The sequence below is a fragment of the Adiantum capillus-veneris genome, chromosome 1, assembly GCF_014529385.1.
Source record: "Adiantum capillus-veneris isolate H3 chromosome 1, ASM1452938v2, whole genome shotgun sequence".
In the NCBI taxonomy this organism is placed as follows: Eukaryota; Viridiplantae; Streptophyta; class Polypodiopsida; order Polypodiales; family Pteridaceae; genus Adiantum; species Adiantum capillus-veneris.
The window spans coordinates 119,500,500-119,644,678 of NC_140931.1; the positions used below are offsets into that span (position 1 = coordinate 119,500,500).

The 144,179-nt window shown below is 43.1% G+C and overlaps 1 protein-coding gene and 1 long non-coding RNA gene across 3 annotated transcripts; one reads left to right on the top strand and one right to left on the bottom strand.

Annotated features, from left to right (window-relative positions):
• The first annotated feature begins 4,451 nt into the window (after nt 1-4,451).
• Nucleotides 4,452-102,756, top strand: LOC147465436 (uncharacterized). Its single transcript, XM_086520126.1, has 6 exons — nt 4,452-4,987; nt 31,403-31,512; nt 42,184-42,325; nt 42,475-42,609; nt 101,309-101,536; nt 102,177-102,756. Exons 1-6 carry the CDS (start codon nt 4,763-4,765, stop codon nt 102,309-102,311), a joined length of 975 nt encoding a protein of 324 aa, XP_086376252.1. The 5' UTR covers nt 4,452-4,762; the 3' UTR covers nt 102,312-102,756.
• LOC147465437 (uncharacterized) lies at nt 4,994-103,796 on the bottom strand. 2 transcript variants are annotated; one of them, XR_015189191.1, is made up of 3 exons: nt 102,859-103,796; nt 102,164-102,295; nt 4,994-6,036 (listed from the first exon to the last, which is right to left on the bottom strand). It is a non-coding gene; the product is annotated as an uncharacterized LOC147465437 (long non-coding RNA). The 2 variants fall into 2 exon arrangements; XR_015189190.1 differs by lacking the exon at nt 4,994-6,036 and adding an exon at nt 42,482-42,618 and having other exon boundaries at nt 102,859-103,791.
• Between the last annotated feature and the right edge of the window lie 40,383 nt (nt 103,797-144,179).

Here is a 144,179-nt window from a genome sequence, read left to right on the forward strand (position 1 = left end):
GAGTGATTTGTCTGTAATTTGTTGCTTATGGTGATTTTCACGAGCCTTGCTTGTGCCTTGATGGCCTGAATTGCACAAGTATGGAAAAATTGCCATGGCATCACACATGTTAGTTGCATACCATAGACACTCAGTATGTTCTTGAAGAAACTGTCAAACAAAATCAAAATCTAATGTGTACCTCATTAATTACTAGTATCGCCTTGCCTTGTTGGCTGCATGGCCTGTGTGTTTGAGCTTCCATGATCCCTGAACCAATCATCAATACCGTTTTAAAAACAATTTTCATTTCTATGGCTTATCTTCGGCGCGCTTTGGCCATGGGTTCCTTACTGCTTCCAACTTGTCCTTAGGTGCACTTTCCTCGCAAGTACATCTTTGATTGGAGCATTGCAAATTTTCCATGTCCTTTCTTCGATTGGAGCACTGCAAATTTTCCAAGTACTCACTCTTTACTAGACTTTAATTGGCCTACGCGTTCGAGCTTCCATGGCCCTCGAATTCGTCATCCAATCTTTCCCTTTTGAAACTGGTTGTAATTTTGGCAGCCTAGAAAGTTGCTGGGTCGATAATTTTTTTTGCACAAATCATATCTTTGGAAATGTCCCCTGTCGACGTTGTTGTACAAGCTTGCCTTGCAACCATGGCCAATTGTAGCACTTTTTGCTTCGCTGACTGTGGGGCTTAGCCCTTACCTGAAGGGGGTGCCCACTTTGTGGCTTAAGGGTGCCCACTTTATGAAAATAAACCTTATAGGCTATGGCAGGCAACGAACAAAAACATAGAAGAGGAGAGTTCGCTTGTTGCTCACCTTGTAGGCCTCTGCTGCTGCAGACAACCATGAAAACAAAATTTCCATAGTAGCTCGGCGCACAATATTTGGCCATGGTCCCACCCTGTCTAGTGTAGGTCACCATGGCTCATGTTCCACACGAGTAGCCACTCCCGCTGCCATCCGCTTTGATTCTCTTTGCTCGGTGTGTTAGAGCCATGCTTCCCACACTTGTCCTCAACCTCGATCACCCCTTTGTGCATGGTTTCAGACATGCTTTACATGAGCACAAGCGTGGTGCCCAAGTAGCATGCAACAAGACTTGTTCTTGCACAAGATCGCTCCTCCATCTTTGATGAGCTCCTACCTCCATCTCCGTGGCCAGAGAAAGAGAGCGAGCATCGATATGCCTAGAGAGAGAGAGAGAGAGAGAGAGAGAGAGAGAGAGAGAGAGAGAGAGAGAGAGAGAGAGAGAGAGAGAGAGAGAGAGAATCAATACACCTTGGAGCTCCTCCATGCTTCGTACCTCCTAGCTTTGATACCAGTGTAAGAAATTGGGGACAACCACATGCTCATCACCACCCAGCCATACTATATATAGGCCCTTGGCCCTCTGGCTTGTTAGCTATATATAGACCCCCGTACTGCATGTGTGTCTTGGCCCTACCCTTGGCCTGTCACTTTTCACACATGGAGGTTTGTATAAGAAGTACTTGGACTTGTATGGATCAAAATTCATCATAGCATAGGAAGGGAATTTTGCATTTGAAGTTTGTCTTATCCAACTCATCTTCTCCTCAGTAAAGAGATATCTTTGTGCCAACTCAACTTTAAAATCAGTCCGTGAACAAGGGTGCTTGCTAGTTACAACTTATTGTGCCCGCCCTTAAGGAGGAGGTGTTGAACAATGATGGGATGTTGGCAATATTCATGTAGATCAACGAATTAAGATAAAAATATGTGAAATTGAGCTTCATCTTTATGAGTTCCATGATAAGATATGAAATCATGCATCTCTAGCTATGCAACTTGTTCTTTGGGGCAATCAAGTACCAATGGCGACTCTATCTTTTAAGAATCTCTAGTTGAATGACTTGGATACTCCAAATCATTGTAAGAGTTTGTCCAATTATTTACATCTTGGCTTTGATTGCATGTAGTTCTTGGTCTCACTTGGATTCGGTCGAAGGATCCAATTGTATGAGTAGAGTGGATATTCTCCTCTTTGTCATCCTGATTCTTCGAAGAACATGGCGAGTTCTAGTCTCGAACAGTCTCCTCATCAACTTTTTGTCAAGATGAATCTTTATGAGAATTGAGGTCCATTTACACAATGCAATAGAGAAATTTCGTTGGTGTTGTCATGTTCTCCCTATTTTGCTAACAATCCTCTAAACAAGGCAATTGCTCTTTTGCGTCTAGATACTCTTATCTTGTGAGAAATTACTATGAGACATAGTGATGGTGCTTATGTGAATGCATTTTATGATAAAACTCAAATGTGCTTAATCTTTCCTACACCGTTCATTCTTAAAGAACAAAGAAAAATCAGAAATTCTCTAATACCAATGTCAGAATTATTGGAATTATGTATCCAAATAAAGATTATTTATTGAAATTAATCTATGCGTGTAACAAGTTCATTGACTTGCATAGCAATTCATAGAACAAGAATGTGCACACATGGAGAGAGAGAGAGAGAGAGAGAGAGAGAGAGAGAGAGAGAGAGAGAGAGAGAGAGAGAGAGAGAGAGAGGCTTGGACACTCATAGAGTATTGCATTTGTGGAGTTGAGCCCCTCATGAGAGGATTGTATCAATTATATTCTTTCTACATGAGAGACTTGGAGTCAATACACTTGTTGCCCTGATAGTTGTGTTCCTTTTTGGATTAAGGAGATTGATTACTCCATAATCCGACATAAGGGTTTGCGAGAGCTTTGTGACAGAATAAGAAGACGAATTCTCCTACTCATAGTACATAGAATTTGCTTAGATACATGGTTTTGCATAATAATGCATAATAGAAGTTTGTGGCCACGGAAGCTTGAGAAGATGAGCAAGTAGAGGAAAAGATCAATGAGAGGAGCATGTTTGAAACTAACCAAAATGAGCCCCTAACTACCCAAACTAACTTGCACTTTTTAGAGGCATTTGGAACCCGTTTTAATGTTGTTTTGATCTTGTAAAATCACATCAAAATCATCCTTTAGTTGACTCTTCAACAATCTTTCAGAGGCTTTTGAGACCCGTTTTAACGATTTTTTGGTTTTCTAAAAACACGTCAAAATCCATAATGAATTCGTTAGCCACTTTTGAAGGTAGCTTCATCCTTCTTGCATGCATGGGCCCTTGGATGTACCTTGCTGCCCTCCTTGTAACCTTAGTCCTTCCAGTCGTTTTACTTTCTCTCTTTAGAATAACCAACTATAGAGAGAAAATCATTTGAGTAGATCAACAATTAATTTAGAATAACCAACTATAGAGAGAAAATCATTTGAGTAGATCAACAATTAATTTGGTGATAGCATTTGTCTCAAACACATTAAGCTTGACTTGGGTGTTATACAACCACTTGCTCTACTATCTTCACTAACAACGAGAGTGCTTTGGCAATTGTGAAAGAACCCAATGTTCTATGCTCGCACAAAGTACATTGAGGTGTATTATCATTATGTCAGGGAGAGATTCTTTACAGGAGAGGCCAGCTTCGCTTGACTACATAGGAGAACCCTTGCTAATCTTTTAACAAAGGATATGCCTTGTGAGAAGTTTGAGGCTTTTAGCAAAGCTTTGGGCTTACCTCCCTTTGTGGACCAATGACATTGGGTATGGCACTTGCCTATACATGACAACTCAAGTTCATCGCATGACTTCTAGGGGAAATTTCTTGCCATATTATGGTGCAAGATCACACTTACAATTGCTGAGGCACTTTTATCCCTAGCTAGGAGATTTTTCCCCCTTGGCTTGTACATATGCACATTAGTCTAGGGCAAGATGTACCTTCACTATACTCTCCACCAAGCTTGTTCTAATAAGGGTGTGGACGCTTGTAAAAAAAAGGAGCTAAAACTACATTTAAACATAACTTATCAAGAAAATTCTAAAAACCTAGTCCGTTAATGATGAATACTGCCTCCACCGTGATGCCAACACGACCTTAGATCTGTCTATTTTAGCAAAAACATGGCTAACATTGCAACAATGCAATGTCCTTTGCTCTGGTGAGTGGGGTGGAGACTTGGTAGTAAGTAGTGTTCATGAAAAAAAAATGCACCTCAAATTAATATCGTGCTGTTTTTTATTTCAAAAATGCCGGTTGAGGGCAAGCCAAAAGGAGAAATTTCATCCCAAAATAGAGAAAAATAGTGTTTTAAAAAAACATAATTTTTTAAAAATTTCCTCTTGGCAAATTCAAGAAAAGGAATTTTGTATTTTTGGGAAAATGGTTTTTCGCGAACACTGGTAGTAAGTATTGGAAAGGAAGAACCAGGAAACGACAATGAAGTTGGGGTTGAGACAATGCAGAAATCCAAAGGAGAAGAGGTGAACCAATGAAAGTAGAGGTGGATAATAAGCACTTCGCAGAGGGGCTCCTAGCTTGCCATTTGGAGAGTTGCACCCAAATTGACCAGCCTTCGATATTTCTTCAAACCTGCGTCGCCAGGAACCACACTCTCTTTGTTCCCTCCAAAACTACCGTCCCCCCCCCTCTCTCTCTCTCTCTCTCTCACACACACACACACACACACACACACACACACACACACACACACACACACACACAAATGCGCGTACATACCTTCCTACGCGTACACCCCCGCCGACCTCACACGTAGGTTCAGCGCAGCTCCAGGTTGAAGTCGCAGTACTGCCATGTACTCCTCCTGGAGTATTCTCATGGTGAAGAAGCAGGAACGCAGGGCTCTTTCGGGTGAGTAACTGGCACACCGCTACCGAGGGCTTTTGTCAGCGGACAGTTACAGTGCATGATGACCATCTCCGAGCTCTGCACATTTCGCACGCAGGGTGAACCTGGTGCGTATTCCAGGATTCAGAGCTGCCCAAGGGACCCCTGCTGCACTATCTTCTTTACTGACTCCTCCTCTTTGGCGAGATTGTGTGGCCTCGGCTATTGCAGAATGGGTATCCCGCGTCTCTGCTCAAAGGATACTTTGCGACCATACATTCAGCAGCAATCCAGTACTCTTCGGGTCAGCTCGTAATTCTCTCTTTTTCCAAGTAGAATCGATGCCTCCACTGAGTAATTCATATTCTTGTCTAATTTCTGCGTGTTCATGTCAATTGTGCGGTGTGGCTTGGTTCCTGGTTTTGAATTATCACTAGAGCTCCTGACAGATAGATATATAGTTGACTTTGAAATGTGTTCTTTGACCTATTGCTGTTCATTCCATGTTAGAAACTAGAATTAGGTGATTAACTCATCACGATGATTGAATCCAGGAATTTTCCGAGTAAAAACTCATGGAAAAGGAATACAGGATTACAGAGATGTGCTGTTTTGTTTGCAACAGAATTAGGATATTGAGATGGGATGATGCCTATCACCTTGAAGAGGCAGGGGTGAGCTTATCCGTTTGGTCAGAGGTTTCAGAAATGAAAAGAAAGGCAAAAGCCTGCATCAATGTTCTCTGCCTTCGAACTTGCCAAAGCCAAGACTTCTCTGGAGGAGCAGTAGCAGGCCTAGTCGTGGTGGAAAACTGCTCTTCAGGTCCTATTCCCTTCCACGTGATATTATGTTGCCTCCCACTAGTGGTCACGAGTGGAGTACTGCCAGTATGCTCCACCACACGCTGTTGTTGGTCACCTCCTATTGGGGAAGACCAGGGAATGAAGGAAACCAAGGTATCTTCTCCAGTTTGTCAGCAACCACAGTATTTGTTCCATGGTGCGAGGAGATGAGTTAGCTTTCCTGTCTCCTTTGTCCACTGTAATTGAAAGGGCTTGGTGGTAAGTAGGCTAGAACCGGGAGAGATGAAGAGTGAACTCCAAGTCAAGACTGCATGTTGTGCATGATCATCATCAAATGTGAGGAATTGCAGCAGCAAATAATCGCAACCTTGTTTGCATAAATGGTACTTGAACTGTAGTTCTCGGGACCGCAATGGAGATGAGATACAAATCAGCCTGCAAATCTCCATTGTGGACCTCTACACACCCTTCCCAATCCTTGAACAACAGCTCTCTAAGCACCCATATGGAATTGGACAAGCTCCGGAGCTTCACAGTTTCTCTTCTGGAGCTGCACAAAACAGTGGCAAAGGATGGATGATACCCCTTTCCAGAAAGATCGATAGTGGAGCTCTGAAATGATGTAGTAGAGGTAGAGGAAGATGCACTTGTGGCTGGAAATATGGGCAACAATTGCAAAACACGCCACGCAAAATGACAATGTGTTGGCTAGCTCAATTCTTGGGCAGCCACACTGGTAACTTCTCTTTGCAAATCTATACACCAGTGACTTTTATAGGGTAAGTGTACATACCGGAAGAAAAACACCGTGTCAAGAAGTGCGCAGTGTGGCTACATGCCTTTGCCTGTGAGGGTTCGAAGCTAAATGAAGCATATTGCAAATGATTTGAAGCAAAAGACACACATAAAATGAGAAAAATTCAAGCCATGAAAACTTCACTTAAAAAAAACCCCAAGATCAACTAAAAACTCTTGTGTGTGTGAAGATTTGGTGTAGCCTCGCTCCCAATCATATAGATGCAGTGTTCCTTAGCCTTGATAAAAACCCTCGTTGTGACCATTTTATGTTAGCTTTAGAACTTCATCAAAGAAATGCCAATAGTTGTTTGAAGAGAGGAAACCCTAATTAAAGAGGTAAAACCCTAATTGGTGGCCTCACAACCTCGATTATGTAGTAGAAACAACATGGAACTGCACTAGCACCCTGACTTGGAACTGTAGTATCTCCTTTGTTAGATGTTCAAAAGAGCTCATTCTTGGCTCTAGCAACTCACACTCTGCTTGAGCAAGGACGACACCGTCGTTGATGTGGCATTTTGAGTTGTTCAATGCTAATTTTGGGCTATTTTGATTATCTTATGGCCTTTTTTAGTCCTTTTTAGCCCAAATGTCCTTTTTTGTCCTTAAAATGTCTAAACGAGCTGGGAAAAATCCCATTGGGCTCAAATATAATGTTGAACCTTATTTTCCCACTTGGCAAGCACTATGGACACATCTTCTACGGTCATGCGTGAAACTTGCTATTTATGGCCAGATCGCTCGCCTTGAACTTTCTAGGCAAAACGAGCGCGCTACTTTGAAACAATTGAGATTTGTAAATTTCTGAATCAAATTAGGCATGCTTATTTGTGATAAAACACGCAATGGTGCCACGTTCAAGGCCTCGTGTGCCCGATAAGGTATGTACACCATTGCAACTGTGGCAATCGTTCTCGCGCATATGACACTATGTCCATTGTAGCATCTGGTCAAAATTTGAGGTGAACATTTTGATTTCACATTATGAACGTACCATAGCATGATAGAACCTGCACATCCTTCGGCATGTGTTTAGTCTTCATTTAAGTCAACATACATGTCAATCCCATTTTCATCTTTAATGAAGTCTAGTGCATTATCCTCTCTTTCTTAATGCTCATTCATGGCATTTTCATCATGATCTTCATTTTGACTTTCTTGTGAGTCAAAGGGATCTCTGTCACCTCTTCTTTTGAAGAGCTTGATCCTTTTTCTTGCAATGGGAAGCTTCATTTTTATCCCATCCAACTCATGCAAAGTGTAATTTGCATACCCAAGTACACACAAGGACCAAACCATCTCTTTGAAAGCTTTCTTATTGTTGAATGTTGATTGTCAAGACTAATGTCCTACACCAACACCCAATCACCTTCCATAATAGCTCTAGGTCTGTGCCTATGTCTTATGTCAAACGTGTCTTTATTCTTGAATCTTGCATCCTTCAATCATGCTATTGCAATCTCAATATCTTGAGGCCTTCTTTGTAATTGTTGTATGCGCAAAGCAAGGTCTTCCGTGCTCATTTTATCCTCCCAAGGCAATATATGTGGGAATTACATCTTAATTGGCATTATAGGTTTCTGACCATGCATAAACTCAAAAGGCTTATATCAAGTAATTGAGCTATGAGGTGTACGATTAACCCATAAAGCATAAGGCAATAACCTAGGCGTGTTCAGTTTATTTTGCAAGCCTTAATAAAGCTTTAATGATAGGAGGATGCCCTCGCTCTGATTTTCCATTGTAAGCAGTAGTGAGAGCAAGTCTAATGCCCGATTCAAAGAAAAATTCCTTGACTTTGTCGGCATCCCACTCACTTCTGTTTGCTGTTATTTTCCCAGCACAACCATATCTGTAAGGTGTAGCAGAATGGATGTTTGCGCTTTGCTCAAGATGAGTGCTCCGAACTGTGCTCAAGGTTCCTTTTGTTCTTATGGAAGGGAGAGCCTTCCGTTCTTAATGAGAGAGTGCTATGATCACGCACAACCATAACTGTAAGGTGCAACAGAATGGATGTTTGCGCTTTGCTCAAGATGAGTGCTCCGAACTGTGCTCAAGGTTCCTTTTGTTCTTATGGAAGGGAGAGCCTTCCGTTCTTAATGAGAGAGTGCTATGATCACAAACAAAGTGAGTGGACACGGTGTGTGCAAGTGTATGAGATTGAGAGATAGAGAGAGAAGAGAGATACGACACCAGAGATGTAAAATCCTCCTCCGAAGGCCCCACTCTCGTCGGCGAGAGTGGTCTACTATTGATTGCACAAAGTGGTACAATGCGGATGCAATGGACTAATGCAACTTGGGACTATGTCGGTGACGACGAAGTCGACCTAAGGGCTGAAATCTGCAATCTTTCTACTGCTGTCCAAAAACGCTATGGGCTGAAATCTGCAAATCTTCTATCTGCTGGATTCTGACTCTATGTCGATGGCGACAATGCGACGTCGACGCGCTGAAAACGCAGATGCTGAAATCTGCATTTTCCGGGCTGAAACTGTAAACCTTGCGGAAATTGATCGTGCGGCGAGGAACTGCTGCGGAAAGGTGAGATCTGCGAGGTTCGGTACTTGATCTGCGGGTACTAAGGGCTGAAAACTGAAAACGCCGATGTTCTTTGACCTTCTGTCGCGGAGAATCTGCAAAATGCTAGGGTTTGTAGCAGATGTAAAAACGTTAGGGTTGAAAATCTGTAAATCTGACGCCGATTGTCTGCAAAGGCAAAACGCTAGGCTGATCTGCTGTCTGCTATAGTCGTCGGGGCCGATCTGCTGTGCAAAAACGCTAGGTTGATGGATCTGCTCCAAAAATGCTAGGTCTCTTGGGGGGGTTCTGCTGAGAAGTTGCCTGTTGAGCATGTGCTCCTGCTACCTCTTCTGCCAAATAGTGCTAGCTCTAGTTTGCTTATATACAAACTTAGCAAAATTGCCCTACCTACTTTGTTGGAAAGTCACTTAAAAATAATAAGTGAAAAATACCAAAAATAGGGAAAATAGGCTAAATGCACTGGAAAAATCCCCTAATTGATTCTAATGGATTCTGAAGGGAATACTGATGATCATGCTGTGTGTAACCAGAGGATATGCATCTATGCTACGTGACTGGGCATGCACGGTCTACGAATAGACTCACAAAAGTGCCAGATCACTTCTAATCTAGACTGACTGGACTGACTGAACCTTGATCATGCTGTAGCTTGTCCACGGACACATAGGGTTGGATGTGTCACGTGGCAATAACGGCTAATCACATCTTTCAGGAGGAACTTACATATCCCTTTCGTGCTTTTTGTTCTTAGAGCACTATCTTCAACCTGGTTGATTAAGTCTTCTCGTGCAAGCACTATGTATCTCATTTGCCATAAGCAAATGGCATTGTAACCAAATCTACTACCCACTTATAGTGCATAGCCAATCGGTAAGTAGGGTGCAATCCATCACGATGATGTACGTTTGAATACACTTGACAGGTTTCACAAGACTCCACAAAGTGATATGCATCTTATACATATCCGTCCACCAATACCTCCCTTTCATCCTAGTAAAGGTGGCTCATACACCTCTGTGTCCATCATAACGACACTCATGAAACTTTTTGATAAGCTCATTTTGAGTGTCCTTATCATTCACAACTCTCAACGGCATACCATTTCTTTGTTTTGGATGCTTCCACAAGTACCCATTTTTCAGAAGTATCCATAGGCTTTTCTTCGTATTCTTTTGAACTCTAGATCAGCCGTCCCTTCTTGCTTTGTTAAAGTGCTCAGATATTGTCGGATGACTAATCAATCACCTTGATATAGGTCCTCTATAAATGACTCAATTGTGCATTTGACACATGTATTTTATTAATTCCTTTGTACTATTGAGTAATGTGAAAATTTGTGGAGTACACTCTTTTTGGTGCCCTCTGTCTATGGTAGGTTGAATGTTCTAGATCAACTTGAAGACCATGATGTCCTCACTAAATATGGCTTTGGGATATCCTATACAAAAATAGTACAAATTCTCGAGCCTGAGAGACTATGCGCTAATGGTCGAATGTAACAGACTTGGACACTCCAAGTCAAGAATCAACCGCGACAGCACCAAATAACCACTTCAAAACAATTCACAGATCACAATAGATTTGCACTGGCCTGGCGGAGTTCCGTGCCTAGAGATATTGGCCCCAAAGACTGGCGCCCCTTTCGGTATTTCTTTTTGTATTAATCAATCATCAAAGTACAAGAGAGCGGTTAGGGTTTCACTCTCAGACTTTGCGTCCAGATGCTCTGAGAAGTGAGGCCCTCACCACTAATTTAAAGGTACAAGGGATGCCCAAAAGCAGAGCCCCAAAAGCTTTTAAAATAAAAAGCATCAGTTCTCTCTCTCTCTTAGAGAGTCTTTTCTCTTTTTAAAAAGCAAAATTCGCGTCGCTCATCATTTTTAAATTTTTACTTTTATTTTTATTTTTATTTTTATTTTAGCCTCCGTGATTTTCGAAAATTAGGGTTTGCAGGAATTTTAGGGTTTTTGGCAGAAATTAGGGTTTCTGCTGTCCGCTACGTCATCACTTTGTAACATATCAGAAGACTCAATGGGAAAAGAACCTATCTTTGGTGGAATTTGCCTACAGTAACACGATACACTCTTCAACCGGGAAGACGCCATGTGAGATTGTTGAAAGTGCTGCGAAGGTTCCATCCTTCTTGAGCACGAAAGATTAGATATTTGAAGCGGATGAATATTCGCGAGATTTGGATACGGCTTTTGTCAAGGTTCGCGAGACTTTGCGGGAGTCTCAAGAACGACAGAAAAAGACAGAGGATCTCCATCGTCGCAACTTGAAATTGAAGGAGGATGATTGTGTGCTCTTACTTTTGAGAAGGCACGCCTATGAAAGAAAAAGGGAAAGGAGAGGCTTTTTCCAAAGCTTAGTATGCGATACTACGGACCTTTCCAGATCACTGACAAGATAAATGATGTCTCCTTCCGATTGAAATTGCCATATACTTGGAGGATTCATAATGCATCGCATGTGAGTCTCTTGAACCCTGTTAAGGGTGATGTGCCTGATGATGGGGAGCCTGATGAGCAACCCGAAGTGGAAGAAAACGAGGAGATCCTTGTTCCTGAACAGATTTTGGCACATAACGATACGAAGAAAGGTAAAGTCCAAAGGCAGTTTTTGGTTTAGTTCAAGAACTTTCCTGCATTTGATGTGAAGTGGATGGAGGAGGAGGACCTAGCAGATACTCCTCGGATTGTGAAACTTTACCTCGATATTTTGGTTTAGCATAGTCTACTCCAAACGGAACCCAGAATTCAGCTTGGCCGGAGATCTGGTGCAGTGGGATGCACAAGAGGGGAGTCACTCCGCTCCCTTGTCAACAGATGCCTTGATTTTGATACTAAAGTCACTGATGTCTCTTTGAGCTTCAGGGATACTGAGAGCTGACAGTATTCTGCTGGATGACTTTATGAAATGGAATTCTTGATAATGATACTGATTTGTTCTTGACTTCTTGTGAGTGCAGGAACTGATGCCGAAATGACTGCAGCATTTTGGTCTGATTGATCTCGAATAGACATGGTTGCAATAGGGGTTAGTCAATCGGACATCGATGAAGTCCCGATTGGACCTAGATGTGATTGCTAGCTACATTGCCGATAAATCATGGTCTAAGATCCGAATGAATGTTGAATGTCTTGTGATGTCCTGTGATGTTGTGTGATGTGACTGTCGATTTCGTACATGTGCTAGATGTGTGTTCCTAGTACGTAGGTACTAACAGTCAGTGTCTGCTAAGATGGTTCATGGCTTTTGTCGGTTTTGCAAGCGTAATCGCGGTCGATTACAATGCTTTCAAGAGGGGGGTATGTCACAAAGGGATGACGTAGCGGACAACAGAAACCCTAATTTCTGCCAGAAACCCTAAAATTCTTGCAAACCCTAATTTTTGCCAAAAACCCTTATTTCCGGAAATCGTGGAGGCTAGTTTTTTTTTTTGTGGAAAATGATGAGCGACGCGAATTTTGCTTTTTTTTTTTTAATAAAAAAAGAGAAAAGACTCCCTAAGAGAGAGAGAACTGATGCTTTTTATTTTAAAAGCTTTTGGGGCTCTGCTTTTGGGCATCCCTTGTACCTTTAAATTAGTGGTGAGGGCCTCACTTCTCAGAGCATGTGGACGCAGAGTCTGAGAGTGAAACCCTAACTGCTCTCTTGTACTTTGATGATTGATTAATACAAAAAGAAATACCGAAAGGGGCGCTAGTCTTTGGGGCCAATATCTCTAGGCACGGAACTCCGTCGGGCCAATGCAAATCTATTGTGATCTGTAAATTGTTTTGAAGTGGTTATTTGGTGTTGTCGCGGTTGATTCTTGACTTGGAGTGTCCAAGTCTGTTACATCGAAAGTCTTTGGCAAGTACATGGACTACTGTTGTCATTTGCAAGCTACTCACATATTTCAATGACCTAATTATTTAATGCTAATTTTTGTATCTGGATGTAATGAACACGATCCTTGGCATGAGAGCTGCTCTAGAAAGCATTTGCAACTCGATTATCGTCCCGCAATATGCTTAAATTGTGGATTCAAGGACTTAATCTAGGCAATCCGTCTCAACATAGCTATGTCGGGACTTATACAACTCCTTCGTGTAATGTGGAATCTAGATAACATAAAACACGCATGCATCCAATAACCTTCGAACCTCAGTCACATTAATATAGGTCTCTTTCATTTTTTGAATTACATCAATCTTTACCGGACGAGGTCTTCTACCATATGGCCTGCACATATGTCCAATAAGAATTTTATTGACATGTAAGGTGCAGCGGAAGTGAATGTTGGACAATGCTCAAGATGAGTGCTCTGAATTGTGCTCAAGGTTCTTTTTACTTACGGAAGGGAGAGCCTTCCATTCCTTTAGTGAGAGAGTGCAATGGACACAAACAAAGTGGTGAACACTGTGAATGAAGGTGCTGAGACTGAGAGATAGAGAGAGAAGAATACAACACCAGAATGTTGTCCAACCGTCCTCCAAAAGGCCTCAGTGTCTATGGCGAGAGCGGTCTACTTATGATTGCACAAATCTCTATAATGCTTGGACTTGCCGACGATGTCGACGACGATGAGGACAACGACGAGACGGGCTGAAATCTGAAAATGCTAAGGGCTGAAATCTGCAAATCTTTATTTGCTAAATTCTTACTCTATGTCGATGACGACGTCGATGGCGACAATGCGACGACAACGCGTTGAAAACGCAGATTTCAACGCAGATGTTGAAATCTGCGTTTTTTGTGCTGAAACTGTATACCTTGATGAATCTGACCGTGCAGCGAGGATCTGCTGCGAGAAGGTGAGATCTGCGAGGTTCGGGGGTTCTACTGCGGGTACTGATTGCTGAAAACTGAAAACGTTGGATCCTCTTGTTGATCTTGTCGTGATGGAGCTGCAAAACGCTGATGGATCAGTCTGATGCAAAAACGTTGGGCTGAATCTGTATTCTGCTTCAAAAACACTAGGCTGAATTCTGTCATGCGAGGAAATTTGCTAACGCTAGAGGATCTGTTGGTCTTGCTGTCACCAAGAATCTGCAATTGCAAAAACACTGGCTGATCTGATGCAAAAATGCTAGGTTCTTAGGTGGCTGAAAACGCTAGGTCTACTACGGGTGTTGGTCTTGCTGAGAAGTTGCCTGTTGAGCAAGGTGCTTCTGCTGCCTCTTCTGCCAGAAAGCGCTAGCGCTAGGTTTCTATATATACAAACTTAGCAAAATTGCCCGACCTAGTTTCCAACAAAAGTCACTTTAAAAATAAAAGTAAATATGTCAAAAAAAGGGATCATAGGTCTATGCACTGTAAAAATGCTCATGATGGAATCCGATGGAAATCTGATGATCATGCTGTGTGCAACCAGAGGACATGCATCTAATCTAAGTGTCTAGATATGCACAGTCTGTGAACAGACTCACAAAAGTGCCAGATCACTTCCTATTCTAGACTTACTTGATTGAACTGAACCCTGGTCATGCTGTAGCTTGTCCACGGACATGTGAACTGAACCCTGGTCATGCTGTAGCTTGTCCACGGACATGTGTCACGTGAATCCCCTCCTTTTCAAAGTGAGGTACTGGTACCGAACTGTATGGTGTTGAGGGAGATCGCCAACAATGTCTAGAATCCTGGAAAGGACTCTTCGTCGGCACACTCTGAAGCGTGGGTCATGCGATATTTGAACTTCATAAAGGTCTGCAACGCTTGTTTCTTTGGGCCGCGCCGAAAACGAGAGAGTCTTCTGAGGCTTCTTCGATGCTTCAACTTTGTCGATAGGCATGCGTCTACCTTCTGCAAGAATCTCCGAGGGTGAAAATTCCTGAAACCACTTTCAACACAAAAACATGAACATACCCATTCCACGTAAAGTGACTGGAAAAATTCTAGTCTTTCGAAAACACTGTGCATGCAATGCAGATGAACAAAGTGATGGAGTGCCAAACCGTTCAGCAAATACATACAAACAATGGGGTCGAAACTTGACTTTCTGATCTAAATCATTCAACTGTTGCAAATCACAATGGAATTGCCTATGCTTGATGCTCAATCCTTCTTGTGCTGTTTTGGGTACTGTGTCATGCCAAGGAAGAGACACGGGATGTGAATTCCTTGGGTGCAAACATTTCAGCTTTTCATGAATCATCCGCATACATACGTGCTCAATCTTCAGTGAAACGTGCTCAACGAACAATATGTCATGCCTATGAAAAAGAATCACATAAAGACGTTGACTAAAATACAGGAAACGATTACAAATGAAACACTCGTACAATGCGTGCTGACTAATCATTCGAACACATAATACTTCCTGTGGGGGTTCTTTGGACCTCGACTCCTTGAGAGCTAAGATCGGTTCTTCGTGATTGAGCGAATCTGCAATGGGGTTAGCTTCACTAGAACAAGTATCAACTAAGCCATCATTCTTGTGAACAATCACATCATCATGCTCGTGAATAATCACATCATCTTCCTGCAGATCATCATGCGTGTGAGAAATCACATCTTGATCATGCAAATCATCATGCTCATCATTATGCTTATCATCATGCTTGTCGTTATCATGCAAATCTTGTGTGGCATACTTTGGAGAAGAAGAGACTGAGAGAGTCCTTTTCCCAAATCTTGTGCATCTGTGCCTGCACTTGAGAAAAGAGTCGCAAGATCTCTTTCATGTGTCGGTCGTTCATTGCTTGTCTTGCTTTGTTCTCGCGATCCATTTTTGCTTTTCTTTCTTCGTGCTCACACGCTATGGCTGCCATTCTTTTTCGTATTCACGGTCTATGGCTGCCCTTCTTTCTATTGTTCTTGCTTTGCGCTCGTGCTCCAAGGCGACGTGTTGCGCTTCTCGTTCTATCCTCCTGTCCATAGTCATCTTATCGAAAGCTTCCAGAGGAGTTAGTGCAATCCTTGGCGTAGATGGGGAAGGGGGATGGTCAGAAAAACCTCCTGGTGGGGAAAACTCTTCTTCGCCACTCCCATGCTCACCACCTCCATGCGAAGTATCCATTTTGCTACGGGTGATGACCATCCACTGAAGTCTTGGGTTCTTAAGTTCACGAGGAACTTGGGTTCTTGTGGGTCTTGGATTCTTGGGTTCTTGAGGGTCTTGAGGTTCTTCTTTCGCTTGCAATTTGTGTTAGAGAAGGATCTTCTCTTCACCCGAGTTCTGCTCTTTTCCGCGGGCACCCCTTGGCGGCCTTGCGCTCACACCAAGGTTGCTTTTTTGCACCTCATGTCGATTGGCCGGCCGTCAAGTGCACGGTCCGCTCTTAATGAGTGAAAAGAGGCACAAGGGGAGGCTGGACAAGCCCTTCTTTCTTGGGTTTCCTGTCACTCTTCAAAAACACGATTAGGAATCGACACACCCAAGAAATCTTGGGTTACGTGCGACCTCAACAAGCAAAAAAAAAAAAAAGTGGTTCTTGTGGTTCTTTCCTTGAGTGATACAGAACACTGCCAAAGCTCTGATACTTGTGGTTCTTGTGGTTCTTTCCTTGAGTGAATGTTGAACTTTGCTCAAGATAAGTGCTCCGAATTGTGCTCAAGGTTCCTTTTACTCATGGAAGGGAGAGCTCTCGGTTCCTTTAGTGAGAGAGTGCAATGGACACAAACAAAGTGGTGAACATTGTGAATGAAGGTGCTGAGACTGAGAGATAGAGAGAGAAGAATACGACACCAGAATGTTGTCAAACCCTCCTCCGAAGGCCCCACTCTCTATGGCGAGAGCGATCTACTTATGATTGCACAAATCTCTATAATGCTTGGACTTGCCGACGATGTCGACGACGATGAGGACGACGATGAGACGGGCTGAAATCTGAAAATGCTAAGGGCTGAAATCTGCAAATCTTTATCTGCTGAATTCTTACTCTATGTCGATGACGATGTCGATGGCGACAATGCGACGACGACGTGCTGAAAACGCAGATGCTGAAATCTGCGTTTTCCGGGCTGAAATTGTAAACCTTGATGAATCTGACCGTGCGGCGAGGATCTGCTGCTGGAAGGTGAGATCTGCAAGGTTCGGGGGTTCTATTGCGGATACTGACTGCTGAAAATTGAAAATGCTGATCCTCTTATTAATCTTGTTGTGATGGAGTTGCAAAACGCTGATGGATCAGTGTGATGCAAAAATGCCGGGCTGAATCTGTATTCTACTCCAAAAACGCTAGGCTGAATTCTGTCTTGCGACGGAATCTGCTAACGCTAGAGGATCAGCTGGTCTTGCTGTCGCCAAGAATCTGCAATTGCAAAAACGCTGGCTGATCTGATGCAAAAACGCTAGGTTCTTTGGTGGCTGAAAACGCTAGGTCTACTACAGGTGTTGGTCTTGCTGAGAAGTTGCTTGTTGAGCAAGCTGCTCCTGTTGCCTCTTCTGCCTGAAAGTGCTAGCGCTAGGTTTCTATATATACAAACTTAGCAAAATTGCCCTATCTAGTTTCCAACAAAAGTCACTTAAAAATAATAAGTGAAAAATGTCAAAAAAAGGGATCATAGGTCTATGCACTGTAAAAATGCTCCTGATGGGTTCTGATGGAAATTTGATGATCATGCTGGCAACCAGAGGACATGCATCTAATCTAAGTGTCTAGACATGCACAGTCTGCGAACAGACTCACAAAAGTGCCAGATCACTTTCCTATTCTAGATTGACTTGACGGAACTGAACCTTGGTCATGCTGTAGCTTGTCCACGGACACATAGGGTTAGATGTGTCACGTGACATCACACCAAACATTGACTTTTGGCGAGACAAGGTAAGGTGCACTTCTTCCAACCTTGACAAGATCTTATCACAATCATTGATATGATTTGCCGCTTACTTGCAGCACCCCCTCCAGTCCAGAGCCATATCTATATCACTTACATCACTTCTTTTTGATTGGCATATCATCAAGAAAGGGCATCGTAGTTTGAGGTATGAAGTCAGGTAGGGCTTTGTTCATACCATCCCGAGGGAGTCATTGAGGCTTTCGCAACTCTCAAGGTTGCGGTGACAGAAGCGACGTGTCTCATCCTTGCCTCTTGGGAACGTGCACATCTGGCCCTATGTGCATGTGGACAAGCTACTTCATGACAAGGGTTCAGTGAGTCTAGATTAGGAAGTGTTCTGGCACTTTTGTAAATCTGTTCGCAGACCGTGCATGCCCAGACACTTAGAGTAGATGCATATCCTCTGGTTGCACACAACATGACCATCAGCATTACCGTTAAATTCCATGAGGAGCATTTTACAGTGCATAGAACCTATTTTCCCTATTTTAGCCAATTTTCACTTATTATTAATAAGTGACTTTGTTGGGAAACTGGGTAGGGCAAAGTTGCTAAGTTAATATATAAGGAAACTGGGAGTCACTTAGTGGAAGCAGAAGAAGCAAGGAGAGCACAGACAATCTCTTTCAGCAGGCCCTCCAACGCGACTTCTCAAGCAAGAACCTTGCCCAAGTACCTAGCGTTTTCTGCAAATTCAGCCCTCAACCTAGAGTTTCTGGATTCTTCAGCAAACGCCAGCAAACTACAAGATTAGCCAGCGATTGCCTTGTTGCAGATCCCTATTGCAATGGTGTCGTCGCGAAGGAAAACCTCAGCACTCCAGCGTTTTTACAGCCTGCTGTCCAACGTTTTCAGTTATAGAAAATAGCGTTTTCAGCCCTAAAAAAGCCATCAAGTTAGCAGAATAGCCCCCCGACTTGGTGCAACAGTTTCCGATTCGCAGCATTCAGTTTTCAGCCTTAGCATTGTCATCGTCCTCCTCTCCGTCGTCGACGTCGACATAGCATCGTCAAGGTCTCACAGCATCAACACCTTGTATTAGACTTGTGCAATCAATAGCAATACACCGCTCGCCATAGAGAGTGGGGCCTTCGGAGGAGGGTTTGACAACATTCTGGTGTCTTATTCTTCTCTCTCTATCTCTCAATCTCAGCACCTTCATTCACAGTGTTTATCCACTTTGTTTGTGATCACTTGCACTCTCTCACTAAAAGAACGGAAGGCTCTCCCTTCGTAAGTAAAAGGAACCCATGAGCACAGTTCGGGGCACTCATCTTGAGCAAAGTTCAACATTCACTTCCGCTGCACCTTACACCTCTAGGAGGAATTGTGTTGTTTCTGTCTCCATTGTTCATGGCCCATTTTGAGGGTCCTTCATCCCCATTCTCATGCCTGCGTTTCTCTTCAACAATCATTGGCTTGACGTTTGGCGATGTACGCATGTATTGACAAAGAGTCTACGGGGTCATCCCGTCGTGTTTCTAGTTGAATGCAATCTCCAGCTTCATGCGAAACCCCTTTAGTCATTTTATCCTTCATAACAGATTCTATTGTGCATGGCCATAGTTCTCCAATCATAGTAGATGCTTCTTCTCCAACCTTGACTCCTTTCTGCTTAATAGGCTTCGCCTTCAATCCATAGGCAGCTGCATCAACCATTGAGAGTAATGACGTGGCATGACCTAGCGGATAGAGTGCGGACAGAAAGCGATTAAAGCGCATTGAAAGATACAGAAGAAGTGGGACCTACTTGCGAACCAAGCTGAGAGGCCAAAAATAAAAGGACTTTCACTTTTGTAAGTTGTACCAACTTATAGGTCCTTTTCGTCGACAGGGCCCAGAGAGACTAGAGGATTAAAATAAAGCGGGACTCCCAAATTGCGTGGAGATGCTGTGCGGATGCTCATCAAATTGTGTTGGCTGTGGGCGTGGCATTTGTACGGTTTCCCGCGATTTGCGTTGGCTGTTGGAGTGCTAGCTTTTGGGACCCAGATGCTTTTAGACTTGAAGCTTTTCATGTACACTGCTTTTGAAAGGCCCATGGCCTATAAATAAAGTGCCAATGCTGTAAAAAACTTGGACACTCCAAGTCAAGAATCAACCGCGACAGCACCAAATAACCACTTCAAAACAATTCACAGATCACAATAGGTTTGCACTGGCCCGGCGGAGTTCCGTGCCTAGAGATATTGGCCCCAAAGACTGGCGCCCCTTTCGGTATTTCTTTTTGTATTAATCAATCATCAAAGTACAAGAGAGCGGTTAGGGTTTCACTCTCAGACTCTGCGTCCAGATGTTCTGAGAAGTGAGGCCCTCACCACTAATTTAAAGGTTACAAGGGATGCCCAAAAGCAGAGCCCCAAAAGCTTTTAAAATCAAAAGCATCAGTTCTCTCTCTCTCTTAGAGAGTCTTTTCTCTTTTTTTAATAAAAAAAAGCAAAAGCAAAATTCGCGTCGCTCATCATTTTCCAAAATTTTTTTTAAAAAAAATTTAATAATCCGCCTCCGCGATTTCCGGAATTTAGGGTTTTTTGGCAAAAATTAGGGTTTGCAGGAATTTTAGGGTTTCTGGCAGAAATTAGGGTTTCTGCTTTCCGCCACGTCATCACTTTGTGACATACCCCCCTCTTGAAAGCATTGTAATCGATCGCGATTACGCCTGCAAAACCGACAAAAGCCATAAACCGTCTTAGCAGACACTGACTGTTAGTACCTACGTACTAGGAACGCACATCTAGCACATGTACAAAATCGACAGTCACATCACACGACATCACAGGACATCACCAGACATCACAGGACATCACATGACATTCAACATTCATTCGGATCTTAGACCATGATTTATTGGCAATGTAGCTAGCAATCACATCTAGGTCCAATCGGGACTTCATCGATGTCCGATTGACTAACCCCTATTGCAACCATGTCTATTCGAGATCAATCAGACCAAAATGCTGCAGTCATTTCGGCATCAGTTCCTGCACTCACAAGAAGTCAAGAACAAATCAGTATCATTATCAAGAATTCCATTTCATAAAGTCATCCAGCAGAATACTGTCAGCTCTCAGTATCCCTGAAGCTCATAGAGACATCAGTGACTTTAGTATCAAAATCGAGGCATCTGTTGACAAAGGAGCGGAGTAACTCCCCTCTTGTGCATCCCACTGCACCAGATCTTCGGCCAAGCTGAGTTTCTGGGTTCCGTTTGGAGTAGACTATGCTAACATCGAGGTAAAGTTTCACAATCCGAGGAGTATCTGCTAGGTCCTCCTCCTCCATCCACTTCGCATCAAATGCAGGAAAGTTCTTGAACTTAACCAAGAACCCGCCTTCGGACTTTACCCTTCTTCGTATCATTATGTGCCAAAATCTGTTCAGGAACAAGGATCTCCTCGTTTTCTTCCACTTCGGGTTGCTCATCAGGCTCCCCATCATCAGGCACATCACCCTTAACAGGTTTCAAGAGACTCACATGCAATGCATTGTGAATCCTCCAAGTATCTGGCAGTTTCAATCGGAAGGAGACATCATTTATCTTGTCAGTAATCTGGAAAGGTCCGTAGTATCACATACTAAGCTTTGGAAAAAGCTTCTCCTTTCCCTTTTTCTTTCTTAGACGTGCCTTCTCAAAAGTAAGAGCACCCAATCATCCTTCATCAGTTTCAAGTCGCGACGATGGCGATCCGCTGCCTTTTTCTGTCGTTCTTGAGACTTCCTTAAAGTCTCGCGAACCTTGGCAAAAGCCGTATCCAAATCTCGCGAATATTCATCCGCTTCAAATTTCTAATCTTTCGTGCTCAGGAAGGATGGAACCTTCGCAGCAGTTTCAACAATCTCACATGGCGTCTTCCCCGTCGAAGAGTGTATCGTGCTATTGTAGGCAAATTCCACCAAAGATAGGTTCTTTTCCCATTGAGTCTTCTGATCCGAGATACAAGACTTCAATAAATCTAAAATCACTGAATTGGCAATCTCAAATTGCCCGTCAGTCTGCAAGTGGAACGATGACGAGAACTGCAACTATGTGCCAATGTTCTCCCAAATTGCCTTCCAAAACCAACTCATAAATCTGGGGTCTCTGTCGGAGACAATCGTCTCAGGCGTGCCATGTAATCGGAAAATCATCGTGATCATTCTGTATTCTCGGGAGATAAAAAAAAATGAAATCCATTTCAATATTTTCCCAGGGGCGGGTGGGTATGGGTAAAGGTTGTAACAATCCCTGTGCCTTATGCCTGTCAAACTTGACCTTCTGGCATACCAAGCAACTGCGCACAAACTCCTCTACATCCTTCTTCAGTCTCCGCCAAAAGAAATCTCTCTCTACCCTTTTCATGGTGGTAGCAATGCCGCGGTGACCCGTAAAAGGTGGACAGTGGCAATCAGTCATAACCTTTTCCCTCAACGGCTGTGTAACTCACAACATAGTCTTTTTCATCAAGTAGCCTTCCCGAAGGGTGTATCCAGCTACTGTCTCTTTTTCATCAAGTAGCCTTCCCGAAGGGTGTATCTAGCTACTGTCTCCCCATCCCGTATCCGTGTGAAAATATCTGCAAAACCTGTATCTGTGGCATACTGATCGACCATATCCTCGAAGCTCCTATGATGTATCGCGGAAATAGCCAGAACCAACGGTTTCCGAGACAAAGCATCTGCCACCACATTCTTCTGTCCCTGCACATGGACAATCTGGAAGTGGAACTGTGACAAGATGTTCACCCACCGCATCTGCTTTTCCGAAAGCTGCTTCTGTGACAAGAAGTAGCGCAAACTCTGATGGGCTGTAAAGACAGTAAAATCCGCTCCGAGTAGGTAATGCCGCCACTGAGTAAGAGCGTGGATAACCACCAAAAGCTCTTTCCCATAGATCTGTGCTGTCATCTCCGGCCTAGAGAACAAACGGCTCTCGTAAGCTATGACATGGCCTTCTTGCATCAAGACCGTACCCAGACTACGACCACAAGCTTCACAATATACTTCAAATGACTTCTGCAAGTCCGGCAAAGTCAAAATATGATCCTGTAGTCAATTTCTCTTTCAATGTCTGAAAGGCAGTCACCTCTGTGGGTCCCCACGAAAAAGGTACTCCTTTCTGTGTCAAGGTATGCAAAGGGGAAGCAACCTCTGCAAACTTTCGTATGAACCGCCTGTAGTACGAACACAGTCCCAAGAAGCTTCTAGCTTCATGGACATTCCTCAAATCGGGCCAATCACGGATAGTCTCTATCTTGGCCGGATCCATTTGCACTCCTGCGGCTGACACAATGTGTCCCAAAAAGTGTATCTCTGGTAGGAAAAATTCACTTTTCTTAGCATTAATCACTAATGTGTGATCTCGTAATGCCTGAAAGACTTGAAGCAGATGATCTCTGTGTTCTGCCTCATTCTTGGAGAAAACAATGATGTCGTCAAAGAAAGTGCCAACAAATAGTCTGTACTCTCGAAAAATCCTGTCCATCATCCGGTTAAATGTCGCAGGAGCATTGGTTAAGCCAAAAGGCATCACCAAAAACTCAAATAACCCAAAAGTCGTCCGAAAAGTTGTCTTGTAGACATCTCCTGGTGCTATCCTGATCTGATGATATCCACTCTTCAAGTCAATCTTGCTAAAGCACGAGGATCCCTGTAACCTGTCAAGTATATCATCGATCCTAGGAATCGGAAATCTGTTCTTGATGGTGATTTCGTTGAGAGTGCTATAATCGATGCACATTCTCCAAGATCCGTCTTTCTTCAAAACCAACAACATTGGAGAGCAATACGGTGAAGTACTAGTCTGGACAAGACCCTTTTCCAAGAGGTCTTTCACTGAGTTCATAATCTTTTCATTCTGTACTCGGCTCACACGATAAGGTGGCCGATTCGGTGGCGTGCTTCCAGATATCAGATCAATGGTATGATCTTCAGGCCCTCTCAAAAGCAATCGGCATGAGCGTGGAGAAAAAAAAATCTTGCCGTTCTTTTCTTCAGGTCAAAACATATTCAACCTTTATCCATCCTTCAGTTCTTCCAAAAGAATGAGTAAGAAAACTGAAGTTCATCAAGTACAATCTCTAAACCCTTCATTTATCAAAGTCGCTTTCTCGGCCCGGTAGTCAACCACTGCGTAGTTCTTGTGGTACCAAGAATCCCGAGTAGAACGTCACTCACGTGCCCTGAACACCCCTGTCATTGCAAACGAAGTTTGCCAATGCTCGGTGTAATTGCAACATCCCATTCGGGTGCCAGTCGAACTACCTCTGCCTGTGGCGTCAGTCTGTCGGGCGTAGTTCCAAATCGAGCCGCCAATTCCAAGTGAAAAGAAGTTGGCCTTGGCTCCTTCAAAAGAGCTTCCCGATCCTTCACTTTGCCCCGAAAGCGGCAAAGTTTGTACTTTCATTCATTAGATTCGGTGCAGGTCCCATGCCATGTGGTACCAGTTCTGCTTTTCTATCTGCCTTTTCTGCCACATTCCTCAGCTGCTCTTAAACTCTTAGGCCTGTCGTCGTCTTTATCATTCTGTTCTTTCTGTGCCTTTTTAGGGCACTTCGCGGAGATATGTCCAGTTTCCCCGCATCCAAAGCACTTCCCCTCCCTGATGTAGCGAGTCCGCTCCTGAGGAGTAAGTCTAGGTCGTGCATCCTTTTTCTCTGGGTTGCTCTCTCTTTTTCTACTTTCATTCCCAGAAGTCTGTCCGGTTCGTTGTGTCGTGACCTCGTCTGTGGGGTAGGTCAAACTGCCAGAGTGAATGGCAAAGCCCCGCTTCGCATGACTCATCAACTCCTGAATAGAAGCTGACTTCTGTTCCAAGCAGTGATCTCGGATCTCTGTAGGTAGACCCAAAGTAAACCGCTCAATCTATTCTCTGAATGAGATCTTCTTGAATGAAGAGGCGGGTAGAAAAGAGCTCCAGAATCTTTCACAATAAGAATTCACTGTATCGCTCTTGGTCATCCGGAGATGGTTCCAAGTAGCTCGTATATCTCGCTCAAACTCTTGAGTCAACCAAGAAGAAATAAAAAGCCTCTTGAATTTCAGCCATGTAACTGGCACAGTCTTGCTTAATAGAAGCGTGGACCACCAAGTACGAGCATTCCCCTTAAAGTAAGAGGCAGCTCTCCGAATCTTGGAGTGCTCTGAATAGCGTCCTCCCGCGAAAGCGATGTCAAATTGCTGTATAAAAGACAAAGCCTTCAAAGCATCTGAGTATCCTGAAAAGTATCAAACTTGATCGAGTGGCCACCTTCCTTAAACTCTCGGACTTTCTTGCTTTTATCTTCGAGAAAGTCATACTGGTTGGCTTTGTAAAATTTCTTCTTGTTCGCATAAAACTTTCCGTCATCGAAATCTGAGCTGTCTGTAGACGAGTCCTCAGTAGAACTGTCAGTCTCTGGGCGAGATGTAGCCTTCTTTGCCTTTTTCTTGCCCGTTCCGAAGCTTTGTGTCTTGCTTCGCTTTTTGCTTTTTTCTGTCTTCTTCGCTTTAATCCGAGGAGCTAGAAGACTTGTCAGAAGAAGAAGAAGAAGAACTGGGTACTCCTTCAAATCGAACACGCTTCTTCCGTTTCTTTGCTTTGTCGAATGTCGAGTGACGACCCAAATATCCCGGGAAGTCAGTACCTTTGTTCTGCTTTTTGTCGTGCTTTTTGCCTTTCTTTTGCACGTCGAAAAGCTGAGCAATCCGTGCATCAACCACGTTCTCCAGTTCCTTCTCCGTATATTTCTTGGAGGCAGAAGGTTTCTTGAGAGCGGGTTTCGGGAGTGGTGTTGTGGTTCTCTGCCACTCCATCTGTACCTCTTTCAAAGAGGTTTGGTTCATATATTTTGCCATCTTCGGGTCCTTGGCAAAATTGAGCATAATCTTTGTTGCATCACCAATCAATTGACGACGCTCCATCTCTCTTTGCTCCGCCTGAGTAGGCCGAGGCGGGCCATACTCTCTGTCTGAATCTTCGTTGTGATCCCAGCCCGCATCTCCAGATGCAGAGGGAGTCGACTGATCATTGCCTGAAGCCATAGGTGCCGCGGAAAAAATTTTTCGGGGATCGGATTTCCCGTAAAAGAGAAATCGGCCGTGCTCTGATACCACTGTAACAGACTTGGACACTCCAAGTCAAGAATCAACCGCGACAGCACCAAATAACCACTTCAAAACAATTCACAGATCACAATAGATTTGCACTGGCCCGGCGGAGTTCCGTGCCTAGAGATATTGGCCCCAAAGACTGGTGCCCCTTTCGGTATTTCTTTTTGTATTAATCAATCATCAAAGTACAAGAGAGCGGTTAGGGTTTCACTCTCAGACTCTGCGTCCAGATGTTCTAAGAAGTGAGGCCCTCACCACTAATTTAAAGGTTACAAGGGATGCCCAAAAGCAGAGCCCCAAAAGCTTTTAAAATCAAAAGCATCAGTTCTCTCTCTCTCTTAGAGAGTCTTTTCTCTTTTTTTAATAAAAAAAAAGCAAAAGCAAAATTCGCGTCGCTCATCATTTTCCAAAAAAAAAAAATAATTTTTTTTTTTAATAATCCGCCTCCGCGATTTCCGGAATTTAGGGTTTTTTGGCAAAAATTAGGGTTTGCAGGAATTTTAGGGTTTTTGGCAGAAATTAGGGTTTCTGCTTTCCGCCACGTCATCACTTTGTGACAAATGCCTCGGTCTCAGGCAGATACGCTTGGGAGCACTGTTGAGATAAGGACCCTCGGACATTGTACTTTGTGAAGCTTTAATAATAAAGAAATACTGAAAGAGGCTCCTGTCTTTGGGGCCAATCTCTATGGGCGCAGAACTTGGCTATGCCGTGTCGTCACTCTCTCAGTTTTGTTCAGTTCTTTCAGTTTGCTCATGTGTGGTAGATTCCCGACTTGGAGTGTCCAAGTCTGTTACAGTGGTATCAAAGCTCAGTCGATTCTTCTTCTACTAAGGATTTGATCTCTTCACTCACAACACACATGGATTCAGTCTACGAATCCCAGCAGGAGGAAACTGAGGCGCCCGACCATTCCGGCCCAGCCAAGAACAACGAAGATTCCAATTGACATCGTCCATCTTCTGAAGATTTGGAGCAATACGGGCCATCTATTCCTACTGAGTACGAAAGGATGGAGATCTACTTTTCATAACGCCAAGAAGGCAAAGAAACGAGTTAGATTTGAGGATGATTCCAAAAGAAAAGAGTTGCCTCGGGTTCTTATTTAAAGGCCCCTTGGGCTCTCAAAAGCAGTACATGAAAAACTCCAAACTCAAAAGCTTCTTGGCCCAAAAGCAGCCAACGTGAATCGCGGAAATTTGTACAGCCTGCCAGGTGGCACAACACAGAACGCGAAAATCCATACTACTGCCACATCAGCACGTCAACGTTATTTTTGGGTTTCTGTATAGTTTTGCCACGTCATCAAGTCCGTACAGTTCTGCCACGTCATCGGTTTGTGAGACAGTGTCCAAGTCTGTTACAGAGATGGCATGGCTAGTAGCCATGTCCTCAACTAACTTCCTCATCCCTCCTTTGCCAAACTTTGTACTTGTTTCACTTAAGTGAATCTTGCCATCTCTCAAGGAAATAAGCTCCTTCATCAAAGTATCTTTGAAACTTTCTCAGCTCCTCCTTGCATGGTCAATACTATCACACCATATGCATCTATGCACAAAGCTTTCTCTGTTTTGAGATCTTTTCCTTGTAGATTGGCCTGACGGTTGCACCTTTTCTTCTAGCCTTGCAAGCTTTAACTTCAGCTCTTGCATTCCTTTAACACTATCATGTGAGATGGATCTCACTCTTTGGAACCACAATAACATTCTTTGTGGAACTCTGAGGAACCCATGGGGCTTGAGTAGGGTTGACTATCATCTTGTCTCTTCGTTGTTGTTGCTTAGCTAGCAACGATACTATATCTTTGATCTCATTCCAATTAGTCTTTAGGCCCTGTTCAACATCTTTGTCCTCAAGTAGTAATTGCAACTTCAATTGAATTTCTTTCCCTGTAGCTTGCAAAAAGAGCTGTGTTTTCTTTGAATTTAGGATGTTTTTTCAATCCTTGAGAGTTGCAATAGCGCACCTCAAGTTCCCTTAGAAGTTCGGTAGGCAAAAGTCCCTCTTTTGGCCGAACTACCCACTCTACAAATGTCCTTTTTGTCACCCTTTCAGAGTCCTCCATGAAATACTCTTCCTTCAAAGCTAACTTAAATGCGTTCCAAGTTTCCCCATACTCATTTTGAATTCCCCTTGCATGTTCTTTAATCTCAAGAACCATAGCTAGCTCAAAACTTCGTACGATCTTTGCTTCAGGCACTCCATGCAGTGCCATTTCCTTTACATATGCACAAAGATAATTAGTTACATCTTTACCATTAAATTGATCCATTTTCTTTGCCACTGAGACTGAAGGGCTTTGGTTGACAAAAGCTCCCTTCTTTCAGCAGCTTGCTATTGTGGCATAAACACAACAAAGGCTTGAAACATTTGCATGCTGATCGGAGCTAACCGCATCTACTGTTGGTGTTGTTGCTCCATAGCTTCAAAGCTTTGTATTGAGACCTTCAATCAAGCTTTTGAGCCCTCACCCTAGCCTGTTTCGTGGTGAGTACACCAAAAATGTGTCAAGAAGTACGCATTGCGGCTAGGAAAGCGTTGGCCAAGCCTCTGACTGTGAGGGTTCAAAACTAAATCAAGCAAATCGCAAAGATTTGAAGCAAAAGACACATAAAATGTGAAAAACTCCAGCCATGAAAGCTTCACTTTAAAAAAGAACCAAGATCAACTCAAAACTCTTGTGTGTGTGAAGATTTGGTGAAGCCTTGTTTCCAATCGCACAGATGCAATGTTCCTTTGCCTCGATAAAAACCCTAAATTAACGCTTCAATTCTTTGTCATGACCATTCTATGGAAGCTTTAGAACTTCATTAGAGAAGCTCAAGTGGTTGTTTGATGAGGGGAAACCCTATTTGGTGGACTCACAACCTTGAACATGTAGTAGAAACAACACAGGACTGCACTAGCATCCTGACTTGGAACTACAATATCTCCTTTGTTAGATGTCCGAAAGAGCTCATTCTTGGCTCTAAAAACTCACGCTCAGTTTGACTTGTTTTCCATCCAAGAGCTGAGAGGGGGTGTTAGAGTTCAGCTTGGTGGCTCCACAATCTCCCAGAAGCAGATTAGGGAGTGAGGGCTGTTTTGTGGCTATGTCTGACCGTCTTTGAGGTAGACGTACCTTTACTCGGCGATGCACTACACAGTGTTGCCCACTCGGTAGGTGGCATGAGGCGGGACCCCTTTTCCTAGGGTTACCCGCCCGGAATCTCCAGTGTTCTACAGTTTTGCTTCTAAATATGTGACCCAAGTCACTTTTAGTGAGTTTACATATTTATTAGCATTTATTGGCCGTTTTCAGGATCGTGGGGTTTTTATAATGGATAGAGCAATATGCCTATTGCCCTTAACATGCATCGCCCCCCCCCCCCCCCCCCCCCCCCCCCCCCCCGGGTATAGTTTTGACGTGTTGTATCAGTGAGGAGAGCTTCAAGCATTTGGGCACACCCTCTCTCTAATGTTTTCTCTCTCTAGCATTTTTTGCTTGGCACCATCTCTCTCTCTCTCTCTCTCTTCCCCCCCCCCCCCCCTTGCGTTTTGCCGGCAATCTCTCTCTCCCTCTCTAGCAGTCCACTTCCCCTCCGCTCTGAGCCCCTACGTGTACACGTGTACTTGCAAATTGCTACTTGTGCCCGTTCTGTGGGCGGTACGCGATTGGAGTTTGTCTACGAGGAGATTTGTCGTGATATATCGGAGATCTATTGGCTGCCCGTTCCCGAGAGGAGGTTTGCTCGCGATTGCCAAGATTATCACCCGATTCACTCTTTTTCGCTGCTCCTTTGACAACTCGGGCGTTTCTTCCCATGTTGATCCAGCTAGTTCGTCGATGCCTTGCCTGTTTTGGGCTCCTTCCTCTTTCCTTGGTTCCTGTTTTGTTTTTGCTTCTGTGTTTGTGTGGGTGTGTGTCCCTCTGATGGCTTGCTTCTAGTTGTGTGGGTATGTGTGCGTGGAAGCTTACTTTTGTGTGTGTATGCATGCGCGCTCCTTGTTACCCTCTCAAGGCTTGCTTTCGGGGGTGTGCGCGTGCGTGTGTAGTTGAGAGCTTGTCCTTAGGGTTGTTTTTTCTGCTTATTTGTTTCTGTTTCATCTTTTTTTAGTTTTTCTTTCCTATTCTTTTGGTTGGCTTGGGTTGTTTGTTTGGGGTTTTGGTTATTGTTGTTGCTTGTTAGCGGCTGGTTTGTTTGGGGTTGGCTAGCTGATCTCTTGTCTGCTCTCTCTACCAAGCTTCTTCAGCCTGTTTTCACCTGGATGTTGTGTCAAAGCCTTCTACATTGTCTCCCAGAAGTTCCCTTTCCAGCTATGGTCCATAGGAGCCACCTTCAGCAAGTGGACTGCTCACTCTTCTGGATGAAAGCTACTTGTCAGCTCTGGTACAGTGCTTTGTTACCCAACTTGTGCCATCCTCTTGAAGTAGCTTGACGATGTCAGTTGCCTCTTCTCCCTCATCTGCGTTACCAATTGCTCTCTCCCTTCTGCTCCATTACCTCTTGCTGCCACGTCAGCAACTTCTAGCAATTTTGGGTCCATGCTTTATTTTAAAAGGTTTTAGGCTCCTGGGCCCCGTTCCATAAGTTGGGCGGGTTAGGTTTTTAATCCTAACCCTTTTTAATCCTAACCCTTTTTAATCCTAACCAGGAACCTGAAAGTTGGTGAAATTTCTTCTGCCTCTTTTGCTAGGGTTTAGGCCATGCCACGTTATCGTTATCACTTTGTGAAAGGCTTGCCCTCAAATAGTGATCACTTTGTGAAAGGCTCGCCCTCATGTGATTTTTATCTCTTTGTTTGCATTTGTGGTTATGTATTTATCAGGGAGGTAGTATGGCCTGGTTTTCTTTACCTGGGCCCTCAAGCGCACATGTATTCATCTTTTCTGCTCCTTTGATAGAATGATGACGTGCAGCTTTGCCCTCCAAGATGAAGGGTCTAGCTGTCTCTTGTTCCCTAGAGGGAAGAGGGAGCCACCAGATAGGGTTCCACACCAACTTCCAACAAGGGAAGTGCGGCTCAAGGTAGGCAGGACGCGTAATAGGGTGTCCAGTAGAGTGAGATCCTACCGCTGTCCTTACCAGAATGTGCACGTCATCATTCTATCAAAGGAGCAGAAAAGATGAAGGGTCTAGCTGTCTCTTGTTCCCAAGAGGGAAGAGGGAGCCACCAGATTAAGGGTTCCACACCAACTTCCAACAAGGGAAGTGCGGCTCAAGGTAGGCAGGACACATAATAGGGTGTCCAGTAGAGTGAGATCCTACCGCTGTCCTTACCAGAATGTGGCTGCCCTGGGTGGAAAATGCTGCTGTACACCAAAAAGCAGCAGGCACGCTCGCATTGGGCTCAACTGCATGAAATAGATGAGGCTTTGGGACTCTGGAACAGAGAAGCCATATTCAGAGCTGTTAAGGCTCAACCCAAAAAAAAACAGCAGCAAGCTAGCAACCAGCAGGTGATGAGGCACATATAGGAAAATTTCAGGTGATGACATTAAGCTGGAATGTAGAATTCTCGTGAAGAAACTGCAAAGTGGCTTTAGAGATGCAAGTGGACGACCACTATAGTGTGCAACTGTATGGCATCTATATTCTAGTGGTTCTTCTTCTTCTTATTTTGCGTAGGGTTTATCTTTATCTCTGTTTGTTTAGGACTGCATGCAATAGTATTTGAGTGCGTTCACTCGTTGCATCTGAAACTGCTTATAATTAAGGACTTGTAACCGAGCTACTATTGGTTGCTTTTCACCAGGGATGTTATGGATCTGGGACGGATGTGAACGATTCAAGATCAGAAAGGATAGGGCCTCATGTGACCAAACTTGGTTTTGCCGACAGCCCTACCTTCTACAAAGTTAGAGAGTATGTATTATCTTTCTTTTTGGAATTTTGGCAAATTGGTAACCTGTGATAGAATGATCTTTGAGGAGCTTTGGGGGTGGCTTTTTCGATCAATCTATTACCATCTAAGCTAATTTAATGTTGCTTGCATCTTTAATATTTGCAATCTCTGTAAGAATAGAATGCTTCCTCAATTTTTTACACGACAGGGATGCTTTGTGATGTGGTCAACATCTATGTGAGTATTGTTGTAGCTGCTGATAGGCATGACCATTGAGGTTGCAATGGATGGTTTTGTGTACGAAAGCTTTTTCTCAGTAGTTGATCATAAAAGAGGTGGTTAATGCTAGGTTTGCACATATCTTTGGACCATTTGTTCTCTAAAGAGTAATCACAGATCTATCAACAGCTCTTTGGTAGGAAGGATAGGTCTTCAGGGATTACATTCATACTTTTTGCCATCCTCCTCATGATCGACATCCTCCTCCATGAAATTTCTCTACTTTAACTCAAAACTTGATCATGTCCTTTGATAAAAATGTATTGTTGGCTTTGCTACACCAAAATGGCTCAAAGCAGGTGTATGTACATTGTTTGCAATACAAAAAGAAATCTATATGTCTCTGGGGTTTATAGCTGTGGTGTAGGGTTGGGCTTACAAGATAATCTGCCTATTTTCCCCTCATAAAGAGCTTTTATTGTACACATTAGACCAATTCGACTAGTTCAAGGAGCCGACAAGAAATCATGTGTAACATGTGGTGTTTTACTACTGCACTGATGAAATAACAGAAGCAACAGTGATTACACTGCCAATTGTGGATACTTCTTCACAGACTCATTGACCTTCAGTTCTCTGCCTAGATCATTAGGCATCTGACTGTTGTTCCGTATCTTAAATGCTCATCACGCAAGTCTTGCATGTTTTTTGGTCTTGTCTCACGTTCTTACACTGCATTCGCTTGCATGAGGACTTTTTTTTGGGGCTGATGTGAAACTTGACCACTGATCACTATTGTTGCAAGGCTTTTTGCACTTGGCGACCCCTCTCTCCTTGTCGTGCTTTCCTGCCTATCTTCATGTGAAGGGAGAACTTTTTTTTCCCCCCTTGCAAGAAAATGATCCTTCCATTAGTTAGTAAAATTTCCCTAAGGCTACAAAACCACCACTGGAAAAGAGGGCTACATCAGAAACATGGGGAGACTCTCCCAATGAGAAAACAAAGTAATAATGAGGGCTAGATCACGAGATGGGGGGAGGAAAGAGCCACCCGAGATGGCCGGTAGTGCCATCTAGGCACACCTTGAACCATGATGAAGAAAGGCCCTGGGCGCCAAAATCGTAAGAAAGCCTCTCGGCGCTCCCTCATGCGGTCGTAGCGCCCTGAAGTCTCTCAAACAGACCCCTGAGTATATGAATCAGCTCCAGCCAAATGTCACGAACAGTCTCCGCCGGTGGGACAGGGCGAGCCTCGAAGATGCGAAAGCCGCGGGCCTGCCAGATGAACCAGAGTGTCAAGCCGTAGACGAGCTCCTGACACCACTCTCTATCACTGCACCACTCCTGGGGGATGAGCTCTATGGCAAGCTAAAGTGTAGGTCGACCCCCTCTAAATCACTATCATCCTGCTGGTGGAAGACAACTCAAAATGGAGCGCAGGGCCCCGTGAGAGAGGACTAGGCTGCAACACCCCAAGTGTAATATCCGGTTGTGGAGAGGGTTGGCATGAGCTGAAGAACCCAAAGCCAAACCGGCTGTGCCATGGGGCAGTCCCACAAACAGTGGCATTGACTCTCCAAAGGATGGCCACAGGCTGCACATGCTGTCGAGAAGCCGCTGTGTATCAACCAACTCCTAACTGCTTGTGCACAACTAGTCACTGAAACATAGTAACTCTCCTCGGCTGCCTGTGTCCCTTGACCGCTCCCAGAAGCCTGACAAGAACTCGGTCGTGAGACCCTCCTACCAGTGAAGTGCTGTAGCTGGGCGGGCCTCGCTCCGAACTGCCTGTATGTGTCATCCCAAGCAAGCTGTGCATTGGAAAAATGGAGTCCCTGGGTGATTGGGTGAAGAGAAAGGATCCCACTAGAACCACTCTCCCAGGTTCCACTGCACTCGTACGAGAGGGCGGCTCTCCCAAGCCCAAAGGTGCAAATGTCCAGACTCGAGATCTGCTGGGTTAGGATCTATGACACAAGACCTCCCACAAATGCTCACAACAATCCTCTGAAAACAACACTCTGCAACCTGTGGTGCCTCTACTAAGACTGTGTGAAGACGATCCTCTCCCCGAACCCTTGAAAAACATGTGGGGTATTGACTCCTAGCAAGCCCTAACTGCAATAAGGACCTCCAGATGCATGAAGCCCCCCATCCATGTGGGAGCCGCTGCCTCAAGAGGGGTATGCCACTATAGCCTCTGTAATATCCTGTCACATGCTATGCACCTCTCTCATGCCTCGTAATTGGATGCTGTGAATCTCCTCGGGAAGGCCTGAAAACTGTACCCAGTCACCGAGAGTGCGGGTTGGACCCTCTGCCACATGGGACCCCAAGAAACGTTAGGCCTGCTACCAACCAAGTGGCCCCTCCGTGTGCTAACCATGGGGTTTCAAACAAGAGGCTCCTTCAAGCGCTCCTCCATCCAAGTGGGCTGGTGCTGCTCCAAGCAACTCCTCAGCTGCTCCTAAGACCTAAGCAGACTCGCAGCAAAGCGGTCCTCTTAGCTCCTGTTCAGGCCAACTCGGCGCATCTCTATAATGCTCCACCTGATGGACGAGATCCAAGGGCCACTCGTATGACGGACTCGAGCACGAATCTGGTGTAGCATCAGCTCCTTCCAGGGCTTCTCCCCTGGAAGAAGTCCTCTGACCACTAGCTTCCCAAGGAGGGCTCTGCTCTGCCGTGTTGGGTCGATAATCCCCAACCCTCCTAGAGAACAAGGTAAGGTGATGACTTGCTAGGACACTTTGGCCCAGGTTGATTGGGTGTCGTGCCCTGACTACAAAAAATTCACGACCAGTCTCTTGAGCTTGCTGATGCAGGAGCTCGAAAAGATCCACCACATAGTAGCTAAAAGCACCTGGTTGGCCACTACAACTCTGCCAGCCAGAGAGAGCCGTGCCGAATTCCAATGAAACAGTTTCCTCCTAATGGAGAGGAGGAGGGGAGCAGTTTGTTGCTCTGGAGACAAATCCAAGCCAGCCTGACAACCCAAATAACGTACAGAAGTCCTTGGAGGAATCCACCTAAAGCCTTCTTCCAGCGACCAATTAGGTGTAGGAGTGCGCATTGCCAACCCAGAAAGCCACAATCTTCCTCCAGTTGATCAGTGCGCCTGATGTACAACAAAACACCTCAAGAGCTTGCTCACACCTGTGCAGATTGGCCTCATGGCCCTCCAAGTACATGCTTGAGCTGTCAAAAAACTCAACGTCAAGCAACTCGTCTTCCCTATTAGGAAGCTCTAGACCACGCAAACCAGCCTCTTGTGAAGTCAAAAATCTGCTCATCGCCTCAACATAGGAGAGAAAGAGGAAGGGGGGCAAGAGGGCAACCGTGTCTAACCGAACGCGTGAGCAGAAAGTGTTTCCCTATTCTTCCTGCTAAGAGCACTTGACTGTGCCCACATCTGTAGAGAGCTGACACTCCTCTGATTAAGGCATGTGAATACCCCATCCTGCGTAGAGTGCTGTGTAGGAAATCCCCGTCAACTCTGTTTTAAGCCTTCTCAAGAGTATCACAAGATCCTCGCCTCGGAGACGTGCGAGGGCAGACGCCTCCCAAAAGGTAAGGATGTTGTCAAGGATACTGCGCTCCTTGACAAATCTTGTCTGGTCTCATGTATAATGCTCTCAAGCAGTGGCTGAATTCTCACATTCAGAGCCTTTGCTAAGATTTTGTAGAGGATGGTAATGGGCCGCCACTGCCGAATCTCATCCAAGGAGCCTCCCTCCTTGGAAATAAGGTAAGTAAGACTCTCACTCTTGCTGTGAGGCATCTCACCAGTGTTCCAAGAAAAAGCTGAGAGTCAAACCATCCTCCTCGGGCCGCTACCTCAGGGGAGTGCCCTGAGGGCCTCATGGAGCTCCTCTAGCTGGAGAGGCTTTCTACTCTCTGATGAATCTCCTCAGTAACTAGGCAAGGCATCTGTGCCCAAATCTACGCCCTGCATGCATCCTGATGCTTTGGCTAACATTGGTGTGCGCATGGAGAGGCCCCACAGTCTCAAAGAACGTCCCAGTAACTTTGTCGCCCACCTGGTACTGAGATGCCTGCTGATGAAAAGCGAACTCATGACGCCACTCCTCAATGGTGGTCAACTCGTGTCGAGCCTGTTGCATCCGCTCCTCCATCCAAGGACTGTTCGGGTGGCGCTCTTGCATCTGCTGTAAGGAAACAATGCCCCGTTTGAGACACTTCTCCTCCTCCTTGGCTACATCAAAGCAAGCTGCAGACTCTTGGAGGAAGAAGCGACTCAGAGCTCAACAAGTCTAGTAGCCACTCTACTAGCAAGGGTGCCCTGAGTGCTCAAACTCTGTGTCCAAAGTGCTACCACCCGCTCTTTGAGCTCTGTATCTAGAAGAATCCCCTACCAGAAGGCAAAGATCCTCTCATTTCACAGATGCGGTCATTGGCGTAGAAACTATCTATCCGAGATATATTCACTCCTCCTACTCTACGGTCAGAGCGAGAGAAAGACAAGCTGTCTGGGGACCGCAGAAAACGTGAATGCTGTCAAACATCTGAAATCCTCAAGGTCATACGTAAGCGCTCCCAAGCTGCCACAGTGTTGGCAAATAAGCGAACCACAATGTGTCTACATCCTGCCGCACCCGGTGGCGTCATATTGAACTTGGCTAGAGGCCAAAGTGTTTGTATCAAATTTGTCACCCCCAGGTCCCCTGTGTGGTGTTAGAACTCTAGAGCCTGGACTTGAAGCCTAGTCAAGAATTGTGTGCAAGGTCCACTTTGTGTGATTCCTGCCACACAACGGAAAGGAGAAGGCGTATGCTGTATCCAAAGCCTCGGTGTCTCTGGCTGCTTTGAAATAGGACGTGAACTTGGAAGCAAGCTGCCTCCAGGTCGAGGGATGGGTTGCTGAGGAATCGGGTCAAGTTGTAGTCAAAGAAATCCCACCGTTGGCCAATGTCAAAACTGGTCAGCCCACGAGGGACTGATGCAAAAGGAGAGACCCGTACTAGAAGTGGCGTCCTCAAGTAGGGTTATCCCGCCCGAGCCATTCGGCTTGTAGCAAAAGCACTACCTAGTGAGCGGCAAGTGATGTCTGTCTGCAAATGAAGCACTGAGATTTTGGCAGCCATCTGGGGAGTCTCAAACTCGATCTGGTAGTATCCTCGCGCAAGAAGCTGTATGTCGATGATCTTTCCCATCTCTGCTAGGAAGCGGGCTTTGAGGAGATCGCGTACCTCGCCTTGGCTGGGTTGACCATCAATGATCTTGCAGATTATATAGGTGGCTTGGAGGCGCTCCACCTCTATCTGTTAGGTGCAGCGGAATGAATGTTTGCGCTTTGCTCAAGATGAGTGCTCCGATCTGTGCTCAAGGTTCCTTTTGTTCTTATGGTAGGTAGAGCCTTCCGTTCTTAATGAGAGAATGCTATGATCACAAAGAAAGTGAATGGACATTGTGCGTGCAAGTGAATGAGACTGAGAGATAGAGGGAGAAGAGAATACGACACCAGAGACGTTGTAAAACCCTCCTCCGAAGGCCCCACTCTCGTCGGCGAGAGTGGTCTACTTATGATTGCATAATCTGGTACAAATGGAATGCATGAGACTGATGCAAGTTTAGGCTATGTCGACGATGACGACGGTGATGACGTAGTCGACCTAAGGGCTCAAATCTGCAATCTTTCTACTGCTGTCCAAAAACACTATGGGCTGAAATCTGCGACTAGTCCAATAACGCTGATTTTGGGGGCTGTTTCTGTGGTTCTTTATCGCTGAAAATCTGCAGGTTTAGGGCTGAAAACCGATGATCTTCAAGGCTGAAAACTGAGGTCTTTCTGGGGCTGAATCTGCTACCTTTTTAGGGCTGGTCCTTGTTGGTCCTTCTTTGCTTAGAATCGCCAGGGTTGGGATCTGCAAGGGGTTGAGATCTGCAAACGCTGATGATTCTCATAAACGCTAGGTGTGCAACTTCTTCAAAAACGCTAGCTGTAGAAGCTTCTGCCGCGGTGGTTGCTGATGCAAAACACTTATGCTGAGGTCTTCTTGGCGATGGGATTGTTGAGGAAAACGCCAAGCTGATGTTGATGAAAAACGCTAGGACAATGGGGGATCTTGCTTGAGGGAATCGCCCCCAAGGGGTTCTTGCTTGAGAAGTTGCTTGTTGAGCGGTGGAGCTCCTGTTGCCTCTTTTGCCAAATAGTGCTAGCTCTAGTTTGCTTATATACAAACTTAGCAAAATTGCCCTACCTACTTTTGTTGGAAAGTCGCTTAAAAATAATAAGTGAAAAATGTCAAAAATAGGGAAAATAGGCTAAATGCATTGGAAAATTCCCCTGAAGGATTCTGATGGGAATGCTTATGATCATGCTGTGTGCAACCAGAGGATATGCATCTACACTAAGTGACTGGGCATGCACGGTCTACGAATAGACTCACAAAAGTGCCAGATCACTTCTAATCTAGATTGACTTGACTGAATTGAACCTTGATCATGGTGTAGCTTGTCTACGGACACATAGGTTGGATGTGTCACGTGACATCCCCTCCTTTTCAAAGTGAGGTACTGGTACCGAATTGTATGGTGTCGCGGGAGATCGCCAATAGCATCCGGAATCCTGGAAGGGACTCTTCGTCGGCCCACTCTGATGTGTGGGTCGTACGGTACCTGAACTTCATAAAGGTCTGCAAGCTTGCTTCTTTGGGCCGTGCTGAAAGCGACAGTCTTTTGTGGCTCCTTCGATGCTTCAACTTCGTTGAGAGGCGTGCTTCTTTCTTCTTCAAGAATCTCCATGGCTGAAAATTCTTGAAACAACTTCCAACACAAAACCATGAACATACCTATTCCATGTAAAGTGAGTGGAAAAAATATTGTCTTCCTCAAAGACTGTGCATGCAATGTAGATGAACAAAGAGACGGAGTGCCAAACCGTTCACCACACACACGCAAACAATGAGATCGAATCTTTCTCTTTTGATCTAAAGCAATCAACTGCGGCAATTCACAACGGAAATGCCCATGCTTCGTGCTCATACTGTCATGTGTTCTTTCGGGTACTGTGTCATGCCAAGGAAGAGACATGAAATGTGACTTCCTTGAATGCATACTTTTCAGCTTTTTTCATGAAAAATCCGCATACATTTGTGCTCATTCATGAGTGAAACGTGCTCAATGTACAATATGTCAGGCCTAGGAAAAGGGATCACATAAAGACGCTGACTAAAATACAGGAAACGACCACGAATGAAACACTCGAACAATGCGTGCGTATCAATCATGCGAACACATAATACTTCCTGTGAGGGTTCTTTGGCCTAGGCTTGAGAGCCAAGATCGGTTCTTCAGGATCTATCGAATCTACTTGTGGGGGATCTGTGGACCTCGACTCGAAAGCCAAGATCGATTCTTCGTGATTGATCATATCTGCAACAAGGTTAGCTTCGCTAGAACAAGCATCAACTAACACATCATCCTTGTGAACAATCACATCTTCTTCATGCAACTCATCATGCTTGTGAGAAATCACATTTTGATCATGCAAATCATCATGCTTGTGAGAAATCACATCTTGATCATTATGCAAATCATCATGGTTGTCATTGTCATCCAAATCATCATGCTTATCAATATCATTCAAATCATCATGCAAATCCTGTGTGTCATGCTTGGGAGAAGAAGAGACTGAGAGAGTCTCCTTTCTCCGATCCCGTTGCATCTGTGCCTGCATTTGAGAAAAGAGTCGCAACATCTCTTGCACTCTTGCTTTGGTCTCGCGATCAAATTCTGTTTGTCTTGCTTTGTTCTCGCGATCAAATTTGGCTTGACTTTCTTTTTCTTCCAAGTCGTACTTACGTTCTATGGTTGCCTTTTCTTCTTCGTAGTCACGATCTATGGCTGCTATTTCTTCTTCGTAGGCCTTTTTTTCTGCTTCTCTTTCTTGGTCGAACTCCTCCATAGGAGTTAGTGTAATCCTTGACGTAGATGGGGAAGGGGGAGGGTCGGAAAAACCTGCTGGTGGGGAAAATTCTTCTTCGCCTCTCTCATGCTCATCACCTCCAAGCGAAGTATCCATTCCGCTTTGAGTGATGACCATTCTGAAGTCGTGGGTTCTTGTGGGTTCTTGTGGTCTTGGGTTCTTAAGTTCACGAGGAACTTGGGTTCTTGGGGGTCTTGGGTTCTTAAGTTCACGAGGAACTTGGGTTCTTGAGGTTTTCTTTCGCTTGCAATCTGTGTTTGAGAAGGATCTTCTCTTCATCCGAGTTCTACTCCTTTCTGCGGGCGCACCCCTTGGCGGCCTTGCGCTCACAACCAAGGTTGCTTTTTCCCACCTCACGTCGATTGGCCGGCCCTAAGTGCACGGTCCGCTCTCAATGAGTGAAAAGAGACACAACGGGAGGTTGGACAAGCCCTTCTTTCTTGGGATTCTTGTCACTCTTCAAAAACACAATTAGGAATCGACACCCCCAAGCGAACTTGGGTTCGTGCGACTTCAACAAGCAAAAAAAATCCTGTGGTTCTTGTGGTTCTTTCCTTGAGTGATACAGAAGCTCTGATACCAATGTTAGGTGCAGCGGAATGAATGTTTGCGCTTTGCTCAAGATGAGTGCTCCGAACTGTGCTCAAGGTTCCTTTTGTTCTTATGGAAGGTAGAGCCTTCCGTTCTTAATGAGAGAATGCTATGATCACAAACGAAGTGAATGGACACTGTGCGTGCAAGTGAATGAGACCGAGAGATAGAGAGAGAAGAGAATACGACACCAGAGATGTTGTAAAACCCTCCTCCGAAGGCCCCACTCTCGTCGGCGAGAATGGTTTACTTATGATTGGACAATCTGGTACAAATGGAATGCATGAGACTGATGCAAGTCTAGACTATGTCGACGATGATGACGAAGTCGACCTAAGGGCTGAAATCTGCAATCTTTCTATTGCTGTCCAAAAACGCTATGGGCTGAAATCTGCGACTAGTCCAAAAACGCTGATTTGGGGGGCTGTTTCTGTGGTTCTTTATCGCTGAAAATTTGCAGGTTTATGGCTGAAAACTGATGACCTTCAAGGCTGAAAACTGAGGTCTTTCTGGGGCTGAATCTGCTACCTTTTTAGGGCTGGTCCTTGTTGGTCCTTCTTTGCTTAGAATCGCCAAGGCTGGGATCTGTAAGGGGCTGAGATCTGCAAACGTTGATGATTCTCAAAAACGCTAGGTGTGCAGCTTCTTCAAAAACGCTAGCTGTAGAAGCTTTTTCCGCGGTGGTTGCTGATGCAAAGTGCTGAGGTCTTCTTGGTGATGGGACTGCTGAGGAAAACGCCAAGCTGATGTTGATGAAAAACGCTAGGACAATGGGGGATCTTGCTTGAGGGAATCGCCCTCAAGGGGTTCTTGCTTGAGAAGTTGCCTGTTGAGCAGTGGAGCTCCTGCTGCCTCTTCTGCCAAATAGTGCTAGCTCTAGTTTGCTTATATACAAACTTGAAAAATTGCCCTACCTACTTTTGTTGGAAAGTCACTTAAAAATAATAAGTGAAAAATGTCAAAAATAGGGAAAATAGGCTAAATACATTAGAAAATTCCCCTGAAGAATTCTGATGGAATCTGATGGGAATGCTTAGGATCATGCTGTGTGCAACCAGAGGATATGCATCTACACTAAGTGATTGGGCATGCACGGTCTACGAATAGACTCACAAAAGTGCCAGATCACTTCTAATCTAGACTGACCTGATTGAACTGAACCCTAATCATACTGTAGCTTGTCCACAGACACATAGGGTTGGAGGTGTCACGTGACACTATCACAAGGCTCGCTTGCTCTGCTGGCGACAGAGCAAGTCAGATGGTGGGCTCGGTGGCTTCTTGTGAGTCCCTTTGGAGCGGAGCACGAGCCTCCCTCTGCCTCTGCTAGTGCGAGAAAGGCGGGAGTGGGCGTTTTCCTGATGAAGTGAGTGGTGGTCAAGCGACAGAAAACCACCAACGGCGAAAAGGAAGCAAAGGCAAAAAAAGGGGGGGGGGGGGTTCAGTTTGCAGGATGGAGGCCAGTGGGCAGCGAGGGGGTAGGGGACGAGGGATGGGTGGGAGCAGCGGGAGCTGTGCGGCGGCGCGCGCGCAGAGGCGAGCAGGCAGGGAGGGGGACAGCAAGCACAGGAGGGGGTGAAGGCTCTGGTGATGGTGAGCGAAGGGGAGGGGGAAAGTGCAGCAGCAGCGAGCAGGCCGTATTTCCTATCTTTATTTTAGGGAGAACTTTTTTTCGATTCATGTCTAAGGGTCATGCAAGGTGTGAGGGAGAAATTTGTGTCTGAATATGGGAAGCCTTGATTAAGCATCTCTTGGAATAGCTGGTTAGAATTGTGGTTTATTTCAGTTTTTAAGTTTTGAACATTATATCTGATTAGCTCTACCTCTGCTGTTAGCCCATAGGTGCAACGTGCTCTCTTGCAGCTACCATGGCCTCGTAAGTTCTATCGACATTTTTATGTGGGGAAGATAAACACCTTATTGTGCTTTTGCAGGGGTGACACTCTTACATCAATTGCACTCAAATTCAAAGTGTCTGTGCAATCAATCGCTATCCTGAATGATATAGCTGACGTTGATTATGTACCTGCTGGGAAATTGCTGATTATACATCATGAACATATGAAAACTGGTGAGGTTAGTCTATCTTGGCCCTTGTTGGCTTTACAACTAGCTCTGATTTATGTAGAGTTTCAGGGAGTGTAACTTGTCCTCAAGCTCAGTCAATCATAGTGCTGAGTGAAGCCAGGAATGCTGACTTTGGGTGTTTCTGGTTTATCTTCAAGGTAGTTGGCAATGCTAATCATTCTTCGAGTTCAGTGGAGACACAAGCATGTGAAGGCAAAAGTATTGTCCAGACTGAAAGCTCTCTTTCATTGATGCCAGCCTTTGCTTCTTCTTTCTGTCTTCAGTCTTGGCATGTAAGTCATCTGCAAGTAAATACTAGGTTTTGTTACTTGTATGCCCAAAAATTCGTCGATTCTTTAGAGCTAGTAGAAGTTTGTATTCGTTAAGTTTGTGCAGAATAAATTTCTTTTCTTTTAGGCTACATAGTGTTGAGGATTTCAAGTGGCTCAGCAATAAATTTGAATTGATTTCCTCATCCACTATGATAAATGGAGACAGAAGAAATGGTATCGCTTGTCTAATTCTTATGATTATACAATGGCACTGCCAAGGGGTTGTAGAGGTGAAGGTTATGTTGGGAAGAGATAGAGAGGGATGGAGAGGATAACCATGATGGGGTGCCAACCAACCCTCTCAAGTTCCCTACTTCGTTGACAGAGTGAAATTTATTTCTTTCTTGCATAAGTAGATCGTGAAAGAGAGTGTATCTTATGCTCATGCAGTGATGTAGCTGGCATGATGCTGTGGAAATGGATAGATGCACTTGGCATACCGGCAGCCCACTCTTGTAGGCTAGTAACTACCACTGTTATTAAACTCCAAGTAACTCCTCTGATAAGGTTCCCATGTGGTCAGGGGGTCTAGGGTTTCAATGAAGCTACTGTTTGGCGGGATATATGCTCAGATTGCAGAGATTGATGATGCGACTCCCTCTCATTGGTGAGAGGTGATACAGGGCATAGTTGATCTCCGGGCCTGTGATGGCTGGTGGGGCCTTTTTGACACCACTCGATGGTCGCTTTGAGTGCATGTTATTTGCAATGGATTCTGATTTCAGTCCCATAGGATACTTGGACTTCATTTCCGTTCTATCAGATGACTCATGCTCGTTGGCTGGGGGAAGTGCCATCTCTCTCTCTCTCTCTCTCTCTCTCTCTCTCTCTCTCTCTCTCTCTCTTCATTTTAGTTTTTTAGTTTTTTCACTTAAGTAGTAGATCCACCAAGATTGTACCAGTTTGGTCTCATAGGTCATTTTGGCCTTTTCATTTTATTTCCTCTCTCTCTCTCTCTCTCTCTCTCTCTCTCTCTCTCTCTCTCTCTCTCTCATCCTCTCGACAATTGGCAATGAAAGGGGATACATCATGCTGGTATGCGCAACTGTCGCGTGGTTTCAGAGACACGGGTTCAGTATGGAAAGATTACCCCCCTTCCAATACTCTCTTGAGGCTCCATCACTGGCAATTACACGAACGGAGATTAATAAAATCATCCGACAGGATCTTATACAGTTGGATACTAAGAGGACATGGGTAGACCCTACACAAGAATTGGGCACGAAGATGGCCGACTACAAAGAAAACTTCCTACAACTATCTGAAGATGGATTTGTGATTCGCCCAAGTTACATGCATACCCACCTGTCTCATGGTTTGAGATGTGCTATTGGTCAGATTCGTACATCCTCACACCAGTTGGAAATTGAATTTGGCAGATTTAGGGAATCCCACCTGAGAGCAGAATTTGCAAGTTATGCGGAATGGAGCGGGAGACAGAATTACACTATATATGCCACTGCACAGTATACTATGAGATACGTGGGCGTTTCCATTGCCTCTTTAAAGACGGCTTTGGACCTCTAGATAGAATCATGCAATACCAAGATCAAAGATGCTTAGGCTTGTACCTACTGGAACTACATCGGCACAGGGATAATCTAATGAGAAGACAAAGAGCACTACAGCCTCAGAGGCAGATCACAGATTTCTTCGGATCGAGAGAAGGAAGAGTGGAAGGGGAAGAATGAGACCAGCAGCCAACACAAAGGAGTACCCACATTCATACCAAAGACACCCTAATTGACAGAGCGATCGAGCTTAAGAAATCGAGACGACCACGACCAAGATGCAGAAGCACACTTCACGGGAGGAGACTACAACAAAGGATTAGAAGTATTCTAGCCAGACACCCAGAACGCTCCTAAGAAGTTTATTCAATACTTTGTATTTAGTTTTTCACATTTACCTTCACACTTTCACACTTTTCACTTTTCACACTTAGTACTTTAGTACTAAGGTACCTAGACATTGTAACAGATTCACCACTTTTGTATCAATTTGGTCTCATAGGTCATTCTGGCCTTTTGAAGACGTTAATATAACATTTCATTTCATTTCATTTCTCTCTCTCTCTCTCTCATAGGTCACTATGGCCTTTTGAAGACGTTAATATAACATTTCATTTCATTTCTCCCCCCGCCTGTTGTGACAGCGCGCCCAACCCCTGCGCGTTCTCCTGCAGCTGCTGCCGCACTAAGAGAAGAAGCGAGGCCAGTAGAGGGGCAGAAATGGTTGACCGGCTATTGTAATGGCACGCGCTAGAGCCGAGCAACTCACACGCGACAAACAGCCGTTGGCGGCAGCAAGGGAAGACGTGGACGTGGACGTGGGCGTGCACTAGGGGACGAAACAAAGGCAGTAGAGGGATGCGAGCCCGTGTGTAGGCTAGGGTTGGTTGCAAGCTCCTCTACGCGCAGAAAGACTTTCTACGCGTAGAAGGTCCTGTCCTACTCGCGCCCCGGCACCCCTTGCATTTATCTACGCGTAGTACCTCCTTCGTTAAAGTTTAAAGACTTTTAAGTTTTAAGTTAAACTTTTAAGTTTTGCCCTATTCTCAGTCCCTCACCCTAGTACCTTAGTACCCTACCCCACATTTGTGGCTCGGGTTCGATGGATCCGCCTACCGAAGGGGAAGGGCCGGGTGTAGATAGCTACACCACCCCAAAAAAAACAACAGCTACATTTAAACGGAGAAACAGAGATACTGTACTATCACCAGGATCCTTACGAGTTGGGAAAACCTCCAGGATACATGATGAGCTAATGATGGAGAAGGTCCAGGTGATGCTCAAATCAGAGCTAAACTATATGAGGGATGACATCAGGAAGGAAATGCACGCGAGCGCTGACAGCTACAGGAGCTCCATGTATGGAGACATGATGAGAGAACTAAGGAGAGAGATCCAAGGATACAGAATGAGGAAATTCAGATCTTGAAAACGGAATTACGAAACCTAATCAAGGCCGAAGTAAATGTAAGAGAATGCGTTATGCAAAAGAAACTCGATGAGGCAGTAGCAAGTTTTGAAGCATGGAGAACAAATATGGAAAAGCACATGGGGGAAAAAGATGCAATAATCGAGGAGCTAAAAGGAGAACTTGCGGCTTGAAAATCTGCAACTAAGGAGAAGGGAGAGGACCAACCTTCGGTGCTGAAGGAGCTCGAGGACATGAAGGATCAGATGAAAGCTCTAACGGAAGGAGATGAACAGAAATCGAAAAGGGCATCTTCATGGGCGGAACGTCTTTTTAAGACACAAGAAAAGGTTGATGAAGCAGAGAAATGGATTGAGGATGCAAAGAAAGGGAAGGCCTAGATGCTCGAGACCACACCTACCTCCACCATTATTAATATGACCATTGAGGAAGACCAGAAAAGGAAGAATCGGGCTCTGCATGTGCGGGTCACAAGAGTCAAAGACAAAGAGAATGTAGATGAAGAAGTGAAGGAACTGCTACAACGCATGGACATCACAGAGCCTACTCACACAAGTGCATGGAGAGTGGGCAAGAAAGGAATTGATGAGAAGGGAAATATAAAGGATAGGGCACTTATTCTCCGTTTCCCGATTATAGAAATAAGGAAAGAATTTCTAAAGAAGAGGCCAACTCTTAAGAGAATTTCCCTTTATCTGGGGGATTCACATGCTTCCCGCACAAGCATGGGGCCAGTAGAGTGGATTATGTCATGACTTCACCAAGCTTTATTTCTAGTATCGAGGACTTTAAGGTGGGACCCAGACCGGTTTGGATTGCAGTGGATCATGCTCTCTTGACCCTATCAATCTCCTTCCAATCAATGCCTCTCAAGCACAAAGGAAGAAGACACACACAAGATATACTCACGCCGGAGACTGATTCATTCTATGTGGAAAAGATCTATAATAGGATGTGGGCAGCCGAGCCAGTATATACTGTAGAGGAGATTACTTCTCAGTTAACAAAGATACTACATGGAGCAGCATAAGAGGCATACCCACATACTCAACCTGATCAGAAGAGAGGATTTGGGAACATGCCTCAAAACAGTTGGTATGATGAGGAATGCAGAGAGAGGTCCAGAAAGAGCTTACACTTGGGATCATCACATATAAGGAGTCTCGGATTGCTCTTTGGCGTATAGTACGTCGCAAGAAAAGGGCATTCTTAGCCAAACTGGAGAAGGATTTATATCTGCTCTTCTTGAGTCAGGACTCACATGAGGCCTAGCGTTTATTTCACGAGCACTCACCGCCTCCGACGATTACTTCTCCTGAGATTTGGGGTCAATATGTAACATCTTTCTAAATGGTATCTGGATAGCCTCCATTACCAGATTCGCTGGAGCCATGCCCTACTACTAGTACTTTCTTTACTACGGAAATGGTGAAAAAAGCCATTGATAAGATGAAGACAAGAAGAGCATATGATCATGATGGTTTAGTAGCAGAACGTCTGATCCATGCCAGGGATCTACTTTTCAGAAGTCCTTGCTCGTCTGTTTAATCGGGTCATGTGTGAAGGATTACCTGAATCTTGGAAATTATCTACTATCGTACCTATTTTCAAATCAGGGGATCCTATGATACCCAGGAACTACCGTACCATTATGATAGGTCACACATTGACCCGACTGTACACATCCATTCTTGAACAAAAATTGAGTAGATGGGCAGAGAATGAGGGCATAAGGGCAACGGGACAAGCTGGATATCGGAGGGGTTATTCCACTTTAGATCATATTCTTACGCTCAAAGCCATTATTGAGGAAGGAAGAGCATGCGGGAGAAGGACGTATTGTTGCTTTGTGGATTTTCGGAAAGCTTTTGATACAGTACCAAGGGCCAGATTGATGCGTAGGATGCAAGAGTTAGGGGTCCCCAAAGAGATTATCTGGGGTATCATGGCCTTATACGGGTCATTAACTGGTTATGTACGTACTCCAGAAGGGGATTCCGACATTGTTCATTCCATCGTTGGAGTAAAGCAAGGATGCCCACTGTCCCCTACTTTATTTGGTATGTACATAGATGAGGTATCAGATTACATTGATAGAGAGGGTGACAGAGGTGCCCAACTTGCAGGGTCATGGATCCCTTTGTTGTTGTATGCAGATGATATTGTATTGATAGCAGAATCACCATATGGAATGAAGAGGCAGCTAGATGCATTACATAAATTCGCGGAGGACAGTGGACTGTTGGTAAACTTGGGTAAAACCAAAGTTATGGTGTTTAACACCACACCAAAGTGGGTTAGGAGATCGGCACCTACATTTGCATATGGCCAGGATATAGTAGAGTACACAGATGCATACAAATACCTTGGTGTGGTATTTGCAGGACCGAAGTTTACTCTTAAGAAAGCAGCGGATGCTAGATTGTCCAGAGCCTTTGCGGCCTTGAGAGGGTTGGAGAGGATGTGTTCACACACTTGCAGTTTCAAGAATTACGAACAAAACTTTGGCTCTTTGATACTGTGGTGCCTTCGGCTATGCTTTATGGGGTCCAGATTTGGGGACCATCTGTGGATCAAGATAATTGGAAGTCAATGGAGAGACCTTTGGTATCTATGATTTCCCGAATGATTAGAGCCAAGGCCTCCGTACCACACGCGATTACCCGAGCGAAAGTAGCTGCCCCTCCGATAGAAATTGAAGCTCTTACCAGATCAGTGTCCTTTATACATGGTTTGTGGGATACAAATAATTGCCGATATACTAGATTGGCCCTCGAATCTTTTCGACAATTAGCAATGAAAGGGGATACATCATGCTGGTATGCGCAACTGTCCTCGTGGTTTCAGAGACACGGGTTCAGTATGGAAAGATTACCCTCCTTCCAATACTCTCTTGAGGCTCCATCACTGGCAATTACACGAACGGAGATTAATAAAATCATCCGTCAGGATCTTATACAGTTGGATACTAAGAGGACATGGGTAGACCCTACACAAGAATTGGGCACAAAGATGGCCGTCTACAAAGAAAACTTCCTACAGCTATCTGGAGATGGGTTTGTGATTCGCCCGAGCTACATGGATACCCACCTGTCTCATGGTTTGAGATGTGCTATTGGTCAGATTCGTACATCCTCACACTAGCTGGAAATTGAATTTGGCAGATTTAGGGGAATCGCACCCGAGAGCAGAATTTGCAAGTTATGCGAATGGAGCCGGAGACAGAATTACACTACATATGCCACTGCACCGTATACCATGAGATACGTGGGCGTTTCCATTGCCTATTTAAAGAAGGCTTTGGACCTCTAGATAGAGTCATGCAATACCAAGATCAAAGATGCTTAGGCTTGTACCTACTGGAACTACATCGGCACATGGATAATCTAATGAGAAGACAAAGAGCATTACAGTCTCAGAGGCAGATCACAGACTTCTTCGGATCGAGAGAAGCAGGAGTGGAAGGAGAAGCAAGAGGCCAACAGCCAGCACAAAGGAGTACCCACATTCATACCAAAGGCACCCTCATTGACAGGGCGATTGAGCTTAGGAAATCGAGATGACCACGACCGAGATGCAGAAGCACACTTCACCGGAGGAGACCACAACAAAGGATTACAAGCATTCTAGCCAGACACCCAGAATTCTCCTAAGAAGTTTATTTAATACTTTGTATTTAGTTTTTCACATTTATTTTCACACTTTCACACTTTTCACACTTAGTACTTTAGTACTAAGGTACCCAAACATTGTAACAGATTCACCACTTTTTTATCAGTTTGGTCTCATAGGTCATTCTGGCCTTTTGAAGACGTTAATATAACATTTCATTTCATTTCATCTCTCTCTCTCTCTCTCTCTCTCTCTCTCTCTCTCTCTCTCTCTCTACGCTTCCGCATTGTTGACTTTGACACAAGGAACACTAATGGTGGTTAATGCCTAGACTTTCCAAACTTTCCTAGGCAATGAACTTTGAAACACATCTTGTCCATAACCGGCCAACAACAATGAATTGGTGCTCTTATCCATAGTGTTTTAGATACGTCTGATTGGTTCCTTGCTAGATGCATGTGCGTTGATCTCTGACCCACGGGTTCAAACACCGATAACTTGAACTCCAACACATGGATCCAAGTCATTTGTAGGGAGCTTTCTTTTGCCTCTCTCTTCTGTTCACAAGCCTGGCTGAAGGTAGTTGCGGCAACAACCGTGACTTTTGTGGCCATCACCATGTGTGCCATGCGGATTTCCTTCATCTTTATCACCATCATCTCTCTCCAGCTTGCCTTTGCCTTTGTCCTCTTGTGAGTTCTTGCCAACGGGTCTCGGACCTCATGGGTACCGAGGCAACTAACTGAGCATTTATACTGCCATCCTTGTTAAGCTTTTATTGGCTCTAGCAAACTCGTGGATTTGCTTTTGGCTTCACGATTTGCGGTCCTTGTACTGGCCAATCTGAAGATTGAGCTGTCCTTGCACAAGAGTTGTGTCATAAAATCTAATATCTAACTAACCCAAATGATTTTCTCATATTAAATTGATCACTTAATGTGGGAGAATAAACGGGAACAAGTGTTAAGATATAGGTATGTGCTTTTAGATCTATCTCAACACGGGGCCAATGTAAACGGGCCCAAAAGGGAGATGGTCTATCAAAGAGCAAGGCTAACCAATGGAGCATAAGACCTTAGGGTTAGCTTCATTGAAGACCTCCAATAAATGTATGTAAAAAGTCCTTTGACCTTAAGTAAGCTAGGGTTGAGCTTGAGGTGGGAACCCGGCCCAAGCTCGAGGTGCTTGTCCTGCTTGAGGTGCTTGTCGTGCTTGAGGTGTTTGTCATGCTTGAGGTTCTTGATTAAGATGCTTGAGGTGCTTGACTTGCTGCATGATTAAGGTACTTGAGGTGCCTTGAGAAGCTTGCTTGAGATGCTTGTGGGAACACCCCCTAGTTCAAGTGCTTTGTCATGCTTGATGAGTAAGGTACTTGATCACCTAAAGTCAAAATCATTCCTACAAGAGGGGGGGCGAGCCCTTTTCCTAGGAGCTAGAGAGAGAACACCCACTCACACACACAAGGGAAGCCCCAACTTGAAGAGGCAGCAAGGACACATGTCAGGCCCCTACCCATGTTACCTTCATGTGTTGCTTGAAGCCTATTGGCTAAGCTTCAAAGGGGTCCAATGATAAATTACTTGAATTATCTAATTGATTTTTCATTTATCAAGTCCTCTCTCTCAAAGGGGAAAGGGGGACACTTGTCCCAAGGCTACCCATGTTGCTTGTAATGGCTCCTGCTTGTGATTGGCTAGGCCTGGAGGGGTCCAATGAGCTTCAAGCATGAGCTACAAGGGGGGGTCGACCCAAGCTAGCTAGGGCCTTGCTGGAGGGGTATACTCACCCACACACACTCACAATCACTCTCATTGTATGCTATGCAAAGTGCAAGAGCTCCCTCTCCAAGCAAGTAGAGGTTGAGAGCTTACACCAACACTCTTGGCTATGGAGTGCAAATCCAACCAAGAGCCATGCTTCAATGCTTAAGCTTGCCATCTCCTTCTTCTTCATTACTATGCTATTATGTATGCTAGCAACAAGAGTATGATAAGTGAGGAACTAATTCTTTCTCCTACGAAATGTTTCTTCTTCCTCTTCCCTACCCTCATTCCCTGCTAGCTCTCTCCACCTTCGAAGGTGTTTGAGGTCTTGGGACTGAGGCTTGGGATAGTTAAAGCTTTCTTCAAGTTTATGTTATGTTTGTGGAGCATGAAGCCTTCCATCTTCATGGCATCACCTAGGTCACAAGGAACACAAAGACTGTATTGTAACAAGTCTCTCTTTATGGGAGAAATCATAATACAAATGCCTATTGGAGGGGGGACCGGCTCCACATAAATCCGGTCCTCAATTGTTGTCATGTTCTCTAAACTCTCTCTCTTGCAAAAGTATTGTCTATGCCAAGTTAACTAATTGCTATGATTATGTTGCTATCTTCAATTATGTGTACCCGCTATGCTCACAAAATCATTTCTTGAAAGTACTCTCATTAAATTCCGCTATTCTCAAATTGAATAGGCAAATTCCATTACAAGTTGCATTGGTGGTCAACCCCTCAAATGCGGATCGAGATGTGATCAGAGTGCCTAGTTGAGCAGGTGTGAGGATGAGGCGCTCTGTAATATCAAGTGAGATGAAGTTGGATATAGATCCCGGATCATTGTCACAAAGTGATGATGTGGCATGGCCTAAACGACAGAAGGGGGCCTAAACCCAAGCAAAAGAGGCAAAAGAATAATACCAACTTGCAGGACTCTTCTTAGTGGCCTAGAAGGGGTTAGATTTAAAAACCAAACCCAAAAGTTGTCTAACTTATGGAACCTGGTCGAGGGCCCTAAAACCTTGCGTGGAGCATACTAATGTGGCAGCGCTGTATGGATGCCCGCGATTTTCGGTGCAATTTGGGGACATGGTGCTTACGTGGCAGTGCGCATGGACAGCTGCCAGGTGCCAGCTATTAGGGCATCGAGTGCTCTTAGAACTTATGTTTTTCATGTAACCGTTTTTGAGCAAGATGAGGGGCCTTCAAAAGAGTGTGAGAGCCTCTTCTTTGGGTAGATAAGCTTGGGAGCTTGCTAGAGAGAGGACCCTTGGACTTTGTACTTGTGGAAGATTAATAAATAAAGAACTTCCAAGAAGGGGCACCAGTCTTTGGGGCCAGTGCTTCTGGGCGCGGAACTCTGCCATGTCGTGTCGTCTCTCTCTCTCTCTCTCTCTCTCTCTCTCTCTCTCTCTCTCTGAGTTGAGTTCAATTGTTTTCAGTTTCTCTCACGTGTGTTGCTCTAGATCTTCGGCTTGGAGTGTCAAAGTTTATCACACAGTCTCAAAGCTCAGACGAGTCTTAATCTACAAAGGATCCGACCCCTTTTATTCACAGCACACATGGATTCGGTCGACGAAACCCACTAAGAGAAAACTGTTGCACTGGATCACTTTGGGTGAAGAAGAAACCAACGGGGATTCCAATGGGAGCAGACCCCTTTCCGAGGAATTGGGAGAGGAGTATGGTCCGCTTCCACCCTCAACCTTTGAAAGAATGGAGATGCAACATCAACAGCAGGTCGACAATTGTGCTCGACAGATGATACTGTACTCCAAGGATCCCCAATACGTGAATTTTTGGGAGCATCCACTTGACAAGGTGCACTCTCGATGGCGTGCCACCATTCATTCACCTCTCAAGTCGACTTTGAAGAAGAAACCTAGACCGGAAGTATCTAGATAGAGAGTGTACTCAGAGGATGAATTCGACAAAGCTTGGGAGCAACGAGTCAGCAGACTCATGAAGACCAAGAAGTAGTTGTGGATAAGAATCGAGCAACAGACTACCCTAGCTACTTGGGTCACAAATCTACCTTTGATGCCGCAAGTAAACCGAAGAAGCGTCTTCGCTTCGAGGATGATCCCAGTTCATCATTGTCCTCGTCAGGCAGTTCGGAGAGTTCCTCTTCCTCCGACTCTAGTGATCAGAGCAGAAAAGACAAGAAGCGGAGAAAGACTCAAAAAACAAGAAAGACAAGCAGAAGGCAAAGAAGAGCATATCCCGCAAGAAATCTCGGCAGCATGCAGACAGTTTGGATGAGGACTCTTCGTCCTTTGAGAGTTCAGATTCTGATGAGTCGATGTACACTACAAAGAGAAAATATATGAACCGAGCAAACCAGTACGACCATCTTGAGAATAAGGGCAAGAAGCCAAGGATTTTAAGGAGGGCGGGTAGGCTCTTAAGTTTGATATATTTTTCGGTTGTAGGGATACCCACAGAGCCCTCGCTTTCATCCAACAATTTGACATCCCCTTTTGGGAGGGCGTTACTCGAAGCTCTCCAAGGTATGAAGAGCGGTGTCGTATCTAAAAGGGAATGCCCAGACATGTTGGTCTACTTTACTGTTACGTAGGGAAGCACCGACTAAGTGGATGCAGTTTAAATTGCTTATGGCCTTGGAGACCAAGAGTTGGCTATTTTGCTTGGAAAAGTCTAAGACGGAGTGGTGCTTATTTTGCTCGGATGTGCCATTGCTTACGGCCTTGGAGACGAGGAGTTGGCTACTGGAGATTCTTGGTTGAAGTTTTCGGCCTCCTTGTCAAAGTCCGGGTGGCTTGCTTTTGCTTCAGCTCTTTGCTTCCTCTTTTACGCCTCTGCTCCTAGCTTTTGTCGTATCACCCATCTTTGTAACTTTGTATCACTTGTAGCTTTTCCCCATGGTTTGTGGATGTTGAACATTACAAAGGTTTTTGTCATAAAATCTAATATCTAACCAACCCAAATGATTCTCATATTAAATTGATCACTTAATGTGGGAGAATAAATGGGAACAAGTGTTAAGATATAGATATGTGCTTATAGATCTATCTCAACACGGGGCCAATAGTAAAGGGGCCCAAATGGGAGATGGTCTATCAAGAGCAAGGCTAACCAATGGAGCATAAGACCTTAAGGTTAGCTTTGTTGAAGACCTCCAATAATGTGTGTAAAAGTCCTTTGACCTTAGGTAAGCTAGGGCTGAGCTTGAGGTGGGAACCCGGCCCAAGCTCGAGGTGCTTGTCGTGCTTGAGGTGCTTGTCATGCTTGAGGTGCTTGATTAAGATGCTTGAGGTGCTTGACTGGCTCCATGCTTGAGGTGCTTGACTTGGTGCATGATTAAGGTGCTTGAGGTGCCTTGAGAAGCTTGCCTGAGATGCTTGTGGGAACACCCCCTACTTCAAGTGCTTAGTCATGCTTGATGACTAAGGGGCTTGCTCATCCAAAGTCAAAAATATCTCTACAAGGAGGGGGGCGAGCCTACAAGGGGGGGGGGGATGAGAGAGAACACATACACACACACACACAAGGGAAGCCCCAGCTTGAAGAGGCAGCAAGGACACTTGTCAAGTTCCTCCCCATGTTGCCCTCATGGTGTGCCTAAAGCCTATTGGTTGGCCACCCAAGGGGTCCAATGATAATTTAGGATATATAATTAATTGATTTTGCATTTATCAAGTCCTCTCTCTCAAAGAGGAAAGGGAGACACTTATCCCAAGGCTACCCATGTTGCTTGTAATGGCTCCTGCTTGTGATTGGCTAGGCCTGGAGGGGTCCAATGAGCTTCAAGCATGAGCTACAAGGGGGGGTCCACCCAAGCAAGCTAGGGGGGTGCTTAGGGGGTATACTCACCCACACACACTCACAAACACTCTCATTGTGTACTATGCAAAGTGCAAGAGCTCCCTCTCCTTCTCCAAGCAAGTAGAGGTTGAGAGCCTACACCAACACTCTTGGCTATGGAGTGCAAATCCAACCAAGAGCCATGCTTCAATGCTTGAGCTTGCCATCTATTTCTTCTTCATTACTATGCTATTATGTATGCTAGCACAAGAGTTATGATAAGTGAGGAACTAGCTCTTTCTCGTATGAAATGTTTCTTCTTCCTCTTCCCTACCCTCATTCCCTGCTAGCTCTCTCCACCTTGGAAGGTGTTTGAGGTCTTGGGACTGAGGCTTGGTATAGTTAAAGCTTTCTTCAAGTTTAGGTTATGCTATGATGGTGATGCATGAAGCTTTCCATCTTCATTGCTTCACCTAGGTCACAAGGAACACAAAGAATGTATTATAACAAGTCTCTCTTTATAGGAGAAATCATAATACAAATGCCTATTGGAGGGGGGACCGGCTCCACATAAATCCAGTCCTCAACTGTCGTCATGTTCTCTAAATTCTCTCTCTTGCAAAAGTATTGTCCATGCCAAGTTAACTAATTGCTATAATTATGTTGCTATCTTCAGTTATGTCTACCCGCTATGCTCACAAAATCATTTCTTGAAAGTACTCTCATTAAATTCCGCTACTCTCAAATTGAATAGGCAAATTCCATTACATTGGTATCAGAGCATTTGGTTTCTCTTTTCTTGCTTAAGAAGAGAGGTCCTTAAGTAGCCTATAAATGGTTGATGTTGTTAATTATAATAGAGTAAGTGGAACTGGGATCTAATATCGGTTTTGTTAAGCCCACTATGTGGGGGATGGTGCACACCTCGGGAGCTTTGGACTTAATAATGGAGTCTTTTAAGACTTGCCTACGGCTTTACCATTATTGAGCCATAAGAAGTCCGTAAGGAGCTAGCCCTTGGCAACTCTGCTATGTTAGACCTACTCCTCTACTCTCTATAATTAACCACTTTGAGCCGTGGGTGTAGATACTTAAGAGCCGATTTTCAAAGGCTAAGAGGATTGGCAACGAAGGTTTTGAACTGCCAAAGCATACACTAAGTATAAACATAAATTTTGTTAATATGGCTGACAATAATCAAGAGAGTAGAATGAACATTGATAGCTTTGATTTTGCACATGAAGGTGCTAATGATGATGCTCCCATGTTTGTGAATTCTCTCGTCGCTAGGTTGCAACAAGCTATGGGCAACCCTGCTTTGCAAGCCGAAGTTACTCAACAACTTCGTGCTTATGGAATTTCCCTTCCTCTCCCAGAGGAGAGAGAGCTTAGGAGGCCTCTTGAAGAGACCCCCAAGAGAAGACTCTCTCCCATTCGAGAGGAGGAATCCAAAGAGAAAGAAAGCAATGAAAGTCTAAGTTCTTCTGAAGAGGTGGTTCCACGAAGACGGCGGTCTAGACGATCGCCTACTCCTCCCAAGAGGAAAAGAGCAACCTATAGTCCTTCTTCTCATCACTCTGAAAGGCAAGAGAGGAAACAAAGGAAGAAAAGGGCTAGGAAGAGGTCACCCTCTTCTCCTTCTTCTTCACCTTCCTCCTCTTCCGATGAAAGTTATGGCTATTCTCCTAGAGAATACAAGAGGGGAGGACATCGCAAATCATTTCCTGCATGGCGAAGGTCACAAAAGCTAAAGAAGTTCAAGGAGGGAGGAAAGAGTATCTCTTTTCTCACCTACGATGGCACCTTTGGTGCTACCGACAAAGTGTTGGCCTTCATCCAGCAATTTGATGCGGCCTTTGGGGACGAGGGCTTCACAGAGTCCTCCAAGCTACACCATGTAGCTATGCACTTCCAAAAATCAGCTCGTCAATGGTGGGCTAGCCTTCGTGGCAATGGAGAAGCCCCAAAGACATGGAAAACTCTACGAGTTTCCATCATGAAGCAATTTCTTCCAAGCGATACTAAAGATAAAGTTCTTACCGAATGGCGCGGCTTGAAGCTTCTCTCTCATGAGTCTATCAACAAGTATGTAGACAAGTTTTGGGATTTACATCTCAAAGCTACTGTCTTTCAAAAGATAGACTTTGCCGAGCAAAGACAGCAATTCTGTGCGGGATTACCTGAAGAGATAGCCGAATACATCAACTCTCAACGGCGTGGTACTATTACCGAAGTAATCCATCACACCATGGTTGCTTCACGCATCAATTTCCATCAAGGGGCTAGACGTAATGTCAAGCCCATGGAAAACAAAGATAAAAATGATGCAAAGGCGAAATCCAATGCACAAAATAATTCTCAAGGCACTTCCAACAACAACAATAACAACAACAACAATCGGTCCAAGGAGAAGGAGTTTACAAAGGTAAAAACAAACTCTCTCTTGAAGAGCTTGAAGCTTTTCGCAAGGACCATAAATGTTTCAAGTGTGGGGAGCAAGGACATGGCTATCGTTCTTGCCCCAAGAAGAATACTCGCAATGAGACTCCTAGGGCTTCCACCATCGAAGCTCCAAAAGAGGATGCTCATTGCAAAGGATCATCACTCTCCGATGCTTGGGGAAAGGTAAGAGAGCATGATGTCTTCATCTTGTTTGACCCTGGCTCTACTCTCAACTTCATATCAATAGAGTTGGCCACCAAGTTGGGCATTCAAGCTTTTGAGATGGGAGATATAGTAACAGCTGATGCAGCTTTCAGGGACAACAAGCCTCCGTTACTCCCTTGATTGGGACGTTGAGGCTTCATGTCCAAAGCTATGTCTACAAAGAAGACTTCTTCATCTCTCCTCTCCAACATCAGGATGTTATCCTAGGGGCACCATGGTTTGATCGCATGGCTGCTAACATGAAGTTCCCTGAAAGGAGAATTTACTTCACCTACAGGAGAAAGAACATTTATATAGATGCTAGTGAGCGTGGTCGCACTATTCCACTTGTAAATCCTCTTTCTTTTGATAAATCAATGAAGAGCTCAGTTTCTGCGTACATGATTTATGTCAAAGAGTCTCTAAAAGCTAATAATGTTCCATCAAATGAAAATGATAGGAATCAAGAAGAGTTAGACATGTCTACTTTTCTAAAAGGATTCCAAGATGTGTTCATCGATGATATCCCTATGGACCTACCTCCAAAACGAGGGGATGATGACCATCGTATTGAGCTCCTTCCAGGAAGCTCACCGCCTAACAAACCTCCTTATCGAGTCTCACAAGCTCAACAAGAGGGGATTATGAGGCAAGTACAGGAATTGGTAGACAAAGGGATGGTGAGGCCTAGTTCCTCTCCCTTTTGTTCTCCAGTCCTTTTAGTGCAAAAGAAAGATGGTACATACCGTATGTGTGTGGACTATCGAGCACTAAACCATATCACTATCAAAAACAGATTTCCCGTGCCTCGGGTAGAAGATCTGTTTGATAAGCTACAAGGCTCTACCTACTCCAGTAGGATTGACCTTAAGAGTGGCTATCATCAAATAAGGATAGTGGATGAAGATATCCTAAAGACCGAGTTTCGCACAACATTTGGTCTTTATGAATATCTAGTCATGCCTTTTGGCTTGACTAATGCACCAGCTACTTTCAATCGTCTCATGGAGAAAATTTTTAGACCATATCGTAAATTCGCTGGAGTGTTCTTTGATGATATCATCATCTACTCCAAATCTTTGGAGGAACATAAGCAACATCTCCAAGTGATTTTTCAAGCCTTGAGGGAGAACAAACTTTTTCTCAACCAAAAGAAAAGTGAATTCTTCCTTCAAGAGATTCAATATCTAGGCCATATTATCTCTCACGGTGGTATTCGTATGGATCCATCAAAGTTAGAGGTATTAAAATCATGGCCTAACCCAAGGAATCTACATGAGCTTCTTTAAGAAGCTTTATTGGTATGTGTGCATACTATAGACGCTTCATAGCAAAATTCTCTCAAGTAGCAGGACCACTACACGACTTAACAAAGAAGAACGTTAAGTTTGTATGGACTGCTAAGGAGCAAAATGCTTTTGAAAAACTCAAAGAGAAGCTTACTTCCCAACCAGTCCTCGTGCTTCCGGATCTCTCAAAACCATTTTGAGGTCCAATGTGATGCTTGTGGTGATTGCCTTGGAGCGGTTTTGCTTCAAGAAGGGCATGCCATAGCATATGAGAGCCGAAGGCTCAATAGTGATGAACGAGTCTTGGGCATTTATGAGAAAGAGCTTTTAGCTGTTCTACATGCCCTAGATACATGGAAGCACTACCTATTGGGGACTCCATTTATCCTACGAACCGACCACCAAAGTCTCAAGTATTTCATGACGCAAACCAAACTTTCCGACAAACAAATGAGGTGGGCAAATTTTCTTTCGCAATTTAATTTCCATATTGCTCACATAGCTGGTAAGCACAATCAAGTTGCTGATGCACTTTCACGACGACCAAAAGTTAATGCGGTGTCTATAGCTACTCACAATGATCTATCCTCTATGATAGATGAGTATGCTACTGACCCTAACTTTAGAGACATAATGTCAGCCCTTGCTTTGGGGAAGAAAGAGGAACCATTCACCTTGCAGGATGGTTATCTTCTCCACGGCAATAGGCTATGTGTTACCCATTCCCTTCGTGAGAAGGTTATGTATGAATCCCATGCTCCTCCATATGCAGGGCATAGAGGTATTCAACCTACTCTCCGAGGAGTAGAGACGTATTTCTATTGGCCTACCATAAAAGTGGACGTACAAGAGTATGTTTCAAAATGTGTAGTATGCCTAAAGACCAAGTATGATAGAGGGAAGCAACCTGGATTACTCCAGCCATTGTCTATTCCAAATTCACCATGGGAGAGTATATCCATGGATTTCATCTTTGGATTACCCAAGTCTATCCATGGGAATACAGGAATATGGACAATAGTCGACAGGTTTAGCAAGCAAGCATATTTTATTCCTGTCAAAAAGACTATTAAGGCACATCAAATGGCAACTCTCTTCATATCTCAGATTTTCAAGCACCATGGATTACCCATATCCATCGTGTCAGATAGAGATCCTAGAATGACCAGTAATTTTTGGAAAGGTCTCTTTGAAAATCTAGGAACAAGATTGAATTTCTCTTCGGCCTATCACCCACAAACGGATGGCCAAAGTGAGATAGCCAATCTTACGATACTCGATCTACTCAAGACTTATGTTACCGAAGTAGATCAACGCTCACAATGGGAAAAGTATTTACCTCTAGTAGAGTATGCCTACAATAATACTGTACATACTTCTACGGGGAAAGCACCTTTCGAGATCATAGAGGGAAGACCTAAAAGTCCCTTGCTACTCAAAGTACATGGGAAGATCTTCGCCGCCGATGAGTATAGCCGTGACCTACAAGAATCTTTTCAAAAGATTAGGGAGGCTATAGCCATCTCTCAACAAAGGCAAAAAGCTGCTGCTGATAAGCACAGAAGAGCCTTAATGTTCAAAGAAAATGATTGGGTCTTACTCAAGTTTCCTAAGGCTCGATTAAGGCAAACGACGGGCAAAAATCCTACGGGCCATCAAAAGTATTATGATTAACTAACAAAAAGATACTATGGTGCTTTCCAAATCTTGAAGCCCATCAATGAGACGGCTTATCAACTCAGGTTGCCCAACCATTGGCTTATACACAATGCCTTTCATGTAAGCCTACTTAAGCCCTACAAAGGAGAGCCACCAACTGAACCAATTATTGAAGACCCTCCCGAAGTTGAAGACCAAGAAGAGGTGCTACAACCCGAAGGTGTCCTTCGGCATGAAGACAAGGTACTACGACATGGTAAGATAATCCGACGGTATCTTATTAAGTTCAAAAATTATCCTTTTGAAGATGCTAAATGGATGCAAGGAGTACAACTTAAGGATAGTATGAACCTTGTCAATGCTTACAATGCTACATTAGAGTAAGCAAATGTACAACTCTCTTTTAAATAACTCATGTTTTTGTCTTGTAAGACTAATCCTCTTTTTAATTGTGCACAAATTTAACTAGTATGCATGCTTAGAATCATGTTTGTGATGACGACGTCTCTCAAACACCAAGCAGAATTTGTCACTCTACTTTGGGAGAATGAAATGGACTAAAGAGCAGACATGCTTGCGGCAGCTATGTCTCCCAAGCACCAAATGGATTAGTCATCCATCTTGGAAAGATGTCGTAGGGTAAAAAAGGGATCCTCTACCCGCTAAGTACGATTGACTAATGACTAAGGCTTTATCTCTTCTACCTCATAGTCGAGGACGACTATGATTCCAAGAGAGAGGTAATGTCATAAAATCTAATATCTAACCAATCCAAATGATTTTCTCATATTAAATTGATCACTTAATGTGGGAGAATAAATGGGAACAAGTGTTAAGATATAGATATGTGCTTATAGATCTATCTCAACACGGGGCCAATAGTAAAGGGGCCCAAATGGGAGATGGTCTATCAAGAGCAAGGCTAACCAATGGAGCATAAGACCTTAGGGTTAGCTTCATTGAAGACCTCCAATAATGTGTGTAAAAGTCCTTTGACCTTAGGTAAGCTAGGGCTGAGCTTGAGGTGGGAATCCGGCCCAAGCTCGAGGTGCTTGTCGTGCTTGAGGTGCTTGTCCTGCTTGAGCTGCTTGTCATGCTTGAGGTGCTTGATTAAGATGCTTGAGGTGTTGGGCTTGGTGCATGATTAAGGTGCTTCAGGTGCCCTGAGAAGCTTGCTTGAGATGCTTCTGGGAACACCCCCTACTTCAAGTGCTTAGTCATGCTTGATGACTAAGGGGCTTGTGTAACAGACTTGGACACTCCAAGTCAAGAATCAACCGCGACAGCACCAAATAACCACTTCAAAACAATTCACAGATCACAATAGATTTGCACTGGCCCGGCGGAGTTCCGTGCCTAGAGATATTGGCCCCAAAGACTAGCGCCCCTTTCGGTATTTCTTTTTATATTAATCAATCATCAAAGTACAAAAGAGCGGTTAGGGTTTCACTCTCAGACTCTGCGTCCAGATGCCCTGAGAAGTGAGGCCCTCACCACTAATTTAAAGGTTACAAGGGATGCCCAAAAGCAGAGCCCCAAAAGCTTCAAATCAAAAGCAATTGCTCTCTCTCTCTCTCACAGAGAGTCAAAACATGAAAGCAAAAGCATTCTCTCTCTCTTTCTCATTTTAGTAAAGAAAAAGAAATTTGCGTTGCTCGTCATTTTCCAAAAAAAAGATTTTTTTTTTAAATTTCAGCCTCCGCGATTTCCGGAAATTAGGGTTTCTGGTAGAAATTAGGGTTTGTAGGAATTTTAGGGTTTCTGTTGTCCGCCACGTCATCACTTTGTGACATACCCCCCTCTTGAAAGCATTGTAATCGACCGCGATTACGCCTGTAAAACCGACAAAAGCCTTTAACCGTCTTAGCAGACACTCACTGTTAGTACCTACGTACTAGAAACACACATCTAGCACATGTACAAAATCGACAGTCACATCATAGGACATCACCAGACATTCAACATTCATTCGGATCTTAGACCATGATTTATTGGCAATGTAGCTAGCAATCACATCTAGGTCCAATCAGGACCTCATCGATGTCCGATTCACTAACCCCTATTGCAACCATGTCTATTCGAGATCAATCAGACCAAAATGCTGCAGTCATTTCGGCTATCAGTTCCTGCAATCACAAGAAGTCAAGAATAAATCAATATCATAATCAGGAATTCCATTTCATAAAGTCATCTAGCAGAATACTGTCAGCTCTCAGTATCCCTGAAGCTCAAAGAGACATCAGTGACTTTAGTATCAAAATCGAGGCATCTGTTGACAAAGGAGTGGAGTGACTCCCCTCTTGTGCATCCCACTGCACCAGATCTCCGGCCAAGCTGAATTCTGGGTTCCGTTTGGAGTAGACTATGCTAAACCAAAACATCGAGGTAAAGTTTCACAATCCGAGGAGTATCTGCTAGGTCCTCCTCCTCCATCCACTTCGCATCAAATGCAGGAAAGTTCTTGAACTAAACCAAGAACCGCCTTCGGACTTTACCTTTTTTCGTATCATTATGTGCCAAAATCTGTTCAGGAACAAGGATCTCCTCGTTTTCTTCCACTTCGGGTTGCTCATCAGGCTCCCCATCATCAGTCACATCACCCTTAACAGGTTTCAAGAGACTCACATGCAATGCATTGTGAATCCTCCAAGTATCTGGCAGTTCCAATCGGAAGGAGACATCATTTATCTTGTCAGTGATCTGGAAAGGTCCGTAGTATCACATACTAAGCTATGGAAAAAGCCTCTCCTTTCCCTTTTTCTTTCTTAGGCGTGCCTTCTCAAAAGTAAGAGCACCCAATCATCCTCCTTCAGTTTCCAGTCGCGACGATGGCGATCCGCTGCCTTTTTCTGTCGTTCTTGAGACTCCTGCAAAGTCTCGCGAACCTTGGCAAAAGCCGTATCCAAATCTCGCAAATATTCATCTGCTTTAAATTTCAAATCTTTCGTGCTCAGGAAGGATGGAACCTTCGCAACAATTTCAACAATCTCACATGGCGTCTTCCCCGTCGAAGAGTGTATCGTGTTATTGTAGGCAAATTCCACCAAAGGTAAGTTCTTTTCCCATTTAGTCTTCTGATCCGAGATACAAGACTTCAATAAATCTAAAATCACTGAATTGGCAATCTCAAATTGCCCGTCAGTCTGCAAGTGGAATGATGACGAGAACTGCAACCGCGTGCCAATGTTCTCCCAAATTGCCTTCCAAAACAAACTCATATACCGGGGGTCTCTGTCTGAGACAATCGTCTCAGGCGTGCCATGTAATCGGAAAATCATCGTGATCATTCTGTATTCTCGGGAGATAAAAAAAAAAGAAATCCATTTCAATATTTTCCCAGGGGTGGTTGGGATGGGTAAAGGCAGTAACAATCCCTATGCCTTATGCCTGTCAAACTTGACCTTTTGGCATACCAAGCAACTGCGCACAAACTCTTCCACATCCTTCTTCAATCTCCGCGAAAAGAAATCTCTCTCTACCCCTTTCATGGTGGTAGCAATGCCGCGGTGACCCGTAAAAGGTGGACAGTGGCAATCAGCCATAACCTTTTCCCTCAACGGCTGTGTAACGCACAACATAGTCTTTTTCATCATGTAGCCTTCCCGAAGGGAGTATCCAGCTAATGTCTCCCCATCCCGTATCCGTGTGAAAATATCTACAAAATCTGTATCTGTGGCACACTGATCGACCATATCCTCGAAGCTCCTATGATGTATCGCGGAAATAGCCAGAACCAACGGTTTTCGAGACAAAGCATCTGCCACCACATTCTTCTGTCCTTGCACATGGACAATCCGGAAGTGGAACTGTGACAAGATGTTCACCCACCGCATGTGCTTTTCCGAAAGCTGCTTCTGTGACAAGAAGTAGCGCAAACTCTGATGGTCTGTAAAGATAGTATAATCCGCTCCGAGTAGGTAATGCAGCCACTGAGTAAGAGCATGGATAACCGCCGAAAGCTCTTTCTCATAAATCTGTGCTGTCATCTCCGGCCTAGAGAACAAACGGCTCTCGTAAGCTGTGACATGGCCTTCTTGCATCAAGACCGCACCCAGACTACGACCACAAGCATCACAATATACTTCGAATGACTTGTGCAAGTCCCACAAAGTCAAAATAGGTCCCGTAGTCAATTTCTCTTTCAACGTCTGAAAGGCAGTCACCTCTGTGGGTCCCCACGAAAAAGGTACTCCTTTCTGTGTCAAGGTATACAAAGGGGAAGCAACCTCTGCAAACTTTCGTATGAACCGCCTGTAGTACGAACACAGTCCCAAGAAGCTTCTAACTTCATGGACATTCCTCAAATCGGGCCAATCACGGATAGTCTCTATCTTGGCCGGGTTCATTTGCACTCCTGCTGTTGACACAATGTGTCCCAAAAAATGTATCTCTGGTAGGAAAATTTCACTTTTCTTAGCATTAATCAGTAATGTGTGATCTCGTAATGCCTGAAAGACTTGAAGCAGATGATCTTTGTGTTCTGCCTCATTCTTGGAGAAAACAATGACGTCGTCAAAGAAAGTGCCAACAAATAGCCTGTACTCTTGAAAAATCCTATCCATCATCCGGTTAAATGTCGCAGGAGCATTGGTTAAGCCAAAAGGCATCACCAAAAACTCAAATAACCCAAAAGTCGTCCGAAAAGCTGTCTTGTAGACATCTCGTGGCGCTATCCTGATCTGATGATATCCACTCTTCAAGTCAATCCTGCTAAAGCACGAGGATCCCTGTAACCTGTCGAGTATATCATCGATCCTAGGAATCGGAAATCTGTTCTTGATGGTGATTTCGTTGAGAGTGCTATAATCGATGCACATTCTCGAAGATCCGTCTTTGTTCAAAACCATTAACACTGGAGAGCAATACGGTGAAGTACTAGGCTGGACAAGACCCTTTTCCAAGAGGTCTTTCACTGAGTTCATAATCTTTTCATTCTGTACTCGGCTCACACGATAAGGTGGCCGATTCGGTGGCGTTCTTCCAGATATCAGATCAATGGTATGATCTTCAGGCCCTCTCAAAAGCAATCGACATGAGCGTGGAGAAAAAAATCTTGGCATTCTTTTCTTCAGGTCAAAACATATTCAACTTTTATCCATCGTTCAGTTCTCCCAAAAGTAAGAAAAATGAAGTTTATCAAGTACAATCTCTAAGCCCTTCATTTATCAAAGTCGCTTTCTCGGCCCGATAGTCAAGCACGGCGTAGTTCTTGTGGTACCAAGGGATCCCGAGTAGAACGTCACTCGCGTGCCCTTTCCCTTGTCATTGCAAACGAAGTTTGCCAATGCTCGCTGTAATGGCAACATCCCATCCGGGTGCCAGTCGAACTACCTCCGCCTGTGGCGTCAGTCTGTCGGGCGTAGTTCCGAATCGAGCCGCCAATTCCAAGTGAAAAGAAGTTGGCCTTGGCTCCTTCAAAAGAGCTTCCTGATCCTTCACTTTGCCCCGAAAGCGGCAAAGTTTGTACTTTCATTCATTAGATTCGGTGCAGGTCCCACGCCATGTGGTACTAGTTCTGCTTTTCTATCTGCCTTTTCTGCCACATTCCTCAGCTGCTCTCGAACTCTCAGACCTGTCGTCTTTATCATTCTGTTCTTTCTGTGCCTTATTAGGGCACTTTGCGAAAATATGTCCATGTTCCCCGCATCCAAAGCACTTCCCCTCTGTGATGAAGCGAGCTCTCTTCTGAGGAGTAAGCTTGGGTCGAGCATCCTTTTTTTTTTCTTTGGGTTGCTCTTTTTCATTCTACTTTCATTCCCAGAAGTCTGTTCGGCTCGTTGTGTCATGGCCTCATCTGTGGGGTAGGTCAGACTGCCAGAGTGAATGGCAAAGCCCCGCTTCGCATGACTCATCAACTCCTGAACAGAAGCTGACTTCTGTTCCAAGCAGTGATTTCGGATCTCTGTAAGTAGACCCACGGTAAACCGCTCAATCTCTTCTCTGAACGAGATCTTCTTGAATGAAGAGGCGGGTAGAAAAGAGCTCCAGAATCTTTCACAATAAGAATTCACTGTATCGCTCTTGGTCATCCTGAGATGGTTCCAAGCAACTCGTATATCTCGCTCAAACTCTTGAGTGAACCAAGAAGAAATAAAAAGCCTCTTGAATTTCAGCCATGTAACTGGCACAGTCTTGCTTAATAGAAGCGTGGACCACCAAGTATGAGCATTCCCCTTAAAGTAAGAGGCAGCTCTCCGAATCTTGGAGTGCTCTGAATAGCGTCCTCCCGCGAAAGCGATGTCAAACTGCTGTATAAAAGACAAAGCCTTCGAAGCATTTGAGTATCCTGAAAAGTATCAAACTTGATCGAGTGGCCACCTTCCTTAAACTCTCAGACTTTCTTGCTTTTATCTTCGAGAAAGTCATACTGGTTGGCTTTGTAAAAATTCTTCTTGTTCGCATAAAACTTTCCGTCATCGGAATCTGAGCTGTCTGTAGACGAGTCCTCAGTAGAACTGTCAGTCTCTGGGCGAGATGTAGCCTTCTTTGCCTTTTTCTTGCCCTTTCCGAAGCTTTGTGTCTTGCCTCGCTTTTTGCTTTTTCTGACTTCTTCGCTCTAATCCGAGGAGCTAGAAGAATTGTCAGAAGAAGAAGAAGAAGAATTGGGTACTCCTTCAAATCGAACACGCTTCTTCCGTTTCTTTGCCTTGTCAAATGTCAACCGACGACCCAAATATCCCGGGAAGTCAGTGCCTTTCTTTTGCTTTTTGCCGTGCTTTTTGCCTTTCTTTTGCACGTCGAAAAGCTGAGCAATCCATGCATCAACCACGTTCTCCAGTTCCTGCTTCGTATATTTTCTTGGAGGCAGAAGGTTTCTTGAGAGCGGGTTTCGGGAGTGGTGTTGTGGTTCTCTGCCACTCCATCTGTACCTCTTCCAAAGAGGTCTGGTTCATATATTTTGCTATCTTCGGATCCTTGGCAAAATTGAGCATCATCTTTGTTGCATCGCCAATCAATTGAAGACGCTCCATCTCTCTTTGCTCCGCTTGAGTAGGCCGAGGCGGGCCATACTCTGTCTGAATCTTCGTTGTGATCCCAGCCCGCATCTCTAGATGCAGAGGGAGTCGACTGATCATTGCCTGAAGCCATAGGTGCCGCGGAAAAAATTCGGAGATCTAATTTCCCGTAGAAGAGAAATCGGCCGTCCTCTCTCTCAAAGAGGAAAGGGGGACACTTGTCCCAAGGCTACCCATGTTGCTTGTAATGGCTCCTGCTTGTGATTGGCTAGGCCTGGAGGGGTCCAATGAGCTTCAAGCATGAGCTACAAGGGGGGGTCCACCCAAGCAAGCTAGGGGGGTGCTTAGGGGGTATACTCACCCACACACACTCACAAACACTCTCATTGTGTACTATGCAAAGTGCAAGAGCTCCCTCTCCTTCTCCAAGCAAGTAGAGGTTGAGAGCCTACACCAACACTCTTGGCTATGGAGTGCAAATCCATCCAAGAGCCATGCTTCAATGCTTGAGCTTGCCATCTATTTCTTCTTCATTACTATGCTATTATGTATGCTAGCACAAGAGTTATGATAAGTGAGGAACTAGCTCTTTCTCGTATGAAATGTTTCTTCTTCCTCTTCCCTACCCTCATTCCCTGCTAGCTCTCTCCACCTTGGAAGGTGTTTGAGGTCTTGGGACTGAGGCTTGGTATAGTTAAAGCTTTCTTCAAGTTTAGGTTATGCTATGATGGTGATGCATGAAGCTTTCCATCTTCATTGCTTCACCTAGGTCACAAGGAACACAAAGAATGTATTATAACAAGTCTCTCTTTATAGGAGAAATCATAATACAAATGCCTATTGGAGGGGGGACCGGCTCCACATTAATCCGGTCCTCAACTGTCGTCATGTTCTCTAAATTCTCTCTCTTGCAAAAGTATTGTCCATGCCAAGTTAACTAATTGCTATAATTATGTTGCTATCTTCAATTATGTCTACCCGCTATGCTCACAAAATCATTTCTTGAAAGTACTCTCATTAAATTCCGCTACTCTCAAATTGAATAGGCAAATTCCATTACATTGGTATCAGAGCACTTGGTTTCTCTTTTCTTGCTTAAGAAGAGAGGTCCTTAAGTAGCCTATAAATGGTTGATGTTGTTAATTATAATAGAGTAAGTGGAACTGGGATCTAATATCGGTTTTGTTAAGCCCACTATGTGGGGGATGGTGCACACCTCGGGAGCTTTGGACTTAATAATGGAGTCTTTTTAGACTTGCCTACGGCTTTACCATTATTGAGCCATTAGAAGTCCGTAAGGAGCTAGCCCTTGGCAACTCTGCTATGTTAGACCTACTCCTCTACTCTCTATAATTAACCACTTTGAGCCGTGGGTGTAGATACTTAAGAGCCGATTTTCAAAGGCTAAGAGGATTGGCAACTAAGGTTTTGAACTGCCAAAGCATACACTAAGTATAAACATAAATTTTGTTAATATGGCTGACAATAATCAAGAGAGTAGAATGAACATTGATAGCTTTGATTTTGCACATGAAGGTGCTAATGATGATGCTCCCATGTTTGTGAATTATCTCGTCGCTAGGTTGCAACAAGCTATGGGCAACCCTGCTTTGCAAGCCGAAGTTACTCAACAACTACGTGCTTATGGAATTTCCCTTCCTCTCCCAGAGGAGAGAGAGCTTAGGAGGCCTCTTGAAGAGACCCCCAAGAGAAGACTCTCTCCCATTCGAGAGGAGGAATCCAAAGAGAAAGAAAGCAATGAAAGTCTAAGTTCTTCTGAAGAGCTGGATTTACGAAGACGGCGGTCTAGACGATCGCCTACTCCTCCCAAGAGGAAAAGAGCAACCTATAGTCCTTCTTCTCATCACTCTGAAAGGCAAGAGAGGAAACAAAGGAAGAAAAGGGCTAGGAAGAAGTCACCCTCTTCTCCTTCTTCTTCACCTTCCTCCTCTTTCGATGAAAGTTATGGCTATTCTCCTAGAGAATACAAGAGGGGAGGACATCGCAAATCATTTCCTGCATGGCGAAGGTCACAAAAGCTAAAGAAGTTCAAGGAGGGAGGAAAGAGTATCTCTTTTCTCACCTATGATGGCACCTTTGGTGCTACCGACAAAGTGTTGGCCTTCATCCAGCAATTTGATGCGGCCTTTGGGGACGAGGGCTTCACAGAGTCCTCCAAGCTACACCATGTAGCTATGCACTTCCAAAAATCAGCTCGTCAATGGTGGGCTAGCCTTCGTGGCAATGGAGAAGCCCCAAAGACATGGAAAACTCTACGAGTTCCCATCATGAAGCAATTTTTTCCAAGCGATACTAAAGATAAAGTTCTTACCGAATGGCGCGGCTTGAAGCTTCTCTCTCATGAGTCTATCAACAAGTATGTAGACAAGTTTTGGGATTTACATCTCAAAGCTATTGTCTTTCAAAAGATAGACTTTGCCGAGCAAAGACAGCAATTTTGTGCGGGATTACTTGAAGAGATGGCCGAATACATCAACTCTCAACGGCCTGGTACTATTACCGAAGTAATCCATCACACCATGGTTGCTTCACGCATCAATTTCCATCAAGGGGCTAGACGTAATGTCAAGCCCATGGAAAACAAAGATAAAAATGATGCAAAGGGGAAATCCAATGCACAAAATAATTCCCAAGGCACTTCCAACAACAACAATAAGAACAACAACAATTGGTCCAAGGAGAAGGGAGTTTACAAAGGTAAAAACAAACTCTCTCCTGAAGAGCTTGAAGCTTTTCGCAAGGACCATAAATGTTTCAAGTGTGGGGAGCAAGGACATGGCTATCGTTCTTGCCCCAAGAAGAATACTCGCAATGAGACTCCTAGGGCTTCCACCATCGAAGCTCCAAAAGAGGATGAAATGTTTCTTCCTCCTCTTCCCTACCCTCATTTCCTGCTAGCTCTCTCCACCTACGAAGGTGTTTGAGGTCTTGGGACTGAGGCTTGGTATAGTTAAAGCTTTCTTCAAGTTTAGGTTATGCTAAGATGGTGATGCATGAAGCTTGCCATCTTCATTGCTTCACCTAGGTCACAAGGAACACAAAGAATGTATTGTAACTAGTCTCTCTTTATGGGAGAAATCATAATACAAATGCCTATTGGAGGGGGGGCCGGCTCCACATAAATCCGGTTCTCAACTGTTGTCATGTTCTCTAAATTCTCTCTCTTGCAAAAGTATTGTCCATGCCAAGTTAACTAATTGCTATAATTATGTTGCTATCTTCAATTATGTCTACCCGCTATGCTCACAAAATCATTTCTTGAAAGTACTCTCATTAAATTCCGCTACTCTCAAATTGAATAGGCAAATTCTATTACAGTTTTTCACTATCCATACTATTCTGTGTGCCTACGGGTAGATGTAATGCCCTCAGGCCTGTAATAACTTTGATTACGTAATACAGAAGGGTATGAAACCCCACTTCTTTTGCACAAGAGAGAAGAAGAAGAAGAACAAGAGAATTTTAACGTCGTAGGAAACTATCCACACACACACACACACATAGAGAGAGAGAGAGAGAGAGAGAGAGAGAGAGAGAGAGAGAGAGAGAGAGAGAGAGAGAGAGAGAGAGAGAGAGAGATGGAGTGTTATGTTCATCTTCTTCAAATGCAAAATCACCATTTAGACCAAATTAATACAATCTTGGTAGATCTAATACATTGTCTAGGTACAAAATAAAAATAAAGTTTTCAAAGATGCCCTACATCAAGCGCTGTCGGGGAGGATGTACCACATCCTCTCGCTGAAGAGCATTGTCAATCGGTGAAACACGGAACGGGCAAAACACAACCCAACGAACGTTCCAAAACGGCGTTCTGGACGAGTCATGTTCCCGAAACGTGGTTGGGAACAGATCGCCGTTTTGGAACCCGGGGGGGGGTAACGGCGGAACATGGGGCGGAACAAGGGAAAGTAGGCATTTGGGGTGCAGATTTGGGGTTGTTTGGGGGGCAGATTTGGGGTTGTTTTTGGGACATATTTGAGGAAGTTTGAGGGCAGGTTTGGGGTTGTTTTGGAGTTGGTTTGGGACTAAGCTGAATGGAGGCAATTCAAGCCTTAATCTAGTCGACCACCGTTTCGGCCCCGTTCCTGTGTTGACCGCCCCTCCTCCTCCTCGTTCGCGTTCCGTACCAGACCCTCCCGTTCCCAGTCCGAGTAACTATGTTGTCAATGTCTGCCTATGTAAATAGTCGTACTGGACGTCTCCCATGTTGTGCTAGAATAGTCCCGATCCTCTGATGGAGCCTTAGTCAATGTCGTGGTGGCCCTTGTAGACGTGGGCGTCTAGCTCTCCCAAGCTCAATGGCTCTGTCAGTCAATATACCTTTGGTATAGGCGAACTCTGAAGTTTGCTGTGAAGCTTGCTCATTTGACTGCGAGTGTTTTCTCTAAAGGAGTTAGTGATCTCTCTCTGTGAATGTCTCCCACATTCTATTCTCCTCAAGAAACTTTCCAGCGTCTGTGCAACGCTAGCAAAAACAACCCGAGGCATCTATGATTTTGATATCTCATGACTCTAGCCAGTGGTCCAAAGTCCTCTTTGAATAGACAGTGAAAGCGGCCTCGTAGCTCATAGTTTACCAAACAATGACATATGTGATGTAACTCGTCTCTGGCTCTATATGACACAACTAGCAAATCCTGGCCTCTACTGGTGCTTTCCTAAATCTGCCGGTCTCAATCTCTAGCTGATGCAATGATGTGTGCATGTGACCAATAGCACATCGTATCCCATTGGATAAATGAGTGTCCATATAGGCAGGTCTAATCACATATCCATCGTATGTTGGCTGGAGAACATGCTCTCTGTAAAATGCCATCTTCGTGTCAAGCTCTCGTGCCGGCTCTGTCCAAGTCCTCCTTGTGTCTAGCTGAATCAAATCCTGTTTGATGAGGTGGTTAATCTTGGTCCGTGTGAGGGACAATGAGGTTGCATCCAACAAGTATTGGAAGGGGGGTAGTCTGTCCATTCTAAATCCATGTAGCTGAAACCAGGATGTCATTTGTGCATACAAACAAGATGTGTCTCCCTTTGAGGCAAGTTGTTGAGAAGACTCCAAAGCTTGGCGAGCATATCTATCTTTGGGTAGATCAAGATACTGTGTATAAAAGAGACGGATCTGGTAAGTGCCTCTATGACCATTGGGGGAGCAGCAAGCTCTGCATGAATAATTTCATGCGGTACAAAGGCCTTGGCTCTAATCATTTGGGAAATCATAGAGACTAGAGACCTCTCCATACATCTCCATCCATCAATATTGCCAGCTTGGCTATTATGGTCTACTGATGGTCCCCATATCTGCACCCCATAAAGCATAACTGAAGTAACCAATGTGTCAAATAGCCAGAACTTTGTTCGAGGTTCCTGAAACTGAATCAGCGAACACATCCTCTCCATGCTCCCCAAAGCTGCATATGCTCTCGTCAATCTGGTCTCTGTTGCTCTCCTCAAGGAGAATTGTGGACCACTGAAGACCATTCCCGGGTAAGTGTATGCATGTGTATACTCAATCGTTTGCTGACCATGTGTGAGGTTGGTGCAAATCGCCCGACCCACTGTGCTGTGGTGTTGAACACCATCTTGCCAAGGTTCACCGACAATACACTCACTAGCAAAAGTGTGCAATGCATCCGAGTGTCGCTGCATTCCCTCTAGAGAATCTGAGATCAACAGAATATCACCTGCAAACAGTAGTAATGAAATCCACGTGCTTGCTAGTTGTAAGGTGCAGCGGAATGAATGTTGTATTTTCTCAAGATTAGTGATCTTTATTGCTCAAGGTTCCTTTTAGTTCTTAGGGAAAGAGAGAGCTTTCCGTCTTATGGAGAGTGCTATGATCACGAACAAAGTGAGTGGATATTGTGCGTGCAAGTGAATGAGACTGAGAGAAGGAGAGAGAAGAGATACGACACCCGAGAGGTTGTAAAACCCTCCTGTGAAGGTCCCACTCTCGTTGGCGAGAGTGGTCTACTTTGATTGCACAAAGGTGTACAATGCGTATGCAATGGATTGATGCAATTTGGACTATGCCGATGACGACGACGACTTGATGGCTGAAATCTGTGATCTTTTAATCGCTGAATTTGGGGCTATTTCGGTGGCTGAAAATGACTGTTTTGGCTGTGTTTTCTTGGGCTAAAGATGGGGGGGACTTATGCAACCAACTGGGGGCTGATCTGCTATTGTTCCATAGGCTGAAGATCTCTGTTTTAAATGCTGAATTTTTTGATAAAAAACGCTGGGATTGCTGATCCAAAACGCTGAGTGTTTGCAGATCTGCTGGCATTAGTACATGGCTGAAAACACTGGAAAATCACAGCATGGCTGGCGTTAGAAAAACGCTAATGGCTGATCAGGGTCATGAAGTCAAACGTTGATGGTGCGGTTGAGGCTAAGGGGAAAACGCCAGGCAATGGACTTGATGGCGATGCTGGAATGTAGGGGAAAACGCCAAGGGAATGGAGATGGCGATGGTCTAATGCTGAGGGGGGGTATTGCCGAGAACTGTTGAGCGAGAAGCTCCTGCTGCCTCTTCTGCCAGAAAGTGCTAACTTGGGTTTGCTTATATATTAACTTAGCAAAATTGCCCTACCTACTTTTGTTGGAAAGTAATTAAAAAATAATAAGTGAAAATAACCAAAAATAGGAAACTAGGCTAAATGCACTGGAAAATTCCCCTAACTGATTTTGATGGATCTTGAAGGGAATATTTATGATCATGCTGTGTGCAACCGGAGGATATGCATCTATGCTAAGTGACTGGGCATGCACGATCTACGAATAGACTCACAAAAGTGCCAGGTCACTGCTAATCTAGACTTGACTGGACTGACTGAACCCCAGTGTGGTGTAGCTTGTCCACGGACACATAGGGTTGGGATGTGTCACGTGACATCCCCTCCTTTTCAAAGTGAGGTACTGGTACCCAAGTGTATGGTGTCGAGGGAGATCGCCAAGAGCATCCGGAATCCTGGAAGGGACTCTTCACCGGCCCACTCTGCTGTGTGGGTCGAGCGGTACTTGAACTTCATAAAGGTCCGCAACGCTTGCTTCTTTGGGCCGCGCCGAAAGCGACATGAAGTCTTCTGTGGCTCCTTTGATGCTTCAACTTCGTCTAGAGTCCTGCTTCTTTCGTCTTCAAGAATCTCCATGGCTGAAAATTCTTGAAACCATCTCCAATACAAAACCATGAACATACCCATTCCATGTAAAGTGAAGGAAAAAAATCTTGTCTTTTCTAAAGACTGTGCATGCAATGTAGATGAACAAATAGACGGAGTGACAACCCGTTCATCAAACACATGCAAACAATGAGGTCGAATCTTTTCTGTTTGATCGAAATCAATCAACTGTGGCAAATCGCAATGGAAATGCCCATGCTTGGTGCTCATACTATCATGTGCTCTTTCTACCACCGTGTCATGCCAAGGAAGAGACACGGAATGCGACTTCCTTACATACATACTTTCAGCTTTTCATGAACAATCCGCATATTTTCGTGCACATCCATGATAGAAACATGCTCAACATACAATATGTCATGCCTAGGAAAAGGGATCACATAACGATGTTGACTAAAATACAGGAAACCTTCATAAATGAAACACTCGAACAATGCGTGCGTATCAATCATGCGAACACATAATACTTCCTGTGATGGTTCTTTGGACCAAGGCTTCTTCTTGAATGGTCGAATCGTCTTGTGGGGGTTCTTTGGACCTCGACTCGAAAGCCAAGATCGGATCTTCGTGATTGATCGAATCTATAACGAGGTTAGCTTCGCTAGGAAAAGCATCAACTAACACATCATCATTGTGAACAATCACATCATCTTCATTCAGCTCATCATGCTTGTTAAAAATCACATCTTGATCATGCAAATCATCATGCTTGTCATTGTCATCCAAATCATCATGCAAATCATTGTCAATCAAAACATCATTATGCTTCACACAATCATGCAAATCCTGTGTGTCATGCTGTGGAGAAAAAGAGATTGAGAGAATCTCCTTATCCCGTATCCTTTCAACCTTGTCCTGCATAGTAGCAATGAGAGATGGAGAAGGAGCAATGTCCTCTCCATGAATGACAATAGGAGAATCACTGTCGATATTGAGAGTTATAGTGTTAGCCGAAAATTTCATGAGAGCGTCATTATCATGAAACCATCGAATGCCTAAAATCATATCATATCTTGAGAGAGGAGAAACAACAAATCTTCTAGTGAAGGCAGTCTATTGAATTGCAAACAACACATCAAGGCATTCCTCGGTGATGAGAGCGTCCATACCAAGACGAAAGCCAGAGACCTCGATAGGAGATCTCGGACTAACTTCCAGGCGGGCTTTCTCAACAAGAGAGGAACTAATCACATCATGCATACTACTTGGGTGAAACAATATGACAAAACGGTGTCTCGACGTACGACCATAACATTTAATGAGAGAATCATCAATGGGAGGGTCCTGAGAAACTTTGGGCACAATCGTGTTATCATTCATTGCATTGACATATGTGTGGGTTCTTTAGATTCATTCGATTCAAGCTTAGGACATGTTCGTTTTATGTGACCCTTAATGTGACAATGAAAACAACAACCTTCCTTAGAATAAGTGCTTTGTTCTTCCGAAGTGATGTATCCTCCTACAATTCCTTGTGCTACCTTTTCATCTGGAGTAAGCTTAGGTTAAACAGTTGTGTTAGCCTTACCCTTAGATTCATTGGAAGAATTCTTTGATGAGATACTGTTGGAAGATTTGTTAGAAGAGTTATCATTCTTACCATTCTTACCGTTCTTACCGTTCTGCGGGTTCTGAGAAGTCTGCGAGGTACTTGTGGAAGTCTTGTTCTCCTTAGGCTTTTCCTTGTTGTGCTTCATCTCCTGGGCGAGAGCAATTGCTACTGCTTTGTTGAGATCGATTGGATCAAGTACCTCAACATCATACTTGATATACTTGTCCAATCCGTAAAGAAATGCCTCCTTGCGCTTCGCATCCGATTTGCGTAATTGAGTGTTGAGCTACAAAACACGATTAGAGAAAGACATAACCGGCATACCGTTTTGCTTGAGAGCTCGCCAATCATCCTTCAATCGTGCAAGGTACTGAGGTGGCATAAACCGCGCCTTGAGCTTGTCTTGGAAATCAACCCAACTAAAAGAGAGGGGCGTGAAATCGTCGGCTGCCTCTAGATGTCCGGCTAGCTGTGCCTCTTGCCATGCATGGTACCAATTTATGGCATCACCGGCAAGGTACATAGCTGCCGTCAAAACTTTGCTATTGCCTGTTTTCTTAGTTGTCGCAAAATAAGCATTAAATTGATGCAACTAAGAATGAATAACAGTAGCATCCATCTTACCGTCATACTTACTAACTTCTCTGTGACTGGATTGTGTGAATCCGCATCGTGGCTTGCGCCACTTGACGAACTCCCACGATCTGTGGGTGGTTCGGTCTTCGAGGCTAGGATTTGGGCAATAAATTCTTGATTACGAAGCTCACTTTGAGCTTCACGCTCGGCGTCCTTTTCTGCTTTTCGTTCATTTTGTTCTTCGCGCTCGCGTTCGAGAGCAAGTCGATTTTCTTCTTGTTGTGCGGCAAATCTTGCGTTTCTTTCGTCGCGCTCCTGGTCCTTGGTTGCTTGGTCTGCGGCCATTCTTGCAATTCTGTCGTTGCGCTCACGGTCCTGAGCAAGGCGATTTTCTTCTTGTTTTGCGGCAAGAGCAAGGCGCTCACGCTCCTGAGCAAGGTGACTTGCTTCTTGTCTATCCATCATGGCCATCATCTGCTTGACCATTTCCTCCATAGGGTTTGGTGCACTTGGTGGCGTAGATGGCGAAGGGGAAATCATCTCCGGGTGGGGACGAGTCTTCGTCGCCTCTCTCATGCTCATCACCTGTATGTGAAGTATCCATTCCGCTTCGGATGACGACCATGCACTATGATCTTGGGGGTCTTAAGCTTGCGAGAAACTTGGGTTCTTGAGGTTCTTGAGTCTTGAGGGTCTTGAGTTCTTGAGGTTCTTGAAGATCTTGAGGTGTTCTTTCGCTTGCAAATCGCGTTGGAGAAGGATCTTCTCTTCACCCGAGTTCTACCCTTTTCTGCGGGCGCACCCCTTGGCGGCCTTGCGCTTACACCAAGGTTGCTTTTTCCCACCTCACGTCGATTGGCCGGCCGCTAAGTGCACGGTCCGCTCTCATTGAGTGAAAAGAGACACAAGGGGAGGTTGGACAAGCCCTTCTTTCTTGGGATTCTTGTCACTCTTCAACAAAACACGATTAGAAATCGCCACGCCCAAGTAAACCTGAGTTCGTGCGATTGCAACAAGCAAAAAAATTCTTGTGGCTCTTTCCTTGAGTAATGCAGAACACTTCCAAAGCTCTGATACCAATGTAAGGTGCAGCGGAATGAATGTTGTTTTTTCTCAAGATTAGTGATCTTTATTGCTCAAGGTTCGTTTTAGTTCTTAGGGAAAGAGAGAGCTTTCCGTCTTATGGAGAGTGCTATGATCACGAACAAAGTGAGTGGATATTGTGCGTGCAAGTGAATGAGACTGAGAGAAGGAGAGAGAAGAGATACGACACCCGAGAGGTTGTAAAACCTTCCTCTGAAGGTCCCACTCTCGTCGGCGAGAGTGGTCTACTTTGATTGCACAAAGGTGTACAATGCGTATGCAATGGACTGATGCAATTTGGACTATGCGGATGACGACGACGACTTGATGGCTGAAATCTGTGATCTTTTAATCGCTGAATTCGGGGCTATTTCGGTGGCTGAAAATGACTGTTTTGGCTGTGTTTTCTTGGGCTAAAGATGGGGGGGACTTCTGCAACCAACTGGGGGCTGATCTGTTATTGTTCCATAGGCTGAAGATCTCTGTTTTAAATGCTGAATTTGTTGATAAAAAACGCTGGGATTGTTGATCCAAAACGCTTAGTGTTTGCAGATCTGCTGGCGTTAGTACATGGCTGAAAACGCTGGAAAATCTCAGCATGGCTGGCGTTAGAAAAACGCTAATGGCTGATCTGGGTCATGAAGTCAAACGTTGATGGTGCGGTTGAGGCTAAGGGGAAAACGCCAGGCAATGGACTTGATGGCGATGCTGGACTGTAGGGGAAAACGCCAAGGGAATGGAGATGGCGATGGTCTAATGCTGAGGGGGGTTACTGCTGAGAGCTGTTGAGCGAGAAGCTCCTGCTGCCTTTCTGCCAGAGAGTGCTAACTTGGGTTTGCTTATATATTAACTTAGCAAAATTGCCCTACCTACTTTTGTTGGAAAGTAATTAAAAAATAATAAGTGAAAATAACCAAAAATAGGAAACTAGGCTAAATGAACTGGAAAATTCCCCTAACTGATTTTGATGGATCCTGAAGGGAATACTGATGATCATGCTGTGTGTAACCGGAGGATATGCATCTATGCTAAGTGATTGGGCATGCACGGTCTACGAATAGACTCACAAAAGTGCCAGATCACTACTAATCTAGACTTGACTGGACTGACTGAACCCTATTGTGGTGTAGCTTGTCCACAGACACATAGGGTTGGGATGTGTCACGTGACACTAGTTGTGCCCTCTCTCGCCTCCCCTCTCAATGTTATCTGAAACCTCATCTACATACAAACCAACCAATGTAGGGGAGAGTGGGCATCCTTGTAAAAGGCACGATTCCCCACATCAGCTTTGTGGGTACTCCCATCTCCTATAGTGTTTCCATCAGTCAAGCTCTGGGAACTGTATCAAATGCTTTGCGAAAATCCACAAAGGTACAGTTAATCCTTCTATAGTGTGATCTACTTTCCTCAATGACAGCTCTAAGTGTCAATATATGATTAAGAGTAGAAAAACCCCTCCTGAAACTTGCCTGGTTTGATGCAGGAACGGTTGCTCTCTTTGCCCATCTACTTAGTTGTTGCTCAAGAATGGATATATATATATATATATATATATATATATATATATATATATATATATATATATATATATATATATATATATATATATATATATATATATATATATATATATATATATATATATTTGTTGTGTGTGTGTGTGTGTACCATCACATAATGGTGTGTGTGTGTGTGAGAATGAGTCTTTCTCGCGATCCTAGGCATTTGCTGCTGCGCGACAATCTGCCTTGTCTGCAGATTTGTTCTCGTCAGCCAGCTCTGCGTGTGTGTGCGCGCCCGTAGGTGTGAGAGTGTGAGTGGATGTACATAGCGTAGAAAGGGGTGTTTCCCTGCTCTGCGTTGCCTCGGCTGGCTGGCTGCTCTGTGTGTGTGTGTGTGTGTGTGTGTGTGTGTGTGTGTGTGTGTGTGTGTGTGTGTGCGCGCGGTGTGCGTCTCTGTCCTGTGCATAAGCTAGTGTGTGTGTGTGTACTTGGCGTAGAAGGTGGTGTTTCCCCTTCGTCCCGTCAGAGTTGCCGTCATCTCAGTCCTCCATGGAGCCTGTAGATATGTGTACTTACAAAAGAAGGAAAGCAGTTGATGATTCCACCATGGATGCTCTGTCAATTATCAAGGATTGTTTACAGGAGGATTTTCAGGATGCATGTAAAATGTGGGATTGTCCTATTCGTGTTACAGAAGTATGTATTCTAGTTGAAGAGCTCATGGATCCAGTTGCTCAATACGCCCTTACTGAAGTCATCTTTTTTTTTTCCCAATAAAATGCCTATTGCACAAGATGGTGGGCAATGGATTGATTTCCTATTAAAGCGTTAGGCAGTACGTGGTGTTTACTTTGGCGCAATGGGCTTCTATGAAGTGTTGTTATCTAATACGGAAGCGCGGGATTCACTGTCTAAAATGTCCCCGCTCTTTAACAAGTCTTTGACAGAGGCTTCGGACAAGGTCGTTCGTCCCTATAAGGATGTAGTCACAGGGGATACTTCAGAACCCCTTTCTTCCTCGCCTAGTGCATCCCATTCGATATTGCCCGACTCTTGTCATGTAGCACCTCCTCATCCACCTTTAGTTGATGAGGATGTGCTTATGCACAGTAGCAATTGTTATCCTCTTTCTTTGCCCTTTGTACATATTAGTTATAATGCATAGCTCTATAAAGTGCATTTCATACAATGTGTGGGTTAAGCAATCATGCTAAGTGGCGGCTTACTTGGCACTATGTACATACATGTAAGGCATACATTGTAGTTTTACAAGAGCACAATCAACATGAGTATGTTGGCTAGATATCTTACTACGGGGGGTGTTGAATCGCCTGTGCAAGATCTAGTGATCACTCAGGGCTGCTTATGCTTATTCGTCATGAACTGCAACCAATTCTGGCTTTCAATGATCCTGTTGGGAGGTGGATGGTAATCCAATGAATGGTGAACGGGGAAGTCTTTGAATTTGCAGGTGTATATGCCTATACAGCTTCTGCGGATAGGGCGAGGCTATGGAATGATATGGCATATTACAATTGGCGCTCGAATGCATTTCTTTGTGGGGATTTCAATAATGTACCGAATCCTCGGGATAATACGATTGTCATTCTTATATGCTAGCCGTGGAAAAGCTGTCATGGGATCACTTGATGTTACGATGTAATGCATTGAATATGTGGTATTCTTTGCATAAGAATGATCCAAGATTCACTTTCCCGCACAATGCATTGTCCTGTTATCGTGCTCGCTTGGACCGATGGTATATTCTGCATATGCAACAATATGAGCTCTATATATGTAAAATGAGCATTCATTATACGTTTGGTATCTCGGATCATGCTCCCATAAGTTTATCATTACACTTTGGCTACATGCAAGATGCTGTCACATTACCAAGGAAGTAGTTGTTACATATCAATAATGCATATTTGTCACATGAAACTTTTCACAATATGATTGTGGATATCATTTCGCCTCTTTTGTCCCAGATGCATGGTGATATTGACACAGCTTGGTATTGTTTTGTTTTGCGAGTTCAACATGTCATTCAAGAGTACGGAAAAGTCTATATGTCATGGCAGCGAAGGCAAGTGCAGTAGGCTAAAAGTACATGTCAGACATTAATGCAATTGGTCAATCATTCTCAGCTCTCTGAAGCTTAGCTAGCTGAATTATTTTCAGCTCGAAATATATTGCGTCTCGATGAGCAAAGAAAACTGACCAAGTGACAAACTAGAGGTAGACAACATGCATTTCAAGATAAAGGTTGTGCTTCCAAGAAATTTTTCAAGCATTTACATCATACTAGATAGAATCAAGCTATCAAAAGAATTAAACTTCCATTTGGGGAGTGGACTTCTTCCATGCAGGAGCTTGTTGAAGCTTTGGTGACACATTATGGGACTGTTTTTGCAGCTCCTACTCATCTTTCACAAGAAGCACGGCATGCGCGTTTTTTGTTTCTATCACATGTAAATTCGATCCTTTCTCCGCAGCAAGCACAGGAGCTGGAGGTTCCTTTCACTGAGGAGGAATTGCAGGACAACTTAAGGAATTTGGGCCGTGGGAAATCCCCGGGTTGGGATGGACTCATTGTTGAGTTTTTCATTTCATTCTAGGATCATCTCAAGAATCCGTTGCTATTCATGGTTAATAGGACATGGGAACAACAACAAATGCCATCCTCTTGGAAAGAGGGCCTTCTTAAATTGTTGCCGAAACAGGTTTTATGTGAGGAGTTCTCCCATTGGCGACCAATCACTCTCATGCGTGTTGTCTATAAGTTAATGGCCAAGATGCTTGTCAACCATATCAAAGACTACCTGCATTCAGGCATATATCTTTCTCAATATGGTTTTATTCCACGACGCCAAATTATTGATAATTTGGCAAATGTCATTCTTGGTATGGAATAGCAAAGTACACCAAGCAGGACCTTCTGGTCATGTTGGTCGACATAGAAAAAGCTTTTGACTCGGTCCTTTGGGACTACATCGCTAAGGTGATGCAAAAGCTTGGCTTTGGGCCTAAACTTGGGTAGGCGGTGTATTTCTTATATGCTCGTAGCACATCCGCTAGTTTGCTTGATGGATATATTACCGATCCTTAGTCTCTCGGTCGTTTTGTCAGACAAGAATGTCCTCTCAATGCTTTATGCTGTTGCTTCTCATCCTTTGTTTATGCATTTAAAGTCCTTAACCTCAGCTGGAGACTTGCATGTCCTAACATTGCCATCTGGAAAGCATTTTATTGGTCAAGCTTATGCGGATGATTCACTGTTTGTCACCAACGTGTGACTACTATCTATCCTTTTTGTTGATTTCTTTCTTATTATCTATTTACTTTCACTTTTTGGAAACACCCCTCGGGAAATCTAACTGCCCTGCATTGCATAGCTAGTGTGGAACTGTTCAGAGGGAGTCCAGGCCTGAGGGCAAGAGAGCACTAAGGTTGGACAAGGACTATGGTTAGCCAAGTGGGGTCATTGACTAGCCAAAGTGGAATCCTTTGCTACAGAGGCTACATTTCAGTTCTGGATGTGGCCGCAGTGTACAAAGAGGGTCGGATGACCTAGAAAGATACAATGGCAGCATCTCCTAAAATTTAGGGAACTGCTATTTTGGGACCTGAAAATGTGTTGACATCATTACCTCCGGAATGACAAGGGGAACATTTTCTTACTCTGCCGTGAAGTCAACTGGGCAACCGGTTGGGAGATTTTTAGGCGGCAACCCCGAAATGGGAAAATGCTTATAAATGTGCCAAGTGGCACCTTATGGTGCACTTGCCTCATGCAACAAGAAGTGGCGCTGAATTTTAAGCTGGGAGAGCCTCATTTTCAGTTTTGTCACAGGTTAAGAGCTATGGAGTGCTTGCTTTCCCTCCTATGTACAGTGCGGTGCCAGGAGTGATGCCCTGCACGCTACGCACTGCCCTCTCTCTCCCCTTTGGCGGTATGTTATGCCCCTCTAGTGGGCTCTTCATTTGACCAATGTACAGTTGTGTGGGTTCATGCGCGATTGCCGAGGCAAGAGCCTCTTGCACAGGTACTGGATTAGCTAGCGGCTAATTCCCCCGCAGGTACAAGTGAATTCGGAGAGGTTTCACGCCAGAAATCTCGTCCAATTCAAAGGGCAAGTAGCCCTACAGGTGCGGGAGCTCGAGAACTTGCTACGGATGCGACCGGCACGCGAAACGGAGCCCGAAACAGTAAATTACAGCCTGCTGTGTATTTTTGCAGGTTTAGGGTTTTGGCCCTAAACGGACCCTAATACCCCCAGGAGGTTCGGGGACGCAAGGGGACCGTTGTACAGGTGATCTGGCGCATTTTCAGGGCTGAAAACAGAGAATTCAGCGTGCTGCAGATTCTCGCCAGGTTTTGCAAAGTGCCCGTATGCGTCGGGAAAGTCGGCCAATGCGTGGGAATACTGACTGTGAAGGGTTCTAGTACAGTTTTGCTACCGAAATCAAGCCAAAACAGTCAAAATTCAGCCAAGGTTGTGCGGGGCAGCTTGGAAAGAACCACAGCGTATATTCCCTCTTTTGAACAATAAAGAAATACCGAAAGGGGCGCCTAAGTTAGGGGCCAATCTGGTGTTGGTCTTCTCATACAGGTGCATTCTAGCATCTGTATCCCATTCCCCTCTCTTGTGTCACTGTAGCGCAGGTAAAATAGACGACTAATAATGGGTGAAAGCTAAATCAAGGTTTAAAGTAAAGTCTACCGCCCTTTTTGGATTGAACAAGCCGGTTTCATGGTTCCATCGACGGGATCAAATCACTTTTTCCCATAGAAGTGAGCCTTGGTCAGTTTTGGGCTTGATGACACAGGGGATCATAGACCAGACACAGGGAATTGCAATTATGGCTGACAGACCAGATGATGTGACTGAAGAGGTTTCCTCTTCACAGGGTCAACAGACACATGAAGTGGGTGAGTCGTCAAGACCACCACAGACAGATGACGATATATTCAGGACCCAGTTGGCTACTGCTGTGGCTATGTTCACACAAGTAATGCAGAACCCGAGGTTTTTAGCCTTTCTACAACCTCCTGTTCCGTCTCAGCAAGTTGGGTCACTGGATCATATTCAAAAGCCTGTTAAGGCTCGAGCACAGGTGATTCATACCGCACAGTCAATGGAAACACCTGTACACTTGACGGAGAACATGCAGTCTCCACAACCTGTGCCTAAGGTGCAAGAACAGGTGGCTGAGATGCCAGTTTTTCAAGCTGTACCAGTTCAGCCCGCCACCTTTCAGCAGCCTATAGCTGGTTCTAATGGGCAGGGAAGCAACCTACAGGCTATGCAACAGGTCTTCCCACCACCTTCAGTACACCCTGGCTATTTTGGAGGTGGATCGGTATTCCAGAGCATGGCTGGTCATGCACCTAGAAATCAGTTTTACACGCTAGGAACAGTGTTTGGGGGTGCTCAAACGATGATGCCTAACCCCATGTATGGTGTCATGGGTATGCAACCAGGGTTTCAGAGCACTCAGGGCCAATTTGGGATGCCACAGGCAAATTTTGGTATGGCTGGAATTACAAATCAGCAGCCAAATATGGCATTTACAGGTCAAGTTAATAGCGGCCAAGGAACACAAATGATCCCTAATAGTGTTCCCATGTTTCAGTCACTTCCATATGACAATTTAACGCCGCTGGAGAGGCCAACTCCGTACAAAGAAGGTGGCAAAGGTGTGACATTCACGACCTTTACAGGGTTTGATGACAGGAAGAAGGCTCTCTCATTCCTCCAGCAGTTTGACAAGGCCTATGCAGGGGGAAACTTTACAGAGGCTTCAAAGGTCCGCAAGGCAGCCACTTTCTTGACAGGGAATGCGGGACAATGGTGGACAACTTTATTGCTTCAAGGGCAAGCTCCGTCCACATGGATTTACTTCAAGCAGATTTTTGCAGCAGCATGGTTATCTGATGACTTTGAAGCAGATGTCATGACAGAATGGCACCAGCTAAATGCTGCCACTTGCAGAAATCTGGATGATTACAATCGGAAGTTTTGGAAAGCTCTACGTCCAGTAACTTCCTATAGGTTTGTTCCATTGACAGAACAGATTGAAAAATACTGTTGTGGCCTACCCAAAGGATTGAGAAAATACTGCACGAAGACAAAAGTCACTACTTTGACGCAGCTCATCGAGGTAGCAAACACTGGCAATGGTTTGCTCAACGGAGAAGATTGTGAATTTAACACTGGCGTCAAGGCAGGATCAGGCAAGAAAAATTCAGCCAAGAAGCACGTTCCCAATGAGGCTCCTAAAGGGACTCAGGAGTCAGCCAACGCAGGGAAAGACAAAGCTACGGCTGAATCAGAAAAAGGACCAACAAAGAAATGGAAAAGAGGTTTTCCTCGCAAGTCAGAAGAGCAAAAGAAGGTCCTGAGGACAGAGAACAAATGCTTTATATGTGAGCAGCCTGGCCACATTGCTTACAATTGTCCTACAAAGAAAAGGCCAGCTGATTTTGATGACAAGGAAGACAAGAAAGGAAAGAAGCCCATGGCTGGTCTAGTGCCAGATATGGTGGGCGATAAGCCAAATTCAGATGCAAGTGAGCTTTGCAGAGCATGGGGAAAGGTTAGGGATCAAACAGTGCTTATCTTCTTTGATCCAGGTGCCAAAGCCAACTTTATTTCCCCAGAATTGGCTTCAAAGTTGGGAATCAAACGTGAAGAGATGGGGTATACAGCAGAGGCAGGTTTGGCATGTCCTAGCCATACAGAGGCTGTGACACCCATCATTGGAAAGTTGCGTCTACATATCCAATCCTATGTAGATGCTGAAGAATTTTACATCATGCCACTGGACGGATGTGATGTGTTGTTAGGTATTCCTTGGTTGTTTCGTGTACAGGGAATCATGGATGCCTACAACAAAAAGATCACTGTACAGAGCAGGGGAAAGACTCATATTCTGGATGTAAAGCTTAAAGGGGAGTCTATTCCTACTGTATCAGCTTCTGCTATTACTTCTGTAATGAAAAAGCATCTTTCTGCGTACTTGGTTTTTGCACGTGAAGTGTCAGATTGTGATGAATCAAATTTATCTGTGCTAGATAAAGAAAGGTCAATGTTTTTACAACAGTACAGTGACTGTTTTTCTGATTCATTACCGTCTCAATTACCGCCAGAGAAACCCGAGGACCATGCGATAAATTTGGTGCCAGGCAGTAGCCCACCAAATAAGCCTCTGTACAGGGTTAGTGCGGCTCAGCAGACAGAGATAATGGGCCAAGTACAGGAGTTGTTAGAAAAGGGGCTGATTCAGCCCAGTTCATCTCCATTCTGTTCTCCAGTGTTGTTGGTGCAGAAAAAGGATGGCTCATGGCGTATGTGCATCGACTACCGTGCACTGAACAAGAATACCATCAAGAATAGGTTCCCTATACCTAGAATTGATGATATTATGGACAAATTAGAAGGAGCAGCTATGTTTAGCAGGATAGATCTAAAGAGTGGGTACCATCAGATCCGCATTAGATCAGAGGATGTGCACAAGAGTGCTTTTAGAACGACCTTTGGCCTTTACGAATTTTTAGTGATGCCCTTTGGTCTCACAAATGATCCTGCTACGTTCAATAGGATGATGGACAGAATTTTCCGTCCACACCAGCAGTTTGTTGGTACATTCTTTGATGACATGATAGTCTACTCAAAGAATGAAGAGGAGCATAGGCATCACTTGGCCATTGTGTTCAAAGAGCTACGCAGTCATAGGTTGCTCATCAATGCAAAGAAAAGTGAGTTTTTTCTGGAAGAGATTCACTTTCTGGGACACATTGTCTCAAAAGATGGTGTCAGAATGGATCCTGCAAAAGTTGAAGCGATCAAGTCATGGCCAAATTTGAAGACGGTGCATGATGTCTGAAGCTTTTTGGGACTATGCTCCTATTACAGAAGGTTTATCCGAAATTTCGCTGAGATTGCTTCACCTTTACATGCTCTTCAAAAGAAGGCTGTCACCTTTAGATGGACACAAAAAGAGATTTCAGCTTTTAATCTCTTAAAGGAAAAGATGACTTCAGATCCAGTCATTGTGTTGCCAGATCTTAGGAAGTCATTTGTGGTCCAGTGTGATGCCTGCGGTAGTAGCAATGGTGCAGTGCTAATGCAAGATGGCAGGGTAGTAGCCTATGAGAGCAGAATTTTGCAAGGGCCAGAGATGACCATGCAGGTCTATGAGAAAGAGTTACTGGCTGTGATTCATGCGCTCTTAAGTTGGAAACACTACCTGCTAGGTGCAGATTTCGTTGTCCAAACGGACCATCAGACCTTGCGATACTTCTTGACACAAACAAAGTTATCTGAGAAGCATATGCGATAGGCAAATATCTTGTCCATGTTCCATTTTCAGATTGTGCATGTGGAAGGCAAGAAGAACGTTGTGGCTGATGCCTTGTCAAGGAAGCCACAAATTTCAGCTGTGTCGATTCCTTATCATCATGAACTTGATGATATGAGAGAACACTATGCAAATGATGAAGATTTTGCAAGGGTCTTCGAGCAACTAATGGATGGACACGTCATGAACACTATCTTCTCAAAGATGGGTTCATGATGATGCATGGCAGATTGTGTGTCACAAAGCCATTGTGACGCAAAGTTATGGAAGAGAGTCATGTCCCACCGTATGCAGGGCATCGTGGTATTGATGCTACAGTTAAAGCGGTTGAGACATTCTTCTATTGGCCTACATTGAGAAGAGATGTGGATGCCTTTGTGCGAGAATGCCTAATATGCCAAAAGGTCAAGTTTGACCGGCAAAAGGCACCAGGGTTATTGCAACCACTACCTATTCCAGACAAACCATGGGAAAGTATTGCTATGGATTTTATCTTTGATCTTCCGAGAACGCAGACAAGAAACGATGGTATTTGGACCATCATTTGCAGATTCAGCAAACAGGCTCATTTTATTCCTGTCAGGAAGAAGATAAAGCTAGATCAGATGGCACTCTTGTTTATGAGCAATATTTTCAAGTATCATGGCATGCCACAGTCGATTGTTAGCGACCGTGATCCACGCATGACAAGTTTGTTCTGGAGAGGCTTGTTTGAGAATATGGGCACCACGCTCAAGTTCTCTTCGCCATTTCATCCTCAAACAGATGGGCAGTCAGAAGAGGCAAATTCTACTGTCCTAGATCTGCTGAAGTGTTATGTGTCAGAGCATAAAGGAAAGTGGGAGCAATATTTGCCATTGGTGGAGTATGCATACAATAATACAGTGCATTCATCAACTGGCAAGGCACCCTTTGAGATAGTTGAAGGTGGCAAGAAAGTTCCTCTCATACTGCATACAAAGGACAAGATATTTGAAGCAGATAAGTATGTTCAGGACATGGATGAAATGTACGAGAAGGTCAAAGTGGCCTTAGAAAGGACTCAGGCAAAGCAAAAGAAAGCAGCTGAGCGCCACCGTCGTGAAGTGGTATATTCACTTGGTGATTGGGTGCTTTTACGCTTTGAAAAGGCAAGGTTAAAGAAGATGAAGGGCAAGGAAAGACTGTTTCCAAAGCTCAGCATGCGTTATTATGGGCCTTTTCAAGTATGCGACATAATCAGTGATGTTGCATATAGGCTGAAATTGCCTGACAGTTGGAAGATTCACAATGCGTTTCATGTGAGTCTTCTGAGACCCTATGTGGGTGATGTGCCAGAAGATATGTGTAACATTTAATGGCCTAAAATCTTATGTGTAGCGGAAATTAGCATGAACATAGTGAGCATTTCATTAGAGTTGATTCCTAATGAGAATTACAAGAGTGCTTGGGTGGAGAGAGCAACAAAAAGCATAACACCTAGTTAGATAGCATCGACAATACTTTCAAAAGAGAGAGCAATTAAGCTATTGACAACAGTTGAGGACCGGATTTGCATGGAGCCGGTCCCCCCTCCAAAAGGCTTTGTATTATGGTTTCTCCCATCAAGAGAGACATTGTACAATACAATTCTTTGTGTTCCTTCAAGACGAGCTAGTGCAATGAAGATGGAAGCTTCATACACCAAGCAAAACACTTAATCAAACACAACTTGAATTATCCCCGTTCTCAGACCCAAGACCTCACACACCTTCGAAGATGGTGAGAGCTAGCAGGGTATGAGAGTAGATTGAGAGGAAAAAGAAGTATCTTACGAGAAAGAAGTACATCTCCTCACATAATCACTCATATTAGCATAGCTTAGCTTAGTAATTAGCTTGGTAGAGAAGATGAGCATGCATTGAAGCTTGGCTCTTGGTTGGATTTGCATCCACATGCCAAGAGAGTGTTGATGTAGGCTTCTATCTCACAAGCTTGTAGTAGGTGATGAGCTCTCCATTAAAGCTTGGGAGGAGATAGAGTATTTTCCCTTCACACATGGTCAAGTGTGAGAGTGTGTGTGTGTCAATGCCAAGCAAAAATCAGCCCTCTCTCTCTCTTGGGCGAGCCCTAGCTGCTAAGTTAGTCTGGCTTTTGTCTCATTGGACCTCCCCAGGTCAAGCCAATAGGGATTAAGCAGCATAAGTGATAGCCTTCTGACATGTGTCCCCCTTTCCCCTTTTGTGAGAGCTTTAGATAATTAAATAATTAAACTAAACTCTCATTGGACCCCTTTGCCTCCTGGCCAATAGGAATCAGGCAAGCCATGGGGCTCCTGAATGCTCATTGGACCCCTTGGGAGACTGCCCAATAGTCTTCTAGGACACTTAATTCTTATTGGTTTCTTTTATTAAATGTTTTTAAATTAATTAAACTAGATTTACTCTAGCCTAATTCTCATTGGTCCACTTCAAAGGTCTTCCAATAGGAATTGGGCATACCTTGTGGGCATCTGGCCTAGGGAGCTGACATGTGTCCCTCATTCCCTTTGTGTAAAGGGAGCCTGTGTGTGTGTGTGTGGCTTTCTCTCTCATCCCCTAGCTTTGGGGCTCGCCCCCTCCCATGTAGGGATGTAGAAAGACTTTTTGGGCACACACTAAGCATCCAATTTTCCCTAAGGTTGACCTTTGGACACAACCTTTGAATTTTGGAACCTTAGCATTTTGGAAGTCTTAATGGGCTGAACCTTAGGGTCTTTTTAGCCCGTTGTTTCACATGGCTCTTTTGCAGATGGCCCCCCCTTTGGATCCCTATTTTCCCTCCTTTGGATCCCTACTGTGGCCGGTCTGCTAACTTAACCAATATTCTAGCTTTTTCTCCCTTGGCACTTCCCCACATTAAATGATCAGTTTAATATGAGAAAATCATTTAGGAGAATTAGATATTGATTATTATGACATTACCTCTCTCTTGAAATCATAGTCGTCCTCGACTATGGTGTAGAGAAGATAAAGCATATGCATGAGTCCTTTTCTTAGCGGGTAGAGGATCCCTATGTTACCCTACGACATCATTCCATAATGGATGACTAGTCCATTTGGCGCTTGAGAGCCTGAGGCTGCCGCAAGCATGTCTGCACATTAGTCCTATCAGTCTTCCATAGTAGAGTGACAAGCTCTACTTGGTGTTCGGGAGACGTCGTCTCCGCAAACTTGATCTAAGCATGCATACTACTTCATTTTTGTGCACAAATAAAGAAAAAGAGAGTCTTATAAGACAAAAATTTTTGTTCATTTTTAACATTTTGTACATTTGCTTACTCTTGGGAAGCATTGTAAGCATTGACAAGGTTTAGGTTATCCTTTAATTGTATGCCTTGCATCCATCTAGCATCTTCAAAAGGATAATTCTTAAACTTAATAAGATATCGTCGGATAGTCTTACCGCCTCTTAATACCTTGTCTTCATGTCGGAGAATGGACTCGGGCTGCAACACCTCCTCGTGGTCCTCGATCTCCGGTGGGTCTTCAATAGTTGGTTCTTGAGGTGGCTCTCCTTTGTAAGGCTTTAAGAGGCTCACATGAAAAGCATTGTGTATGAGCCAATGATTGGGCAACTTAAGTTGATAGGCCATCTCATTGATTGGCCTAAGAATCTGGAAGGGACCATAGTACCTTTTTGCTAGTTTAGCATAGTACTTTTGGTGGCCCGTAGGATTCTTGCCCGTCGTGTGCCTTAATTGAGCCTTGGGAAACTTTAACAAGACCCAATCGTTTTCTTTAAAGGCTTGGGCTCTTCTGTGTTTGTCAGCAGCAGCTTTTTGCCTTTGCTGTGAGATAGAGATAGCATCCTTAATCTTTTGGAAAGATTCTTGTAGGTCTCGGCTATACTCATCTGCAGCGAAGATCTTCCCATGTACCTTAAGTAGCAAGGGACTTTTTGATCTTCCCTCAATTACCTCGAAAGGTGCTTTTCCTGTAGAAGTATGTACAGTGTTATTGTAAGCATACTCTACTAAGGGTAAGTACTTCTCCCATTGGGATCTTTGATCTACTTCCGTTACATAGGCTTTTAGTAGATCGAGAATAGTTAGGTTAGCTATTTCACTTTGGCCATCAGTTTGTGGATGATAGGCCGAAGAGAAGTTTAGCCTTGTTCCTAAATTCTCAAAGAGACCCTTCCAGAAATTACTGGTCATTCTAGGATCTCTATCCGACACTATGGACATTGGCAAGCCATGGTACTTGAAAATTTGTGAAATGAAGAGGGTTGCCATTTGATGGGCTTTGATAGTCTTTTTGACAGGTATAAAATGAGCTTGTTTACTGAACCTGTCTACTATCGTCCATATTCCCGTATTCCCATGGATAGACTTAGGCAATCCAAAGATAAAATCCATGGATATGCTCTCCCATGGTGAATTAGGGATTGGCAAGGGTTGAAGCAATCCAAGTTGCTTCCCTCTATCAAATTTTGTCTTTTGACATACCACACATTTGGAAACATACTCATGTATGTTCACTTTCATGGTAGGCCAATAGAAATATGTTTCAATTCCCTTTAGGGTAGACTGAATCCCTCTATGCCCCGCATATGGGGGAGCATGAGATTCATACATTACTTTCTCACGTAGTGAGTTAGTAACGCATAGTCTATTGCCATAGAGAAGATAACCATCTTGTAAAGTAAATGGTTCTTCTTTCTTCCCTAAGCAAGGGCTGAAATCACATCTCTAAAATCGGGATCAATAGCATACTCATCTATCATTAAAGATAGATCATTGTGAGTTGCTATGGAAACCGCATTCACTCTCGGTCGTCTTGAGAGTGCATCGGCTACTTGATTATGCTTGCCAGCAATGTGAGCAATATGAAAATGAAATTGCGAAAGGAAATTTGCCCACCTCATTTGTTTGTCGGAGAGCTTGGTCTGCGTCATGAAGTACTTAAGACTTTGGTGATCCGTTCGCAGAATGAAAGGAGTCCCCAATAAATAGTGCTTCCATGAGTCTAAGGCATGTAGAACTGCAAGGAGTTCTTTTTCGTATATGCCTAGAGCTTGCTCAACAGGGTCGAGCCTTCGACTCTCATAGCCTATGGCGTGCCCTTCTTGGAGCAAAACAGCCCCAAGGCAATCACCACAAGCATCACATTGGACCTCAAATGGTTTTGAGAGATCCGGTAGTGTAAGCACAGGTTGAGAGATAAGCTTTTCTTTAAGCTTTTCGAAAGCATTGTTCTCCTTAGCAGACCACGTATACCTAACATTTTTCTTTGTTAGGTCATGTAATGGTCCCGCAATTTGTGAGAACTTTTCTATGAAGCGTCTATAGTATGCACACATACCTATAAAGCTTCTTAGTTCATGAAGATTCCTGGTTTAGGCCATCCTTTTATTACCTCTAACTTGGATGGATCCATTTGGATTCCATCTTGAGAGATAATGTGACCTAAATATTGAATCTCTTGCAAGAAAAATTCACTTTTCTTTCGATTAACATAAAGTTTATTCTCTCTTAAAACTTGAAATATTACCTGGAGGTGTTGCTTATGTTCCTCTAATGAATTAGAGTAGATGATAATATCATCAAAGAACACTCCAGTGAAGGTTCGATGAGGTCTGAACAGCTTCTCCATCAAGCGGTTAAATGTGGCTGGTGCATTAGTCAAGCCAAAAGGCATGACAATGTATTCGTAAAGACCAAATGTAGTACGAAATGCGGTCTTTACAATGTCTTGATCAACTATCCTTATTTGATGATAGCCACTTTTTAGGTCAATCCTACTGAAGTAGGTCGATCCTTGTAGCTTATCAAATAGGTCTTCTACCCGTGGAACGGGAAACCTATTCTTGATAGTGATCCTATTTAGTGCTCTATAGTCGACACACATACGATATGTGCCGTCTTTCTTTTGCACTAATAGCACAGGTGAGCAAAATGGAGATGAGCTAGGCCTAACCATGCCCTTCTCAATTAACTCATGCACTTGCCGCATAATCTCCTCTTGTTGAGCTTGAGAAACTCTATAAGGAGGTTTGTTAGGCGGTGAACTTCCTGGAAGAAGTTCAATTGCATGGTCGTCATTACCTCGTTTAGGAGGTAGCTCACAAGGGATGTCGTCAATAAAGACATCTTGAAACCCCTTGAGAAAATTGGATAACTCTAATTCCTTTTGGTTGCTTTTATTTTCTTTTGCTAAAGCATTAGGTTCATTTTGAGAATCTTTAACAAAAATCATGTACACGGAAATAGAGCTCTTTATTGACTTGTTGAAAGCTGGTGTATGTACAATGGGGATGGTGTTACCCATCTCCCTAGCATCTATATACATGTCCTTTTCCCTGAACTTAAAGGAGATTCTCCTTTCAGGAAATTTAACATGGGCAGCCAGACGGTCAAACCATGGTGCCCCTAGGATTACATCCTCATGCTTGAGAGGAGAGATAAAGAAATCCTCTTTGTCCACATAGCCTTGGACATGAAGCCTCAATTTCCCGATTAAGGGAGTGACTGAAGCTTCTTGCCCCTTGAAGGCACTGTCTGCGGGTAGGATATCTCCCATCTCGTAGGATTGTATGCCTAGCTTGGTGGCTAACTCCATAGATATGAAATTGTGAGTAGAACCAGGGTCAAAGAGAATAAAAGCATCATGTTCTCTTACCTTTCCCCAAGCATGGCATAGAGGAGATCCTTTGTGGTGAGTTTGGTGAATCTCCTCCTCTTGGATTTCAACCAAAGAAGCTCTAGGAGGATCTTGGCGGTTGTTCTTTTGGGGACAAGCGCGGTACGCATGCCCTTGTTCGCCGCACTTGAAACACCGGTTATCTTTACGATAACGCTCAAGCTCTTCAGGAGAGAGTTTATTCTTTCCTTTGTAAACTCCCTTCTCTTTAGCTTTGTTGGAATTGCCCTTAGGAGACTTTTGGACATTGTCCTTCCCCTTAGGCTCATTGGAACCTTTGTTTTCCGGGGGCTTATTATTTCTTTTACCCCCCGTTTGGAAATTGATTCGCGAGGCCACCATAGTATGGTGTATTACCGCCGATATGGTACGTGGCCTTTGGGAGTTGACATACTCCGCCATTTCTTCGGTTAAGCCCGCACAAAATTGTTGCTTTTGCTCTCCAAAATCCAACTTTTTGAAGACAGTGGCTTTGAGTTGTAGGTCCCAAAACTTGTCTACATATTTGTGGATGGATTCATTGGGAGAGAGCTTTAAGCTTCGCCATTCGGTGAGTACTTTGTCTTTGGCATCGGTGGCCAAAAACTGCTTCATAATGGAAGCTCTTAAAGCCTTCCATGTTCGTGGAGCTTCACCGTTGGCTCGTAGGCTAGACCACCATTGTCTGGCGGACTTTTGAAAGTGCATAGCTACATGGCGTAGCTTAGAGGACTCCGTGAAGCCCTCATCTCCAAACGCCGCATCGAATTGCTGGATAAAGGCCAAAACTTTGTCTGTAGCACCGAAGGTGCCATCATAGGTAAGGAAAGAGATGCTCTTCCCTCCCTCTTTGAATTTCTTCAGCTTGGACGACCTCTTCCATGCGGCATAGGATTTCCTATGGCCTCTTCTTTTTGATGGTTCAAAAGTTGCACCATCACTTTCTTCAGAAGATGAAGAATTTGAAGAAGGTGGAGAAGAGGGTGACCTCTTTCTCGCCTTTTTCTTGTCTTGATCTTTGTCGTCTTCACCATAGCTTTCATAAGAGGAAGAGGATAAAGAAGATGGAGAAGAGGGTGTCCTCTTTCTCGCCTTTTTCTTCTCTTGCTTTTTATCATCCCTCTTTGAATTATGGCGTGGAGAAGAGTGTGATGGTCTTCTCCGCTTTGGTGGTGATGGAGAGCGTTTAGCCCGCCGTCTTCGTGGAGCCATCTCCGCCGAGGTGGCGGGAGACTCGCTTCTTTCTCGTTCCTTCGGTGGAGGCTCTTGAGTTCTCCTTTGGGAAGGAGATGCATCATCAAGAAGTAAGTTCTTGAGCCCTTCATATGGATTCTCTTCTTCTTCCCGAATCGGAGAGAGACCTCTTTTGGTAGTCTCACAAGGAGGCTTCCTAGGTGTTCTCTCGTCATGGTGATGAGCTTGGAGAATCCCGTGAGCACGGAGCTGCCGTTGCACTTCACTTTGGAGAGATGGATTGCCCATGGCTTGTTGAAGCTTAGAAACAAGATAATTAACAAGCATTGAAGCATCATTAGTAGCTTGCTCATGAGCAAAATCAAAGTTATCAACATTAATTTCACTCTCTTTAATATTGTCAGCCATTCTAACAACTTTTAGGTGTAAACTTTTTAGGTGTACTTTGGCACTTCAAGCCCTAGTTGCTACTCCTCTTTACCCCTTTAGAAAAAGCACTCAAGCTACTGTACCCGCGGCTCGAATACCATTAATTGCAAGGAATAGAAGAGAGGGTCTTTCGACACCAAAACAGCACCGGCTCCTGTCAAGCTTCTAATAGCTCAATAGTGGTTAAGCCGTAGGCAAGCCCCGTAGGACTCCACTATTAAGACCATAGCTCTCGACGGTGATGCCCCGTTAACTGCACAAAGGCAGGCGCACTGCAAGGCTGAAAAATCCCTATTCTACTTACTCACAGGCAATTAATAATACCAACCATTTGTAGCTAGCTTGAGGACCTCCCTTCTTGAGCAAGAAAAGAGAAACCTTGAGCTCTGATACCAATGTAACATTTAATGGCCTAAAATCTTATGTGTAGCGGAAATTAGCATGAACATAGTGGCATTTCATTAGAGTTGATTCCTAATGAGAATTACAAGAGTGCTTGGGTGGAGAGAGCAACAAAAAGCATAACACCTAGTTAGATAGCATCGACAATACTTTCAAAAGAGAGAGCAATTAAGCTATTGACAACAGTTGAGGACCGGATTTGCATGGAGCCGGTCCCCCCTCCAAAAGGCTTTGTATTATGGTTTCTCCCATCAAGAGAGACATTGTACAATACAATTCTTTGTGTTCCTTCAAGACGAGCTAGTGCAATGAAGATGGAAGCTTCATACACCAAGCAAAACACTTAATCAAACACAACTTGAATTATCCCCGTTCTCAGACCCAAGACCTCACACACCTTCGAAGATGGTGAGAGCTAGCAGGGTATGAGAGTAGATTGAGAGGAAAAAGAAGTATCTTACGAGAAAGAAGTACATCTCCTCACATAATCACTCATATTAGCATAGCTTAGCTTAGTAATTAGCTTGGTAGAGAAGATGAGCATGCATTGAAGCTTGGCTCTTGGTTGGATTTGCATCCACATGCCAAGAGAGTGTTGATGTAGGCTTCTATCTCACAAGCTTGGAGTAGGTGATGAGCTCTCCATTAAAGCTTGGGAGGAGATAGAGTATTTTCCCTTCACACATGGTCAAGTGTGAGAGTGTGTGTGTGTCAATGCCAAGCAAAAATCAGCCCTCTCTCTCTCTTGGGCGAGCCCTAGCTGCTAAGTTAGTCTGGCTTTTGTCTCATTGGACCTCCCCAGGTCAAGCCAATAGGGATTAAGCAGCATAAGTGATAGCCTTCTGACATGTGTCCCCCTTTCCCCTTTTGTGAGAGCTTTAGATAATTAAATAATTAAACTAAACTCTCATTGGACCCCTTTGCCTCCTGGCCAATAGGAATCAGGCAAGCCATGGGGCTCCTGAATGCTCATTGGACCCCTTGGGAGACTGCCCAATAGTCTTCTAGGACACTTAATTCTTATTGGTTTCTTTTATTAAATGTTTTTAAATTAATTAAACTAGATTTACTCTAGCCTAATTCTCATTGGTCCACTTCAAAGGTCTTCCAATAGGAATTGGGCATACCTTGTGGGCATCTGGCCTAGGGAGCTGACATGTGTCCCTCATTCCCTTTGTGTAAAGGGAGCCTGTGTGTGTGTGTGTGGCTTTCTCTCTCATCCCCTAGCTTTGGGGCTCGCCCCCTCCCATGTAGGGATGTAGAAAGACTTTTTGGGCACACACTAAGCATCCAATTTTCCCTAAGGTTGACCTTTGGACACAACCTTTGAATTTTGGAACCTTAGCATTTTGGAAGTCTTAATGGGCTGAACCTTAGGGTCTTTTTAGCCCGTTGTTTCACATGGCTCTTTTGCAGATGGCCCCCCCTTTGGATCCCTATTTTCCCTCCTTTGGATCCCTACTGTGGCCGGTCTGCTAACTTAACCAATATTCTAGCTTTTTCTCCCTTGGCACTTCCCCACATTAAATGATCAGTTTAATATGAGAAAATCATTTAGGAGAATTAGATATTGATTATTATGACAATATGCCAGCTGAAGATCAGCCGGAAGTCGAGGAACTTGACGAGATCTTGGTCCCGGAACAGATTTTGGCACACAAAGAAAGGAAAGTGAAAGGAAAGGTTGCTAGGCGTTACTTGGTAAAGTTCAGAAACTATCTACCAATGGATGCTAAGTGGATGGAAGAAGGTGAACTTGTAGAGTCACCAACTGTGTTATCACTTTACCTTGAAGCCTTCGGTTTGCAACCTACCATGACCCCATGAGTTTCAGAGCTACATGGATTGTCAGTGTGACAATGGCTTCTGAAACAAATGATCTACATGGTATTTAAAGTGAGCTCAAATGAAATACCTGTTACATGAATGTTAGAGCTGTACAGATTGTCAGTTTGGCAATTGCTCTTATGGAATGTCCAAAAGTTTGGTTAGTGCTATAGAAGTGAGTATTTCTTGTCAGTTTGTCAAGGATACAGTGATTGCTTCTATTGAAGAGTACATGTGTAACTGCATTCTTAAACTGTCGGTTTGGGTATGCTCGAAAGTGTTCGGGATCCAACGTGTACTATAAGACAGTGGCAAAATGTGCAGCTACCATTTTGTCATTGGAAAGTTAGTGACTCAAAGCAATGGCAGAGTGGGAAGCTACCACTATGTCATTGGGACAGGGTTCACACGCAGGCAATACATGTGTTGACGAGGTGTTGAATACACCAAAACCCTAAACCTGCAAAAATACACAACAGGCTGTAATTTACTGTTTCGGGCTCCGTTTCGCGTGCCGGTCGCATCCATAGCAAGTCCTCGAGGTCCCGCACCTGTAGGGCTACTTGCCCTTTGAATCGGACGAGATTTCTGGCGTGAAACCTCTCCGAATTCACCTGTACCTGCGGGGGAATTAGCCGCTAGCTAATCCAGTACCTGTGCAAGAGGCTCTTGCCTCGGCAATCGCGCATGAACCCACACAACTGTACATTGGTCAAATGAAGAGCCCACTAGAGGGGCAGCATAACATACTGCCAAAGGGGAGAGAGAGGGCAGTGCGTAGCGTGCAGGGCATCACTCCTGGCACCGCACTGTACATAGGAGGGAAAGCAAGCACTCCATAGCTCTTAACCTGTGACAAAACTGAAAATGAGGCTCTCCCAGCTTAAAATTCAGCGCCACTTCTTGTTGCATGAGGCAAGTGCACCATAAGGTGCCACTTGGCACATTTATAAGCATTTTCCCGTTTCTGGGTTGCCGCCTAAAAATCTCCCAACCGGTTGCCCAGTTGACTTCACGGCAGAGTAAGAAAATGTTCCCCTTGTCATTCCGGAGGTAATGACGTCAACACATTTTCAGGTCCCAAAATAGCAGTTCCCTAAATTTTAGGAGATGCTGCCATTGTATCTTTCTAGGTCATCCGACCCTCTTTGTACACTGCGGCCACATCCAGAACTGAAATGTAGCCTCTGTAGCAAAGGATTCCACTTTGGCTAGTCAATGACCCCACTTGGCTAACCATAGTCCTTGTCCAACCTTAGTGCTCTCTTGCCCTCAGGCCTGGACTCCCTCTGAACAGTTCCACACTAGCTATGCAATGCAGGGCAGTTAGATTTCCCGAGGGGTGTTTCCAAAAAGTGAAAGTAAATAGATAATAAGAAAGAAATCAACAAAAAGGATAGATAGTAGTCACACGCTGGTGACACTGTTCACACTTCGGAATCATTATGATGATGTACAACAAATTATGCATGTTCTCCATCTCTTTGGATTGGCGGCTGGGCTGAAAGTTAATTTTCGCAAATCCAGGTTGATCCCTCTGAATGCTTATGAATGGCACAAGTTATTATGGCCAGGTGAGATTGTTTCCTCTTACACTCTGGTGTGTCATTTCGGATACCCAATTGGATGGAATGTATCTGCTAAGCTTAAGCTTGATTGGGTATGGCATCGCCTTGAATATAAATTGCATTACTGGAAATTATCTACTCGGCCACTACATGTGCGTCTCAGAATTGTTCAATGTATTCTTGTGGCATATGTGCAGTTTTATCTGCCTCTCTTATCCTGGCCACAACAAAGATTGAGCATTTTTGGCGGACCTCCTCTCATCGTAAAGGCCTTAGGCTTCTTTCTATGAAGAAAATATGCACTACTAAGTGCCTTGGAGGATTGAACATTTTGGATTTGAAAAAACATGTCTATGCCAGGAAAGCCATGCTGTTACCCGTTGTGGTTGCCCAACAGCAACCTTGGACTTCAATGCTTTCTTATCTATGCGCCAATATTGTTACACTTGCTTTTGGTCATTGGCATACATCGTATTGGGATGTCATATTTGGCAAGCTTGAAGGCCGTATTCCAGGTTGCCCCTTTGCTTCCTCCCTTATTGTTGATTGGAGGGCTGTTACAGTGCATTTATCATGGCATGGTCGTCAATTCCTTTCTGGGAATTCTCTGAGATTGGAGAGTATTCATTGGAGTAAGGTCTTCTCAGTCACTGTGACTCAGCGCTCTCCTCGTCAGGCAAACTTCCTCTCTCAAAAAGGACTATGGCAGGTTGATCAGGTGGTTGATATTGATGGGCATGTTCTATCTTTTCGTGATGCGGCTCAGCGCTTCACATTGGGTCCTCATTATCGTCATGTTTGGCGGGAGATTCAGTCCATGCTTGTACCTCCATGCGTCATGGATTCTCGTTTGTTGGATTGGTGCCTCTCCACCACTTGCTGTGCACACTTATCTGCTGGCCGTGTCTATGCCTTCTTACAAGCGGATGCTTGGATAGTGCAGCATGGCAACCAGTTATGGTCTATTCATGAATCCAGATTGTGGTGGAAACGCACTTTGTCTTGAATATGAAACAATTATTTGCCTCTTAAAGAGCACATTTTCCTATGGCGATATGCGGTGGGTGCTCTTCTAGTTGGTCGCTTCCTACAGGCGAGGCATATCACGTCCTCTTCATGTTCCTGATGTGGTGGTGTTGAGGGACCAGTGTCGCACAGTGGCAGTGTAGACACTCTCGTCTATCACAGGCTCTCGGCTGCCCTTCATCTTCGTTTCCCCGCAAGGGCCTTTCATTGACGGTTTTGGCTCTTTGGTGTGATACAGCCTCGGCATTCTCAGTTTGAGTATTCTTTAGCTGGGTCAGATATTGGGCTTTGTGGGCCCTATGGAACCAGCGCAACCTTCAGATGTTTCATGGCTCTATGGCTGATCCTTTTCACCACTTTAAATTGTCGCTTGGGCAATCTTACACTATGCCTTGGAGGCTGGAGATATCTCCCTTGATGCCTACAGGATTCTCTTTGACTGTTTTTAGCTTCCATTCCATGAGAGCACTCGTGTTCTCTTATGCTGTATATGGTCTTCTAGTGGGTTTTCCTCGTGTTGCGGTTTCCCACTTGTAAATTAATACCAGTGATTTACAAAAAAAAGTGTGTATTTGTGCGCGCGCGCACGGAGAGAGAGAGAGAGAGAGAGAGAGAGAGAGAGAGAGAGAGAGAGAGAGAGAGAGAGAGAGATTGAACTTGAGCTTGAGCTTACTTGAAAGCAGGTGAGACTAGCTCTGTCACTTGTGCTGCTGCTGGCAATTTCCAGTCTAGTAAGAAGATATGTCAATGGACTAAGAACAAGAAGAGATGAACTTTTACAATCTCAAGTACAAACGGAAATTCAAGAAGTTCATCACCAGCCGAAGCTCAGGAGGTGGCAAGGTATTTTAGATGATGACCGGAGGGTGAATGAGGTTGAAGGTGATTTGCTTGCAGATAGCCGAACAACAGTGAGTTTCCCAAAGTTTTGAATTTGATCTCTTGTCAATGCAAAATTTTATGGTTGGTATTCATGATGTTGTCAGATCGTATATTTACCTCCTAGACACTGATGTGCTCTTTTTATCTGCTGTTTGCAATTTTTTCGTGTGGTATTCTACTTTTTTAAACTGCGCTTCACCTAGGTGCAGGGGCAAGACTTCAGTTCATTCTCATGTTGAAGGAAGACTTCATTCTTATTAAAATGTATGCATACATGCATGTGCTTGCGAGTGTGACCATGCATGCATGCGTGCATGCACAAGATAGTGTTTGGACTTGCATGTGCATGTGCCTAGATAGACATCTACCCAGAAAAATGCTCCTGTTCTGATAGAATTTTGTTAGGCTAAGGTGTCCCCATCTTGAAGCACCTAGCCCAATGGGGTGATATTCTCATGCATACTTGATGGAGAGGTGTCAGATCTTCCTGAGTTGCAGAGAATGGGAATAGATTGGCTACCTTGTGTGCCTACAATTGGCCCGCTAGAGGAGGTGTCAATGGGAGGGAGTTCTAAACATGCTTCATGGTTAATCTGTGTTTTTTGTAGACATGTATGCAATTTAGAGTATGATTTACATCTACCAACATTCTGTACCTTATCATAATAGGATGTTGAAGAAGAGAATCTACGCCAAACTTATGCTCAGCTTGAATCAGCATATGCCAAGTTCCTTGCCGATAGTGGATTGACGAAGTCAGGATATTGGCGTGGTGGTGTCCCACCTGCCTTAGAAGAGAAGTGAAAATAGAGGAAAAAGTCAGTATTGAAGGTTATGGTGGGATGAGGTTGAAGGCATTGTGCTGTCATGCGACATTTTGAACATTCAGAGCATTGGACATATTATGACTCTGGCAGAGCTCTTTGTACACTACAGCTTATATTGGGGTTTGCCAAGTAAACCGACAGAAAGGCCCATTGTAGAGTTGCTGAATGTTTGAAAAGCTTACTGTGGATGCCTAATCGTTGGGGGTTGACTGGTGTGAATACCCATCTCTTCTGCATGTGGCAACGGATGCAAGTAAAGAAAAACATGCCAGTTTGTAAAATGATTCTGTTGAATCAACATGGTGGGATGGTTTATGGCAGGCCCTGCGTTGTAGATGTTGGAATGGGTTATACTGTGCCAGGTCTGGCACAGTGTTCTGTTCATTCTTTTACTATTGATCCCTCCCTCTATTTAACATGTGCATCTATGGGTGAAAGTAGGTTCACAGCAAATGTTTTTTTTAAAAATGGAGTCACAAGTTGAATCAGTCCATGCTCTGATAATGTGGGAGGTGGAGATATACCTGTGAATGCTGGCCAAAGCTGCCTTAGCCAAAAGCAAGGTGCACCATGAGGTTCAAACTTGAACTGAGCCTAGGTGAACATGTACATTAGAATTTTGATGTTAATTGTTTGCCTCTTTTTAGCCAGCCTCTCTTCCTTTATGTGCCAGCCTCTTTTCCTCATGAGCCATTTATGAAAGAAGGTATACTTATTGTCGGCGATGGTGTTGACATCTACTCCGTTTACCCAGAGCCGGCATGGCTTGAGCTGAGGTGTTGCTCTCAAAGAAATTACCCACCTGCCTTTGAATGGCTCCATTGCTCTAGTGTGGGGAAGTTTGCTGTAAAGCATGTTCCTGTTTGCGTTACTTAAGAAAGAAAACATCAAGGCATCGGCATCTCTAAGGTAACCCATCACCCTTGATCGAATATTAGATTTTACTCTCATCTGATAACACATTGTGACGCGACATGGGAGAGAGAGATGTTAACATAACAGGAATTAGCAGAGTGCGTAGAGCAGATGGAAAAGAACAGAAAATTGGTATTGATATTGATGATATCAAAACATAGCCTTCCGACCACCCCAAGCTATCACTCTCAATCATGTCTCTCACTCCCAGTTCCAGTGTCACACACATCGCAATCCCAATCTCGTTCACACATCCATCCACAATCACAATCAAGTAACCTTTTCTGATGATAATGCCCATCTTCCAGGATAGCTAGTGAAAAAGTGGCTATTTTTTGCCGTCGACTCCAGCCTTTTAGTAAAGCAAAGGCCAAAAGTTTGGTCGGAAGGAGACGTTCTGCACATACTGAAGAAATAATGAACATAAAAAAAAAAGGTCTCCAAGTTTAGTTCATTTTCAAAGGCTTGTTGCTCTCAATCAGTTTCAAGTATGCTTGGACTGGTCTCATTGATTTGTATATCTTGTCACGCTCTCTAGTCGCCACCCTTCACTTATGCACTTAATATGTTTTGAAAAAAAAATCATTTCTCTGAGATTGGGGAGACCTAACCGTCGATGTGATATTGAGAAGTCACATTGTGTTCGGGTTCTATAGAAAACAACTTGCAAATACTTAAAAGTTGTGTTAAGGGATATTTCTTACATACGTAACTTTCTCAAAATCTCACCTTAACACCTTCAAGGTTGGTTCCCAAAGAGTGTCCCACGCTAAAATTTGAAATTGAAGAAAAACAATCCAAATGAACTTCTAAATTGTGTATAAACTGTAAAGCAATTAAAATTCCCTTCCAACAAAAATTATTGTTTAAACTTTGTAAATAAGTCCTATTATGAAGGGATGTATATAATGCCTCTTTGATTATTGAATAGCTAGCATATCTATCACTTCGGAGGTATCAAGGTGTTTCTTGTTGTCTATGCCATAGCTATGACAAATAATTTTGAGTTGTCTCGAGACATGTTGAAGCTCGTGTGAGGTATATCCATGTATCTCGAGGAAGTCATTTTTCTCCACAACTCTTGAGGAGTCTGGTCTTGTATATGTGGATGTGTGATATATCCCTTTTCATGTTCTTGTTGATTCAGGCGCATGCAAGAAATACTGAGGTGGTAATCGGTCTGTAGTACAACCAGCATTTAGTCTCCTAACATGGCAATTTGATTAGATGACAATTAAGCAAGGCATGACTAGGACATCAGATTCATCAGTAGTCTTTCTAAAACTCTTCATTGATCACAAATTTGGCCAAGTGGACTAGGATAGGCTAGGCTAACTTTCCTATTTTATACATCATGTAACATTGTGGACGGAGTGTCTCTTCAGTATATACAACAATATTTAGAGAGAGATTTTATTATTGTCCGCGCTGAGGTCAAATATGACCTATGGGACCAAAGTACATGTAATGTATTGTGTGGGAGTCATAAGTGACTCAATGCTCGAGATCGTGGTGATGAGAATCGCAATGGGGGGTCCACACTGTGGCAGGGAGAGGAAAGTGTGTACATCTTATTCATGCCAAAACATATAAGGAAAGCAAATTCGAATGTGAGCAAAAGCCGAGCAGTCTAGAAGCGTGTGGTACTCAAACTCTTGAACTTGCAGTTAGCATAATGTGCGTAGTCAATGTGACTCTTCTCCATTATCCAAAATATAAGGATGAGTGTGGTTTCCTCTTTCGGCAATGAACATGGTTTTGTCGTTGGGGGCAATATGGGTGGTGCAATTGTATGGAGCACACACCCATTAAGTTCCTCTCAAGCCGTAATACATTGGCATTCTTGAAAAGCTTCATTCACTCATCAGGAGTCTATTGAGGCATCATGTAACAAGTGTAATGCATCCCATCTCCCAAACTACTTCCTCATGTCTTGCATCCATCTTGTGCTTAAGATCTTGCTTTTATGCATCTTTTGAACTTTTTTGCTTGCTTTCCATGATATTCTAGGAAGTTTATGTGAGGGGTTTTGATGCATCTTTATCATGTACTTCACAGCCCTTGAGAACTCCAAAGAGAGAGAGAGAGAGAGAGAGAGAGAGAGAGAGAGAGAGAGAGAGAGAGGGGTATTGTTTCATTGCTTGTCCTAGTATCACTTAACGTTGTTGTGAGTGCTCTCATGCTAGGCATTTTGATTATGTTATGCCATTGTTTGAGATGATGTTCTCTTTGGTGTTTTTTTGATCCCACAATGGTTACTCATCAGAATCTCCCTATATGTGTTCAATAGCTTGCCACAATACCCCCAATACATATGCTATATCAACACGTTGGGTGTGTTTTAAAAACTCATTGCCCCCCTTATGAATATATAAATGGCACATTTATGGAGAGTATATAGTCTTCTTTGGTTAACCCACGTGATATGACACGCTTTGGAAAGTGATTGCCATGGGATTTTGGTATGATTGACTACTAGGAGCCATATTAGAGACACCAGGGCGAATTTTCAAGGATTTGCAAATTGCATCCGATTCCTCATGAAAAGGTGCATCAAATGACACAAGATTGATGTTTCTCAAACTGTCTTAGTGATCTACTTCATATAATTCAATTTAATAAAATAAAATGGCCTTTAACTCGTGACTCTCCTTAATATTTTACTTAAGAATAAATTTTGAGGGCATGATAATAGTCTTTACTTAAGTCCCAAAAGATTTTTATAGATTTTGAAAGGAGAGGACCTCACGAGGACAATTTACTACCGTCCACATAGAAAGAGTTAGCTCATATTCCTTATTGCAGGAAGGTAGAGTCACAAGCATGACAAAAATAAGGAGAGCTTAAAAATGTCGTGGTCCTCATGATTGGAGACCCAATAATTGTACACTTTTCAGGAAATTACTAGAGAATACATAAGCATCTAGATTCCAAGCATAATTTTAATTTTGTCTCTCAACTGGGGGTTGTATCCCTTTTTAGAGGGGTCTTTGCTCATAAGTATGAGGATCATTTAGCAGCAGACGCATAAGTCTTCATATCTTAAGTTTCTAACTCAATTGAAACTTGGGTTACATCTAACTCAAAGTGTTAGATGTGGATTGTATAAGAGAATATGAAATATGTTGTTGCAGATTCTACTAATATACATTTGTTTAATAGTTATCATTTCTAACACATTTGAGTGCTCGGAGGTCCAATATAACCTATGGGACCAAAGTTACATGTGATGTAGTATGTGTATGGTTGATGAGTGACTCTCGATGCATCAAAATTGTGGTGATGAGAGTCTCAATGGAGAGCCCACGATGTGGCTAGGAGAGGAAAGTGTGTAGATCTAAGTCATGATTGAAAATATGAGAGAAGCAAGTTCGAATGTGACCAAAAGCTGAGCACTTTAGTAGTGTGTGGTACTCAGACTCTCGAACTTGCAGTGAGCTGTGCACAACCAATTTGACTCTTCTCCATTGTCCCAATGTCCTATTTCTCATCGAAGGAAATGGGAGCTAAGTCGAATGGCTACGATAGTGCGTATCGTCGACAAGGGGATAGGCTCAAGCATGTAAGTGTGACTCATGAGTACGGTTTTCCCTTTCAACGAAGAATATGGTTTTGTGGTTGGGGGAAATATAGGTGCTGTAATGTATGAAGTGTGACCCACCGGATTTCTCCGAAGCCGTAATACATTGGCATTGTAGAAAAGCTTCATTCACTTGGGAGTCAATTGAAGCATTAGGAGAAACTTGGACTCAATTTTGGGCCCTGTAAGAAACGCCAACTCAGCATAGGAGAGAGGCAATTATGAAAAATGCAAAAGTTTTTTTTTTGGAATTCTATTTCTCATAGTACATACGTAAAAGTTTGCTCAATCACTTAAATGCATGCTCGTACAAAATGCTTTTCGAGAGCCCAACTTAAGTGTACACAAAATTCCATGTCTGTGAATCTTAATGAGTGATGTGATGTGCGATGAGAGAAAACACATAAGAGTTGTTTTCAAAATACAAAAATAATGCCACGGAATAGAGGCACAAGTATCAATCACCTTATTATGAAGTACTCGCAATTTAAATTCGAACAGATTGTACTTGATAGTGATTGACAGGTACTATTTAAGACTATGAAGGAGTCAGAACCAAGCGAATAGAGGCGCTTGAGGGGTCTCTGAGACCTCTATTCGCTTGGTTCTGACCTTATGAGGCCCTAGGATTAAGATATAGCACTTTTTGAGCCCACGGATGCATCCGGAACGTCCAAAAACCATAGGATAGCTCTTTAAAACACTGAAATCTGACGTCTCTAGCTCAAGGGCCTCTATTCGCTTGGTACTGACCTCATGAGGCCCTAGCCTAGGGCCTCATGAGGTCAGTACCAAGCGAATAGAGGCCCTTGAGCTAGAGACGTCAGATTTCAGTGTTTTAAAGAGCTATCCTATGGTTTTTGGACGTTCCGGATGCATCCGTGGGCTCAAAAAGTGCTATATCTTAATCCTAGGGCCTCATAAGGTCAGAACCAAGCGAATAGAGGTCTCAGAGACCCCTCAAGCGCCTCTATTCGCTTGGTTCTGACTCCTTCATAGTCTTAAATAGTACCTATCAATCACTATCAAGTACAATCTGTTCGAATTTAAATTGCGAGTACTTCATAAAAAGGTGATTGATACTTGTGCGAGATGCACAAGTACAAGTACCTCACTTTATATGATAGCAACAGCGGGTCATAAAAAGGTGTTCGACGCTTGTGCCAAATGTCATTATCAAGCGCCTTACTTTTCTGATGATAGTGACAATTTCACCAAAATGGTTTTCATGGACATTTTCAACATGAGAAAAATGTTTTTTTAACGTAACGTTAGCCTTCTTCCTATTGGCTAAGGAGCATTCTCTCACTAGAGTTGAAAGGCCCGAAAATGAGTCTATTTCTTTCCTAATACATCATGTAGCAAGCGTAATGCATCCTATCTCCCAAACCACTTCTTTATGAGTTGCATCCATCCCGTGCTCAAGATCTTGCTTTTATGCATCTTTTGAATGAGAGAGAGAGAGAGAGAGAGAGAGAGAGAATTTATTATAGTCCTTGGAGGTCAAATATGTCCAATGGGACCAAAGATACATGTGATGTATTATATATGGCTTGATAAGTGATCCTTCATGCTCTAGGAATGTGGTGATGAGAGTTGCAATGGAGAATCTACACCGTGGTTGGGAGAGGAAGTGTGTAGGTCTAAGTCATGGCACGAAGAAAGCAAGTTTGGATGTGAGCAAAAGCTGAGAACTCTAGTAGTGTGTGGTGCTCAAACTCTCAAACTTGCTTTCCTCACATGAGAAATACATTACCCTCACGCTTTACATACAAAGTGCTTTCTTTTGGACTGTTACAAAAACCTCGTTTAACCAAATGAGTGTCAACTTTCTTACACCAAGCATAGAAGACTGCATCAACTCATACAAAGCTTTCTTACATTTGCACACTTTATCTTCTTGTCCTTTTATCATTAGGGCCAAAAACGACTCAAAAAGTGTTGTTTGTTAATCTAAGGATTAAGGAATAGTCCAATAGTTATTTGACATGTATACAAAAGTATGGCACTCTTGTCTCCTCTATTGTGGGTTTTGGTGGTCCTATTTTGACGGAGAACCGCTAAATGTCTTGATCATAAGGCTGAAGCTGCTATATTTGGGTGCTTTCAGCAAGAGAGCTCATTAAATTTGCGACTCAAAGTAATGAAGTCTCGTCTTTTATTCTATTTTATATTTCACAAAAGCGTTGTCAAAAGATACAAAATCTATGTCAGAAGGCTCTCAAAACAAGGGTATTAATGACAAATCACCTACTTTTTTCAAACGTATACCTTTCTCGCTCTCTAGTTTGTGAGAGGTTTTAAGTCTTTCCGTCTATACTTTCTTTCTTCTTCTCTAATCTCTGAGTTTCCATGGCGTCTTTTGCACGCCGCCCTTCACGTTAACATAACTTCTTGTGACTTTCATAACGTTAGAGAGGATGGTCTTTGGAAGCCCATATCTTTTCGTGTGAATGACTGGGTAACAATGCTTCCTTCATGCAAAGGTGTACACAGAGTGAAGAGAACTAAACGCGATAAAGTAAAAAACCATTGGAAAGGTCGTGTTCTTGCTTTCAAAGTGACCGACAATGGCTGGCTAGCTAAGGTTTAACATGTGTACATGGCCAAGGATATGGTGTTAGACTGGGAAGAACATTCCACACTGCATTCTTACTGTAAGTACAAAAAGAACTATTTGATACAGTGAATTTTTTTCATTATCCCATTGTTTTTCTCATTTTTTGATTCCATTCCAGATATATTTCCTTCAACAGCTGTGGAATGGCAGCCTGTGAAGAGTCTAAGTGGGACGTTCAAAGAAATGCATAAAGGGATTGCATATGCTATGTATGCTGACAAGCCACCTTCCTTTTACAAAACAATGGATTTGTTTGTCTATTTTGCAGAATACAAAGTTCCATCACGAGAAGGTGCATATGGAGTACTACATCAGTTACCCGTTCCCACTATAAGTTCACTTGACTGGGAAGCTCCTGATGCATGTACTATATCAAGCTTCAAATCCAAGATCAAAGAAGAAATCCTTAAAGCTATGTCTCCGGGCAGGATATCAAGAAGGATTAAAGTTCAATGGTTCTTGCCTATACATGTCTTTGTGGCATGTTTCAAAACAATGGATTTGCAGAGGACAAAGACAATGTGGCTTAATAGATGACTTTCTATGACTGAACTGGATAATGTTCTTGGAGACGGATGGAGCACCAAAGAAACTTTCCATATTGGTGACAATATTAGTTGTAGAGTAAGCCCAAATTCTATGTCTATCTCATATCAACTATGTCGTCAATCATTAGTTCTGGGCTACGACTATAGGAGATGGAGAAGCAAATTAGGTAGTTGGGTTCCTCTTGACTCTGAGGAAAATTGTCGAGAGTTTGAACTAAAGGTCACAGTCCATCCACACACCGAGTATAGAAGCCTGATAGTAACAAAAAATTGGAGACTAAATGATGTTAGAGAATCTCTTGAGTTTCTTGATGAAACATCTCCCGAGTATAGATTCAAAGTGGATGAAATTGTGGTGACCACAAGGATGGAGAATTCAACCTCTTGCATCACATGCCTTCCCTCAAAAAGAGTTGTATTTGAGCCACTTGCAAGGACTTGAAAAAACAAGTTCAATATTGTAATCATTTTGCAAATATATTTATCTTTTCTCTACCTTATTGTGAACATTACTTATGTTGTTTTAAACTTACAAGACATCATGATACACATTTAAAAATCGACAGTTGGTATTAAGTATTTGAAGTACAAAATTATGAATCACCAAAGGGTATACATATATAAAATATATATATATATATGTTCATATGAACAAAATGAACAAAATGAACAAAAGTGTACATAGCTTTTGTGGACTAATCAATCATGAAATTCCACTTTTCTTTTTGCCTGAGAGGATTCTGCATCCTCAGAGACCCTTTTCCTTTTGTGTTCAGAAGGGGGTGAAATTTCAGGAGTGGGTGGTGGTGGTGACTTGGCAGGGGTTGGTGCTTTGGGCCCCTTAGGGCTTGGCACGGGTGACTTGGCAGGGGTTGGTGCTTTGGGCTCCTGAGGACTGGCTGGCTTGGGTGATTTGGTAACCTTCTTTGGCAAAATGAATGGTAGCTTGAAAGGTGAGCTAGGTGCCTCCCCCTTACTATTCTTAAGTGTACGACGCTTTTGAACCTTGAATTTCAATGGTGAGTGGAATGGATGGCCCTTTGTATCTGCTCTTTTTTTTGCAGGGCTCTTAGTGGGACTCTTCCCCTTGGCAGGGATCTTCTTTTTGGTAGGACTCTTCCCCTTGGCAAGGATCTTCTTCTTCGTGGGACTCTTCCCCTTGGCAGGACTCTTCTTGTGATCTTTTTTCTTTGTATGGATCTTCTTTGCAGGACTTTTCTTCTTTTGATCCATTTTCTTTGCATCCAAACCTTTGGTCGCTCTACCTTTCTTTGGTGGCAAAGGAGATTTTGGATCATTTGGATTTATTGATCTTTCCAAAACCATAGAAACAGACTTCTCTCTCACCCACGTGACCCAATACTCTGGATAGTCATGCAACTGAAAAAAATAGAAAAAGGAACTAAAGGACATGAGTACATACATACATAAAACATCAAAATAAATACATGAGCCACACTTACAGTGAGTGTAGTCATCCGACACCTTGACTCAAGATATCTCCATGCATTTGCAAGCACCCTCCATCCACAAGATGTTGAGTCTGTCTGTAAAGGCACTTTTTGTTTGTAGTACTTGAAAGCTTCTATATTGTAATCCTTATTTGTGGTACTCAGGTGACCAACAATAAGTTTGGCAGCACTGCAAGAAGACATTGAATCAAAAAGCTACTAATAGAAAACAATGGGCCATCATTAACCATAGATTATGCTTCATACTTACAGTTTACTTTTCCCATGGATACTTGACAATGAATTCATAAATATAATATCTTTCTCCAAAAGATTGAAGATAATAAGACTCCAATGTCCTCTACAAAATAAAACAATTAGCTAAGAATACCACAAAATGTTAAAAATAACATGTAAGGAGTTAAGAATTACCCTTCAACATAGGGGTATAATATTTAATTGCAGGTCAGCATGTTAAAATCATATAAAAAACTTGAAAGGGTTCCTTGCTTGTTAAAAAGGCACTGTGTCACTAGAGGGTCAAGTATGGAAATTTGCATAGCTAGAGCCTCTGGAAGATCCCTCATAAGACACCTAGAAAAGAAAACACAAGCCCCAATGAGCCCCTTGTGCCTGTCTGCCTTGCACATGCACTAATAATTAGCAAAGGAGCAACACATACCTGAGACAGATATAGAGCACAGTGTCACCAAGCTCAATGTTGGGATTTACAAGCATACTTGTGTCTTGAGGGAATATGTCCAAATACACCTCAGTATCTCCAAACAAGGAGACATCCACCACCATTTGGCCTGTGACTTTCTCATAAAGAAGAGAGTTGGATTCTCTTAAAATTTTAGCTTGCTCTTTAAGGATAGCATCCTCTGATATCATGTCTTGCTCCCTCTCAACTTCCTTTCCTGCTTTGATATCCTGGGCCTTTCTTGTCTGGTACTCATGTGTAACATCCTCAATGACAACCCCAGAATCTTTCTGCTGCCTCGAAGGAGGGATGTTTAAAATTTGGAAGACTCTAAGATCCTCACTAGGAATGAGCTCAAGAGCCTTATCAAACTTGTACCTTAGCCTTGACACAAGCACAAAATCTTTGCTCATAAGTGTGACCCTGTGAGCAAATGCAACTGCAATGTAGCTATCATTCATAAAGTCTATGAGAAAATCCACAGCAACTTCCTGAAGGCATATCACAGCTTGAGATTGCCACCTTACTGAAACAAAAGTTTTGATATTCATCATGCTTACAAGTCTATCTGATACCTCTTTGACAACTCTCATGAAAGAGAGCTTTGGAATTAGTAGTAGACAAGTAGACTTTTGTGCTTTTCTTATCTCTCTTAGGGATTTCACCCGATAATTCAATCTTTTTTGAGCATTGGGCCTCTGACGAGGTAGTGGAGGGGCTGCTTTCTCTGCATCTTTCTCAACATCTATTTCTGGATCATTTGGGGCTTGGTAGACCTTCCTTGCAGTCTGCTTAGTCCTCGCCATTCGGGTAAAAAAACACAGCACCACGCGATAGACGCGTCACCCACAACCTGCAAGATGTTCTTATCGCGCCGTGTGTGAAGAGAATGGCATTGGGGAGAGATAGAAGGGTGACACCAACACGACGCGATAGAAGGGTGACCCACGCTCTGGAATACGTCTTTATCGCGACGTATGTGAGCTCCGGAACCTCTAAAGAAAACTCACAAAACGTCCTGTACGACGCGATAGACGCACACCCACACCCTAGAACATCACCGTATCGCGTCGTAGGCGAGCTCTGGAAATTTTTAGTGAGCCGAGAAAAAACACCTGCATGACGCGATAAGAGGCTCACCTAGACTTTGCAACATGCCCGTATCGCGTCGTATGGGATGCTTAGACTTTTTCAAGAAATAAGACCTTCACGAAGCAATAGAAGGTGCACCCACATGCTTGGACACATCCGGGTCGCATCGTTTGAGAAGAAGCTTGGCTTGGCTTAGTGGACATTCACGCACAGCGCGGAAGAGTCGAAAGTGTGGATGAGTGGAAGTGCGAGTACTTGAGGACGACACGACGCGAATGTGGAGTATGGGAGAAATCAAAGAATGAGCATGTGACAAGGCTTTATATACATACGACCGTTCGTACGACGACCGTTGTACGCAGGCCACGTGGCACGTATGCATGGCTGACACGTGTCAATAACGGTCATATTTCGGATCCTATATAAAGCTTGGTCTCGAATGTTATTAATGTTGCACGTTTACTTGTCCCATACGACGCGAGTTATTACTAATTTTTATGTACTAATCCTCTCGTCCCGTACGACGCGCCTGTTTGCATTTGCACATCAGTGGTACGTCCTCCATCGCGTCGTTCGGGGTTCTTGTTCGCTTTGGTGTGGCTTCGTCCTGCACGACGCGCAAGTAGACAGTTGCACAGGCTGGGTCCAACTCATATCGCGTGGTTCGGGTTTGTCATTGGCATTGGTATTCATTTGCAAACGTTGGGATCAGCCTCTCATTAGCACCGACACGATGCGATACGAGCAAGTTGCTAGTCTTGGAACCCACCCCTATCGCTTCGTGCTAGTGAGGTTCTGAGACCCAATGTCGGACGCTCTGTTCTCAGTTTAGCCCTCCCCCTCCTCGCTCTATATCGCTTTGGGCGTATTTCCCGACCTTGTACCTAGCTTCACCTGTCGACTTTTCCTCTACCATGAATGAAGTCCGGGAGGAGATTTTGGAGGAGAGTCCAAGTGAGAAACTATTAGTGGCTGTGATGGATGGTGGTGACATGGAGGTGTACACCAAAGCATATGAAATATTCAACCCTATGTTTGATCTTACAGCTTTGTTAGACCATTTGAAGGACTTCTTGGCACAAGAATTCAAAGAGTTTGAAGAGGCAGTTGAAGGCAAGTGTTTGGTTTTAGATGGCAAGACTTATTGTTATCTAACCGAATATACTACAAACTCAATTGAGAAGAGCAAAGTAACAAGGAGGTTTGGAAGATTTTCTAAGAAGACTTCCTTTGTTTGTCCACCTACCATTTCTTGTCAATTACATTTAAAACCTTGTAGCCTTGTTCCAAAAGAAGTTGCTTTTCTTTTCTTTTTGTTCCTTAAAGTTGACATGCAAGGCAAAGCTGATGAAGTGAAAGATACAGATGAGGCAACAAATAAAAATGTTTCCACAGTTTTGCAGCTTGAGAAAAGTGAAATTCTAGAAGAGGAGGAAGTTGATGTTGCAGCTGAGGAGCAGGAGAGTGCAAATTTTTATGTGGCTCAATTTAGAGCTAGTACTGTCATTGATGAGCCAACAGATGAGGTAGAGGTATCTGAAGCTTCCCTTACTATTCCGAACCTTCCCTACTTCTTTATCAATGGGAAAGAGTATATCCCTCTCCATCATATCCAGTGTCTGCTTAATATGAGGGAGGACTACTGTATTGCAACCATTTCTGAAGCTTCTGAGGTGGCCAAAGATTTTATTGACACAGAAGAAGAGTCAAAAGAGGAGTTTTTGGCACTTGATCTTCATACATCCAATAAAGATTTTTTGCCTGCTCCTGATGCACTTGCTCTATGCATGAGAAGAGTGGAAGAGGAAAAACCTTCCCTCAGAGATGAGGATTTTGAGAAGAGGATTGTTGAGCTTGGCATCCAATCTTTTGGCAGAGACTTTAAGCTAAAAAAAATTGGAAAGGAAGTTGACATAAGAGAGATGACCGGATCATGCAATCTCCTTCAAGAAAAAGTCATTGCCGAAGATGAGTTGCAAAAGAAGATTGAACTCCTTGACAAAGACAATTTTCTTGGGAGAGCTAAAGGCTCGAGAGGGAAAGCAATTGAGGGCTCTTCAAGAAGGGATGCCTCCTCTCTCATGCACTACATGCCTACATCATTGGATAGTGCCACTGAAGATATTGTTACGGTTTTTAGGGTACACTCCCCTTCAAATCAATGCAAACAAGATCATGCTACTTGAGAGAGCAGCAACACTTCGAATGTTTGGATATGCTGCAGGATTCAATGTCTCAAGAGCAGGATACTTTCTTTGCTACTCTAGCTATGCAGCAGCAGCTGAGGAGACAAATGTCAACCTTCTTGGGGGCTATAAAAGAAGAAAGTTTTTGAGATATAGGGGTGACATGCCTAGAGATATAAAAAAAATCAAAAACTGATGTAAATTTGACAATTTTTTGCACCAAAATATTTTTTTTGAATTTGGATCTCTTTAGAAAGATTCAGTACAAAGTTTCAAAGTGAAGCATTAATCTCCATCTGTGGTTGAGCAGCATGGTTGTTTGATCTCATCCGTTGTAATTGCCTCCTATAGAACCAATTGAATAATTCCTTTAGTGCATTGCTCCTTCTTTGTCCACCTCCCTTTCTCGTACATTTGAAAAAATAAGTCCTCGCTTAATAGTGAGATTTTTCCATTCCCTGAGTATTCCATGTTGCAAGGGTTCCTTGTTTTGCAAAATATGGTCCATGCAGGTACAGGATATGCTAAAAATAAAAAAAAAGTTAGTTGAACTCAATAGGATGCAAAGTAAAATACTATCCAGACTTTAGAAAGTAATTGAATACTCACCAAGTAATATGTGATGTCTTTTGCTCCCGAAGCATCTGTAATAGCAGTTATTAAAAGCTTTATTGTCTTTTTAAAGTCATTTGCATAAGTAGCAGAGCTAACTTGTTGTCTCAAAACTTTCAAAAAATTGTCGAGCTTCTTCCACACTTCCATGCGTTTGTTGGCTACCTCTAGTCTACGTTTGACATTGGTTGTTATAACACAAAGATCCTTCCAGCAGTTCCACATAGCATCAACTTGTTTGTTGTCATGGTTACTCAAAAATCTTCTGGCTTTTGCTCCACCCATTGAAACATCTTGCAAAACATCACCGGTTCCTTTTGAAAGAGTGGGATATTTTTTTAGATGCACTTGACCACCATGAAAACCCATTTGAGAGAGCAAAGCCTCGCATTTTTCTATGCACTCATCTGCAAGTTTAGTTGGCTTAATAGAATATGCATAGTCAAGATGGAGTCGAAGCAATTTGTCCAAGATTCTAATCTCTGCATGCATTGTGCATATATGTACATTTTTTAAATCTATTGTTAGAATTGGATCCCAAATCATAGAAGACAATGGATAGTCGATGACGTTAACACTATTCCTCGATGGTGCTTTTCCAACCTCGTGTTCTGCAAGCCATCCTTTTGTTCCAATGCTTGTCATGCAATATAGACATGGATACTTGGTATTGGCACCTCCACATACACCAAACATGCACTTTAATGCTTTTAGGTCGGCACTCAAGTGTCATTCTACAAAAAAGTCACCCATGCCATCTACACAGAGTTTTTCACCTGCATTTTGGTCCTGTATAACAGAAGGGATATCGGTCTGCAAAAACAGCCATTTCAATGTATCGTGATTTTCTACTGGTATTTGAGCTGCTTCGATCCACCAAAGTTCCATTTCTGATTGAGTATTGTAGTATGGGGAATCAAGCTTACCCTGGCTATAGTCCAATGCTCTATTCATAAGGGATATGGATACTCTTTTCATTTTTTAACATTTTTGAATTTGAGCTTCATCCAATTTCATAACAAATATAAGTTTTCCTTCACAATCTACTTCTTGCATATTATAGTATCTCACCATAGCAGATTGAACATTTTTTATACTCATCCAAATGTTATTAAAAACATTATACTCAAAAGAAGATTTTTTTTTCTGTTTTTCATATGGCATCGTTCCTTCTATATGATAGTACTCTTCAAAATGTTCGGGTATTTCTTCGTTTAATAGAGTCCTAACTTTCCCAACATTATGAGGCCTAGGCAACCCAAAAGCTTTAATCTTGTAATACTTAAAACCTGAAACCAGGTTTTAGAGATGGCCCTGCAACCCCTTCTACTCACCACCACTGTGTCACTAACTTCTTGCGTTTGAGAAGGTTGGACCAGTAAACCCATATCTTTCAGTAAACTTTGAAATACCAATTTTTTCTGAGTTTGATTTTCAGGAAGTTTCAAAAGTTTAAGAATATCACTTTTGTTTATTACCTCATTCAAAAATCTCACCCTTTCTTGAACATTGGACATATCAAATCCTAAAAGACTAGTCACATGTTCTCTAGTAATCTTTAATCTTTTATTTCTTTGTCCAGAACCTTCTGTTAAGTTTGCTACATCTCTCATTCGTTTTGCTCGTGCTCTTAATCCTATTGGAGTTTCTTTTAAAGTCCGAAGTTGGTGATTTTTTTGTTTTATAGATGCTATTTGGTTTTCAAGTTCTAAAATTCTTGTTGCATTTGAAGACAAAACAATTTTGAGATATTGAATGTAATGTGTATGATCAATGTGTAAATGAGATAACCTAGAACTATATCCTAGTAAGCCATCAACCCCATCACCAACAAATCTCATCAAATCATGAGGTGTGTGAAAAGATGGATACCTTCCAGTGCTAGGATCCGGTGGATACAAGCTCCCATCTGTCCATATATCAATGTGTTTCTTTCCCTCGTTGCGAAGTTGTTGTGCTTCATTTGCAGTTGTAACTGGTCTTTGATAGACACTCCACGTAGTAGCATATTCCTGGCTTAGCTTAATGTTCAAGTAAAACTTGCGGTTATCACTAATGGAAGATGTATTAGTCATTGTAAGTAATGAAGGAGCAGAAAGTATAATGAAAATAACGTAGCAGTAGAACAAGGTGCATCAGAGAAGAAGAGATAAAGCTCGCGAAAGGTGAGAGAAAAAAGAGAGATTCAAAAGTGGAACAACTATTTGCCGCCAAGTGAAGTAAATGAAAACAAATTTCGAGGTGAGTCACAAAGGAATGTGAAGAAAACGATATCTTTTTGAATATATAGAAATATGTACCTAGATACGCTTTAGATTGCGTAGATATGCTTTAAATGACCAAAATGGAAAAATTTGGAGCCGTTTTGACCACAAACGGCTCTACTAATTAGTAATTTAACCAATTCCTTACACAGCCCTTTTTGAGTCGTTTTTTTCCCTAATGGACAAAACCGCAAGACTGTGTTACATAAACTTCCTCAAATATATCACCATTCAAGAAAGCAGTAACAATGTTTGATTGATGTACATCCTATTCAAAATGAGCTATCAATGCACATAGAAAATGATCATACGACAAGTGGGAGCAAAAGTCCTATGCCTTTGTTGGCTGTGCATAACCTTTTTTCAACCTCACCATCAGACTTACGTTTCAACCTGTAAACCCACTTTGTACCAATGGCCTTTTTGTCACGAGAAAAATCCCATAAAGTTCATGTGTCATTTTCTATAAGTGCATCATATTTTGATTGCATGGCAACCATCCAATTTTTTGAATTTTGTGCTTCATCAAGAGATAGAGATTCCTCCACATCACATAAACTTGAAACAACCAAAGCATAACAGTCTATCACATAAGAGGCATGGTGAGAACCTGAACGTGTACGGATAGGCATAGGTGTATCCAAATTATTGTCACGCAAAGTATGCACCAACCATTTTCGCATAGCTGCATCATGGTCATTCTCATCTCTTTCTACATCATGTAATATGCATCAGTAATAGGATTATGTACATAATGTACAACTGCATCAATAATAGGATGATCCGTAACATTTCTTAAAACCCCCATAGGCTGTATATTATCCTTATTGAAATTCACAGAGTTTCCACCATTAAAAAAGGCAACAAAGTGTCATAAATTTCCTATGAGCTTACATCACTGTCTCTGGTACATGATAACAAAGGTTGAACAGAATCTTCCATAAACATAACATCTCGTGAAACCAAGATACACTCTGTTTGCAGATGGTACAACCTGCAACCTTTGCTTTCAATACTGTAACCAACAAAAATGCATTTAATAGCCTTATTATCCAATTTTTTGTGTTGTGTTTGTGGCACCAAAGCATAAGCTAAACAGCCAAAAATGTGCATGTGATCAATCGATGCCTTCTTATCATGCCATGCTTCATAAGGAGTCATAGACTACAAAGATTTTGTAGGAAACCTATTAATTACATAAGTAGCACACATGATAGCCTCCAGCCAAAACAAATGTGGCAAAGCTTGATTCTGACCATACATCATGCCATCTCCGTAAGCAACCTGTTTTTCCTTTCAGCAATATTATTTTGTTGAGGTGTATATGGCACTGTACATTGGTTTTTTATCCCATGATCAACGAGAAATTCATTAAACTCATGAGACATATACTTCTCCCCTTTTAAATGGAGGGTGCCCATAGTACATTTAGAGACATTTTCACCCATAGCTAGAAATTTCTTGAAGCACATGAACACTTCGTACTTAGCTTTAAGTGGATACATCCATGTATACCTGGAGTAATCATCAATGAAAGTCACGAAGTATAGGTGATTGCCTAAGGATGGAGTTTGCATAGGCCCACAAACATCACTATGCACAAGTTGCAATCTGTATGTAGCCCTTACTGAACCATCCTTTGGAAACTTTGAACGCTGCATCTCACCCAAAAGAAAACCTTCACAAACATGCTTCGAAGGTGCTTCAAGGGGTGACAAAGAAGAAACCATATCCAATTTTTGCAAACGCAATGAACTAATAAAATTCAAATGCCCAAAACATGCGTACCAAAGTTTTTCATCTAAAACAGCCTTTAAATCCACAATTGCATTTGCAAAATTCTGCCCACCCTTATCATACAAAATCAACTTATATAGCTCAGACGCAAATTGCCAGAGGCAACAATTTTATCATTAGAACTGAGATTATGAACTGTACATCTTTCATCCACAAATTTGACACCAAGACCAAGTCTAGCACAAAAAAGATTCTTCTTAATCCCAGGTACATAAGGTGCATCAACAAGCGTGAAAGAATTACCATTCGTAGTAGTCGACACAATTCCAACTCCCTTGACTGGATAAGAGACATTGTTGGCACAAGGGACCATATTCCCATGAGGGACAGACTCGAGAGAGGTAAACAAGTCACGATGTTGGGTAATGTGCTTTGTACCACCACATGTGAATCTGCAACAATTAACATACATACATCATGGACAAAAGAATCATGAGTGCATTCTGCACTAAATTCCTACTCTCCATCTACATAAGCATCACAATCTCCTTTCACAGAAGATTCTACAATAGTTGTACTTGTAGTGAAACCAACCTCTTTCTTCTTGGCCTCTTTTTCCCTTAATTTAGGGTTTTTCTTAATCAAGTGATCATTAGCCTTGCCATAATGGCAACGCATCTTCTTCCTGCATTTTTTACCAGAATTCCTACACGAGGTGATGCTAACAGAAGCATTAGGAACATGTGATTTGCCACTCGCTGAAGGACCGTGAGAAGTGGCTACATTGGTGTTACCACCTTTTCTTTGAGCAGCAACAAAAACATGTTCAACTACACGCTATATAGCCCTGCTCTTTTTGTAAAGTGACTCTTGCAACAAAAATTTGCATAATGCATCAAACTTGACAGTATCAGGATTTCATTGGGTCATAAGTCTCCAAGTCCTAGCAGATGTGTGATAAGAATCTAGCAATGCATCATTAACATTTTGCACAAGTGAACTGTCAAAAATGACTTCTTCTGCAAAAATGAGTTGCTCATTAATATCCTTGAACCGTCTGCACAAGTGAAATGTCAAAAGAAGCTAGGGATCACAAATGGAATCTACCCTAGGTGTAAATGTCATGAAAAATCCATCCTATGTCTTTTTATTCACTATAAATTTAATCTTCTTTTTCAAGTTGAGATGTAGAAAGCCTATCGTGTTAAGGAAACTTTGATCAAATGGAGATCTTTCTTACTGAGGGAATGTAGCTTCATGGATGTACCTTTGTGGATTGTCTGAGGGGTACCCTCCTATGGCAGATTTGGCTTGAGAGAAAAAAGCTCTCCATGGTCAAGTTCACTCTCTATTTGCAATACCCTTGACTATTAGCTTTACTGGCATTATGTAGAAGGTTTATGGTATGCTCTTTGATGCATCAAGCATGGAGGTGAAAGAGCTGTAAAAATTCTCAGATGACAAAGATGGAGTCCCTCAGTCGCACTCCCGGGGTCCTTCTTAGTATCAGACTCTCTTTCTGACACGTGTGGAATAGGGTCGACATGGGTGGAATCAATGTGTAATCGGGTTGATGATTTTCGACCACGACTGACTCTGGGCGGCATGTTTGTAGCTGAGAATTCTAACTGGGAGATAGAGCTCTTTGGTCTAAGAGCAATCATCTCTAACCACCGTGATCGCCAAAATGGAATGGGAGCTGGTCTCTTTCAATTAGCTTATTCCAGTGTTAGAGTTCAGAGCTACTGATTATCTAAGCAGTTCGGTTAGTGGGGACTGAAACGGAGTTCTGGCCTCAAATAGAGAACTGAACTGGAATGATATACTGAAATGAAAGACAGTACTAGAAGACTTGAAATGGTATTTGCAAATTCATATTAATAGCTCAAGGATAATCAGTACAGTATACAACAGGCTTAAGCTCAGATGAAGTTTGAGGATTGATCACAGGAGTAAATGATTACAGGGTGAATCTACAAGCTAAGAGATCGTAAACCAAAAGTTTTTAGAAAGCCAAAAGCCAAAAAGTCAAGAAGCCCGGTTACAATGTAGCGGGTCCTATTTATAGCTCTCAAGAGTTACTACAGTAACTGCATACAATAACTGCGATAATTATTGCCAATGTAGCTGTTTCCGCTTCCCATTGGTCGGCCTTCTAAGGATCAGTTCCCGCTTGCTAGGACTCTCCTCGCCTTCGACATTGCCATCTCATCTTCCTCAAACTCAACTAGGTTTGGTAGCCAAGCCTAGATCATTGAGATTTTCAAAATTGTATTTTGGACATGATTTTTGCCAAGATTGGAGTTGCCGATATCTGGCTCGCCAAAATTGAAAATAAGATCTAGTCTCTTTTTACATTTAAGATCTAGTCTCAAAATCTTTACTCCAAGTTTTAGTGTCAATGTTGAAATCAACTCAAAGTTCGACATCATTAGTGCTCCTAGGACTATCGGGTTGATTGAATTGATTTTGAAATGTAGGCAAAAATATTTTATGCCAAAGATTGTTCTTGCTATGTACCAAAGACCATTTCTACTAGGAGCAGACCCTTTTTTGCAAATGGCCTAAGATCGTAGGCGTGGTGAGCAGAGGATCTTAGTTGATTACGGATACAGTTAGAATGAGTTCCATCATGAATAAAGTGGAAAATGTTGCATGAGTTACATACATGCCAATCCATGTTGGAAGGGATACAGGATCTAAAGCAAATCCTATGTTATCGTTGTTAAAAAACTTAGAGAGACATCTCTACGATGCGATGCAGATGTAGGCGGATATCCCTCTGGCTCAATCTATCATCCTTGAAGGCCGGAGTTAAGATTTCTTATTGGGTTTTTGTTTGCAGGGTTCCTTTACAAGTAGCGTGTGCTAATGCTATTATTTACTAAGGTCGATTGAGACTCGGGTCTTTTGACTTCACTCCACTACTCTTTACAAAAAAAATTGAATTGGTTTTAGATAATAATAGTTAATGGCATACACATATGTGGCCTTTGTTCATGATTGCATGATATTGTCTTCCCTCTCGGTGACATCGTAATGCCAATGCACAAATCCAATACCAAATCAATGATGTCCACATGAGGTATGTCCTCCTTGGTGAAGACTAACATGACGTACCATGAATGGAGGTCATTGTGGATGAATCCCTCTTTGTGGGGAAAATTGAGACTTTTGAAAAGAGCATGTATGATAGATGGGGCATGGATAAGTATACACATTTAAATATTCTTTGATTTGGCAATTTTCAATTATATCTTGTCTCGCCGACACATTAATCAAGGTACCTTTTGGCCCTAGCACATACTCCATCAATCTCCCCATGATTTCCCAATAAATTATGGGAACACAAGCATTCGAGGAGCCTTGCTACTATGTACAATAGCTTAGTGCCCATATGGTTGAGGTCAATACTAGATTTTATTCAATATAACTTAGCCTAGCTTTTACTCCTGTCTTTGAATTCCTTGCAGCAATGAAAAGTATCTAATGTTGGCAATTTTTATGCCACTAATTCACCACTCCGTAAATGCCCAAGCTATATTCTTGACCTTTATAATTTTCCTTGTGTGGGATCTCTAAGGTAAGGCAACATATTGAATTGAAGCATGTCCTCTAAAGACGTGGGCCTTCCTGTGGTGCATTCTTGGCTTGAGTGGTAAAACCCCCCTTTTGTAGCTCCAACAAAATCTTTTACATTTTCTTGCTCAAAATCCCATGTATGTTGATGCTTCTAACTCTCTTTGTACTATCTATTGTACCAATGCTCCAGCTTGTTCATATCAATACCTTCAAGAACCTAGTGCAAACATCTTCTACACCCTTCAATATTTTATCAATTATACTAATTGAGGGGTGTCTACATAATGGTCTTATGTACTACATCATGAAACTTCTCCTTGGCAAATCCAATAGGTCCAGCTTGGGCATAGCACCAAACCCTATGCCCCTTGCTTATCAAATTTGACACATGCACCCACCACCTCCTCTCTATCTAGTATCTAGTCATGCACATGGTGTACTATGTCTTCTTTCCTAAATGTTGTTTGTAGAACCCATGTTGCACACTTTTGATTGGACTTTATTGTCCGCGCATTAATCTATACGTGTGGTTGCTCAATGATTCATTTAATACATATCCTAATTTCGGCAATAATCTAGGTTAACTCTCAACAAGTGTAACCACCTTTGTAGTGGGTGGTGGTGCATGGGCATCCAGCATTTATGAAAAGAGGGACCTTATTTTTGGCACGAAATACTCTTTTAACATATAAAGAATGCACAAAATTCTATGGAGGACCTCCCATTGTATAATTCATTCCAAAACCTATAAGTCAGGGCTGCCCAACATAAACCACCCCACCATAATGTTTAATCCCTACTTTTTTTCTCTCTTTTCACTCCTCTTCTAAGGCAAGTGGCACACCACCATGCCAATCACCTCACTTATTCTTTACCTAAAGGTCTTGCTAGAAATATGATAAAGTATAGAAATTTGGTAGCTGTAAATTACTCTAAATTGCATCTATGTCTTCAAAAGGAACTAGATCAGCCATAAAGCATGTTTATATCTCCCTCCAATTGGCCTCCTCTAGCTAGTCAATTGTTTGCACACACAAGATAACCAATCAATTCACCTTCTCCTACACGGGAAGACCTAGCTTCTCTTCCTCACAAATCCCCTTATTTTAACCAGTAAAATCAATAACTAGTGAAAAGAACCTAAGAGGAAGAGGCTTCTTCAATAATTTCCATGATGTGTATCAAGGATAAAAGAAGGAAAGAATCCCTCACCTTAAGGTATATAGATTGTGGGAAGCATGCCAATGATAACCACCACCTCTCAAGGCTAGAGTTAGCCTTTCCTCCTGCAACTGCCAAGACTTCAATGCTCCCATGCCACCAACCAGGTAATATTGGTTTACTAGGGTGCCATGTATATATCATACATGGTTAGTACACACAATTAAGTAAGAGACATTAGAGGGAGGGGGGGGGGGGGGGGGGGGGGGGGGGGGGGGGGGGGGAATAAAGATGGAGTAAACCAAACTACAACGTGACATTATGGCACCATTGTATCATGCAATAGCACTAGATCATCCAAATGCACCCGTAGGTCTATAGAAGGATAGAGCATCATTAGGTTGCCATAGTTCATGCAACCCATAGGGTTTGTTGTTTATAGCAAGAGGATGAATCTTGCCACAGGAAGTTTTCCATCCTTAAGGTAACCAAAGAGGGGAGAGTTCCAGAGCTCAGGTTGGCAGTAGAGAGCAGGAGAACAAAAGACAGGTACCCGCTAGGGGGAGAGAAAGGGGTGAGAGAGTGAGGAGAGGGGGAAGCATCTATATCCATATCATTTTCTCAAGGTGCCAACCAACATACTATGTAGGGGGGAGTCCCACCAAGCCCAACTTTTGCCAATGAGGCTGCCAAAGGGAGCTTCCCACAAAAGATTTAGGCTTCAACATAGTGAGAAAAAAGTTAATTATCATCAAGTCAAGCATTTTCCTACATGATTACCATTATGTATTCCAATCAAAGGCATGGAACCCAACAAGAGTCAAGAGGTTTAACAAGACGAGGTACTCACCAAAAATGTAAAATTTCCCAAGCTTGAGGCCCATTGTATAGAGGATGTTTTTTAAGCATTGAGTTGTAAACTCAAATGGCAAGATAGTTTTATCTAGAAACGACCAATCGTTTTGGTTACTTAAAAATTAAAGACTCCAATTGTATCAAGCCAAAAACTATAAGGGAGACATGCCATAAATGCCAAGATATTTAAGTATTAGCTAGAGGGAGTAAGTACCAACATCATTACAATGGTAACTGAGTGTGTATGGGTGTGGGTGTGCTCGAAGCATATACTCAATGGAGATAGTAGGCCCATTGAGTATGGACCTATTACGTCATCAAGTTGATAAGAGAGTCATAATTGATCATGATTCCAAGCTAATTATTATGCTTAATTGCAACAATAATAGTGTGGAGGAGATGATTCCATTACAAGTGAAAATTAAAATAATCTCCTTACTAATAACCTTACAAAAAATCTTAATAATCCATAAAGGAATAGATTCAATCTACAAAAATCCTTTACAATTTTTCTAGTTTTTGGTATTGTTAATACATAGATGATTTTAAATTTAGAGAGAATTAGATTGAGACAATTTGCAGTATCATTAGTAATAGCGGTATAGATGCCAAGGGCTGAGCATGAGGAACGCAAAACGAGGAGTTCTCGGTCCACACACAAGGCAACTGAGGCCAAGGGTAGCAAGGGTAGTCATCACAGTTCCAGCAGGAAGGCCAAGGAAGAGACTGAGACTAAAACTGAAGAGGAAGGTAATTGGGATGCTGACACTGATCATTACAAGAAGTCCTCAAGATGCAGTCAGGTTACCAAGGCCAAAAGAAGCAGAGACAATGCCAACCGGCATGATTATACTTCTTCATTAAAGATCTCTTTTCTAGTGTTCAAAGGCGGAAAGAAAGATGATCCTGATGTTCACATTCAAGCTTTTGAGCAGTATGTTGAGTTAAAGAATATTGATGAAGATGACTGGGGAGAATATTTTCCTCAAACACTGAAGGATGCATCAAGGAAATGGTATTACCACTATCCAACTTGCCAGCTCAGGTCTTACAATAATTTGATCAAGACTTTCAGACTTGAGTACTCAGACAACAGAGGTGATGAAGACATTCTCTGTGAGTTGGACAAGATCAGACAAGGAAAATTGTCTGTGAGAAGCTATGTTGAAAAGATCAAGGAGTTAACCAGGCAGTTGCAGGAGCCACCTTCAAAAAAAAGACTACGTGCATGGTTTTTGAATGGGTTCAGCAGCAACAAGCTGAGTGAGCAAGAGGTACCTGCACCAACAAATAAGTTTAATGACTTGGTGCAGAGAGCTCTGAAGCTTGAGCAGCAAGCCAAGAAGGAGAGAGCCATAAGAAGCGGAGGTCTAGCAGTAGCAGCTCTTCTATTGAGAATTCCAATTCTAGTGAGACTTCCAACAGCTCTGATAGCAGTTTGGATGAAAAGAGAAAGGACAAGGCTAAGAAAGGTTCTTGGTCCAGGAAACTTGATGAAATGGCCAGGCAGATTGATGAAATCAGTCAGACCAAACAACCAGTCTGAAGGATGGAAACCTAACTCTAAAGATCATGTTTCCAATGAATTCCCACAGTGTACCTACTGCAAAGTGTATGGCCATCTGTGGAACAACTGTGGCATTCGAATCCATCATTTCAAGAAGGGCAAGGATCTGTCTCTAGTTGCATTTATAAATGTCGAATCAGCTAAGGTAGAGACGACCAGTGCACCTCAAGAGGAAAAATTAAGTACCAGTGGCACTGGTACTGTGTGTGGCAGATACCAAGGGGGTATTGGCTGAGGCCAAGGTCGTGGTAATTTTCAAAATTGAAGTCTTAACTGCTGTACTTGTGGGAAATATGGGCACTTTGCAGCTCAGTGTTGAGAAGCACCCAGTACTGCGAGTACTGAGGCGAAAGCCCTAGAACCAATTCCAATACAGTTTGTGTGATAGAACCTAGAGTGACACCTTACTTGAGTTACTCTAGTTGGTTACCACAACTCATGGCCCATCTTAGCATTGGTTACCACAACTCTAGCCAACATTCACATATATATTTGCATCTTTTGTGTTCATATAGTCCTGCTTCGGCCCCACACATATTGACACACAACAGCTTTGACGGACCATTTTGGAGCGCATTTCCCACGAGCCAGTTTGGCTCTTGGACGATGTTTACAGCCATAGGCGACTGGTTGTTCTATGTGTTTGATTTTTGGTTGACATGCTTTTTGATTGACGAGGTAGTGTGTGCAAGATTCCAAGAATTTTGTTCATAGGTTGTACTTTTCTTTTGAGTGCAGATTATGTGACACAAGTGGCTTACTCATATATGACTGTGTGGGTCACCCCAAGGTGTAGTTTGAGCATGATTTTGTGCAATTTTATGCTATGTATGCAGCTACATTGTCAGCTAGGTACAGCTCGCACGTGGAAAATTCACAAGTTTACAAGGTTTTTAGACAAGTAAAATCATCCATAGAGCCACTCATTTAGGAGTGAGCTAGTTTGCTAGGCTTTTGGCGGGTTATGTATACCATATGTGAATTTGTTTCTGTTCATGCTTTATGAGGTTTTGGTGAGATTTTTGAGATTTTGCTCAAAGTTCAAGAAAAACTTTGCCAAAATTTTTCCATATTCTTGCCATGCTTTATACGTATCTGTAGTTTACTCTCTGATTGCTTAGTGGTCAAGCGTGACTCCTGCTTTGACAATGATCAAGTTTTTACTCTCAATTTGACAGGTTTTGTTAGTTTGGACACAGATTGGTGTTCTTTGTACCCACTCTCGCAGCAGTGAGAGTTGTATATGCTCTAGGGCTATAGATCACAAGCTTTACAAATTCTATAGGTTTTTTCAAGGTTGTTAGATCTTTGTAGACAATTTTGTTGTGGGATGCAATTTGAGCACTATGTTACTCACTACTTGAGTATATGGTTATTTTGTTTATGCTTGGTTGAGTTGTTTGTTCTAGATTGGGCTCACTTGGTTTTATGACATTGTTTATGCATGTAGATTGTGGAACCATTTTACGCATATGAGAGCATCAGTTTTTGATGCATTGATCATGGTTATGATCGCGTAGTGATCGATTCATCTCCCACTTTGTTGCCATTTTGGCATAGTTTATGGTTGAGATTTTGCTTGAGTTCTTGCTCAGTCTTTAGAGGAAACTCTGTCACATCTCTCCCGAGATTTCTTGCCATAGTTTTGATTTCTTTGCATCCATATAGCAAATACGTGTGACGTTTTAGAGTCAGCTAACATGACTCGTGAGAGACGGAGGTCTCGTTTGTATCAATACTTGCGTTGTTGGCATTGTGGTTCGATAGGACATAATAGGTGTCGTTTTATATGTATGATGCAGCAACAAAAATGTATGTGTGATACAAATGAGGTTTTGACACATGCTAGAGTGGTGGCTTCATATGTCGGTGATGTCATGTTTACCTTTAGCGTTCCTCTTGCTTACATCTCTTCCAAAGGTGACACTTCTCCCTGTTGGTTGCTAGATGAGGATGTAGTTTTCCATGTCACACCACATCATGAGTGGTTTAGCACTTTCTCTAGTGGGAGCTTTGGTCGTGTGTACACTTGGAGAGTGGATATGACTGCCTGTAGATAGAGAGAGCAAGCCAGTGGGCATAAGTTGAGAGAGTCTCTCACCTATTTTCTTAAACATATCAATAGTTTAGCTAGTAGGATTCACTCATCGATGCATCACCTTTAAGTGGGAGGTTTTGGGGTAAAGATTATGTACATTTTTCTTGATACTGAACATCCGGTTTTCGACTGCCCATTGCCCATACTTACCCTTATTCATGTGCATAAATATAGATAAGGAACACTCTCATTTACTTCTGCTTGAGGAATCCACCCACACACTCTCTTGTCTCTTCTCCCCTTCTACACGCACACACACATCCGTGCATTGCACACTCTTTCATTGTGTCTTGCCCCATATTCTTTATGTGTTGTCCAAGAAAAGACATAGGCATGGGAAATTGGATGCAGATTATAAACCTTGCTGCTTTTTTGAGGCAAGGGACCACAATCAACACAAATGTTTTGCTCATTGTAAAAGAAGTTTTCGCGTGGGGCCTTTTGTATGTTATGTTGTCATGTGTCATTGAAAAAATGCAACTATTCTTGTTCATTAGTATCACTTACTTTTTCCCTTGTATACAAAACAAAAGTTTAGTTTGACTAATTATCATTTCTTTTGTCGACTTGTCATGATTCTTATATTAAATTGTTAAATATCTTGTCTATGACTTTCACTCATTTTGCTCTATCTCGTACACATTTATTTCTCTTTTTTAATTCAATTCATTCATTCATATTTATATGATTATGATATCTAATGCTTCAAAACTGCTACAATAGATTACTAAAATAATTATTGTTATGTGCAGGTCACTAAATTCAGAAATGGATCACAACACACTATATTCTGCAAATTTATTTAGTCTTGCATCTATGTATTGTATTTTGATGCCATTCAATCACTCCACTTATTGTACAGCTCTTCAAGCAATCCAACCCACGGTACAACCTAAGAGATTTTACCTCACAACTAAACAGATGAGATTAGCTAACTCAATTGGTGAGAAACCAAATACATACATCAAGGAATTTTGAATTTTTCAAGAGCATCGCAATTCCATGAGAATATTTGTGATGCAAGATATAAGGGACTGAACCAAACGATGGTAACACCAAACATGGATAGGATGACAATACGTAGTGCTACAAGAGAAGAATCCAATAACTTGTGTCTATCATGCTAACCAATTTCTCTATACATAATGCGGGCCTCATGAAGAAATTACTTGAAGAGCTTGAGATCCAGTTTGAAGAGGATGAGAATATGCTATGCAATATTGAAGCACAATAACTCCTTGATGCAAAGGCTAAAGGAATTACATTGTACACAATGGAGTAGCTACAGTTTGGGTACAACATCGATTTGAACAAAGTAACGAAAGCTTCTTAGGAAAACTATGCCGGTATCTTGGAGAATTTATAGCTTCAGGAAATCACACGCATGATGGAACCAATCCACCCATCACAATCCAAAAGGTAGCCTGGCACTATAGCAAACACAAGACTACTAGATATGGACAACCAACCGCTCCATACAAGCCAATTACAAATGACCAAGGCAAGTTTGGACAAGAAGTATCACTAACTTTCATTCATTCTTCGTTGCCACCAAGACTTTTATGGTAACCTGTCCTAGTCTACATTATCTGCAAACTAGGACACCTATCAAGAATCAAAGACAAACATCATTCTTCCACCCCCCAGAAAAAGCAACGACGCATGAAGAATACATAGTATTCAGCATACGATACAAGCAAAATGATACGAGATATGCCAAAAGTTATAAACAACATCCATTAACGCATTGTCTAGCATAAATGAAATTCCCCATTAAAAAATGTAAGCAGACATCCATGCTTATAGTCCTTTTGAGAAAAGTTTTGATATCACCACTTTAACGATTTATAGCAATCGGCATAAAGCTAGAAACTTAGAGCATTTCTATATTAAACAATACAAAACAACAACTACATTAGGTTATAACGTTTGTTTTGGACATCCTCCAAAGTTAAAAAAAATATTATTTTTTGAAACACCACTGAAAAATATAGTTGTGATATTTTATCGTCTTTATTTTATTATACCTTATTATCTCTTCGTTCCATGTGTTTGATCATTAGCTACGACATTGTTTATTGAACTTCTTTCACATGACTTGTGACATAACAACATCTTAAGTGCTTTTTATTTCCCTCTTTTAGAATGGGTAAGCCAATTCCAATTGATCTTATTGAGCAGTAAACAAAATTTTATATTTCAATGTACGAGTTTCAATACCCAGAATTGCAAGAGCGGGTCCTCAGACACAACATGCATAAATGGAGCGAGTTCATTCGATGGCCCATTCATTCGCCTATCTCATGGCATCCCCATTACACTACTTGGAATCCATTAGCGCAGCTCATCATCATCGCTATCATTGCATTGGCCACTTGCTCCACCAAAAACCATTGGACGTTGCTCGTACAATGCACTCGAACTACTTGAGACTATAGAAATAAATTACTCTAATCTGATCCCCATCCATCTTCAACGGGCACAACAATTTGTTTCATACTACTTTTCAAACACTTAGATGGGCACATGTGCAAAACTACTAATCTGTCCGATATAACCCAATGTCTCTACATTCGTCCTCACACTATAACTAGAGTGCCCCGTTAGCCGCATTTGTATTGGATTGAAATCAAGCTAAATGAATTAGAGAACAACATGTCTAGATTTGTTCTTAGCTTTTAAATACATTAATTCTTTGACTCATTCTCACTCTATTGTGTGCATCCATTGCCTACTATATTTAAAAGTGCAAAACTGCAACCATCTATACGACATCACTCAATGTTTCTACATCAGTACTTGCATTATAAATATAAAAATTGCATTAATATGTATAGTTTCGTTCTCAATTCATCGATGTTCTTCCATGTTCTTAAGCCAAATGATTGTCAAATTGTGTTGATGCAGCTAACAAAGCACTTCAATTTACATAGAGATGCAAGTAGAAGTTTTGTAAGAGTGCCTCTCAACAAGGAAGAAACAAATTACCTTTCTAGAAAAAAATGGCTTATTCATTAAGAAAATTTGTATAAAATCATACATTATCTCAACATTTGGCATCGTTTTTATATGGTGTTGAAGTCGAGTGGTAGTGTTGTTATCAACCAATTTTTTGGGGTTGTTGAGAAAACTCATTGTCTTTAGAAGCTCATTGCCTCATACAATGAAGAACAATTACAATGCTCTTATTTAAGGAGTAATAGATCCAAAATTTATTCATAATCCCTAACCCATAAACAGGCATACTTTAATTCCACTTTTGAATTTCTTAACAAAGAAAGAACTTTCTAAAAAAATGAAAAGATATATGTTACTTGTGCATGAGAATTAAGAGTGACAATTTTCTGAATGGCATGGCGACCCTTGTGATGGTTACCTTGTCATAGACAAAACTTGACAATTGGTTTGTGCGACATTTTTGGCAGCCTAACTCTTGTGAGAAGTCCCTAATTAGCGTTGGTTCTCTAATTGGATGCCAAAGTTTTTTGAGACACTTAAGTGTCCCGTTTTCTTGCCAACATTTTGCATTTAATTTATGAAGCTAGAAACTAATTCTTGAAGTGTTACTAATCATGGAGTTGGTTTATGAGCCAAAGAAAATTGACTATTTTTTTCTATCAAAATGAGCATTATACTAAGAGGTTGATCATAAGGTTGAAGAATGACCAAGTAATCCTATCATAGGCCTTATCCAGATCCAATTACAGCAGCAAAACACACTTTTGCTTAGTGACATAAGCATATTCAATACCGATCATTGCTGCCAGAATGTTGTCATATATTGACCTTCCCTTTATGAATCCATATTGGTGGGGGGTGAGGACTTTGTCCAAGAGGGGGGAGAGTCGGAGGACTAAGGATTTGGAAATACTTTTATATGCAATTGACATCACTGTTATGCACGCCAATGCTTCAACTGGATTCAACATACTTGTTTAGGGATGGGCTTGATTTTTAATGCTCGGGTCCAACACCCCGTCAAGCAGGGCACCTTAGATCATCCCAAAATTCTTTTAAAAATTCAACATTTAATCCATCCCACATAGGGGACCGTTCTTTGGCTAGGGCCTGTAACCCTAGGGAGCATTTGTCCTCAATGAGCACCTTTTCCATACGGTTGGCTTCAAAGAGGGAGATTGTTCTTTTGAAACTCCCACGAAGTGTTGATCTAGCATCTTTCACCCCTTAGAGTGATCCTCAGGCTGGCCTATGATCTGGTGAAGGTGGTTAAACATAAGATGGGCCATTTCATCCGGATCCTTAACCTCCTTACCAACGCCATCGGTGAGTGAGTGAACCAGACCCCTACTTCTTTTTACTTTGGGGCCCTAAAGACGTATGCATGATTGGCCTCCTCGGGTTGCAAAAGTCTTAAAGAAAATCTTGTCTATTTAGGAAAACATCTTTTACTATGGCTAAACCAAAGAAAACTCAAAAAATTGAATGGAACCTTGGGAAGTAGCTCTTAAAGTGAAGACTCGCCCTTTCAAAGATGACATGATTTATTGTGGTCTTCAATACCTTGAAATTCTACTTGAGGGACACATGTATGCATTCTAGGCTTTTTATTGACATTCAAAAGCAATGTTCAAACTCTAGCTAATTGTGGAGCTTTTACATTGTCAATCGTGGATATTATTAAGTGTAACATTATTTATCTTCCACCTATCACCTAATTAACATTTTTTATTCTTTGGGTTCTTTTTTAGAGAACTATTATGAAATACTTCACCAGAATTATTCGGGAATTTGTAATTGGTGCATGAGAAAGGGCGCCTTTGTCACTTTTTTGGTATGGCTCTTATAGAATCATATAGCATGCTTAGCATTAGTTTGGTACCCAAACATGATACTAAAGTGTTCTTTTTTCAAGGTGTTGAATAAAATGCCATGTGAATCTAGAAAAGAATATCCAAAATTTGTTTTAGGGCCTTCTATAAAATAATTTTAGAGTTTTTTTATTAAAAAATTTTCTTATACCCTTGAGGTTATCATGATAGATAGCGGGGCCCATAAAGAGTGTTCATGCAAAACTGAATGTTATGAATATAGAGGATAGGTATAATAAGATTGGAAAAAAATGGCAAGTCCTAGAAAAAAAATTATAGGCTGCTTATCTATCCTAGCCCCACGTGTTTATCTATGCTTTACTAAATAAAAAAAAATGTTTTAGTATTGTATTAAATTTTTTAAAGTTATGTGGGACAATACACAAGCTTCATGGATGGGGTAACATACAAAGTAAAGTAGTTGTTCATGTAAAGCTATACATATGATATATTCTTGTATTTCACAATTGCACTCACTTAAAAATTACATTTTTCATGTAAGAGACATAAACTATAAGAATGGATATATTTTTAATTTTTTATAAAGCATAGCTTATTCCTTAACTAGAACACAGAAAGAGCATTTGTAATCTCATTTACATCGTTTTTTGGTGTCAAGTTTACATTCTTCTTGATAGATTATGCATGAATTTTTTTATCGAACATTGGACTCCCAAAAAATATGTACATTCTTGGTGTTAACCTATAGATTCACATTGAATCATAGCTTTGTTCTAATATTAAATTCTTTGATACAAGCTTTGAAAGCCCAAAATTTTCCCCTTATCAGTATTTTCAAAATTGTTTTTTTTCCTTGCTACATTTAGTAGGTATAAAAAATGCTTTAAAGGTTATTATTCGTATTTTCATAGTAGTTTTGAGAAATATTGTTCAAGAAGTTATGAGTCTAATGATTATTTTGAGGAAACAACTAAAATTTGCAATTCCTCCTCTTCAATGAAAGGATTGTGGGGGCCTCAAGATCTATTACGCAGGAATGCTCCTCTAGTGTTTGCCATTGGATCCCATCCTCTGGTTACATTACTTGAAGACAATGCAGCTAAAGGGGAGATTCAAGGGCTAATTCTTCCTAACAACGGCTAACTTCTGGTTAAGCTCTTTGCGGATGACTCCCTGCTAATTCTCAAAGCATGCCCTCAAGTCATCACGAAGGCTCTTGAAATTGTACGGATATCCACCCTAGCATTGGGGTCAAAGTTTAGCATTGAAGAATCTCTCTCTCTCTCTCTCTCTCTCTCTCTCTCTCTCTCTCTCTCTCTGAGGATGACTCATTCCACCCTTCAATGTGGATAGGGGAGATTGTTACGAAAGGGAACATATTTCGACACTTGGGAGCCCCTTTGAGTGTGGATGTTACCCACAAGCGAAGATTCCTATGGGTAATGGAGAAGGTGAAGAGCAAGATGTGAAGGTGGGAGTACATGCTCCTCCCCTTTCCAAGCAGAATTAAGGTTATCAATTCCTTCTTGCTCCCCCCTATTTAGCCTTCAATGGGTCGTTGTTGAAGCTAGCCAAGTGCAACTGGAAACAGTTCTTGAAGCCAATTTTCTATGGAAGAACAACAATAAAGGCTCAGCGCCCTTACAGTGGACTAAATGGGAGACCCTATCCACAAAGTTTGTGGTTGCGCTCGCAAAACAGAACCAGGTATGGGCTATTATGGCTAAGGAGATGATAAATAACTCTGAGATAAGCCCGGAAGGTAGCCTGTGAGAAGGGATTGAAGTCCACGACAAGCTGCTTACCCCTCCTTGGGCCATTCTCAAACTTGTGGGTATGACTGGCGAACTCGCTCGAAAATGCAACAGGGTCACAGAGTCCTTGGAATGGGGAGAGTTGATTAGTTACTTTCATAATTCTATAACTCACTGGTCCCCTTGGCTCTCTAAGGCCAGAAGCATTATACTGACCCCTTCCTGGAGAGAAGTTGCCAAGAAAGCTAATAACAAAGGTATCAAACGGCTTGGTCAACTCTAGGATCATTTCAGATGTAATTGAAAAGGAATGGACCAATTGGCTCTTCAGTATAATTTGAATGGGACAAAAAGGTTGCTGATTAGTAGAGCTCTGGAACGGATAAACAAGGTGTGTTAACCAGACTACAAATCCAAGTTCGAGTGGAAAGCGTGGCAGTGGCCTAAGAAGAAGCACTTCCTTAAACCTCAAACTAAGGAAGTGCACTATACACTTATGTTTTTTAAAAGATTGGTTCTAACCGCTTAATAAGCAATGGGGCAAGAATTGGTCGGAGTCAAGATGGGAGACAGTTGTAAACAATATTTGGCACCTGTCATGGCCGTATAGGATGAAGGTTTTTATGTGGAATGTTATATGGGGAGCCATATCAACTGGGGTTAAGGTCTTCTTCACGGGAATTCGTCCGAACAGAAGCTCACAATGCAGATCAACTAGGGAAGACCTCTCTCACCTCTGCAAAGAGTGCCCAGCAATTTGTGGCCTAGCAAGAAAAATATGGAAATGGGTCCAAAAAACCTGGAAAATAGAATTCTTCAAGAATGACATGTTCTTGGGAGGGAAGGTATTCAAGAGTCAAGTGCTTCTCATAATCACGCTGTCAGGAATTTTTTGGAGCAAGGGATTGCGCATATGTACATATACATGCATGGTGCATCAAATAAAGGATTGCCCATTTTCCTTAGCCAGGTGGTTATGTGGGGCCCACATGTGTACAGGTAGGACAGCATGTACATAGTGCATCGATTTTCACTATTACCAATACCACTATGTTTTTCTACAATAATGAGAAGTTTATAGCGCGTAAAAATTCTCGAGGAAGCTATCCGCGGGCCGACGACATGAGGTAAGCAGGTGCGTCAGATGGCATCGAGTGGCGTCAGGAGGCCGAACGGGGTCAATATTTGCACGTGGATGAATACGGACACAAAGTGGTGTTTTCTTGTGAAAGTTATGCAGAAAGGTCATCATTAGGACCAATTCTTGGGGCCACTTCACGTGGTGGCGAGATTCATTATTGGAAAAAAGCTGAGTGCCAGGTGTGCGAATGATGCAAAAAGGTGACAACTATGCACTGCGAGGTCAGTTTTTGGCTTGTTCGGGGTCCGTTTGAGGTCATCTAAAAGGCCAAGGGTGCCCAAGTAATAAAGCTAAGTGTGGGAACTGAAAAAACTGAGAGAAGACCAGAAAAAACGTGGAGAAGAGAGGAGGAACAGCCGCAGGTGTGTTTTTGGGGTTTTTGGAGCCTGTTTTGGCCGTAAACTGCTCATCCGAGGTCGGATTTGAGCACTTTGACATTGTAGACTGGGGTTTTGGGCCGTTCCGGACGCGATGGCGCTGTCCATTTTGCCAAATTCCTCACTCTTTTTCTGCTGTTTTTGTTGTGTAAGTTTCTCCTATGAGCGAAGCTTCTGCTCCAATTTGTGATTGTATCTGGTATCTTTTACCCATATTGTGTGAGCTGTTTGCCCCATTGGTGTTGGCCCAAGCTCATTTGTATCTAAGCATCAGAAGTTCTCCGCTTTTGAGCTGAGTTTTTTGGATGTGTGTGTGTGTGTGTGTGTGTGTGTGTGTGTGTGTGTGTGTGTGTGTGTGTGGAGTGGACAAGTGGATAGTCTCTCTCCTCGCACTCCATCGGTGTGTTCCCTGTCTCGGCCAGGAGGGTTGTGTAAGCCGAGTGGTGCCCCATATTGTGTGTGTGTATCTTTCCAAGAGTGTGTGTCGGGTTGTTATAGAGGCGTTCTGTGTGTTTCCATCCCGCTCACATTCTTTTGGCGCCCCCACCGAGGATCTTCTTCGAGTACCTTCTGCTTCGAGCTTCGAGCTTCGAGCTTCGGGATTACAGGTTGCAGGTTGCAGATTACAGGTTACAGGTTACAGGTACAGGTACAGGTACAGGTGATTCACACAGGTACAGGTAGCTGGAGTACAGTGATATACTAGCAGTGATGTCACTTGCAGTTGTTGTGGGAATGCATCACTTGGCGCCTATTTGAGCGCATTGTCTACTGGATTGTACGTTACTTGTGGAAACTGCCATTGTACGCATTTGTGGAGCCATACTTGGTTGTATTTGGCAGTCCCAACCATTTCTGAGACTTGGTCTGGAAGATAGTCATTTCTGAGACTTGACTATATGCGATTTGCATTAGCCTTCGTGTGAGGGTCGATAGCGTGAGGTTTTTATTGAGCTGGAGGATTCTCAAATGTGGAGATCCTTTCGGTGATACAGGTAGCTGGAGCACCCTTTTTGTGACCTCGCCATAGGCTATGTACTAGTGAGTCGTACTTGATGCTCGGGTTCTATTGTTGACAGTTTATGCATACATAGACAGTCTATATTTTGGGTTCCTACTGCTCTACTTCTGGGGAAACTCTGTCGAAATTTTCCCAAGTTATGATGGCTGGTTTTTTGGTATTTTGAGCCATTTATGATGTTATGCTGCTGAAATTTTGGCAAAATCAGAGGTTGAGTCAGGTGTGCCTTCTTGGGAGCTTCATGGTTGGCTTTAATGGATGATCAAAATGGCCCTCAATTCACTCCATTTCATTTAACTCAAAGAATCTAGATAAATGTTCATGTGTCCAGGAAGATCTTTTTCCAGCAGCGCATAGTCTTTATGTTTGAGCCAAGAAGATTGAGAGAGATCCTGGAATGTCCTTTGCCTGTTGTCATTTCGATGATTAACTATGAAAACTCATTTGATGTGCATGCGTTTGTCCTTATCTAAAGTTGAGCTCCATTGAAGTTTCTGGGGATTGGGTAGTCAAAAGTTTTGGGTTCTTGCACGTGTGTTCGAAGGGGTTCTCAAAGCATCATAATTTGGGTAGCCATGGCTTTCTCTTATCCCAAGTTTCATGGAAGAAGTGATGAAGATGTGGAAGAATTTTTGGAAAAGATGGAGGTTGCCTGCATTAGCAACCAGATTCATGACCCTACGCAAATGTTACGCCTTCTCCAAATTTGTTTGAAGAGTGATGCACGAGTTTGGTCTAAAGCATTTGAAGAGGAGTTGCGTGTGGCTGATCCACCTGTAAGGTTGAGTTGGGACAATCTACGACATGGGTTGGAAGTGGAGTTTGTGAAGATAGAAGATCCTGACAAGGTGTGGCAAGAAGTACAGGCTTTGGTGCAAAAGGAAGGTGAGCCAGTAGATGCGTACATACGTAAGTTTTCATTGGCATGGGAGCGAATGTGCAAGGCTTTAGCACCACAGGTACCCCCGCCCGACATGATGAAGAAGGACAGGTTCTTGGCTGGTCTTTGGGAGAATATACGTTGGAGAGTGGAGCTAAAGAAGCCTAGGACATATGAGGATGCACTAGAAGTAGCAAGGAACAAAGAGTGGAAGCTGAGGAAAATGAGCCAGTTAGGGGTGGAGTCTTTGCCAATGAGGTCTGAATTTTAGCCTATAGAGTCTTTACAAGGGTGCATGTCAGGGGTTCATCATGAACCAGTAGTTCCTGTTACTACTCAGGTTATGCCAACAGTGGTCACTACATCAGTGCAAGATGATGGGCTAAGGCAAGACATGAGGCAAATGGTAGATTTCATGAAGAATCTCAGCCTAAACATGCTAGGTCAAGTGGGAAATAATCGAGGTCGAGGGAGGTTCTCAAATCAGCAAGGAGGTGAAGAAAGGCCTAGGAATGGTGTTGGACAAAGCAATGGTAGGTTTTGGAGGCAGACGCCCACATGTTATAATTGTGGAGAGTTGGGTCACATCAGCCCGCAATGTGATAAGCCACCAAGGATGGGGGGAGACATGTATCCATTGCCAAGATAGGTGCTAACTAGGTCAAATGATTATGGCATCGAAATTAAGGGAGACGAAGGAACCAGTGGACTGACCCAGAAGGAAAAGGGAAAGACAAAAGTGCTAAGTGTAGTCACCTTGGAGAAGGCATCAAAGCTAGAGGATACATTAGTGATGCCTATTGGAAAGAGGACCACAGAGGATAAGGAAGGAAGAAGTGCCCCAGGTCCTAGTAAGAAGAAAGGAAAGAGCCATGAAGGCGAGGATGTCAAGGCCAAGAGGAAAAGGAGAGCTCGTCGAAAGTTTCATGTTTCAGATTTTCCACTAGGGGATGGGCAATTAAGCTATGACTTGAAGGAGGATCTGACGAGCAGGAAGGCAGATGTTACTTTTGGGCAGCTTATAGAGATGGTGCCTAAGCTAAAGCGACAGTGGAAGAGGATGGTTAACCCAAAGGAGAAAGAGCCAGAGAGAGGTTCAGTAAAGGTGTTGGCAATGGATGAGCTACCAGACATTTGTCCAATAGTAGATGTGTGGCATAAAAGGAAAAATTTGGGACAAGGTTATGTGGATGGCGGAGCCCAAATATGCGTCATAACACACTCATGCGTTGAGAAGATGGGTCTCACAGTGGCTGGGGTGTCAGGTTTTCGGATCAGATTGGCAAACCATCAAAAAGTAAAATTTTTAGGTGTTGTAAAGAGCTTAGAAGTGGAGGCATATGATGCAAAGGCAGTGGTTGATTTTCATGTGATGCCAGCAGGGTTGGGAGCATATCCTATTATACTGGGCAGACCATGGTTACGTGCAGTGGGAGCTGTTCAAGATTGGCGACATGGTACGATTAGCCTCTATGGAAAGACAGGTACCAAGAAGCTTTATAATATGGACACAAGGAAACGATTAGAGGAGCTTTATGAAGATGAGGATGAGTCTAGTGATGAAGACTCTTCAACGGTGACAGATGAGGATAGTGATAGCACTACGAGCAGTGATGAGGATGCTGATGTTGCATTTCTTTTGATGGACAAAGAAATCCAGGAGATTGGTTTAGTTGCATTTGCGAATGAGGTTGAAGATGAAAGTGAAGGGCCTTATGAAGTGATTGAAGGGCTGATGCAAACCAAGGTTGAGTTGTCAAAGAAGCAGGAATTAATGACGCAAATGATTAGTGGAGACCTCTCAGCTATGGAGAAGAATATATTTTTGCATATGCTGGCTAGTTTTCCTGATTTGTTCATTACTTCATATGAAGAGATCAGAGGGTTCAAGGGTGAAGAGATGCATATAGAGCTGAAAGAAGGTGCTAAGCCAGTGCGGCAAAGGCTAAGAAGGATGGGTCAAGAGCAAATGGAAGCCTTGCGGGTAGAGGTGGACAAGTTATTGAAGGCAGGGTTCATAGTTCCAGTGGAGACCACAGAATGGGTGAGTCCAGTTGTAGTCAGTCCAAAGAAGGATGGGAAGTGGAGAATTTGTGTGGATTTTAAACCCTTAAACGCAGCCACTAAGAAGAACCCATATCCTCTTCCATTCATCGATCAGATCTTGGATTCAGTGGCAAGTTATGAGAGGTACACAGTGTGTGATGGTTTTTCAGGCTATTTTCAATTGAAGATTGCTCTTAAAGACCGCACAAAGACAACTTTTATTACGCCATGGGGCTGCTATTGCTACACATCATTGCCATTTGGGTTGTCAAAAGGACCTTCCTTCTATCAAGAGAGAGCAAATTGGGTGTTGGAACCATTCATTGGTAGTTGTGTTAAAGCTTTTATGGATGACTTCTGTGTCTATAGTAGTAGGGCTGATCACCATGAGAAGCTGCAGATGGTATTGGCTCGATATGATGAATGTGGAGGACAACTAAATCCAAAGAAATGTCATCTAGCACAGCCAAGGGTGAAGCTATTGGGCCATATGGTGTCAGAAAATGGCATTGAGGCTGATCCAGATAAGGTGAAGTCTATTATTCTTCTTCCATCACCTATAAGTACGAAGCAATTGGCAACCTTTATACACAAAGTGAAGTACATGGCACGGTTTATTCCATTGTCTTCGCAACTTCTTTATCCATTACAGCAAGTGGCAAAGCATGATCCATTGCAATGGGATGACAAGTGTGAAGAAGTGTTTCAAGAGGTGAAAGAGGTGTTAGGGGGGTTGTCAGCCATGCAGGCTCCTGATTGGGAGAAAGTTTTTTATGTAAATCCATCAGTCGGGGATGATGCCATTGGAGCCATGCTATTGCAAAAGGGGAAGGGCAGCCATTATATGAGGCCAGTGTATTGTGCAAGCCGAGTGAAGTTGGTAGCGGAGAGAAAGTTATCGAAAGTAGAGCTAGTGATGGCCAGTGTAATATTTGCTTGTCGACGATTTCATCATTACTTGCTACCACGGCCTTTTGTTTTCTTGACGAGTTATGCCTTTTTGCCACAGTTAATTAATGGTACTAACATGTCAAATGTGGTGAAGAAATGGGTAATTGAGTTGCAAGAGTTTGAGTTCTCTTCTAGTGGAAGATAGTACAAGGGCTACCCTAGCTGATTTGTTGACCTACAAGGAGAATCCCCTTATTGTTAAGGAAGAGGTGGTGAGAAAGGTAGTTGAAGAAGTGCCACAGATCAACAATGCACATGTGTTGTTCTTTGATGGTTCATACAAAAAGAGCCACGATGCAGCTTCAGGGGGTATAGCACTTTATGATCCAGAGGGGAAGCTAGTATGCAAGAGAGGGTTCAAATTGGATGCGCATAGTAACAATGAGGCTGAATATGCTACATTGGAAGCCGGATTATACATTTGTTTGAAGCATGGGGTTCGAAGGTTGAGCATAAAAGGTGATGCCTTGTTAGTGGTGAAGCAAGTGCTGGGTGTGTGGAAGAGCAAGAACACCTCATTGAAGGAAATGTGCTTCAGAATTAAAGGCCTGTTAAAAAAGTTTGAAGCATGGAGCATCAAACACATTGAACGTGCTCTAAATGGAGAGGCACATGAAGCAGCTCAAGGCATGATTGGGGAGCTATTCGTGTTGAGGACCAATTTACCTCTTTATCATGGCCGGGAAAGTTTGGCTCAAGAAGAGGAGTTTTTGCTAACAGGAATCATTCCAAAGGAGATTCAGAAGTCTAAGAAGTATGGCTTTGTGCGTAGAGCATACAGGTACAAATTGATTGGTGATGTCTTATACATGAAAGGGGCTGATCTCGTGTTGAGACGTGTACCTTGGCGGGAGGAGCTTTACAGAGTGTTGGAAGAGAATCATGAAGGCGCATGTGGTGGCCATTTTGCTCTAAAGATCACCTTGCATAAGATTTTGCAAGAGGGGTATGTATGGCCTAGTTTGCACAAGGATGTTCACCATTGGTGTAGGTCTCGCAATAGGTGTCAAGCATTTGGGAAGAGAGTGTTGAAGCCAGAGCTACGAAAAACTATTATGGAGTTTGATGTGTTTGAAAAGTGGGGGATTGATGCAATAGGCCCGTTACCTATCACAAGCAGGGGCAAAAGCTATATTTTGACGACAGTGGACTATCTTTCTAGATGGGCAGAGGCTATAGCAGTAAAACAGATCACTGCAAAGGATGTGGCAAAATTTGTGTATGATGAAATATGTTGCAAGTTTGGGGTGCCATTAGAGCTACTTTCAGATAAGGGGCCAGGATTTAGAGCTAAACTGCTAGACTTCTTATGCACAAAGATGAAGATTAAGCATCAGCATACCACTCCTTATTACCCACAGTGTAATGGCTTAAATGAAAGATTCAATGGTGAGTTGGTACAAATTCTTTCTAAAGTGACAGGGCACCAAGGAAAGAATTGGGATTTGGAATTGCCTAGTGCATGGGCTTATCGTACTTCGGTGAAGACAGGTACAGGGTTTACTCCATTTCATTTGGTGTATGGAAAGGAAGCACTATTGCCTGTGGAGGTAGAGTTGCCTGCGATCAAGATGTTAGAGAAGTTGCTTGGGTCGCCTAGTGATGCATTCAAAGAGAGGCTCTTGCAGTTACAAGAGGTCCAGTTGGATAGGATGAGCGCATTGGAGCATTATGGGCAGATGCAGGATAAGGCTTTGGCAAAGATAAATGAAAAGGTTAAAAGTAAGGGTATCAAGAAGCATGACTTGGTTTTGCGCTACAACAGCAAACTGGACAACACCTTCCAAAAGAAGTTTCAAATTAAGTGGGAAGGCCCTTTCAAGGTAGTGGAGTGTTTCCCGAATGGTACATATCAATTGGCTAACCTGGATGGGATTTTACATACGTCAAGGGTAAATGGGTTGCGTCTTAAAT

Excerpts from the sequence above, each read along its gene's own strand:
- LOC147465436 (XM_086520126.1), top strand. The coding sequence starts at position 4,763 with ATGATGACCATCTCCGAGCTCTGCACATTTCGCACGCAGGGTGAACCT. Across the intron at positions 42,326-42,474 it reads AACATATGAAAACTGGTGAG|GTAGTTGGCAATGCTAATCA; the intron begins GTTAGTCTATCT and ends TTTATCTTCAAG. Across the intron at positions 42,610-101,308 it reads TCTGTCTTCAGTCTTGGCAT|GTGAGACTAGCTCTGTCACT; the intron begins GTAAGTCATCTG and ends ACTTGAAAGCAG.